At 44.5% G+C, this 121896-nt stretch overlaps 9 protein-coding genes and 2 long non-coding RNA genes across 19 annotated transcripts in view; 6 read left to right on the top strand and 5 right to left on the bottom strand.

The window, feature by feature from the left end:
• Window positions 1-5013, top strand: part of LOC105357242 (uncharacterized) — a 10135-nt gene extending 5122 nt beyond the window's left edge. The window contains exons 2-3 of the long non-coding RNA XR_911268.4: window positions 1212-1346; window positions 1417-5013. This is a non-coding gene — a long non-coding RNA (uncharacterized LOC105357242). The remainder of the gene's footprint in view (window positions 1-1211; window positions 1347-1416) is intronic.
• Window positions 5014-28688: 23675 nt separating this feature from the next.
• Window positions 28689-33997, bottom strand: stx7l (syntaxin 7-like). 3 transcript variants are annotated; one of them, XM_004083930.5, is made up of 10 exons: window positions 33861-33997; window positions 32011-32103; window positions 31839-31908; window positions 31229-31319; window positions 31004-31141; window positions 30360-30400; window positions 30184-30274; window positions 30042-30114; window positions 29593-29675; window positions 28689-29495 (listed from the first exon to the last, which is right to left on the bottom strand). In XM_004083930.5, the coding sequence occupies exons 2-10, from the start codon at window positions 32093-32095 to the stop codon at window positions 29400-29402; spliced, it is 768 nt and encodes a 255-aa protein (XP_004083978.1). In that variant the 5' UTR covers window positions 32096-32103; window positions 33861-33997; the 3' UTR covers window positions 28689-29399. The 3 variants fall into 3 exon arrangements, with proteins under 3 accessions (XP_004083978.1, XP_011490375.1, XP_004083979.1); XM_011492073.3 differs by having other exon boundaries at window positions 33163-33868; XM_004083931.5 differs by having other exon boundaries at window positions 33413-33867.
• Window positions 33998-37468: 3471 nt separating this feature from the next.
• Window positions 37469-39992, top strand: leg1.1 (liver-enriched gene 1, tandem duplicate 1). Its single transcript, XM_004083929.3, has 8 exons — window positions 37469-37878; window positions 38032-38118; window positions 38197-38270; window positions 38343-38447; window positions 38622-38737; window positions 39293-39434; window positions 39499-39595; window positions 39662-39992. Exons 1-8 carry the CDS (start codon window positions 37581-37583, stop codon window positions 39811-39813), a joined length of 1071 nt encoding a protein of 356 aa, XP_004083977.1. The 5' UTR covers window positions 37469-37580; the 3' UTR covers window positions 39814-39992.
• A 1769-nt stretch (window positions 39993-41761) lies between these two features.
• wdr21 (WD repeat domain 21) lies at window positions 41762-49168 on the top strand. Its single transcript, XM_020714572.2, has 15 exons — window positions 41762-41901; window positions 42030-42125; window positions 42211-42307; window positions 42399-42511; window positions 43137-43294; window positions 43385-43467; window positions 43747-43852; window positions 46517-46660; window positions 46744-46793; window positions 46881-46960; window positions 47365-47457; window positions 47901-47998; window positions 48076-48252; window positions 48332-48446; window positions 48520-49168. Exons 3-15 carry the CDS (start codon window positions 42219-42221, stop codon window positions 48768-48770), a joined length of 1557 nt encoding a protein of 518 aa, XP_020570231.1. The 5' UTR covers window positions 41762-41901; window positions 42030-42125; window positions 42211-42218; the 3' UTR covers window positions 48771-49168.
• Window positions 49169-49271: 103 nt separating this feature from the next.
• Window positions 49272-59124, bottom strand: zfyve1 (zinc finger, FYVE domain containing 1). Of its 5 annotated transcripts, none has more exons than XM_011492068.4 (14): window positions 58761-59098; window positions 58382-58428; window positions 57797-58274; window positions 57469-57712; window positions 57141-57395; window positions 56839-57053; window positions 56655-56761; window positions 54147-54255; window positions 53977-54074; window positions 53224-53341; window positions 51802-51972; window positions 51540-51720; window positions 51207-51320; window positions 49272-51132 (listed from the first exon to the last, which is right to left on the bottom strand). In XM_011492068.4, the coding sequence occupies exons 2-14, from the start codon at window positions 58399-58401 to the stop codon at window positions 50900-50902; spliced, it is 2343 nt and encodes a 780-aa protein (XP_011490370.1). In that variant the 5' UTR covers window positions 58402-58428; window positions 58761-59098; the 3' UTR covers window positions 49272-50899. The 5 variants fall into 5 exon arrangements, 4 of the variants coding, with proteins under 4 accessions (XP_011490370.1, XP_078799252.1, XP_004083975.1 ...); XM_078943126.1 differs by having other exon boundaries at window positions 58775-58916; XR_013654189.1 differs by lacking the exon at window positions 58382-58428 and having other exon boundaries at window positions 51428-51720; window positions 58775-59098.
• A 202-nt stretch (window positions 59125-59326) lies between these two features.
• On the top strand, window positions 59327-63560 carry pigh (phosphatidylinositol glycan anchor biosynthesis, class H). Its single transcript, XM_004083926.4, has 5 exons — window positions 59327-59764; window positions 61775-61984; window positions 62066-62149; window positions 62218-62332; window positions 63263-63560. Exons 1-4 carry the CDS (start codon window positions 59588-59590, stop codon window positions 62290-62292), a joined length of 546 nt encoding a protein of 181 aa, XP_004083974.1. The 5' UTR covers window positions 59327-59587; the 3' UTR covers window positions 62293-62332; window positions 63263-63560.
• Window positions 63561-71964: 8404 nt separating this feature from the next.
• Window positions 71965-74300, bottom strand: rhov (ras homolog family member V). Its single transcript, XM_004083925.5, has 3 exons — window positions 73864-74300; window positions 73288-73346; window positions 71965-73153 (listed from the first exon to the last, which is right to left on the bottom strand). The coding sequence occupies exons 1-3, from the start codon at window positions 74066-74068 to the stop codon at window positions 72707-72709; spliced, it is 711 nt and encodes a 236-aa protein (XP_004083973.1). The 5' UTR covers window positions 74069-74300; the 3' UTR covers window positions 71965-72706.
• A 1285-nt stretch (window positions 74301-75585) lies between these two features.
• Window positions 75586-83791, top strand: vps18 (VPS18 core subunit of CORVET and HOPS complexes). The gene is made up of 9 exons (XM_004083924.5): window positions 75586-76063; window positions 76137-76278; window positions 76875-76966; window positions 77488-77738; window positions 78393-78746; window positions 78826-80088; window positions 80161-80370; window positions 82946-83182; window positions 83304-83791. The coding sequence occupies exons 1-9, from the start codon at window positions 75961-75963 to the stop codon at window positions 83598-83600; spliced, it is 2949 nt and encodes a 982-aa protein (XP_004083972.1). The 5' UTR covers window positions 75586-75960; the 3' UTR covers window positions 83601-83791.
• Window positions 83792-84187: 396 nt separating this feature from the next.
• On the bottom strand, window positions 84188-85838 carry LOC144990139 (uncharacterized). Its single transcript, XR_013654096.1, has 2 exons — window positions 85699-85838; window positions 84188-84417 (listed from the first exon to the last, which is right to left on the bottom strand). It is a non-coding gene; the product is annotated as an uncharacterized LOC144990139 (long non-coding RNA).
• ino80 (INO80 complex ATPase subunit) lies at window positions 84913-115904 on the top strand. Of its 3 annotated transcripts, none has more exons than XM_011492065.4 (37): window positions 84913-85055; window positions 88152-88213; window positions 88362-88552; window positions 88746-88888; window positions 88972-89039; window positions 89115-89261; window positions 89339-89459; window positions 90772-90977; window positions 91062-91115; window positions 91196-91399; window positions 91493-91697; window positions 91772-91839; window positions 91913-92128; window positions 92408-92488; window positions 92692-92787; window positions 92900-92959; window positions 93044-93186; window positions 93535-93619; window positions 93699-93816; window positions 93884-93969; window positions 95276-95443; window positions 95602-95735; window positions 95967-96034; window positions 96129-96222; window positions 96327-96528; window positions 97657-97797; window positions 98128-98353; window positions 105466-105593; window positions 106550-106644; window positions 112535-112607; window positions 112739-112897; window positions 113020-113122; window positions 113199-113287; window positions 113555-113710; window positions 113953-114118; window positions 114720-114935; window positions 115012-115904. In XM_011492065.4, the coding sequence occupies exons 3-37, from the start codon at window positions 88401-88403 to the stop codon at window positions 115182-115184; spliced, it is 4644 nt and encodes a 1547-aa protein (XP_011490367.1). In that variant the 5' UTR covers window positions 84913-85055; window positions 88152-88213; window positions 88362-88400; the 3' UTR covers window positions 115185-115904. The 3 variants fall into 3 exon arrangements, 2 of the variants coding, with proteins under 2 accessions (XP_011490367.1, XP_023808836.1); XR_013654095.1 differs by having other exon boundaries at window positions 84917-85055; window positions 88746-88894; window positions 113996-114118; XM_023953068.2 differs by having other exon boundaries at window positions 84917-85055; window positions 88746-88894.
• A 64-nt stretch (window positions 115905-115968) lies between these two features.
• chac1 (ChaC, cation transport regulator homolog 1 (E. coli)) lies at window positions 115969-117305 on the bottom strand. Its single transcript, XM_023953069.2, has 3 exons — window positions 116686-117305; window positions 116569-116604; window positions 115969-116485 (listed from the first exon to the last, which is right to left on the bottom strand). The coding sequence occupies exons 1-3, from the start codon at window positions 116851-116853 to the stop codon at window positions 116090-116092; spliced, it is 600 nt and encodes a 199-aa protein (XP_023808837.1). The 5' UTR covers window positions 116854-117305; the 3' UTR covers window positions 115969-116089.
• Between the last annotated feature and the right edge of the window lie 4591 nt (window positions 117306-121896).

Below are 121896 nucleotides of genomic sequence, written 5' to 3' on the forward strand. Positions count from 1 at the left end.
TATGGGTCATGACCGAAAGAACGAGGTCCCGAATACAAGCGGCTGAAATGAGCTTCCTCCGTAGGGTGGCTGGGCGCTCCCTTAGAGATAGGGTGAGAAGCTCGGTCACCCGCGGAGAGCTCGGAGTAGAACCGCTTCTCCTCCACATCGAAAGGAGCCAGTTGAGGTGGCTCGGGCATCTAGTCCGGATGCCTCCTGGACGCCTCCCTGGAGAGGTGTTCCGGGCATGTCCCACTGGGCGGAGGCCCCGGGGAAGACCCAGGACACGCTGGAGAGACTACGTCTCTCGGCTGGCCAGGGAACGTCTCGGGGTCCCCCCAGAGGAGCTGGAGGAAGTGGCTGGGATGAGGGAAGTCTGGGCATCTCTGCTCAGTCTGCTGCCCCCGCGACCCGGTCCCGGATAAGCGGAGGAAGATGGATGGATGGATGGATGGCAATGTTCAATCCTGTTTCTTCTAATCATAATTGGTACATTCCATTGTTCCATGTTTTTGGCATGTAAAATCTTTACCATAATTTTAGCTAACGTACAGTGTTCAAATGTTCAAGTCAATCAAAAAGTTTGATTGATCCCTGAAGGCTGACTCACAGGTCGTTCAAGGAAGTGTTTCCTGCAGCGGAAGAAAGCCTTGACTGAAGACACGTGTTTTTTTGTTGATGTTTTTAATTGTCCTGTTCAACAACTGAGCCAGCAGATAAGAGCAGAAGCTGAAGGCCTCTTGTGTTGGACTCATTTTATTGTAACAATAGGGGCTTATTAATCTCCTGACACACAAGGATACAGTGCATTCCACATTATTATGCAAATGATATATTTTCATGATTTTTCTAAATATTCAATGCAAATGATGGCATAATTTCACGTCACTAACCATTAGAGTAAAGAATAAATGTCACTGAACAAACCTCCTAAAGACAGCAATATTTTCTTCAAAAATAAAAAAAAAACAAAGTCACTGTTCCACGTTTTTACGCACAACAGAGTTCAACAACATTTGATAGATTTTAAAGAACTGAAAATGGTTATTTGTTGAATTTGCTGCATTAGGAGGTCATATTTCCTGAAATCTAAATCTATTCCAATCAAAAACATCTTCATAGGTCAAGTTACATTTGAAATAGAACCCCACACTTTGTAGCAGCTTTACTATTCTTGCATCCATTGAGCTTGCGATTTTTTTTTGAAAGTTTCTGTTTGGGTTTGTTTGCAGGATGTCAGAATATTCTCCCACCCTCCAATGATGAAGATGCTCCAAAGGTTCTGAATAGGGTTGATGTCAGGGGAGGATGGGGGCCACACCATCAGTTTATCTCCTTTTCTGTCCATAGCAGCCAATGATGCAGAGGTATTCCTTAGAGCATGAGATGGTGAATTGTTATGCATGAAGACAAACGGTTCTTCTTTTTGTACCACAGAAGAAGGTGGTCAGTCAGAAACTCCACCTACTTTTCAGAGGACATGACTCTACCACCTCCATGCTGATGTCACAGCCTTGTTGGGACGTGGTGGCCAAAATCCACCAACCATCCATTGGATTATCTGGATCATCCAGGGTTTCATGGCACTCATCAGTGGACTGTTTGAAAATGAGTCTTCATGCATGTCTGGGTCCACTGCAGCCGTTTCTGTTTGGGACTGTTGTTTAGGGGTTAGAAGGTTTAGGTAGAACTGCAGTCCTCTGGAGGATCCTCCACCTTGATGTTGGTGGGACTCCAGAGACTCCAGCAGCTTCAAACATGTGCTTGCTGCTTTGTAATGCTATTTCAGCAGCTGCTCTCTCAATCTGATGGATCTGTCTGGTAGAAACCTTCCTCATTCTGTCTTTATCTGCACCAACCCGTGTGTCTCTGAATCAGCCACAAATCTCTTCATAGTACGATAATCACGCTGAAGTTTCAGTCAAATATCAAAGGTTTTTATACCTTGTTTAAGGCATTTAACTACTTCATGCTTTTCAGCAGCAGAGATCCTTTTTCTTTCCCATATTACTTGAAAATATTGGTCTGTTTACTAATGTGGAACATCCTTCTTTAGTAGTTTTTATTTTAATTGAACTCACCTGTCAAACTAATAATTAAAGATGTCTGAGATTAATGTCAGTGACCCAAAGACACCAGAGACACAATATCATCCATGAGTTTAATTGAAAAACTGAAAATGATTTAATCTTTTTGATATTTAAATCCAATTTGCATAATAATTTGAAACACAGTATATTTGTGTAAACCTCTTTTGCATTTGAGACTAAACTTTATTCATGTTAATTATGTTTGTATACATTTCTTGTTGCCTTGAACGGAATAAAGGAGTGAGTAGGATGTTAGGAATTGGTTACAAAATTAAAGGGGGGTAAGGAAGTTCAAAGATGAATAAAAAGTAGGAGGGGTAGAAACACAATTATTATAACTGTCAGGTGTAGCTATTATTCCAAAGGGCGGGGACTGTCCAAAGTCACTCAAACATCATGTTACCATGTACAATATAGCTGACAAGCATATTCTTATGCATACAAAAAAACACATGTAAAGCATAAATCATTTTCTCCACTCATTGGCTCGCTCCCTGGGACAGATAATAAGCGGCCCCACCTTTCTTGAGCACACTTTAAAGGGCTCACAGTTTGGATGCCTATAAGATGAGGTGATTTCACAATGACTTGATGAACTGGGGTTGACTTACTCAGCAAGTGACCAACTGGTCAAGTACCATCCAGTTAATGAAGGCAGCCAGAGAGTAGAGGGTTCAGGTGAGGATGCTGGTGCAGCACAACACAAAATTAACCCCAGCAGATCACTAGTTTGTAAGTACTGAGGATGAACCCCACAATATCAAAGTGGAAAGACAGCCAATTATCCCTTTACCACAGCAGAGGAAGATTCCCACTGTGGAAAACATGCTGCAGTGGTGGGGGTTGACTCCTTTGTTTGGCTAAGTCAGAGAGTTTTCTTTCTCCTCTGCTGAAAAGGCTGTTACACCACAGCACCACGCCTTTGGCAGCTCTCATTTTATTTCATGTAAACTTGTATCCTAAAGCAACTCCTTCTGAGCAAGACTAAAAGTAGACCAACAGGATATAGCGAGTTTCTGTATATTTCCCAGCATGATGCTTGAGGTTTTATTGATGACAGGGTTTAAACTCTACAAGAGTCTAAGTTGCTGTTTGTTTGCTCTGTTGTAGAAAGCACCAGGTGTTGCAATCCGTAACATTTACCACTTTAACTTCAGGAGCTCTTGAGGTTCTCAGACTTCCATTATTTTTTGTCTGCGAGACACATAATCAGTTGTGTAACTCAACATCTTGGGGTGTTTCGGCCATTTATCACTATACACCCTCCGCTGAGGTAGGCCCATCACAGGTTGATCAAGCCTGGGTGTGTGTCTCGCTGTTAGTTGGTCATTTTTGTCCATGTAATGTCACTTCTACTCAGCCATGGCCAATGGCTCGTCCTCTCAGCCGTGTTGGTCAGTTCTTTGATAGCCTGTCTGTGTGCCCGTCCTCTGGGTCCAACTTCTCTGAGGAGCTAAGCAGTTGTCCTGGTGACAAAGCTCCTGCATCCCACCTCCACTGGGCACACCCTGGTATTACAGCCTCTGTCCTCTGCCTCAGCTGCTAAGTTGGAACAGCGTAGTTTCTTTCGCTCGTAAGCTTCGTCAAAGGAGTCCTCCCAGGGAACTGTCAGCTCTATGATGTAGGCAAGTCACCACAAATTAGACCAGAGGACAAAGTCTGGATGCAAAGTGGTTGCTGCAATCTCCGAAGGGAAGATAAGCCTCTGGTTTAAGTCGACTCGCATTTGCCAGTCCCTGGCTGCATTCAGAGGGGTTAGTTCAGAGTGGGAGGGATTACCGGACTCCTTGGCTTCTCCCATTCCCGGACAAATGGTGGTGGCTGCTGATGGGTTGGGCATTGATAAACACCTTCTTGCACTCAAGTGTAATGGCAAGACATCTCAAGACCTGGTTGTGTCTCCATGTATATCTGCCTTGCGTGAGGCTGGTCCAGCCAATAAGATGTGCTTTAATGTTGCAGTTGCAGAAGGATCTTTCCCAAGCCAAAGCTGCAGGTTTGTGGGAGAGGGCAGCACAGCGTAGGTGACTTGAACATTGTTGCTCAGCCTATTTGATTCCATGCTCCAAAGTTTGCTCCATGTAAGTTTCCTCCTTTCAACTCCCTCCCACCTTACCCATCGGCCCTGTTTTGCTTGCGTGACGGCTTTGGAGCATCTGCCTACTTCTTTTAGTTGGTGCACCTCCTCTATCACCATGGTTCGACGTTCTGCAGCATTGCTACAGCAAGGGTCCACTTCTTCCCGGTTGCTAGGACTGGAACTGCACTTCTCATTACTGGTCCTCGGGAGTCGGAGAGTGACGTGTCAAGCCTCACCTTGGTGCATTTAAATTCCTCAACCAGGCTAGAGACTGGTTGTTACAAGACTCAATCATTGTAATGTGTCTAAAACAAGTGAGCATAACACCTCACCTCATGGCAAAAAGGCCTTGGTTTGAATCCCTGGAGTAAGCATGTTCTCCTTGTGTATGTAATTTTTCGCACTCCGTTTTTATGTTACGATTCTTAACTGTCTGTTAGTGGTGAGTGTGGATGTGAGAGTGTGTTTGTGTGGTTGTGTATCTTTTGTGTGGCCCTGCAATGAACTGTCCAGGGTGTACCTGTCTTGGCCCAACAATAGGGTATGCCTCTATGACCCTGAACGAACCAAGTGAGTTTAGAAAATGAATAAATTGATCTACTGGGTCATTGACCTGGGATGCAAACATGAGTTTTCATTAAAATACATTGTTTCCCTTGTGCCAGTCCTACACACAGCCAACAGAACCATCCAACCGCTAGTGGTGCAAGAAAAAATGGTGAGCAATATTGTAGCTATCCAGATGTACAGTTTAGATCCAGATTCCAGCTCAGACGATCATGGATTTATTTGTCTGAGAGTGGATGATCAGAATGGATTGGAGCAGAGATTATGACCTGCCTGTTGTAGTTTGTACGTCACAAATATAAGCTTTTTCAAACAGCATTTTTTCATCTGCTTTTCATTCCCAATGATTGGAACAAAAAATACTCAGAAACGCAGTTTAGATCTTAAATTATTTTTTATTTTTCCTCCATCATTAGAAAAATGCTACAAGAACATGTTAAAACAACAAAAACACAATTTTCATTGGAGTGGGTCTGTAATGTTTGTGACCTTTTATAATACATGATATTTTAAAAACATCGATTCTTCATAAAACTTACTTCTATTTGTTAGAGTCTCCCAGCGCGGTCAGCAGCCATGCCTGCTCACTGATCACTAAGCTGAGAAAAAGCCTGAAGTCATTACTGCGATCATCTGGAAGACCCAAAGAAGCTCCTGCAAAGCCATACAGGCAGCCCTCCCTCACTGAGCGGTAAAAGCCAAAATGGGGCCATAACACATAAGGGATGGACACCAGAAAGAAAGAGGAACACGGTTCATTCTCTGAAAAGTCTTTGAGAAGAAAAGGAGCTTTAAACAAACACATTTTTAGGGAATTGGAACTTTGGTCAAACAATAAATAAGACAGGAAAACAGCTGACAAATCCATACTGCTTGTCTGAGTAAGCAGTTCCCTGCTAAAGGCTGCCTCACCAAAAGAAAGAACAACCCCAAACTAAAACAACAAAGCCCAGCAAAATGAGACTGCTGAGGACAAGGGAAGAAAAAGAGCTAAGGACAAGCCATGCTCCCCACCCCACCAGCTGCCCTTCCTACTGCTCTGCCCCTTTAGTTGAGACATCCTTTAGCTAATGAACCCAACAGGTCCTGATCTGGGAATTTTGGTCCACGCCTGCCAGGTGAACAGAGAGGAATGCAGCAGCAAGGCTTAACTTCAAAAAGACAGTAAAGACCAGCTGAACAGAACTGCTGAATGAAATCAAACCTCTTGACCTTTCTGACCCTAGGTGTTCAACCTAGCATGTACCCTAAAGAGGTGAGGAGGCTTTTGGACAAATTAGGAACTAGAAGATGATCAGAAGGAAACTGCAAAAGGAAACAGACTTTCACACAAATGCTGTGACAGAAAGTTAGACTTTGAGAAACGCTCCTCAGTAAAGTGTCAATCCAGATACAAATGTGATCCTAATAAAATTGGGAATATAAACCCCTACTGGATGTTGGAAGCGTTATCGCAAAAATTGAGAGCACTTGGAATAACGTTTTGGCCAGGGTTCCCATCTGAGTTAATATTTTCCAGATATTTTTTCTCCTTTTAGCAAAGAGGCTAAAAGGACCCCTCCCTGTCTGCACCTCTGGAATGAAAGGCCCCTCCCTCCCCGTCAGTGGGTTGCAAGGTCAGGCTTTGGCTCACACTGAAGCCCACATCTGCCTTTTTACCTGACAATCTGCTGATGTTTGGAATCTGTTGGCTAGCAGACAGCGTTAATGACCTGTTGACCCTCAAGGCATTTCACATGACATGACAGCAGAACCATCAGTCTCCTGTAAAGCCTCTGGATCAGTGTGAGTTTAGCTAAGATGCACGTTGACATGAAAAACTGAAATACAAATAGAAAGGTCATGAATTGAACCAACAACCTTCAGACTGTCTGATCGCTGTTTCATTCCTGCAACGTTAGTCTGAAAGTATTCTGTTTTAGAGAACATACAAAGAGGGCAGTGTGGCTGTCCAGATAACCGAGGAAAACTCTCAGCTGGAACTTCACCGTCTGTGCGGTGTGCCAATCACCTGACTGCAAACAGACATTGGAAATGACGACTTTCCCATCATCCTCTGGATTTCCATGACTGCAAGGGTGAAATGTGAATTCCACAGAAAAGTGAGGAGGAAGTGATGACGCAGGAGGGGGCCATCACTCAGCCACCTGTCACCAGCAGCTTTCACAGGCGTCTCCCACTTCCAGACAGACAGAAAAGGTTAACTCCGTGAATTTAGCATGCAGCTGAAAACAATGTTAGGTGAAGTTTTCCAGTGAATAACCATTTTGTGTGAACGTGTATGTACATTGTGGCTGTAAAGCCCTTTGGGCCCCAATGAAGGTAGAAAAACACGGTACTGTATATCAAACTAAACAAATGGATCTTCGAAGTAGATATTCTCTGAACTTGCTGGTCGGCAAGCAGGAAGCTTTTTCTTACCCAAGAGCCTTTTTGGCGTTACCTTTGACCAGAGGTGCAAAGTAGTGCTGGTTTTTACCGGTATTTTCCTTTTTAGTAACTTTCAAAGAAATGTCTCTTTACTTGGGTAGATTTATGTTAAGGAACTAATACCCCTTCTCATCTTCATTAGGCTACTTAGATATGTTGGTTCAGTTAATAAATAAATTGCTGATGTATTCAGTGGGGAAAAGAGTCAGAGCCATATCTAATGTAACACAAACAGTAAACTTCCCCACTTGTAATGATCAGAAACACAGGGATGTTCATTTTCCCTCTTTTAATTCCAAGTCACATTCAGCCTCTGAACTTCCTGTTCCTGAATTAGACACAAACTAAGGAGTAAAAAACAAACATTGCAGCTCCAAAAACCACTTGCAGAAAAGACCAATTCTTAACCGACTCCTGTGTTAACAACTCAAATTTCACAACAAACAAACCAGTAAACGTTCATGCATTCATGTAGATATGTACATGTATCTATATGTACCTACAGGTACACGGGGCGGGGGAATGGGCCATTTTTCGTTTTAGAGCTAAATTTTGTACATATTTAGAGGCCTGTCTTTTGATAGAACTGTTTCTTTCCAAATCACATAGTCTGCTATTGTCTGAACGCTCATTTTCTGTAGAGATCTAAGTGTTGTGTCCATTGATAATAGGGAGCTTATCCCTGCCTTTCCTCAGCATTCTCAAAGCTTTCTCCCCATCCCCTGGTGGATCTGTTCTAATTAAGGAGAGGCTTTTGTGGTTAAAAACATATTCAGCTGCATCAAAGTTGGCTGTGAACTGCCCCAACACATGCTGAAGGTCATGGCCTGATAAAGCCAAATGGGCAACATCATCTGGAAAAGTGGAGATCAAATCAGACTGATGAAGCTATTTGGATGAGTGGTAAAACATTTAAAGAAAGATGGTTTTAAGTCCAGATACACTGACTCAACTTCAAGACAGCATCTGGATAAATGAAAACCATATTTTGGAGGGACTTCCAGATCCCACCTGCACTACAATATGTCCTCGACCGTACCCACAAACTACTGACAAAACTTCCCCCTACCCAGCCTTCTTTTTTTAACCCTGGTCCTGACCAGGGGCCTCATTTATAAAACTTTGCGTAGGATTTGCGTCAGAAGTGGCGTACGGATGAAACATAGGACGTGCGTGCGCACAAAAATATTCGGATTTATAAAACCGTGCGCACGCACATCCTACGCATCTTTCCCTTTATAAATCACAACCGATTCTAAATGCAGGGCAGCTTTTGGGGCTTCATGACACGCCCATAGTTGCCCATAAATAGTCCGCGAAACGCCCACAAATGAATATTCATTGATTCGGAAATCATGGCACTCACAGAGAGGAAATCAAAAAAAACGTGACTTCACTCAATGTGAAGTAGAAGTTATCGTTGGCGAGGTGGAAAAGAGGAGAAAAGTGTTGTTTGGAGGGCACAGTGTGGGCATTACTAATGCCGAAAAGGCACGTGAGTGGCAGACGGCGGCAGACGCCGTAAATGCTGTAGCCTCACAACCTCGGACCGTGAAAAGAAATGGTCGGACATCAATCAAAGTCGAGCCAAAAAACGTCTAGCGCTCCATCGCCATAGTGTCTCCTTGCCACGGGGGGGGGGGGGGGGGGGGGGGGGGGCAACGGAGCGCCAGATGTACCGGGTGACACGCGTGGTTCCTCCGAGTGCTCTTCTGTAACGCCGGGCCCAAAAGCCCGCAGAGGTCCAAGAGGAGATTAGGAAGTGGGAACCGGCTCATTAGCCACTCGTCCTCATTTTCCAGCAAGTCTTCTTGCTGTCTAAAGATGCGTTCACTCTCCGAATTCTTCCATTTGCCACATCTTCTAAGGGCGCAAGATCAGCCATTGTGCGTCATTACGCATTGTGATGGGGCATTTTATTTCCCCTCCATTTAATTACATCTGACAAGCTACAGATGTCGGTAATAATCTACGTGGAAATGGGAAATTGTTCAGCGCAAATGTAATTTCTTGTTGCTTTCTGAATGGTTGAGACATACGCCATACATTGTTTCATCAAAAATAAAAACAAACTTAAGGCATATGTATGAATACCATAATTCCATAGCTTATGAAGAAATGTTTTAATATGAAAACAACTTTCCCCAGTGGACAATTAATACGTCTGTCCGTCCGTCCGCACGCCCGCACCTATATCTGCTCCACCAGACGGACACACTGACGAGAATGTCGGTTTTGTACATTATTTCGTTCTGTTAACTATATTATTTATGAGGATGAATTGCACAACATGCCAATATTGCAGAACATATTTCACTTTTCTTTTTGCAAATAATTGTTCATTTGAATTTCTGTTGTAATTTTCGTTTGATTTTTTTATTTGTTTCACTGCTGATTGATCAAACGGGTGTTGGTGTAGCTGTTAATTGTCAGACTTGCTTTGTGAAGTTTTCATGTTATTTCTGAGAGGCAGGATTGTCATTTTCACTTTCACGTGTTTCTTCCATCTGCCGACGGTGTCGCCGTTTCTCATTTCACCCGTTTTTGTGCGTACGCCTGGGTCAGAGCTTGCGTGAAGGACCGCACATTTTCCCGTCAAGTTTGATTTTTATAAATCTCAACTACTGCGTAGAGAGTGGCGTACGCCTTCTTTTGTGCGTACGCAACGTTTATAAATGAGGCCCCTGAACCCTAAACTTAACCCTAACAGAAGCTGGAGAAAGTATGGTGCACTGGGGTTCTGTCCTCTACTCTACTCTACTCTACTCACTTCCCCAGGAGTGGGACAGAGTTTTTTTTAGGAGTTTTTTCTTAATGCGAAGGAGGGTCTAAGGACAGAGATGCCAGTTTAGTTTAGTCAGTTTAGTTTAGTTTGGCCAGTACATATTGAATTCTATGACTTCATGTTCTTTATGATTTCATGTTTATTATACAATTACCGGTATGAAGCCCATTGAGACGAGTATTGTTGTAATGTTGGGCTATATAAATAAAATTGAATTGAATTGAACCTTCACCAACAAATTGTAGTTGAAAGAACAAAATTTGCTCATTATCTCATAGTTTTGTTTTACTGGTTCTGTCCAGGGTGTTTCCCGCCATCACCCAACTGTAGCTAAGATTGACTCCAACCATTTTATTGAACCCAAAAGGGATTCAGCCGTTTCGGAAACTTGATAGATGGTTGTATAAACCCAAGACAATCACTCAGATTTGTTTTTCGTGTTGCTCAGTCTCCTTCTTTGTCTTACGATTCTCTCTCTAGTAGTTGTGATTCTCTGATAAATGGCAGTCTTACTCAAGCAGATGTGTGTTGGCATGCATTAATGGGTATTTCTGCAGCTCATTCCAGCAACAAATCCATGAGAATAAAAAGCATGGAACCTCAAAGAATCTGGGCCTCTGAGTCCTGCCATGGTCAGTTTTATCCACGCTAAAGATGAAACACTGAAGCAAACTGTTTCTCTGAGTGCTTTATCATCTAAAGAGTCTGTTCATATTAAATGTGGGGAATGGAGCTCTTTGTTATAAAGGGCTGTTTCTCTGCGGTCCCTTGTGAGGTTTCAGTTGCAGAACAAGACTGAGGGGGTGCAGGAGTTATGTAAGCACGAGCTGTTGTGTAACAGGGAGGGAATTTAGCTGTTGTCCTTGTGAGACAAGTCTTTACAGGACAGAATTGAAGGTGTTCAGGGCAGTTTGTGTGTAAAAGAACTGAAACTCTTTTCTCACTGTTGAAGGTTTCATTCTTCCCTATTTCTTTTATCTTCATTCATGTAATTATTCATGATGTTGTTTTCAGTCTGTCTGGTTTGAGCCTTAAGAATTTCCCCTCTGTATTTTCATCACCCACATGCCTTTTTTTCTCTTTACAAAGAAGTATGAAGACCTGAGACGACTTTTGACCACATCTCGTCAAATGTTCTGGAATGGGAATGTTTTGTCTGAAGAACTTAAATTGATTAGGTGAGCTTTATTAAGCATTTATGAGCTACACCCTACAGCTCTTCCTGTCTGCTTTCTGAGTGTGACTTTTGTGGTGAACTGTTTCTGTGTTACCTTTGCTTCTCACGGTAACCGCTCTCACATCCGTTATTCTCCCGACTGTCGGCCTGTGGTTTAATGGGCCTCGGAGGACGGGGGCCACTCTACTGACTCCCTGTTTGTGCAGGTGTAGAACATTCAAGGCACACCGCCCTTCAGAGTATTTTAGAGGTGCTTTTTACAGATGCTTATCCTGCAGTTTTTGCAGGGGCTGCACATATGTGGCAGTCAGAGGGGCAGCCCAGAAAAGGCATTTCCTTTTAGGCGTTACTGTTAAACGGAGCAGTTTAGGGTTTAAAGCCGAGTCAAACGCATCATAACAGCAAACATTCAAGCTGGACTAGAAAGACATCACAATGACAGATAACAGCTTGTTTAAAATTAAGAATACACAAGTAATTTAAAAATACCTCCTTAACTAGTTAGTTACGTTGTACTTTACAAAGTTAGTGCCTTGTTAGCCATGACTACATGCATTTGTTTGAATTTGAAACATCTGACACAAGTCAGGGCAGAGCGATGTGTCTCACTGTGAAACATCCACAGTTCTTTGACGTCCTGTCTGTCTGGTGGGGGAATAAAGCTCATTGGTCAGTGATGATGTTTCCAGATATTCCGATTGGTGAAATTCATCAGATCATTTTTTGCAATGCAATGAATACAGTCTGTGATTTCTTTATTTTATGTAACAATGTGCCTTGGCAATGAGTCCTACAATTGAAAAGCTGATCTTTTACCTTTTTAAATAGTGCCAGAGGAACCCACTTGAGCAACGGTGAACGTTACACTCATTAAATCTTTTCCAAAACTCTGCAACTGATTCTGTGATTGACTTTAGTTTGGTGTTTGTGGTTTGAATATTGAAGTGTGCAGAAATAGGATATTTTGGAATTTCACAGTTCCTTCATGAAGCAAAGAGGAGCCTCAGCAGTTTCTAGAAGTACCACACATTGACACAGTGGCCTGGCTCCTCCTCCTCACCCCCCCCCCCCCCCCTAGTTTTTTTTTTTTTTACTGGTCAAACTGCTGTGGAATAAAGATCTGTTTTCTTATTTTTCAACCTTTATAATTTTTTCAAAAGTCTTGACAGAAATAAAGTTAGCCTGTAGCCATCTCTTGTCTTGGTGGAATTGTGCTTTGGAAGGCCAAGTGCCTTATGGTGATTACTTGATATATTTGTAGATATTCAAATGGATAAGTCTTTGCATGCCAGATTTTATTATTACAAAAGGCCTTTTCAGTTCAAACCCAAAATACAATACTTACCATTTAGTTTTTGCCAAAATCCAGACTTTCAGATCTGTAGTATCCACTTTGCTCAGATTTCTACCCCCAACTCAAAATTGGAAAAAAAGCACAAACAGGGCCAAAGCTCGGCATTTGCTAACCTGTCATTGAATAGTCGGCAACACACAGCAGAAATCCCTCCCACCAGTCAAAAATGTGTCAGATTTGTAACCACAAAAAACAGGATTTGCAAAAGAGAGAGCAACTGCAACTTCAACAAGTTTGAGTGAATAAAAATTAAAACAAGTTAAGATGAAAACAAAGCATGGATGATGGAAAGAAACAAGAGAAGAATAGTTTATTACAGAAAGATTTATTATCTATAGTACTGTAGATTTTTCTCCTTAAACTCCTTACTTTTAAATGAAAAAGATTTATCACAAATAAAACTCCATATTCTTCTACCATCAGTCTTCACAAGTATCCCTGGCATCAACAGGACATCCAAGATTAGGATCAGGACTCCTGGCTGATCATCCCATCCTCATCTTCCCATATATAGGGTTCTTCTAGAAAAGTTTTTAGGGGTTTTTCCTGTTGGAATAATGTATATAAGTTATCTCATATTTGCTCTTTTATGCATCACCTAGCTACATATAGGTGATATAATCATGTTTGCAGAAGTGTCTGTGTCCAACTCTGTTTCACAGGAAGGTGGAGGTGAAACCCTTGGGAGAAAACCTTTATCTTTACGTCTTTCCAGCATCTTCCTGCAACTTGCGTGTTAGCTATGTCTAGAATGAATCGAAGGACGCTCTGTGTTAATTATCTGTGAGAAAAGGCTTTGCAGGTCCAGAGATGATGTGGGAGGGCTGAGAAAAGATAAACATGTCGTAATGCATGTTTTCTGATAGCGCTGCAGCTGCGTTCTGTTTCCCCTCCTTAGAGCTCAGCGCATATGTAAATTAGGGAAACCCCAAAACAACTTAATAAAAAAGGAAGAGCAGCAGAATATGCACCATGAGTGGAGAGAGATTGTTTACTGGGTAGATCTCTGTCTGCTCTCCTCGTAAAGGTACCTCTGTTGGACTTTCTTTCCTTTTTAAATTGTTAAATTGTTATGATGTTGCAAGTTGAATTCCAACATTTCCTTACCGCGAAAGGGGGGTCTAAGGGCAGGAATGCCCAGTTTAGTTAGTCTATTTAGTTAAAGTTTTAGTACTATCCTATTGAAATCTATGCATTTATGATCCTTTTTGATTGTATGTTTACTTTACAATTACCGGTACAAAGTCCATTGAGACGACTGTTGTTGTGAATTTGGGTTATATAAATAAAACTGAATTGAATTGAAAAGGGGAACCACCACCCCAGTTTAGTGGTACTGTCCCTGACTGCCAAATGATGCTGCAAGGATGTACCAGCCAAGACAATTCCACAGCATCCAGACCTCAGATACTCGGGGTAGACTTCATCCTCCCCATCTTGCTACCTAGGAGCTCTTTGACTACCTTGATGATTTTAGCCACCAGGATGATGGACAGACCCATCCCAGAGACCCCAGCATCTGCTTTCTCAACAGAAGGCGAGTCAGCAGGGCTGAGAAGATCCTCAAAGTATTCCTTCCGTCCCCCAACAATATTCACAGTCAAAGTTAACATCTCCCCAACCGGCACTGAAAATAGTGCATGTGGAAAACTGCTGGATGGCTTACCAGAATTTCTTTGAGACCAACCAGTAGTTCTTCTCCATCGGCTCATCAAACCTCTACCAAGACCAAGTTAATGCATCCACAACAGCCCGGAGACCACAGCTCACTTAGACAGCTGGTACCTGTCAGCTGCCTCAGGTGTCCCACATGTCAGTCAGGCTAGGTTGAAATCCTTCTTCAGCTTGACAGTATCATCCCTTGTGTCTGGTGTCCACTCCCGGGTTTTGGGAATTTCACCAAGGCCGAGACCAAAGTTTTTGCGGTCACAGCGACAAACAGCTGCACAGACAGTACAGATGGAGAACACGGTCCATTTGGACCTAATGTCCCCAGCCTTCCTCTGTAACGGTTTCAAGTTCTCCCAGATGTGGTGATTGAGAACCTTATGTTTGGGTCTGCCAAATCTTTCCATCATCTTACCCCACCAGCAAATCTAACTCAGTATCGGTTTACAGACCAGTGGACAGCTCTGCCCCTTCTTTTACCTGAGTGTCCAAGACACATGACCGAAGGTCATCTGAAAAGACTGCAAAGCCAATCATCAACCTGCTACTTAGGCTGTTGTGGGTGCCACGTGCACTGATGGACAGCCTTGCACTCAAGAATGGTGTTTCTTTTTGACAAACAATGATGAGCACACAAGTCCAACGACAAAACACTGCTCAGATTCAGATCGGGAAGGCTATTCCCTCCAATCACACCTTTTTGGTTGTTGTTGATGTCCCTCAGCAGGACTGTGGAGTTCCTTGTTGGCACGCTTTCCATTCCCTCCGAAACCAAGAAAGCTGGTACTCTGAAATGCTGATCACCTGAAGGGACACAACCCGTGCACTTGGCAGCAGAGCTGGGGACTCATAAGTAAGCCCACACCAACTCGCTGCCTCTCACTATGAGCAACTTCAGAATGATAAAATCCAACCCCTCTCAAGGGATTGAGTTTCAGAGCCCAGGCTGTGTGTGGAGGTTAGCCCCACTAGATCTTGCTGGACGGTATTTCTCAACCTCCTGCACAAGCTCAGGCTCCTGTGGAAGGCAGAGAGGTGACATTTCCAGAAGCCAAGTTCCATGACTGCAGCTTGGGTCTTCAACTGCTACTTCTCCTGCACGATGTGGGTCTATGGGGAGTAGACCAAGGGGAGGATGAGCCCACATCATTACTTAAAGCTGTCCCCAACAGGGGCCTGTGAGAAGGGCCCAATGTGTGCCAAGAATATCATTTGAGTTCCTGTTGTCTTTCTATCAGCTGCAACCAGTCTGGCCATTCTCCCCTGACCTCTGGCATCAACAAAGCATTTCCATCCACAGAACTGCTGTTCACTGGATATTGTCTCTTTTTTGGACCATTCTCTATAAATCCTGTAGTTGGTTGTGGGTGAAAAAATGGGTGGAAGAACACCAACGACCATATCACGTTCAAAGTCACCTCAATCCCCTTTCTTTCCAGTTCTGATGCTCGGTTTGAACTGCAGCAGTTCGTTTCGACCAACTACATGCCTAAATGGATTGACTTGCTGCCATGTGATTGGCTGATTGCAAAATCTGCGTTAATGAGCAATGGCCGGGGAGTGTAGTTTACAAATGAATGGAGAGAATGACTGGGGGTTACTTCAGGAGATATTGTTATAAAGTCCCACTCTGATCATCTTCTGATCTATTTTCAAAGCGTTCCCAGTGGTCTATTAATTATGATAATAGTGTTTTTGGCAAAAATCTAAAAGCCTGTGTTGTTTAGGACATAGTTTCTGCAGAGCAGCAGTAGTATATTAGAAAGTCACCTCTGAGTTGTGGGCGGGACTGTTAACGCAGAATGAACCCACCCCCCTTCCATCAGTTTACGCTTTGCCCCGCTAGTTTTCAGCTTCTCACAACCCCAAGCTAACATTAGCGGTGCAACAAAAATGGTGAGCAAAACCGTATCTATCCAGTTGTACAGTTTAGATCCAGATTCCAGCTCAGACAAGAAAAACAAAGACATTCTTGGATCTATTTGTTTGAAAGTGGATGATCAGAATGGAGCAGAGCAGGAAGACTGTGGCTCAACAACTGTGGCAGCTGCATCAAGCCACAAGCTTTTTCCAACTGCAGTTTTTTATCTGGTCCTGATTCACATTAAATTAAATAAAGAAATACTCAGCAATGCAGTTTTACTCTCAATTTTTTTTACAAATGTCTAAAAGTACATGTTAAAACACCAAAAACATTCTTTTCACGGATTGGGTCTTGAAGAGATTGCATTTATTTTGACATAAGAAGTGTACTGGACATACCCCAACTTAAAACACAGAAAACTCTGGAAGGGTTGGAGGGTGGAGGAATTCTTATGATAGACATTTGGGTGTTCGTAATACTCCACCTGTCTGGGTAAAGTCCTGTGCTGCATTGTATCAGATGGTTTTAAGCTCAAGACATAAAAGGGATGCTTGAGATCAGTTGGGTCAGGTTAGACCAGAGACTTAGCATTAGAACCCTTTATAAACAACCAAACCTCTGACACATGACATGTACCTCATGAGGCACAGACCAGAGGCATCTAATGTAGATGGTAATAGTGTAGCTGTGCAATACTTTTTCATGGAGCCCACAGCTGAACACTGAGATAAATGCCACACAAGTTAGGGTCATGATGTCTCTGTAGTCACAGTTAGAGGAGGCTTGGTGAGAATTGTTGAAGCAGTGCAAAACTTGCTCCAGGCTCTTCTTTCACAGCTCTATTTCAATGATATGAAAGGCTTGGTGTCATCTACCTACAGCTCAGCACAAACCTCAATTATTATGTGGGGCAGTTGTGGTGCAGAGGTAGAGTTGGCGCCAGTGTTTGGCAGCAGAGCCGCCATCAGTGTGTGAATGTGTGACTGTGACTGCGCTTTGGGCCTTCTAAGAAGGTAATTAAACGTCATAAAAGCAGAAGACATTTAACAATAATTTCTCTTTCATGATCTGCTGTCCTGGTTTTCCTTCCATGTCTACCCCTAAGAATTGAAAATGCACAAAAAGGAGTAAAAGTTAACATTAACATCCATGAAAAATGGCGCGAACCTTAACCAGTTCCCAAGAAACAGCGCACAGTGGCACATTTAGAGCGGCAAAAACACAACACAAACTATGGAAAACTGGCATTGAACAATTTCTGTTTTCATTAGTTCTATTTGCAACAAACTAACAACCAATTTATTGAATAACACAATGACATAGGACGGAACCGGGGGGAGAGCATGTCTTACTTCAGCCACAGTTGTCTAGGCGGGCATCCTCATCAGCGCCGTGGCGTGCAGACAGACTAATGTCCAGGCAGGAATGTTTACAAAACCAACTATTCACTCTGATTTGGGTGGAATTAAACCATCTGAAACCAAACTCCTGCTACAATTAAATCCCAATTCACGCATATACGTGCGTTTACATAGATTATTTATGGGAAGTGGTCGCTTGAGCTGAGGCTGATGTGAATGTAGCATCAGACTAACAGTTAAAGGCTGAGTGTGTCGTGCATATAAAGGGACATACACTGCAGGACTGAATTTGTTTACTGATTTCTTTGTGTCCCACCTCTCCCTCTTGGTGCCTGGATGATAAAATGGTGGCCAAAGCCTTCACTTCCTCTTTATGAGGGTTGGGCACAGGGAAGGGTTTGGATTTGTTTGTTTACCTTTTGGTTTGTAGTGATTTGAGTTGCTTCTTATTTTATGTGTATTTGTTTATTAAGTAATTTTAAATATAAAGTTTCTAAGAAACCTGTGTCTTTTGTTGTGTCTGTTCTTTTTGTCTGGTTAAACATGTCAATGATTGATACTGATTAGCATCAAAAATAAAGTTCTTCCTTTGACCTATACCCATCACTCACATCAATTTACATCCTTCTTAAAGCAAGCACACACACACTGTACGCTGTGATTCTACTTTGGCATGAAGTAGGTTGGGAAATGTAAAAGAAAACAAACAGGATTCCAGAGCGGTGTGGTGTGGCGTGAGGCCGCTGGACTGAAACACAAAGAGAGGCCTGTCTGCAGCGTGCAGAAGCATTCCAGCTCACAGAGCAGACTCTGCACCTTTGTTGACATAAGCTACTTTAGAATGTTTGTGCCATAGCTTTTGACCACTTGATTAAAAATATTGTTTGATGCTGAGTCCCAGTTCAGACTGGATTGAGCAGAACAGCATGCTCCTGGATGAAGAGAGGGCTCTGATGAAAAGGAACTCACCTGGCTGTTTACCTGCAGCACCAAGCCACAAGAGCAAAACTAAAGAACAACATCCAGCTAGCAGTTATTCTAAAGTATGGCACATTTGACTTTTGGCTGCTTTACTTACCTGCTGGAAGTGGTAAAGCTCTGGTCTTCATTGAATGCTCATTCCCATCAGTTTCACCTCTTCTCTGCAGAGAGATGCTGCTGCTCGGATATTCGTCAGCAGGTCCACGGTGAAACCATGTTGTGGTGTAGGTATGGGACAGAAAACCCTTGTATACAGTGATGGCCCGGCAAAACAACAGAGGGCAGTTTGGGGTGCCCATAAACATTTGTTTCATGTAGCTTAGGTAGTACTCTGGAAGGCAGATTTGATAGGACTTCCTATCTCAAATCAAATCATCAACAAATATAAGTCAACAGTACAAACATATATAATGATGTAGACATTTTGATTCATTTGCTTTATTAAATGAGGGCAGTGTGGCTGTTTTTAGTGCAGGTTTAAATGATGCAGTGCTTTGTAAATCTTAAATAAAACCTAAAGTAGATCTGGTTTGGTCAAATAAATCATTCTTTCAGAAACTTTTCATTTTGATGCAGTTTTTCTAGTGTCTGTCATCACACAAAGGGCCGTAATCTGCCATGTTCTGGACTCATGTTTAGACAAGCCCACAGATCAGATGAAAATCCACATTTGCCAAGAAAAATGCAGACCTGTGGATGTGACCCAGTCCTTCTCCTCTGCTGAGACCATGCAGACGCCCTAAAACTATTTCTTCAACAGCTTCACTGAAGGCCCGGTGGAGCTGCCCACTGGGGCAACAGTAGCAGACTGTGGCAGCACTGGGAAGCTGCCAGGCCTGATGTGTTACCTTGTGTGTGCGCTCAGGCGTGTGAAGTGAGCTGTCGGGAAAAGAGAGCAAATGTTCTTGCCAAATATGCCCCAGATAAATAAAAGTCAGAAGCAGGGGTCTATACTGGGATGTAAAAAGAAAAAGCTTGATGTGGTGAAACCATTTTTGGAATTTGAGAGTAGCAAAAAGACAGAAAGGTGGGATGGTCCTAATAAAGATCCTGTTAAACTGTCTTGGTCATTTTTTTTATTTAATCTCCCTCCCATAGCTACAGAAACCAGACCAGGGGCCTGTTTCAGAAAGGAGGTTAAGTGTAAACTCTGAGTGCGTTAACCCTGAAATCAGGGAAACCCTGGGTTTTCCGTTTCAGAATGGGAGGTTTGTTAAACCAGAGAAAGCAGAGTAAGTCAAACCCGTTTCTGAAAGAGAGGTAACTTATACTCGGAGTCAGTGTCCATGGTTACTTACGCTGTGAACCTAACCTGGTCGGGAGCAGGTTTTATTCTCCAAACTCAAAGTTTCTGCCGGTCCCCTCCCCTTTTTAAAGACGAAGCAGTATTTTTCGCTTTAACCTTTATTGCCCACATTTCCGTCACACAGAGACAAGTGACAAGAATGGCTTGTCCTTTTTTGGAGGACCCAATAGACGAGGAGGCTGCATTAATAGAGAATTACATTTACGTCGTACGAGGATTTTGAGACATAGACTCGATTTTTTGTCATTTCCCCATACGTTTTTGTTTGAGCGTTACCGTTTTTCGTTGCAGTCAATTACATATATACAATGAAAACAACATTAGGTATGTATTGCTATGTAGATGTTTCATATGTCAAATATTGTCAACAAAGCCTACATCCATGACATGCTCAAATTTGACCTGATTGAATTATGTTTTTATACTTCATTTTTAGCTGCTGCCATGTTCTTTTAATTCCTGCAGGATTGCATCTACATGAAAATGAAATCAGGGACATTGAATTAGATTAATGTAACAATTACTTTTTGGAAACACAATTTGCTAGCACTGCTTACTTTCTTAATCCCATATAAACCACTTGGTCAATACAAGGGTAGACAAAAGTTCACTTTTAAAAACACAATTGCATGTATTAATATTAAACTGACCAACGTTTGCAAGAGGGGAAGGTTAACAAAAAAGTCCTCTAAACATTACAGACGTTAAATGCATTTTCCCCCAGATTGGTTCTGTACACTATGCAGCATTTCATGCAATTACACCAGGAATAACACTTCAAAAGTACACCTAAATATCACCATTTTTTATTTCAGTCCTTACGCTATTTAAAAAGTTATTGCAGCCAATATTTTATAACAATTATTTAAATGCAAACTTAGGCATAAACTTGAGCAGCTATGTTTTCCCACGCTCACTGTCTCTGTTTTGCAGATGCAGCGGTGTTGCTTTTCTTCTGGAATATGTGCTCATATTCACTGTAACTCTGCAGCAGCTCGTCAAGTTCAGCTGGCGAAAAATACGCAGACCTCTTTTTTTCCACGGTTGCCATGGTGACTCGTAATATCTGCGCTCCATTGATAATGGCTTCTTATAGTCGCGGTGCGGACGCTTAACTTTGAATCAGTCCACTCAGAGTTGATTGACCTAACTCCGATCAGCTGCTCTGAAACAGAAAACTGGTCCCAGGTCACCACACAACATGATACATTAGACTCAGAGCAGCTTAACTCCTGGTTGAGGTCAAAATTACTTTAGGAGACAGAAGTCTTTGTTTTTTAAGTGAATAATAACATTTCATGGTAACATAATTATATTTTTAAAAATAAATTAATAAAAAGTTTAATTAGAAATCTTCTTGTTTTTAAATAAAAGCTGCAACCAAACCATCTCTATAAAGTCCCACTCCAATCATCTTTTGATCAATTTTTAAAGTCTTTCCTAATTATTTATTCCTATGATGTATTTTTTTTTTTTAAACTGTTTCGTTTTCATAGTTTGTGCAGCGTAGCAGGAGTTGGGGGCGGGATTGTTGACATGGAGTAAGCCTGTGTTCATTTCCCATCATCCCTTTGTTTACACGCTCCCCTGCTAGCTTACAGCCCCTCACAACCCCAAGCTAACGTTGCCCGTGTCACAAAACTGGCAAGCAAATTTGCAGCAATCCTGCCATCCAGTTTGTACAGAAGAACTACAAGATTTCATCTGCTCCTGATTCACCTTCATTTAAATAAAGAAGTACTCAGAAACACAGTTTTAATCTAAGTTTTCTCCATGTATGTTCTCTGTTATGAGAAAAACACCAAAAAAACAACAATTTTCATGGGAGTGGGTCTTTAACTCTGTGGTGGTCATGGTTCAGAGGTAGAGTGGTCAACCTCTGATCAGAGTCTTTAGGCTGTCATTAAAAATGGGTGAGAAATATTGACATCCACGTGTTGTTTGATTGTGCACGAGTGATTCCACAGACTGGGTATCTTTTTGACTCTGCCATGTTGTTGTGTTCATGTCTTCAGGAATAATCCAATGATTAATTCAGGCTGCAGGTACAATTTGTGCACAGGCTGGGGAGCGATTTTCATCCGTATTTCATGGAGGAGAGAATTTTATCCACACAAGAAATGACTGGAAAAACCCAACACAGCCGAATTCCTCTACATGTTGTCTAAGCCCCCCAGTTAGGATGGGAGGTAGAGGAGGAGGAGGAGAAATTCTGGCAGGAGATAGGTGAGGAGATCCAGGGGATCTCTAGAGGGGAGAGATGGGATTGGAGCAGACTTTGATGGACATGTGGGTGAAGGACACAGAGGAGATGAGGAAGTGGTGGAGAGGATAGGAGAACAATGGTGGTGGACTGTGATGAAAGAATGGCAATGAGTACATGGGTAGAGACATTACATGCTGCATAAAATATGAAAGAGATAATACAGTTGGACATTAGATCATTATACATGTTTTCTCAATGAAATACTGCTAAAGATGGTTTTGCTGACATCTAAACTTGCCACTCACTGAGCATGCAATCTTCAGGGATGTCTGGAGTTGTGAGGACAACATGAGTCGCTGCACCACAGAAACTTTGATTTAGGATTCAAATATTTTCTGTCCTGCGTTAGTATTAGAAGACTAATAAATACTGATGAGGCACAGCTGGTACTGAGTGGATGACATCTGACAGAAGGACAGAAAAAGTCATCAAACTAAGTTTTTGCTTCTTTGTTTGTTCTAATTTAAGACTGTCTGGGGGGTATTCCAGAAAGCAGGTTATGCTAGCTCTCACGGTAAGTTTGAGGCTAAGGAAGTTGATAACCTCAGCTTTCGGTTCCAGAAATGGAGGTATGTTTCAGGGTATGTCAAGTTGCCATAGCAACTCATGCTCTGAACATAAGCTGGTCTGGAGCAGGTTTAGTTGAAGCTTAGTTTGTTTTCAGAGAGGTGAAACAGCATGGCGTGTCCATTTGAAGATGATTTAGTGGATGAAGAAGCTCAGATAATACTTTTTCCACCATGAGAGGGTGATAAGACCACATATGGATGTTGGAAAAATAAACTTTATACTTTGATCTAACTTAATTATTTGCTTCAGTTAAGATAAATCATTTTTTTGTTAGGTCACCTTAAAAATAACACGTAGTTTTAAGACATTTAACTTACTTTCATTCAAATTAATTCAATTAAGTAGGTGTAACTTTGGTGCTGCTGTTAGATCGGCACCGCAAGGGATTCTGGGATACCGTTCCTTTTGCCTGTCTGGACGGATTTTGGTTTAAGTGTGGCTTTTTGACCAAATGCGTGTAGTTGTTTAGCTGTTTTACTGTGTTTTGCTGAGTTATTTTGTCCTACTTTGCATAAGTCTCCAGGAGTGAGATGAGTTTATATAGCACCCCTACTGATAAACAATATGATATGTTTGGAAATTTCCTAAATGAGTGCATGCTCTGAGTGCATACTACCTTGACCTTTTAATTGTTATAAAAATGAGCATATCTGCAGGCTCAAACTTAGACATATGAGAGTTCAAGAATTATAATTCATTAAAATGGAAAAAATAGTAATTGAATTGGAGTAATATGACATTTAGTTAGATAAATATGTAAATTTGAGTTGTATAAACAATTATTGTGTTTTATAGACGTAAGAAATTAGGTTGAATAAATTTAACTCAATTACTGGTTACCAATAGAAGTAATTCATTTAAGTTGGCAAAATAGGATAAGTTTTATATATTTATATATGCGTCACAAGGAAAATGGAAATAAGATCATAAACTCGTGCGTTTACTTTGTCTGTTCTTCTACTACAAGCAGAAACTCTTTCTCTTGATGTTGCAGCCGTATTACTTTTTTGATGGTTTTATAATCTTCATACGCCGTCATTAATCTCCGACTCTGTCTAACTGAAGTACAGCGCTCTCTTTTTTTCACCACGCGTTTCCATGGTGACTCTGGAAATCTGCGATCCATTGAGAATGTCTTTATGTACCTGCTGTGCACTTGCATTAACCCAGGGTTACCAAGTCGAGGGTTATTACGCCAACTCAAATCCGGTCTTTTGGAACCGACATACCCCGAGTAAGCAGGTTCAGGCGGATTTCAGGCAGAGTTCAGGGTTAAAGTCAGGGGAGTTTAAACATGCTTTCTGGAATACCCCCCTGGTGTTCTTCTCATAATGTTGGCTTTTATTTTATTTTTTCAGAAGGAAGCAACTGTTAGGGGGTAAAACATGTTGGAGGGAGGTGAAGGTTATCCAAGGGGTAAATCTGGCTGGAAGAAGAACAAGACAAGAACCGTTAACCAGAAAAAGGCCAAAGTAATCTTTTAACGGCTCACTGCCACAAGACATTAGCTGATGCACTAACAGGGAAGGGCTAAGAGAAAAGTCTTAAATGGAGCCAGCTGAGATGGATTGTGTCAGGACTATGGCAGATGGTGGAGACGTCGTACCAGAACGCGTCTGTAAATCTGTTGGAAACGCTGTTGTCAGTTTAGAGGAATTGATTGTGTTTTCTGGTTGTTGCATTTCAATTGAGGTGTTGCTGTGGCTTCATTTACTATCTTCTTGTCATCTATCTACTGTAATTGTAGTGAGCTACAATTTGAGTATAGAAAAACTGTAGAGAACATTTTCATGATTTATTATTAAAGGATCCAAAACAACAGTGATATTTATTTTTATTTCAGCCTGAAGTTAACCAGGAAGTTGACAGAAGACCCTGACTGGGACATTGCTTAAAGTGATTAAAAAACGTTTCTCTCACAATCTTTGTTTTTACCTCCCATGTTTAATTGACATCCGATCTCCTGTTCTAAATAAATGATGGTGTTCGAATAAATATTATTTTGGTTTTCATACATGCAACATAGACACATACATAGAGTAACTATTCATACGTAGTATAGTAAAAAATGAAAAGGAAGCGTGGTTTGATCTGGCAGTCATTGATCTGGATTTGTGAAGTGGGATCATAGTCTAACAGCCTGTAGTGATCCACCGCCCTCGTCAGGAGACCCCACCAGTACTGCAGCACATCTGTGGAGACGAACAGAAAAACAGCAGAGAAGGCCAGAGGGACGGCACTAACCGACATAACCAGGAGAGGGAGACAGGGCCCTGCCAAACCATGATAGGTTGAGACAAATTCATGATTTTCTAAAATTCCCATTTGTAATCCAGCTAAACTTGTTTGCGGCATTAATCCTTTAGGTCACCACCCCCTGTCCTGGGCTGTAGCACCACACTTGTCTTAGTGTCCTGTGAGCCCATGTTGTTGAACTTTCTGTCATCCAGAAATGTGACTATACAGAAAATACAAATAGGTTTGCAAATTGTTTAATCTTGTCCTGAACAGGTTCCTGCATGTTCTTAGCTGGAGTAACCCTTGTGCCATCCCAGGCACTTTAAAGGGGCGGCAGTGGCTCAGGTGGTTGAGCAGGTTATCCAATGATCAAAGGGTCGGCGGTTCGATCCCTGCTCCCTCCAGCCAACCGTCATTGTGTCCTTGGGCAAGACACTTCACCCTCCTTGGCTCCAGCGTGGCTCCACTGGTGTGTGGCTGTGCATGGATGTCCCAGTGATGGTCAGAGGGGCCGTAGGTATGAACTGGCAGCCACGCCTCTGTCAGTCTGCCCCAGGGCAGCTGTGGCTACAACAGTAGCTACCATCACCAAGAATGAATGAGGAGTGAATGAATAATGGACATTATGTAAGCGCTTTGAGTGACTTGAAAAGCACAAATAAATCCAATCCATTATTACCATTGGGAGTTGGGTCATCTAGACCCACTAGACAGTGCTCTGAACCTTTTTTCTTCAATGATTTGTGATCTTCACTGGTGTCCATGGATTACATGAAATCTTTCCACCTTTATCCACCTTTGTCATGGTAGGGAGAACACGTCAATGGAAGGGGGGGTCATCTAAGATAGCACAAGGGTTAAGTGGGAAAGCTCATTTTCTGTCTAATAGAGTTCATCATCCAATTCTGGCGGATTCTGATGAAGCTTGTTAAAATACTCAGAAAGTTTGAATCTTAGAGCACAACTGAAAGAAATGCTCATACCTCTTCTCAAGTGTTTATCTGAAATGATTTATATATTTATATATGAAAGTAATGTCTGATAAAAGTTTATAATCTGTGTAGTCAGGAGTTTTACATCTAGAATTACTGCTAAAAATAAAGATGACTACTTTGCAACGTGTAAAGTAGTCATCTCAATGAACGAGGGAACAATGTAATGATCTTTAAGAGAGCTGATCAATGGAGAAAGCTGAACTGTTTCTTTGTTACACAGGCGTCAATCCCACCCCCCCCAAAAAGTGACAAACCAGTCAGCTGACACCGGGACCACTCCTACTGCCACATTAAGACATTCTGATTTGACCTTGGGTCAGGGACTGTGGGTGTGGTGAGGCTTTCATGGTCCTTGTACCACACAGCTTGTCCTAAAAAGTGTGGCAGAAAAATTGTAACGAATGTAACTTTGAATCCAGTTCTCTAGACACAGAAAAGGTTTCAATAAGACCAAAGAGTCAAAGACGGATTTTTGGGGTTTTACTTAAAGGAAAGAGTGAACAGACATGGTTACATTCAATCTGAACACACTGAAGGTGCATTGGATAATCACAATCAGTAATCTGTTTGGACAACATACAAGAGTTCAGCTTCTCCTCACAGCTGCATGTCTGCGGCCTTGGGCTCCCAGGGAGGGGAGGTCAGAGGTCAAGTTTGTTTTGAAGCTGCTGCCAGTGAGTGTAGACAAGTGTCTGTGCATCTGGGTGTCATCTCATAAAAACAAAGACTATAATATCTAACAATTCCATCGACTAAAAGACAAAAAAAACGTATAAAAATACGAGTAAAAGAAAACACCAAAAACAATCAGCATGTCTACACTTCTTCTCTTTTTTTTTTTAACTTGTCCTGTCCAACAGCTGGGCAGACAGATGACAGCTGAATGCCTCTTGTGTTGGACATATTTTACTTACTCTACACTTCTTCTCCTCTTACCTACAGTCTTTGATGGTCTGGACTGTTGACTAAGGTTCCTCCACCTTCTCCACCTCTGCTCCCTGTAACATCACCGCTTCAGTTCCTCTCATTCACTCAGATTCTGTAGAAGAGGAACAGGGCCCTTCACGCTTCAGATGAGCACAAAGTTTTGACCTATCTAAGCGTAACAGGATGTTTCTCCTTCTGCTAGCCTGTTGTGTCAGAACATAGGCGAGATTTGCTAGATACGCGTTTTGGTTCCTGAACGCTGTGAGTGCCTGGACTAGAATGTGAAAGTAGAATGTGAGGGCAAAAGTACGGTGGCCCTTAAGTGTAAATTACACCAGCAAGGCACTCAACCCAAATACTATTTAAGATCAGAACAACATTTGAAAAAGCAAAACAAAAAACCAAACACAAATTTACATTTTAGAAATACAAACAAAATTCAAGAAATGAAAACACAATTAAGAGAAAGTGTCAATGCCCTGCAAAGCCAAGAAGTGGGCTTTGTTCCTTGGAGAACCTGGAGGAAGGAGAGCTTCAGACCAGGATGAGACCTCAGAATCAGTGCCACCCAACTCTGATGTTCATTGTTGGAAGGAGACGGGCACCCAAAGGCCAAATCCGTCTCATCAGGTGCTGCAGGTGGGGAGACTTTCTAAAGAAGCTGGCGTACCCCCTTTAGTGAGGAGCCTTCAGGCTTAGCAACCAGCTGATTGTACAGTCATTTGACATTTTTGTCCTTTACCTTTGACACAAATCCATCAGGGAACATCTGCAGTATTGATCAGCCTGAAATTTGTGTCCTGAAAAGTCCAAACAGCTTCATGCATCAAACTTTCAAGTGTTTTACATCATTATGTATGTTCACAGGACACACACAATTGTTTTTTAATTTACTTATCAATGATGAGGTATGTCAGGACACTCTTCATAAAGTTCTGTGTTTCCACACACTGGACTGGAATGATGGACTGATCTGTTTTTGCTGCATCACACGTGTGTTGTCTGCTGTGATGCACTTGGTTGTTTTTAAGTTAGAGGAAAATGAACCTACTTGACCTCAATCCAAATGGTATTTTCCATGATCGATATCATTGACTGATTTTATTTTAAAACCATTTTTAAAGGTTTGGGTCAAATCGATGAACAGTCAGACAGATTGATCTGGATCTACAAATCGATTAAGGTGATGAATAGTTACATCCCTATTTTATGTTTAATCTAAACAGAGAATCTCAGTTTTCTAAAGGAATGAAGGACCACAAAGTTAAGAACACAAGAGCACAAGTCACTAAAAATAAATCATTGAAGGCTCAGAAGAAGTGTGTTTTGTCCCCCTCCATAGCTGTGTGGGCCTCTAATGCCTTTCCTTAGTGGAACAGGATGAGTCCAAAGGCCCACTCAACCTCTGGCCGCCTCTTTGCACACTTTAAACAGTTCTCAATGTCCTAGCCTGATTGAAAAGGGGGAACTTTGGGCTCAGAGCGAAATCTTCTGTTTTCCGTTGTCACTGTCTGAAGACTGGGCCGAGGACTGGACTGACCTCTGGAACGGCTGTGTGGCTACCACTGCAACAGGACTAAAGGCTAAGCCCCTCCCACAGGCCACTTAACCTTACGCTGGAGTAGTTAGCATTCCTCTCACACTCCTCCCACCCGCTGGTTGTGATGGTGACGGTGTTGAGGACATCCTCAGGTGTTGCAGTTCCTCTAGAGCTCCCGCCTCTCTTTTCTGCTGTGCTTTCAGCCCTTGTGCTATCCTATGGGGTCCAGATGACCCCCCCCCCCCTTGCATTGATGTGTTCTCCCTACCATGACAAAGGTGGATAAAGGAGGAAAGATTTCATGTAATCCATGGAAATCAGTGAAGATCACAAATCATTGAAGAAAAAAGGTTCAGAGCACTGTCTAGTGGGTCTAGATGACCCAACTCCCAACGTTAAAGTGCCTAGGATAGCACAAGGGATACACAAATGTGCTTTGAATCACATATGTCTGATGATTTCAAAACAAAAAACAGCTAACATTTACGCAGGGAAGACAAAGAACCTATCTTTTGTGCCTTTGGTTTAATCTTTTTATTCCTCGGATATATACATGATACGTCAATTTTCTAAGAAAAACAATCTCTGATAAACGAAACCTGACTTTTCAACAGCTTCTTTGCTAAAGGTTGAAACCTTGTAACAGGTCTGATTGATAGGAAGGAAGGACAGCTTGTTCTCTCAGCAGTTTAAAACAAACACAGAGGCTCCAACATGAAACTGATCTTTTTTAGGTTTCTATACTTATGTGACAAAATATTTATTCAGAATATTTTCTTCTTAAATCTGCAGGCTCTGATCCTTCAATCAAAGTATAAATTCATTGTTATCATGTTTCAGAGTGTAATTCAAAGTTGCTCAAACGTGCTGGATTTACAGTGACACTGAACTATGACCCTCACTCCTGTTTATTTGCAGACTGGCTGCCGCTGAGTCAGCATTTCTGTGCTGATAACAGCAGGCGGCTGCAGCTGGAAGCTCCTTCAGATTCAGAGTTTCCCCGCTGCTTCACAGTTCAACTCTGCCATCCTGACAAAGCCTTTACACTTAAGACAAACCATGAGTCAGCATTATTTCTGCACGAGTTTGGCAGCACAGTGTGTCCGGTCCTGTCAGCACGGAGCATTATTTCTCAAAAACACAATTTAATCAAAGACTCAGGACAGGTCAGAGAAGAGAACTTCTGCTCAGTGCAGAACAATGAGTCAGCAGAAGAGGCTGTCACTGTTTGGTTGCTCCCCAGATGATGAGTCCTATCACAACAGCGGCGATGGCCAGAACCACCAGCAGGATGCAGATCTTCTTCCTGGAGCTCCGCTGTAGACAGAGGAAGAAAGCGTCATGAAAAACGCTGAACGTGAGGAGTCTCCTTTCCTTTTCTGTGCGGTCCGCTGCACAGAAGCTCCGCCTTTACCTGGTAGTCTGCGGCCCGGGCCAGCTGCTGCGTGGCATTCTGGACGTGCACGTCTGCACTCTCCACATTGGCTTCTATACTGTCTGTAAAACAAACAAAGCAGAGGTTCATTTTCTTCTGTAAAGCAAGACTTCAGCAGAAGTTGGACTGGACAACAAACCAGCTTTTCTGTTGTCTCAATCGATGTGTGTGTGATTCTTTAAAATGGGTAGACTTTATCATCTCCATGCTTTCCCACCAGCAGCTGATCTGACCTGTGTGGCCGCTGTGAGCTGTGCATTTATAACATTTGGAGGATCAGGAGAAAGTCTTTCTCCCTGACAACGAGGTGGAAACATGGCTGCAATTAACAAAACTGCAATGAGCAAAGCCCAGCGCGCTCCTCTGGACGGAGGGGGAGATGTGCCTCGATGCAGCTGCATGTGGAACTGAAGGTAGCTGGCGCTCACCTATCATGTCCCCCTGCTCGTGCACCATCATGCCAAGGTCCTTAAAGATGTCATTGATGTCTGTGATGTCCGCCTAGAGAGCACAGAGAGATGAGCAGGAGCTTTAGAATGACCCTCACCACAAACACAGGGGGCTGCTGACCTCCAGCTGCCTGATGGATGACTCTCGCTCCTGGATCAGCCTCAGGTCTTCTTCTGTGATGGCTTCAGCCTCCGTCTGGACCTGGGAGTAACTGCAGATACAAGCACACCACATGGCTTCAATAGTGCAGCCACGACAGAGGCGAGGAGAAGAACCTTCATAGACAGCCAGCTCACCTTGGAGGAAGATGTCCGAAGCCGTCATCAGGCTGACCTCCCTGCTCGAGACAATTTACAGGCAACTTAAAACATCTTCAGCTGTGGAGGACCTGAACCTCTAAGTCCAGCCGCGAAACTACTGAGAAGTTCCTGTTTCTGTGAGGACCGTATCCACAACAAGGACAATGCCTGTTCTTACTTTATGGAGATGTTTGAATGCCAGCAAGAACCACAACCATCAATGAATCAACATAAAGAGATCTGCCCCCCAACCAGCGGAAGGCTCATGCTGGGTCTGGAACAGGCTGGGACAGGTGCATCTGCTCACCTGACCATCTGAAACATTTCCTCACAGCGCTCACACTCACCCACTCCATCCTGAACACGCCTATAAACCCAGACACACTGTCACTGGAAGAAGCTTTTCTCATTTCCTCAGCTGGAGGGTTTCATCTGAATAACCTGTCTACGTCTGAACGTTCAGCCAAACTCTGAGCAGATGGTACATTATGGCCCAGAACAGCTGAAACCGGGAAACCATGGCAGTGTTGTTCAGAAAGAACCCGGATGGTCCTGGTTGTGGAACGTGTGAGTATGAGGTGAGCGTGCACGGAAAGCTCTCGCTCACAGCACTCCCAGAAATGACGAAGGCGAATACGAACCGACAGCCTGGAGCCAGCTCGGACTCGGGCCACGAACTCCCGCTCCTTGTCGGCGGCCTGCCGTTGGGTCTTCTGGAAACTGTTCAACGCAGCAGAGAAGTCATTGAGCAAACGCTCCTTCTGCAGCTTCCTCTGCCTCTGAAAACACAAACACAGCTGATCAATTCCCACAAACTCCTGACCGGGTTCGATGTGATCGGTGCGTGGGACGAAGGGGCCTCGTACCTGATCGGGACCGACGGGGAGGGCGGTGAAGGCCTTGATCAGCTGGTCGGTCTCCTTGGCCAGCTGGTTCCCCTGCTGCTGTTTCTGCTGACTGAGAACCAGAGGGAAGCATCTGTGAAACGTTTCACTCGAGGAAACAGAAATCTTACAAATCCATTACTCCTGACGTGGAAAATGCTCGGGTTTCAGGAGCTAGCTGAGTACAGAGTAAAAAAAAACTATTCTAAAGGTTGAAAACTACTTTTTGAACCTTAAACCCACTGAATGGAACTGTTTTAAAACAGGGACAAATGATCCCATTCAAGTAAAACACTGTTATAAGAATAGAACTTACTTTAGTAACAACCTGCATCTCCAATGTGTGTATATGAACATGTATGTGTTTAGAACATCTTTTTAAAGTTATCTTTCTGTTTTGATGAATGAATTAGATGCTAAAATAATAAAGACAGTCTGCTTCCTGCCATTCAGGAGTCTTTACAAATGAACTGACTGAAGGAACAAGGGAAACGTATGTGTGTGTGTGCATGGTGACCGTCCACAGACAGGCCGGCTGTCGGTTTGAACTCATTTGGCTGCATGTGTGATCAAGCAGGCGGTCAGAACTCACAGCGTCTGTCTGAGCTGGCTGCTGTCCTGCTCCGTCCCCAGCAGGGTCACGGCCCTCTGCAGCTCTGAGGCTGGAACACAGATCCATGAGTGAGGATGCTGGGGGTCCAGTGGGGTTCAGCATGTGCACAGGTCTGTGTGGGTGTGTGTGTGTGTGTGTGTGTGTGCATTACTCAGTAGTGTGATCCTCTGGATGTTGGAGCTGATGTTCTGAACCAAAGCGGCGGGCTCCCGTTGAATCCCAGCCTGGTAGGCCATGATGAGAGCTGAGTTCACACAGAAAGACACATTTATGTCTTGCTTTCATACAAACTGCATGTTTAACCTTTAAAGTCCCCCAACCATCATCTTATGATCTATTGTCAAAGTGTTCCCAGCGGTCTTTTCACTACGATTCTGCTGTTTTTAGACTAAATCAGAAAACGTTGTCGTTTTCTAGGACATAGTTTCTGCGGACTGGGAGTAATTCATTAGAAATTCCCCTCTAAGGTGTGGGCGGGACTGTTGGCGAAAAGCACAACACCCCCCCTTCCCGTCATCCATCTTTTTACAACTCTCCCCTGCTAGCTTACAGCCCCTCACAACCTCAAGCTAATATTAGTGATGCAACAAAAATGGTGATCAACATCAGATCTATCATCCGTCCAGTTCTGATCCAGATTCCAGGTCAGACCAGGAAGACAAAGACGTTCACGGATCTGTTTGTCTGACAGATCAGAATAGAGCAGAGCAGGGAGCTGGTGACCTGCTGATTGTAGTTTACGTAACAACTAAGAGGTTTTTCAAACAGCATTTTTTCTTCTGCTCCTGATTCACAACGATTTGAAGAAAGAAATACTCAGAAATGCAGTTTTAAGCTTGATTTTCTATATATATGTATGTCCTCCATCATTAGAAAATGCTACAAGAACATGTAAAAACACCACAAACACCATTTTCATTGGAGTAGGTTTTTAACTAGCAGGACGGGTGCTGGCAAAACCCAAACCCAAAACTGTTGTCAATCAGGAGCAGACAAAAAAAGACTGTGATGAAGACTAGTGATGTAGAAAATACTCTGGCCAGGCCAAAGTGTCCCTGCCCTGCTCCATTCTGATGCCCCCACCTGCAGACAAATAGATCCATGGACAGCTCCAATATTGAGCAGCATTCTTGTGGTGCCGCTAAAGCTATGGATGACGGGAAGTGAAGGTGGGCTTACTCTGTACCAACAGGATCAGGAGGGAAAACTACACCATCATCAGCGTTTGTCTGACATAAGCATCAACAGTCTGAGGTCAAACCAACGTTTTGATAACAAATGGAGATGATGGAAACTTCCTCACAGCTTTGAGTGATGGAGGCAGTGAAAACACAAAGAAGGAAAGTTGCTTTTCCTCTCAGAACAAATCCTGAAACTCTGAAACGCTGAAGGTCAGAACCAAAGAGCTGCTGCAGCAAACACCAGCCCAGCTGACCCCTGACCCCCATCCATGCTGGACCAACGTGGGCTCATGCCCAGTCTGCTCTGATCGGGGGCCAGTTGGGGGGGGGGGGGGGGGGGGGGGCGTTGACGCGGGTCAGGCAGTTGCTCACGCGCGTTTCCGGGACCAGCGGCGCTCCAGCGTCTGCTATGATGACGCGTTTTTAGGACCCCGTCAAGACCCCCTCCGCCGTGCGTTACGGGGCAGCCTGCCGCCTGCAGCGGTCGGTCGGTGGGGCTGCAGTCTTTCCAGCAGCCGCAAATGCGGAAATCAGAGGACTTTCTCGGAACACCACGGTCTGTGTCCTTCCGTGACGGCTGCTCTCTCCCGGAGTTTCTGTTTATAAAACCCCGAACTTTAAGCGTCAACGTGACGTTTAGCTCATGAAACTACCGGTCTCTACACAACTGCCCCCCCACCCGCCCCCAGCCCGGTTCGGGACATCTCGCCGTTTGTCCTCAGAAAGTGAAGCGCTCCGAAACCCGCGGTAGGATTTTGGATCGAGACCAAAACCTGCTCTAGAACGGTTCGGTTCGTTTCTGGGATCGTTTGGACTTTACCTGCGCTGAGACTTGGAGCTGCGCCGTTTCCTGACTCGCAGCCACTCCCCGGTCACATGACGCGCACGGCCCGGCCCCGCTGGAGCCAAGAGCCGCAGGAGCCGCAGGGGCCAGGGGACACTCCCACCAAAGACTGGAGACAAGGCTTCAGGGTTCTGCTGCGCCCCGGTCCTTTAGGATGGAAACGAGTCAACTCCACAAAAACAAGTCATAACATTAACAATAAAGGACTAAAACATAGTTTCAGCGCGCTGGAGCAAAATGATGTTTATTCAAAAAATATGACAGAGTCTGAAGGCCACATATTTGAGAAGGAGGGGGGAAAGGAGACAGAGGTGGAGGTCTTCCTCATGTTAAGGTTTTCCTCATGTTGAGGTCTTCTTCAGGTGGAGGTCTTCCTCATGTTGAGGTTTTCCTCAGGTGGAGGTCTTCCTCAGGTGGAGGTCTTCCTCATGTTGAGGTTTTCCTCAGGTGGAGGTCTTCCTCAGGTGGAGGTCTTCTTCAGGAGGAGGTATCCCTCAGGTGGAGGTCTTCCTCATGTTGAGGTCTTCTTCAGGAGGAGGTCTTCCTCAGGTGGAGGTCTTCTTCAGGTGGAGGCCTTCCTCAGGTGGAGGTCTTCTTCAGGTGGAGGTCTTCCTCAGGTGGAGGTCCCCTGCAGTTCTCTCCCCTTTGGACCCTTCGTCTCCACTCAGTAGAGGAGTGGAAATCTGGATCACAGACATAGGAGGAAGCAGGACATGAACCTGAAGCGTCGTGGAAGCAGCAGCAGGTCTGTAGGAGGCAGCAGGTGTTTATCCACATATAGAATATATATCTTTGCACTATCTTTTTCCAAACTGGCAGATCAATGACATATTTGTATTCGTCAACAGCAACATGCAACTGTGTTGTATTACAGACTCATTCTTGCTCTGTAGCTGGAATATGTGGAAGGGCGCTCATGAGCTCCCTGTCCTGGCTGGGCTCCAGCCTCGCCCTGCTATTGACAGACACATTTGGCTGCGTAAGTGACCCCTGACCCCTGCAACCTCCTGCTTTGGCTGCTCATCTTCTGCTGCTGAACCTTCAGGGGTGTGAGATGATCCCAACACAACACTTCTGCTCATAGAGTGTAAAGTCACTGCTCGTTTGAGCTGAGATGTCAATCAAAGTATTTCAATGAAAACCAGGTTATAGCTTACAGCTTTCTCTTGTTTTAGCACCACCAGCAAAGGGGAGGAGGAGAGGACCTGGGGGGGGGGGGGGTCCACCTCGGATGAAAGAATTTGTCAAATGTACAAATAACTTTCTGAATGCGGCTCTGTTCAGAGAACACAGAATAATTGTTTTTAACTATATCAAACAGACTTCTTCTGTTTTATTCCCGCCTCACATGTTCAGTCTTTATTTGATCATTTAACTTATAAACTGGTCATTTCTTGTTTTATATTCAATAAATAATTAATGTTCAAAAGCTTTGCAAAGACTTTTTGACCCAGAAGTAAAATATTGTAAGGAACAGTTTCATTCTATGGAAAGTCATTTTTATTTATTGCGTATTTTGATCAGTTTTGGCTTCATTTGTGAAACGTCACACAACTAAAACACAAGTCCAGCAAGAAAACAAGCGTTACATTTTTGACAGGCCAGTGCCATACGGGCTGGACTATTTGAAGACAAGATAATACTTGATTCATCACAGGACATTTGTCATTTATTTTATCAACTGCTGCACTAATATCATGCTTTAAAAGTTATGACAAAAACTATATAAAAAAAAGAGAGAATCAAGCTCTTAAAGGTTGTGTGGGTGGCTCTCAAAAAAGGGGTCAGTGGGTCAGTCCTTGGTTGACATGCCAGCTGCCACGGCCCTCTGTAGAAAAGTGGGCCGTGAAGGTGTCTCTCACTCAGAGGAGTTGCTGCCGTCAACAGTCTAAAAACAATCTTCATAATTGCAGATTCCAATTTGTTGAGTGTGTGTGGCCTTGTGACAGACTGGCAGCCCATCCAGGGTGAACCCCACCTTCATCCAGCCGGTTTGGGGATAGGCTCCAGCAACTCGGCCACCCTGAGAGGGATTCAGTGGCTTCAGAACATGGACGGATGGATGCGTGTTTGAAATCAACGTTAACTTATTCTGATATTCATTCTATACACTAGCAAAACAGTTTATAGATTATTAATTCATTATTACAGACATGTTGATCACAGACAGAAGTCACTGGACAGTAAATGTAGCTACATGATGATTAACAGAAATGGGTCGTGCTTCTTCTGCTGATTTTTACTGAATGTCATGTCCTCTGCCAAGTCTTTAGGTGCTTTTTTTGATGTCTTTATTACTAGCTGGGCTCGCTTTTTGTAATAACTTAGCCATAGATTACAGCACTAACTGCTGAGCGGTACAAGCGTTGACCCAGAATGTCAGTCTGTCCGTTTTGTTTTGCTTTACCTTCTTCTTGTGTTGCTGTGCTGGCTGGCTGTGGCTTCTCCTCCTCTCTCCTTTGTCCCTCCATGGAGGGAGTGACTGTAGTTTCTTTAGTTTGAGCTCTATTTCAGTGTTTTTGTCTCTGCACTCTGAAACAAAATGGAGGATGCTCCTGAGCTCCCTGTGCTGGCTGGGCTGCAGCCTCCCCCTGCTGATTCACAGCAGCTGTGGTAACACCTAGACACTCCTAGGACTAGTCTCTGGTGCCAGAGTGCATGGAGCCATGGTCCATGTTGGCATCCTTGCTACTGTTGTGGAGTTACCCTGTTCTTGGACCTGGTTTATTGTGCCCATACCGTATCTTATTGGGTTCCCTGTGGATGGCTGGTCCCTGACCTGCTGTTGGTTCTCAGGTCCTCTGCAGCAGCCCCCCCCCCCCCCCTTTCCTCTGCTGATTCTCTGCTAAAATCCCTCATCTCCACTGCTGAGACTGCCCTCTGTGTACTGTAGGAGCCTCCTCCTGTGCTCCTGTCTCACCTAGATGTTTTGTACCTCAGTCATCAAAACCTTTAAATCTTATAGAGCGTCTCTCATAGTTTGGGGTTTCAGACCACATCGGTGGTCACTAATGATGGAATGGTGGTGCAGAGGAGCCAACTTTGAAACTTTGACTGACTTTGAGGGAACCCAAGTGTGACAATCTAAAAATAGGTCAAGTGATTAAAGAGGACACTGACAATTGTCTTAAATACAGAAAAGGGAAAGAAACATCTGTGATTATTGAAGACTGAAACCAGGAGACGTCAGGAGAAAGAGGAGGCAACCAGGGAAACTGAACCCAAAACATGACCAAAAAACAAAAACCAAACCAAAAGAGGCTTCAATCTTCACAACTTCTTTTCTTTTACTACCACTCACAGCAGTGAAGAAAATTCTATCACTGGAGTTTAAGAAATAATGGCTGAAAAAAATCCTTTTCAGTGTTTTCTCATATACCATGGTGGTACATTTCACATATGTGTCTTTAACTAAGGGGGTAATTAGACATCTGCATACTTTGTTCCCAAATAGTCAGCTGCACTTTGCTCTGTGCTCCAGGAATCTGGGGCCATTTTTAGCTGTATTTACACAGATTCTCTTATCTCTGCGCTTCATAGAACCACATCACATGGGCTATGATGAGAATGTGTGTGTGTGAATGTGGGACAGAGTGTTTCCGTGTGGACAGAAGGAGTACATAAACCCTGAGTCCTGGACTTTTCTCAGTCTAGGGCTGACTCTCCTGACTCCATCTGCTCCATAGACCTCCCAGCATGTCTCTTCTAGTGGTGCATGGCCTCCTCCTGGGCTTTATGTTCTCTTTGAGTTCCTCTGCTGTCATCTTAGACAATGGCATGCCTATACTTTGGACACAAACCGCAAGTCAAGTCACCGAACTCCCTACGCTAAATGGGATTGTAACGCCAAATCCCTGGAATTACCTGCAGCGTATGAGTCTTTACCGGCTGCTGGTAGCTGCGACTGACCCCTTCACGGAGTACATGAGAACAAACCCTACAGATGGTCCAATGTGGGGGCTGCCGCTGCAGCTGGGTTGGATGCTGACTTCAGGTAAGACAAAACATTTTTAAACCATTAACTCTAACAGGAAGTTCTGTTGTAAGGAAATCCCTCCATGATGGAAATAAACTCTTGTCTCCTATTGTAGATCCCACTGGGATGTGTTGATCTTTTGAACTTGAAAACAGTCTATTGTTCCTCCAGGTCGCCTTGTTGATCCAACCGGAGCCTCGACCTGCGGCTTGCAGACAGGAGATCCCATGTGCATCTCAGCACAGAGCTGGTGGGGCTGTAAGTTCAGCAAAGTGGCAAAAAAACACCACACAAGCATTTGTAAACATGCATGACACCCTGGTCATTTGTTTGCAGGTATGAACTACTTCACCTCTGCACTTCCTTTCCTGTCTGCAGCCCATAATGGCCTATTAGGACAAGATGTTGAAGTATTTTTACGTTTTTTTTAAGCAATAAAACATACAGCCCACACACAGGACTCACGATTGTAACTCTGTCAGGTTCAGCTGCAGGCCCCTGACGGTGCCGATGGCTTTTGCACCACCTACACTGACTGTTTAGCTCAGTATCCTGATGCCATGGCAAAGTGGGATGCCTTCTTTCAGGTACAATAAATTAAATGCCCGCCTTAACAAAGGCCCTTATAGAGTTGTTCCTGCTGAAATGTCTGTGAATTTGTCATGGGCATCGACACATGAGACTTCAAAAGTAAAAATGTAGAGAATGAATGTTTTGCTGCATCTGTTTTTGTGCAGTGATATTTTTATTGATTCTTTAAGGCTATCAAGGTCACCGACTCTCCCCTTCCAGTCGCCGAACACACAGACAACATCCTTGGTGTGTACTGGCAAGCTCAAATGGCTTCCCTCTCTGCTTCTGCGGTTTGTAATCCCAGGTAATTACTGTCAATACAGCTGCTTTCCACAATCAAAGTGGCAGAAAAACACAAATCACCAGTATTAGTACTTCTCTGTGATATTTTATTCAGTTCATTTTCACTCATGCTGGCATTACAACACGTTTCATCAAAAAAAAAAAAAAAAAGTAAACAAACTGAAAGAAATGCTCCAGGTCTCCTTCCTTTGACACGTGACATTCATAAGAAGCACATGACAGCTAAAACAAAAAGACCATGAGTCAATTACAACTTTTGTAAAACTGCAAGAACGTTTTAAATTAATAAATATAACTGGAGATATCAGAGGAGCCGTCCCTATATGTGGAGAGAGCAGAGGACGTTGTTTCTCGTGGTGAGTCATGGCGTTACTTAAATGCTGCCTTAAACCACAAGTCTCCTCCTCCAGAGAGGAGCTGGGCCTCCTGCTTCACTTCTAAATGACACCAGTACTCTGTCATGTGTTACAGTTTGGAAGTAGCTCTCTTTTTTCCTGGAATGGTGTTCTGTAGAAAGAGGAAATCTCCATGCAGCTGGGCTCTCTTCTCCTTTCAGGCAGAGCCACTACTCCTCTGAGGAGGTGTCATTTGCCAACAGCTGGCTGAACTCAGCTGAGTACGTATCTGCGGTACACTTCCACTCCACCCTGGAGAAGACCGTGTTGTTCCTGAATCCTCTGCCAAGTCGAGTTTTGCGGGTACGTCACCATGACTTCCCTCATTTTTCTCTGAACTTCACTTACATCGTCTTGGTTTCCTCAGGAGGGAGATGCGGCTCCTAATATTGCAGATCTCAGTCAGGAGGAGAACCACACGCTGTCCACTTTCTCCTGGATGAAAAGCATCAACAGTATTCTTGGTAAGACACCCAGAAAAAAACGAACTTTGTTGGTTTTGAGTTAGTTTCTGTGATGTTTTCCTTCAGGTGGCTCCTTAGTGCGCATGTGGAAAGGCGCCATGTGCTCCGTGGCCACGAGAGAGAAAGGCAGGGCGCTGCTGGAGCAGCTAATACTCAATCCCAGCTTCGCCACCAGCACTCTACTGTCCATCATTCCAGAGATAGCTTCAAGCTGCTGAGACAGACGGGAAAACCGGGACTCTGCTGTTCTAGTTTCTACTCAGATCGAGAGACGTTTGACATCAGTATCTGTCAGAAGTGTTTGTATCTAGGTCCATGACTCTGAGTACCAGACTGCCTCAAAAGCACCTTTGTTCTCTTATGAATATGTAAAACATTAAAAAGCCATTCCACCGTTTTTCTTACTTGTTTCTTTGGGTTCTTAGAAAAGATCACAGGCCTGGTCCAACAGAAGAACCAGGAAATCAAACATAAATGTTCTGAAATGGAACAAAAGCTACTGTCAGACTAAAGGTTTGCTCTGCCTCCTTTATCTAAACCAGACGTCTGCAAGCTAACAACACTAAAAGAGCCATACAGGCTGGAACTAGGAGCACAAGGTCTTCTTTCAAACCTCTAGAAAATAATCAAGATTTCTTTGTATTTATGTTACTTTCTTTCATGATTTATATAACCGAATTTTAGCTTATTAGACATAAATAAAAAATGGAAAAACAAAGAGAAGTTTGCATTTTATTCTACCCATGACTTTGGTTTTTACTCTGGAGAAAGCAACACACTTTTAAAAATAGGACACTTTGAATTACAGCTGCTGCAGCAAATTTACTTGAATCAAAAATGTAATACAACATAAATTAATAAAGGCATTTTTTTCCTATTGTTTTATGTCTACTATAGTGGGCAGCCTTCCTTTTTCCTACTTACTAATGTTAACCTGAATGTAAAAATCATTTCATTGCTATAAGATCCATGAAAGTTCAGCAAGCAGCCCTCAGTTGTTTGTGTTTGTCATCCAGAAGACATTTGTAGCACAGTTACTACAACAGAAGTGCCCAAAACACCAACATTTTAGGGGGAACAGATAAAAACTTTATGCTATGTTATGTTTATGTTATGGACAGTATTTTTATGTCATTTTTGTGTCTCCGTATTTTACAATGAATGAAAATGTCAGGGCTGAACGATAACCCAGCTGTTCTAAACAGCATAACACTGTTGGTGGCTTCTGTCAGACGTCAGAGCTCCGTCTCCCCTCTGGTCACCGGCGGGAACACGTTATTCGTTATCAACCACCCTGATTTAGCTTTTTGGACTTTTGGCTGAACTCATAAACCTGCTGCATTTGGATCCAGCCGTCTTGTGACAGTTTCATCATTTCCAGGTCGATGGGTATTTTTTTTTTTTTTTACCTTTGAGGAAATGTGAGATCAACAAAGAACCAATTAGGATCAATTAGCTTAACAGTCAATGTAACCCCTTCATATCTGCCTTTATTCCCAATTATATAAAAAAGTTGTTCCTGTGTTTTTTATTTCATTTTTTTCATTATTGTCCAGTGGTGTAGAACCCAAAATACAGGAGAGCAGGCTGTATTACGGTGTTTCTATATTGATCTCTATATTTGTCGGATCTCTTTACATAAAATGAATTTATTGTAATATTCGCTCATTAAGGAGGACGTGAAGGTAGCTGGTGTTAGAGGAGAGGATGAAGAAGACAGGGTTACATGGAGGAAGATGATTGGCTGAAGTGAAAATACCAAAGGAAAAGAAGAAGATTTTACTATGAAACTTGACTGTGTCACTTTGCAGTTTGAGGGGCTCATTTTAGCTCATCAGTTGTCCCATTTACCTGAATCTGGCACATCTCAAAACTGCTTTAGTAAGAATATTTTATCCCATAAATTCAACACAAAACATTAAAAAAATCAAAATATCTTTAATATTGCGGGCGCAGTCAAATGTCGTACATTGTTGTTTTTTTCAGTTTCCGGAGCGAGTAACCAAACGGTGACTGAAGTCTAGCATAGTAACCTAAATAAAAGTTTTGTTTTGATTCTGCTGAGGAACAAAACGGAAGACTGACTGCAACCAATGAATGACTGATACGTCACACCGGAAGTGGCCAACAGAAAGGCGTGCGGGGAAGGCGTATGGTGTTGCCTTCACATGCGGTGGAGAAGTGTGAAAATATGAACACTTTAACGACTAACCAACATTCAAAGTAGCTGGTCTTTTATTCTGACGCCTTCGTTAAATGCATTAACACGAACTAAAGCCAGTCTCTATGAGACAGGGATCCTGGAGGTAAACAGGTTACTTTCTACATCGATGTCGTTTGAGTAAAGTTCCACTTTTCCGAGGAAAGTGAACACTTCAATATAGTGACCCTCGCAGTTAGACTTTTCCTCTCTCCTGCTTGTCCCTTCCTGTAGGACTTGGTCATTTAACGTCGATCTCCGAGTGTTTGCTGACTGGTTCAAACGCCGCTCTCGTTGAAGATCCAGCAGCGACTCGAGTCGTCCGTGAACGTAACCATGATTTCTAGTTTATTACCCGCCATACGAGGGAGTTGATGAAAGAGCGCGCGGCCAACAGCCCCAACCTGTTCTCCAGACCACAACATGAAGCGGTGGACCTGGCGAGGAAGTCACGGTCCACACCGGCGACATGGTTCCGGTCCACGGCATGGAGGACGGCGAGACGAGCGGAGGTGGGCGCTTGAACGCAACACGGCGAACACCACCAGGTGAAGGATGAGCTTATCCCAGGAATGAAGGTATGTGTGTGTCTGCTGCTCACAGGCGCTCAGATGACGACGCAGAACCACCCTACAGGAGAACCCACAGCCCGTCTGCCACGGCCACCGCACATGCGCAACCCTCCTCCTCCTCCACCCGCAGCAGCGCAGCTCCAGGTGCGCACCCCAGCCTCTGAACCCTCTGGGGCTTCTGAACCCTCTGGGGCTTCTGAACCCTCTGGGGCTTCTGAACCCTCTGGGGCTTCTGAAGCCTCTGGAGGTTCTGAAGCCTCTGGAGGTTCTGAAGCCTCTGGAGGTTCTGAACCCTCTGGAGTTTTTAAAGTCTCTGAAGCTTCTGTAACCTCAGCAGTCACTGTAGCTTCTGAAGCTTTTGAAGCCTCTGGAGCTTCTGAAGCCTCTGGAGTTTTTGAAGCCTTTGAAGCATGAACACTGTTGAAAGACTGATGGTTAGGAAGACTGTTTTCTAAAAACAATGTAAGAATAGAACATGTGACATTATTTAGACGAAGGAGTTCTGGAAGAACAAACAGAGTTTGAATCCTTCTGTGTGGATAAAGACCTGCTCCACAGATAAAAGCTGCTCCACTTTAGACTGGAGAGCCTGAGGTTTTGTGGCGTCACAGTCAGAGCAGCAGTCTGACGTCATGCTGTGACGTAGCTTCAGAGGAACTGTCCATTCATCCGAGAACAGCTGTAGAGTTTCAGTGTCTTTGCAGACCTTTGTACGTGAATCAGGCAATGAGGTCCTTGTTGAATTTTTATTTTTGTTTTGGTGGAGCAGAGTTACCAGGCTTCTACTTTGATCCAGAAAAAAACCGCTACTTCCGCCTGCTGCCAGGACACAACAACTGCAACCCTCTGACCAGAGAGCAGCTGCAGCGCAAAGAACGAGAAAAAGAACGACAAAAGATGCTGGAAGAGGATCAAAACCCCAGAAAAGTTAGTTACTTATTTTGTGACGTGTGTAGCTGGAAGATGTGAATGTGATGAGAGGAAACCTCTATGTAACAAGACGACCATTCTCTGCAGAAAGCACCAAGGCCAGGATTGAACTCTTCTCTGCTGCTGCAGAAAAGACATCTTGGGCTTTTGCCTGAAAACTCCTACTGCAGGTACGGACTCCTTGCTGGGTGCATGTGCACAGCTTGTTTTCATCTGCAGAGCTTTGAGGCTTTTGACAGCTCATCTTGATTGCAGGTTGTTAAAGCTCTTCAAGTCCCGAAGTATCTAGAGCTTTGCAGCCATCAGCCGAGTTTTAGCAGGGAAAGGGAAGGACGTTTGCAGAAATGCACTTAGATATTCCTCATCCGTGACACCAGCATCCTCTTTATGCAGTGACTGCGACAGAATCAGCCTGGATGATTGTCCTGGTTGTCTTCATTTGTCTGCAGGCTCGTCCACGAGGTCAAGGTCAGCGGAATGAAGCGCCACAAACTGGAGATTGAGAGCACAGACAACAGCAGCTGCCCGGACACTGACAACTTCCGACTGATCGTGGTGAGAACAGTCAGACACACACAGAAGGAATCTATGCAGCAGTTAGCATGACAGAAACAGGCTGTGGTGAGGAGTTTCCTTCATAGGTTGGCTGGGCTTCCAGATGGAGGGATGAGAAGGATCTCAAAGGAGACTCTTCCACGTCAGGATGAGGCAGGTACAGGGGTTAGACTTCTGGCATTGATGCCACCTCAATTACCTTTCAAACAAGTCGTTCCCTCCATTAGTCCAACTGAGAGGAGACACCACAGAAGATGCCAGGACGTGCTGGATGACATGCATCTCTATGTTGCCCTGGAAACACCTTCAAGTCCCACTCTGACCATCTTCTGATCTGTTGTAAAATCCTTCCCAGTCGGTTTTTTAATTATGTTTAGTTGTTTACACTCTCTCCTGCTAGCTTACAGCCCCTCACAACCCCAATAAAACATTAGCTAAACAGAAACGGTGATCAATATTAGAGCTATCCAGGCGTACAGTTTAGATCCAGATTCCAGAAAACTAAGACGTTCATGGTTCTGTTGGTCTGACAGCGGATGATCAGAATGGAGCAGAGCAGGGAGACTGGGACCTGCCATTGTGGATTTTACATCATGTCGACACGCTTTTTTTTTTTTGTGAGAGCCAGACGTATTAGTAGGTGACCAAATACTTATTTTCCACCATAAGTGGGAGAACTTGCACAATTGGTGGCTGACTAAATACTCTTTTGCCCCACTGTATGTTAATTCTGCCATAATGGTTTTATTGCACGTAAAATTAAATGTTTTTAACTTTTTCATTAGTGTGCTAATTGGGTCTGCACGATAAACCCCAAATATATCACTATCACGCTATCCAGCTGTGTAATACGTATCGCAAATGATGGAGAAAACTGCAACAAATGTTACCTTAAATGTATTAAAACAATCTTATGGCAACTTGAAGTCTTTAAAGAATCCAATAAATCTCTTGATGCATTTGACCAATTGGAAGGACACATTCATGTTGTTGACCAATCAGATGGAGCCTTTTATGTAGACGAGAGTCATGTAGAGTAGAATAAAAGTGAACTCTGTTTGAAATTAAACTGTTGCAACCAAATGGAAATCATGTTTTTGGTTGTTTTGCTGTTTGTTCATTTGTCACAAGTTCCATCGTCATGGCAACATTGATCACTAATATGGCAAATGGTGAGATTTTGTCATGTCGTATACATTATTTACATTTTTCTCGACTGCTCAGCAACTTCATTCATTTTTGTCACCCTCAGTGAATGGAGTGGTGATCAGCTGGAGTAATCATTTTAAATCTGGTTTCATTTTGTCAGAACAGACAGAAAGTCTGGGTAGAATCTGACCCTGATTGGTTTTTATTCGACAAAATGAACATGACCAAAAGGCAGCTGTGCAGTTCCAGACGTGTGCATGAGCGTGCACGCTTTTCCCCCCTCACGCATGCGCTCATGTTCCGTGCACAGACACCGTCTGTCCCTCGGGGTGCTAACTGTAAGGTAGCAGAGGAATCAAGGATTTGATCCCCCTCACATTTAGCATGTTTGTCCACTGAAGGAGAAATCGTCAGTCTGTCATGCTGATGGTAGAGTCATTGAAACCGTCAGAGATAATCAAGAACCTGACTTTATTGAATTTATATCAAATTATTTGGATTTCATTGATGGGATTTGACCCCTTTTGCCTGAAGGACCCTCATTCTCAGAACAGAGGTCGGAGGTTGAGCTGATTTCTGCACACATTGGGAGGAATTCTGCTCCACTCTTCTTTCCAAATGACTTCTAAATCATTCAGATTTGGTGGCTGTTGCTTAGCAACACTGAGCTTGAGCTCTCTCAATACGTTTCTATAGGATTGAGGTCCACAGACGGGCTGGGCCTCTCCATGACCTTGATATGATTCTTCTCCAGCCGTTCCTTGGTCGTCTTGGACGAACGTTTTGGGTCATGATCCTGTTCAAGACCCACTCCAATGAAAATGGTGTTTTTGTGAATCGGGGCGCAGACAAAAAAATGCTGTTTGAAAAAGCTCTTAGTTGTGACGTGAAAACTGAAATGGGCGGGGCTAAAGTCTCCCTGCTCTGCTCCATTCTGATCATCCACCTGCAGACAAATAGATCCATGAACGTCTCTGTTTTCCTGGTCTGTGCTGGAATCTGGATCAGAACTGGACTGGATAACTCCAATATTACTCTCTATTTTTGTTGTACTGCTAACGTTAGGTTGGGGTTGTGAGGGGCTGTAAGCCAGTGGGAGAGCGTGTAAACGAAGGGATGAAGGAATATTGGAGAAGGCTTACATTTGCGCCAACAGACCCGTCCACAACTCCGAGGTGAATTTCTGATGAACTCCTGCCGCTCTGCAGAAAAAAAGGGTCTTAAAAAACCTCAGTTGTTTTATTTAGCCTAAAAACGGCATCATTATAGTTAAAACTGCTTTAGTAAGAATATTTTATCCCATAAATTCAACACAAAACATTAAAAAAATCAAAATATCTTTAATATTAGGAGCGCAGTCAAATGTCGTACATTGTTGTTGTTTTTTTCAGTTTCCGGAGCGAGTAACCAAACGGTGACTGAAGTCTAGTCTAGTAACTGGAAACCTTTTTACAACAGAGAACAATGCAATTGGGGTAAAAGTTTAAGCAGCAAATGCCTCTTCCTGGTCTGCAGGGTGACTCGGCGTGTGAGCGGGTCTTCACGGTCAATGACGTCTCTCATGGCGGCTGCAAGTACGGCATCATGAACTTCAGCAGCAACAGCCGCGGCTCGCTGTCGGTGGAGATGTGTGATAACCTCTACTTCACCAACCGCAAGGTGGGGGCTTCTGACCCGAGCGCCGATGGGGAGCCTTCGTCACATGGTCTTCATCTGACCTCTGCTGTCTGAATGTGTTCCAGGTCAATTCCATCAGCTGGGCCTCCGTCAACTACCCCGACTCCCATGTCCTGTATCCTTCTCAGCGCAGATGCATGTCCGTTGTTCCTGAGGGATTTTGTCATCCCCGTCTGCCGTTTGTCCTTTACTCCTCTGTCAGGCTGTGTCTGGTGGGGGCCGCGGACACCCCCGGCTGCGTCAGCTTACTTCCTGCCTCCCTTTTTAGCAACTCTGACCCAGGTTTGTCACAGCTGTGAGTGTTTTCAATTCATATTTTAGAAAGACTAGATTTAAGGCTTATGCAGAATTTTAGATTCATTATTTAAGTTCCTCAGGAAAGTTTGGGACATTTGGCGGAAAAACAGGAAAAAAATCCATAAAGTTTGTGCAGCAGTGAAATAGAAGCGTGAGGATCAGCATTCACTTCCTGTTCTACACTGAACATGACCCGCTTCGCTCATGGGTAACCCTGCTTGGCCTTCTCTAAATGTGTCCACGCCCACATTCAGAGAAGGTCAAATTAAGTTTCCTGCCGAGTTTCCAGGAGAACTTTCTGCTGAAAGTTGATTGTGCAGAAGTTCCTCTGCGTATTCTGCCTGTAGTTTCCAGTCAGGGCGCTAGCTTGGACTCTTCTCTGTCTTCAGATCAGCCCGGGATGCTGTGCAGCTTTAAGATCTCTGCAGCCTGGTCCTGTGCTTGGTGCCTCAACCCGCAGTTTGACAAGACCTTCAGCACCGGTCAGTCCTGGAGGTCCTGATAAGCTGTTGAAGAAGTTGGTCAAGCAGACAGGAGGCCTTACTTACTGAAGGACTGCAACTTTTTAAATGATTTCCCTAAAGATAACAGGCTCTACTGGGAGCAGATGTCTGTTGACTTTCATGTAAAATAATCCTTTGTTTGTGAACGTTTATGTAACGTGGAAGCAACCTGGGGCGGTTCAGGCTTCCACGGCGTGCCTTCATTTCTGATGATGCACACTTTGTGGGCTGTTATCCCGTACATGAACTCAGAGACGTCTGGTCCTTTAGATCGTCTTGACTGAATCTTTTGAGAAGAATGGGATTTTGATTGACCCAACGGCTCTTCAAATTTTTATTTGTCCCGAGCGACTACATAAATGGCACGCTGCCGAGGTGGGCGGAGTAAATGAATGTGGGCGTGTCTACGCGGCTGTTTGCAGGACTGTCTCGCCGGGTCATCCTGAAGGATGCAGAGACGGGACGAACGCAGACGTACAACGTCAGCAGCGACGTCTTGGCTCAACAGTTCGCCCTTCAGGTGGGACGTTTTGTTCACGCTCGGGTTTCCTCCTCAGCCCTCAGATGAAGATCCAAGCCGCTGCTCTGTGTCTGCAGGCTCCCATTCTGTTCAACGGCTGCAGGTCAGGGGAGATTTTCAGCATCGACCTTCGGCAGCGCAGCCGCAGAGATCCGGGCTGGAAGGCCAGCCGCTTCCATCAGGAGTCGGCCATCACGTCCGTGCGAGTCCTGCAGGATGAGAACTACCTGCTGGCTGCAGACATGCTGGGACAGGTCAGCATGCTCATCCTAAAATGAATCGTGTCCTGAGGGGAAGCAGGCTCCCACTCACATGGCAGCTGTTCCTGTGCAGATCAAGCTGTGGGACGTGCGAGGGACAAAAGCTGTGCAGGAGTACAAAGGGCATTACAATGAGCACGCCTACCTCCCCATCCACATCTGTGAGCGAGAAGGACTTCTGCTGGCAGGTAGGCCAGGAGGTCCGGGTCTGGGGAAAGGTCCTCACGTTCACGTCTTTAACTGCCGTGTTGGCTCCTGCAGTGGGACAGGACTGCTACACCAGAGTGTGGAGTCTGAGGGACGGTCACCTGCTGAGGACCATCCCGTCACCACATCCGGCTGCAAACGACATGATCCCCAGCATCGTCTTTTCACCAAATCTAGGGGGGGCTAGAGGCCTTCCTGGGCTCCTCCTGGCCGTCAAACACGATCTGTACTACTATCCATACAACACTGACTACCCGACCGGAAGGCCAGCCGACGCGCGGCAGGAGGGCGGAGCCACAGTGTGACAGGTTTCTGCCAGAGGCAGCAGTGGGGTCATTTTTCTGATGCTGTGGGACAGCGGTCCCTTCACGGGGGGACAGCGGTCCCTTCGCGGGGGGACAGCGGTCCCTTCGCGGGGGGACAGCGGTCCCTTCACGGGGGGACAGCGGTCCCTTCGCGGGGGGACAGCGTTCCCTTCACTGCCACAGAAGATCAACTGTCTGACAGGAAAGACGGAAGTGAGGCTGTGTTTGAGTTGCAGCCTTGAATATGCCTGACTTCCCAAAGTTTCAACCTCAGGGAGCGTTACTGGGGAACGATTTCTGTAACTGGAAGTGCTCTTCACAAAGAACATTGGTACTTGATTTTAGAAAATTTGTGTAAATAATAATCTGTTGGATCAATAAATCTTTCAGAAACCACAGCTGGGATTTTGTTGTTTGAAGTGAAAAACCTTGAACCCCTTCTGATGAAAGTTTGAGAATTCTTCCCATGATGGACGTGTGGATAGAAAGTTAGGCTTCAACTGCATTTCTGAGTATTTCTTTATTCATATTGTCGTAAATCAAAAAAGACATTTGCAGTATAAAAAGCTTGTAGCTGTGATGTAGAAGCTACAACAGCAGACCACAGCTTCCTGCTCTGCTCCATTCTGATCATCCACTGACAGACACATAGATCCATCAACGTCTTTGTTCTCCTGGTCTGAGCTGGAATCTGGATCTAAACTGGACGGCTGGATGGATCTGATATTCATCACCATTTTTTGTTTTACCGATAATGTTAGCTTAAGGCTGTGAGGGGCTGTAAGCTAGCGGGAAGGCACGATGGGGAAAGGGGGGGGGGGCTGACTTACCCAGCACTTACAGCCCCGCCTGCAACTCAGAGGTATATTTCTGATGATCTCCTGCCGCTCTGCAGAAACTATGTCCTAGAAAACGACACAGGTTTTTGAATTTGGCTAAAAACAGCTTCATCATAATGAAAAGATCAGTGGGAAGACTCTGAATAGATCAACAGATGAGTGGGGCTTTAAGGTTTTTGGAGGTTAAAGCAGATGTTTCATATCTGCAGCTAGTAGATCAGTTCCTGACTGCCAGGCTGTGAGCCAGCATGATGGGGGGAGAGAGTCTGGCTGCAGTGATGCTGCAGCTTGACGCTCTGAGCTGACGGATACCTGCTGCTTTTTGAGGGGGAGCAGCTCCACCAGAACTCCACACACATCTCTGCTCATCAGTTGGCCACTCCTAGTGGAAAAACGAATTCTCCTTTTACATTTTGATGTTTGTTGTAGTGATTTACAGATAAACTTGATTGAATTGAAGCTTCCCATCATTCTCTACACAGGTCAATTTGGCAGGAGTCTTCCCACCAGACCTGACATAAAAACCAGACGAGGAAGTCTTGAAGTTTCACCTCTCGTCCAGTGAGCGGAGGAATGAGCAGCGGAAAGCTTCAATGACAGACTCAAGGCCACCAGAATAAATGACAGACTGGTCTTTAGTCATTCTTTCTGCAGAATTACCCTCCATTACTTCTGAGAGCTAAACACAGTTACAGCAGAGCCTTTCTTGAATGAGTGATTGTCTTCAACCCTTTAACACCAGAGATGGCACTGGCGATGCACACTTTTCGGCATCCCATAACCTTTGAACCGTTAACCTTCCTACTTCAGAATCTGCTGAAGATACGCTGAAGAGTAACGAGAAGTCAAAGAACATCAACACTAGAGCTAAAGCTCTGGTGGTAAAGGGTTAAAGCCAGTTTACACTTTGAACCTCCAGTAGGTCTCCAACCATCCAATGGACTGGGAGAGGGATCTGAGATCAGTTGGAGGGGTTGCTGCAGAACCCTAACTTTGTCTGTTTTCCAGCTCTCCCTGGACTGCTTGATGCTGAAAACCTCAATCTGGTGTGTTCTGTCAACTAGGCTGTGGAATCACTTGAGTCGGCCAATCAGCAGCAAGCTGGTCGGGGAGGACTGGAAAACGGGCACGGTTGAGGACCACCGTTGGCCAGCCCTGGGTTTCTGGTTGGTGGATGGCGGTTGTTGCATTTCTTTCTTGGAATCTGCCTGTTGTTCACAGAGGAAATCAGTTCTCCCTCCGGTCTCTGCCACACGTTCTCTAACTCAGCTCTGCACCGCCGACTGCCTGCTAAAGGTCGCCGGGTTTCTGGCTGCAGCTGTTGCAGACCCGGACTGGGTGGTCCCAGCCCCTGGATGGCACTAGCTGGCGCTGTTGGGAGCAGTCATCACACACGCCTTGGCCGCAGGCGCGGCAGTGATGGATGGTCAGGCGTGGGAGGAACTCTCTTTGGCACTCGCAGCAGCAGCGGATGTCCTGATCTGGGACCCAGTATGCAGGCCGAGCAGCATCCTTCACCAGGCCTGGACACACAAGACAGTCAGCTGGAATGTCCCGCCTTTCCCAGAGTCCTCATCACGGGGAACTCCATCCTCACCCAGAGGAATGTCAATGACTCCGATCACAGCGCCAAGCGTGTTCTGCACAGCTTCCCCGACCTTCCTGGCTATCAGAGAGCTCCTCTCCTCTTCAGAGACAGCATCCTGCACCTCTGCAACAAAAACAAAGGAAAGCTGATGTGGTCAGGGGGTCCGGTCCTTGAGGGGCTATGTCCTGCTGGCTTTTCAGATAAACCAGCCCCCTCCTACTGTGAACTACATGAATCAGGTGTGATCCAGCCAGGAGCAGCAGGAGGGGTGCAGATGGAACACAAGCAGGACCCCGCCTCCCCAAGACTGGGATTGAACGTTCTTGAGTGTTTCTTGTGTACCAGGTGGGATTTCTGGGTTGTGGAAGCAGGCGTCACAGACTCTAACCGGTGCCGGTCCCCAGCCCCTCTCTGGGACCGGTCTGGACTTGGAGGAGCATGCATCGCAGAATCCCTCCCCACAGGCTCGGCAGTGGTGCTTGGTGGTGTTAGGCTGAAACTCTTGGCTGCATTTATGACACTTCTGCCACAAAATGGAAAAAGAAAGAGCATTCAGTCGCTTTGCCCACAGGCTGCAGGGTTGTTGAACACTGCAGCTTCGTACCAGGATGAGGGAGTTTGGTTTCCAGTAGGGTGGAGCAATCTGGTCCGTGAGCCAGGAGGTGACAGCTTTGGCGGGTGTGACACTAAGTTCAGAGACGGACTGCGAGATGAATTTGACTCCATCCAACAACCTCTGAGCAGCATTGTTGTTGTCCTTCAAAAAACTGTCAGACTGCAAAAAAAAGAAGACTGAGTGAGAAACTATCACCAAAACACTCAGAAGCTGGTTGTGATTTTTCAGAAGGTTGGTCTGAACCAGTGGCGGTTCTACACTAACTAACTCCCTGGGCAAGTAACCCCCCCCAAAATTTGACGACTACCCTTTGTGTTTCCTATCTTTATTTGGCCATTTTACACAATAAATGCATGAATTTAATGAACTCGTATGACAGGGGGGTCAAACTCAGTCACACAGGAGCCTAAATTAAAAACACACTTTAGGTTCTGGGCAGAACAAGATAAACATTTACTGAACACACTAAAGCTAAACTTTTACACCTTTTAAAGCTTTAAAATGTAACTTTTCGAGCATAAATATAAATAAAAATAGGAATATTAATCCAGAATAAATCAAGTTAAACCTTAAATAATGTATTTTGTTTTTCTAATCATAAAATTATATTCTGTCAAAATTATACAATTATGAACACGCTGCAGAAAAAAACAAACATAGCCTGGAAATATTAATAATTAGAAATAACAAATCATGTCTTTCCGTTTTCTTTGCCCTTTTGTCATTTTTTTAGCGCTGGACTCCTGGCATCATTTTTATCAGTAAGTTCATTTCTGCTTGGTGTGTGAAACGTATCACAGGGATTTGAGTTTTCTAAAAAACTGTTATTGTGAATACCATTTTTAAGTCTTATAAAACCTTAAAAACTAAATCATAGAACTCATCACTGATTACTCCAAAAATTTTTGGTATTTCCCTAAGTTTGTGCAACACCAACAGTAAAAGTCCTCCAAAAAACCTCAATACATTCAAAAAAGCTGATGTCATGAAGTGCAGCTTTTTTCCTGCATTACCTGCTGTCTTTACGTCAAATACTGACACCAACTAAACCACAGAAAAGACACGTCATAAAAATATCTACAATAGTTGGTAAATAACATTATTAACGTGAGCTGCTGAGTGATCCAACAGCACGCCATGATCCAGGCGTTGCGTAATCGCGCTGCGCTCCCTGATTTTAGGCCGTTCCAAAGTCTGTGAAACAATAGATCTTAGAAAACCCGATAGTGGCGCAATTTTTCTTTTCTTTCAAGCACAGGGATGCCGCCCCCTCCCCATTGAAATTTGCGCCCCGGGCATTTGCCTGTATTGCCCAAAGCGTAAAAAAACCCCGTATTGCCTAAAAGCGCTACTGGTCTGAACACCACAGCTGTGTCTCTGTAGAACCCGGTTCTTCCCCTCCAAACTTACTCCGGGCCAAACGTGTTGGATCTCCGTGCGCACAACGGTCTCCACTGGGTCCTGGTTTCCATACCAGTACTGCCTGCTCCTGTAGATCACTCCACAGTTGGGGCACTCCAGGACGTATCTGCACAGAGAAAGAAACCACTCCTTTTTATTTTGAAATCTTACTCCGATCAGCTTTTGAACCATTTACAAAGCTAATTTACATTGTTTTTTTTCCAGAAGTCCATACATAGAAACGTGGAGGATGACGAGGAAGTAGTTGATTTGAATTTTCAATAGTCCCACTCTGATCATCTTTTGATATATTTACAGCCCCTCACAACACTAAGCTAACGTTAGCAGTGCTACAAAAAATAGTGAGCATACATCGTATCTATCCAGCGGTTCTGATCCAGATTCCAGCTCAGAGCAGGAAAACACAGACGTTCATGAATCTGTCTGTGTGACAGTGGATGATCAGAATGGAGCAGAGCAGGGAGACTTTGACCCCGTCCAGTATATTATTTTACATCACAAAAAGGGTCTTTTTCAAAAAGCACATATTGGTCTGTTCCTGATGCAGGTTGATGCATGTTCTCAATTTTCTTCATATATATATAACCTCCATCATGAGAAAAATGGTACAAGAACATGTTAAATGGACTAAAAAACCCATTTTGGGTCTTTAAACGGCATTTGGAGGAATGTGTGAGATCTGAGTGGAGGTTCAATGAATCCAGTCAATTTCTAGTCCAGTTTTGTGGCAGTTAGACTCACCCAGACCAAGCATAGACTGCCAAGCCAAACCAGGGAGAGTCCGACGAGGCTGTCGTTTTGGGAACCACAATCACCTCCTTGCCCCCCTCGTAGCAGGTCTGCTGGTTTCAGCACAGGAGCTCAGAACCTGAACATGCTTCCTCACAGACATGCATGGTCTAGTTACTTGCCTTGCAAGTGTAGATGCGGTTGTCCAACTGAGCAGAATAGCAGCAGCGATGCTTGGCTTCATGATCCAGTCCTTCGTTTAAGTGGTTCATGCTTTGTTTGCAGCCCGAGCTGGAATGATAGATGGAGGATTGAACTATCAGAATGACCGAAAGAACTTTGCATTTTCAGCTGAAAGAACGGCAAAGCCATTTCAACATCAGCATATGATGCTGGCTTCAAAGAGGGTTCATGATGTGGTGAAGGAGGGCATTGGGGGGGCTGATGGAGAGAGGATGCAGAGGAGAGCTTAGGTGGATGAATGGACACTGCCTTGTGAAAGTATTCAGCCTTCTTGAACTTCTCAACCTTTTGCCACATTTCAGGCTGCAAACATAAAAATATAAAACTGTAATTTTTGGTGAAGAATCAACAACAAGTGGAACACAATCATGAAGTGAAACCAAATTTATTGGATATTTTAAACTTGTTAAACAAATAAAAAAACTGTAAAATTGGGCGTGCAAAATGATTCAGTCCCTTTACTTTCAGTGCAGCAAACTCTCCAGATGTTCAGTGAGGATCTCTGAATGATCCAAGGTTGACCTAAATGACCAAAGATGATAAACAGAATCCACCTGGATGTCATCACGTCTCCGTATAAATGATCCTGCTCTGTGATCTGCTCTGTCTCAGAGGTCAGTTTAAAGTGCAGAGAGCATCATGAAGAACAAGGAACACCAGGCAGGTCTGAAATGTTGTTGTGGAGAAGTTTAAAGCAGGATTTGGATAGAAAAAACATCCCGAGGAGCACTGTGCAAGAGATTATATTGAAATGGAAGGAGAATCAGACCACTGCAAATCTACAAAGACCCGACCGTCTGTCTAAACTTTCAGCTCAAATTAGGAGAAGATGCACAGAGATGCAGCCAAGAGGCCCATGATGACTCTGGATGATCTGCAGAGATCTACAGCTGAGGTGGGGAGTCTGTCCACAGGACCACAATCAGTCTTTTACTGCACTAATCTGGCCTGTGTGGAAGAGCAGCAAGAAGAAAGGCATTTCTTAAAGATATCCATAAAAAGTGTTGTTTAAAGTTACCCACAAGCCCCCTGGGAGACGCACCAAACATGTGGAAGAAGGAGCTCTGGTCAGATGAAACCAAAATCCAACATTTTGGGCAAAACGTTCTGCTTGTTGTAAAAGCAACACAGCTTCTCTTCCTGAACACACCATCCCCACTGTCACACATGGTGGTGGCAGCATCATGGTTTGGGCCTGCTCTTCTTCAGCAGAGACAGGGAAGATGGATGGAGATAAATACAGGAGCATTCTGGAAGAAAACCTGATGGAGTCTGCAGAAGACCTGAGACTGGGACGGAGATTTGTCTTTCAACAAGAAAATGATCCAAATCATAAAGAAAACCTACAATGAATGGTTCACAAATGAACATATCTATTGTTAGAATGGCCAGAGTCCAGACCTGAATCCAATGGAGAATCTGTGGAAAGAACTGAAAACTGTTCACAAACATCCATCCAACCTCGCTGAGCTCCAGCTGTTTTCAAGGAGGAATGTTTAAAACTGATGGGAAGATCCCCAAGAGGCTAACGGCTGGAATCACAGAAAAAGGTGGAGCTACAGAGTCTTAACTAAACCCTTGTGCTATCCTAGATGACCCCCCCCCTTCCATTGACGTGTTCTCCCTACCGTGACAAAGGTGGATAAAGGTGGAAAGATTTCATTTAATCCATGGACACCAGTGAAGATCACAAATCATTGAAGAAAAAAGGTTCAGCGCACTGTCTAGTGGGTCTAGATGACCCCACTCCCAATGGTAAAGTGCCTAGGATAACACAAGGGTTAGGTCAGGGGTGGATCATTTTGCACGCACAATTTTTCAGTTTTTTATTTGTTAAAAAAGTTTGAAATATCCAATAAATTTGGTTTCACTTCATGTTTGTGTTCCACTTGTTGTTGATTCTTCACCAAAAATTACAGTTTTATATTTTTATGTTTGCAGCCTGAAATGTGGTAAAAGGTTGAGAAGGGCTGAATACTTTCAGAAGGCAGTGTATCTACCCCTTAAGAAAGCAGCCCAAAGACAACCAGGAAGATGATTTTTAATCTTAATGATTTCTTTCTTTCCATCTGCACTCCTTCTCCCATCAAAAGACTTAAAGGACAAACTTTTAAAAAAAATGTTTTGGTAGCTTGTTGTCCAGCATCCTGACATGAGGGAGCACCTGTGGCTGAATTAGCAGGTGAGCTTCCTCACAGAGGCTGGACAAACGCAGAAACCACCGGAAACCTCCAACAGGAAGAAGAGGACTAAAGCAGAGGAGGAGAGCATCCCCCGCCCAAACTGAGGGACGGCTGTGGGGGAGTTGATGTTTACCCAAACCACGTTTCTACATTGTCCATGGAATGAAGCTTTGAGGTGTAATGTTTGCCGTTTCACAAACATGTACGTTTTTAAGCCTTTTTGATGGAAGTTTGATAGTTTTTCTGGTTCGGCGCTGATCATACCCACAGCTGAGGCACACGCTGCAGCAGGTGAAGTACTCTTCTGGAAAGAAGGAGGTGGTGCTGCTGAGTTCATCAGGCATCTCTCCACTGAAGCGCTCGCTCAGGGCCTGAACCAACGGGGGAACAGTCTTAGGGCAGCAACCTGGTTTACACCAAACGCCGTCTGACTGACTGAGCGACGCACCTGCAGAGCGCGGTAGATGACGCCTGCGCTGCGAGGGGAGCGGGTGCTGTTGTTGTCCAGCTGGCGCTCCAGGCGGCGCAGCAGCCCGCTGAAGTCTGTGGGAGGGTTGTAGGTTCGGGTCCCGCAGTACTGCAGGGAGCTGAAAGCTTTGGGGAACAGGCCCAGCTTCTGGAAGCGCTCCTGCAGCAGACACTCCGCTGATTCCAACTGCCTGTCTGCATTTTGACAGACCAAGACAGAGAGACATGTAAGAACATTCAAGTCAGCAGACATGGAGATTGGCTGCAGGACGGGTGGAAAACCTGATCCCAGCAGCTTGGTGTGGACGGTTTCGTGGAAGACGATTACTGCAGGGCCCAGTGTGGACAACGGGACGTCCAGACCGCAGCGGCTCGAGGTCGCCTTCAGCTCCTTGGTGAAATGTTTCAAGTAGGCATCTGAGGCGTCGCCGAGGAACCGGAAGAGGTCGTCATGGAGACGGTCGGAGTGCGTTCGGTAAATAATCACATCCGAGATGGCCAAGACTTTGAGGAGGAGGCGTTGACCCTGATTAGCTCCTAATTAAAACAGAAGGGAGCTGAGAATGCTTGCTTGCTTAGTGACAAAGAGTTTCAGGTATTTGTTCCATACCAGCCCCCAGCAGCCCCTCCGTATCGATGACCACCACTCTGTGCAGAGGATCCAGAGCAGCCCACACCCCCACGGTGCAGGACTCCTGGGTGGGCAGGGTCTTGAACACTTCTCTTCCAAGAAAGAAGGTGTGGTTTAATGTGTGGGACTTGCCCTCTCCAGTGTTTCCAAAGATGGAAACCACTTTGAGGAGCTCATCTGGTGTGCAGCCTAGTCTGCTAACAAAATCCTCTTCATCTTTCACCTAAAAACCCATTGAGATGATTTTACTCATCAGGAATGTTCTGGAAGAAGGATTTGGGACAAAGTAGGTTTGTTTGGCACCCACCTGCACCTCCTCCTTCTCATTGACTAACAGGAAGCTGCTCGCCTCCTCCAGCTTGGATCTGAGGGCCTCCACCTCCATCTCCCCATCCACCACGCAGCTTTCCTTGGCCGGAGGATAAAGCGTCAGCGGGTGCTTCCTCTTGTTGACGCCAGCATGAGTGCGTTTCTGGCAGTCTAAACACAGATTGATCTTACAGCCCTGACAGCGCACCGCCGCCCGGACCCGGGTGGCGTCGGCCCTGCCCCCCTTACAGAGGTCACAGAAGGGAACGTGGCCGGCCTTGATCTGAACCCGGTCATGGTTTCTCATGCGCTTCTGCCGGTGGAGCTCCAGTTCACAGCGGATGCACTGCAGGCTGCCGCACTCATCACACTCATATGTGGCTTCGTCTGAGCCCCCACAGGCAAAGCTCTCTTGACAGACCAAGACCGTGGGCCTCCCTTGCTCCATTTCTGAACCTGGCTCGCTCATTGTGGACCTGAAATTTGAACAACAGTGACTTTTAAGAAAGATGTGTTAAAGACTCCAGAGCATGCAGGTCGCTCAGGTGTTTGTGCATGAGATGTCCTGTAGACGAATGTTTACATTAAAGAAGGTCCAACCATTCATAGATCCACCAACAACACAGACACCTGGAGGGGAAATGGAAAAAAGTATGAAAAATTAAAGGTTAATGGGGAATTTTTAAGGTTGATTCCATTAGATTCTGCCTCAGACAGATCAGTCTGGTTGGATTGTAGGAATAGAAATGCATTCAGTGATTAATTGTTACCAACCACACATTATAACACACTACACATTCTGAAAATTCAGAAAAAAAGCATTAAAAGAATACCAACAGCTGAGGCACAGTAAAAAGAATTGGGCCAGAATGAAAGCAGATACATACACAGCCCATTTGTAAGGAGCTTTAGTTTAGAACATTTGCTCTGATTTTCCAAATAAATACATAATCGGCTCTTACCTGAACAGACTCACCTGTCCCACGGAAGTGAGTCTAGCCCCGAAGGTTCAGCAGGAAGCGATAGCGGCGTCACGCTGTCAAACATGCATGTTTACAAAAAGAAACAACAGCCCCGCGAGAAAATCAGCTGGTTGCCTTGTTTTGTTGTCCATGTCAAGGGTCACAGCGGCGCAATGCATTTTGGGAAATGCATTTCCAGTGAGGGTCGAGCTCTTTGTTTAAAGTGAATCATGAAACAAACATGTAAAAGTTACTTTTGCTTATATTTATAAATCTAAAGCTTTTATCTCCACATTGAAGTTCCTCCATAAAGCCCTGTACCTAAAACTCTCACCCATAATGCTTTGCTACAGCCGTCATTACTGGGGGTAAGTTCGTTTTGTACACAGAGGGCTGCCGGAAAGTGGCTTACTGAGACTTGCGCTTATTTTAGGGTTCTGATGAATTGAAATATGATATCATAAAATAGGCTTTGATCATTAAATTAATGTCAAATAGACTTAAATTCATCTTTGCTGCGGCTGTTTTGATTCCTGTGCTTGTTTAAGCGCCCCGGTGTCAAAAACAAAAGCACCCGGAAGTTGCGTCACGTGAGAAGTTTTTTTCTTTTACATGAGAAGTAGTTATGCACAAATGTTTTTACTTTGCAAATTTTACTGTTGACGTTGTTTTTCAGATGAACAGGGTTGAGTGTGATCTTTTAGTCCCCGTATTCAGGTGGAATTAACGGCATTAGTCTGCTGTTGAGGTGCTAAGCAACAAGCTAACTTAAGCTAGCTAGCTAGCCCAAACGGACTCTCTGAGTTTTTTCCCTCACTCCTGATCTGATGGAAGAAGAAACATTCTCTGACATTAGAGGTCAGCCCATTACTCTGGGATGTCAGAGGCACTCCAGCTTCTGCACGGAGTTCACTGTCAGCTCCCCCAAGGTGTCCATCGGGAAGGTCCTGGCGTCCACCTGCTCGGTGTGGCTGCTGGCTTACCTGCTGTTCTTCTTCACACAGGTGAGACCTTCTGTCTGTCTGTCTGTCTGTCTGTCTGTCTGTCTGTCTGTCTGTCTGTCTGTCTGTCTGTCTGTCTGTCTGTCTGTCTGTCTGTCTGTCATGGTGGGAGGAAAAGAAAAATGACTTGATTGTTGTGGGAACATTGCCTTGTAGATTGTCAGAACCGCTTCTGGTTCTGGATCTGGTTTTGTGTCTGCTCTGGTTTAATAACGTTCACATGGGCTCTTCATCCCGGCTGGTTCTGTTTGCTTCTCTGACTTTACATAATTGTTCAGGCATAACTTTAGCCTCCAAAACTTACTTTCCCATGGGGAAATGTTAGATCAGGGTGTCTTGTCATCGCTACAAATGATTGATCAAAGTAGGAACGTTTAGGCTTTTATTAGGTTTAAGTTAAAATATAGAAAACCATTTAATGGTAGAATAAAAGCAATTCCTTTCCTTTCTTTGTCCCCAATGTCCTGCAGTCTGATGATGTTGATGATGATGGTAAAACCATCACTGATCCCCAATTGTCCAACATTCCCCATAAATAATGCAAAGTTACAAAACTACACAGAAGAGGAAGTGAAATGGAGTTAAGATCTAAATTCCTCAAATGTACTATTGCTCCAAAATGCAAGAAATTCATTTCAAAATTATGAGTGATGTTTACCCAAACGCGAAGAGCTGTTGGGTTTATGCTTTGGTTTTCAGCAAAACAGCTGAGCTTTCTGTGATATGAACACAGAATCAATAGATGGATTGTTTTATCAATGCATCAACTGTATGTCAATGGCTTTTGGCGGATTGTCGTTGTTGATGTTGCACTACATTTTCAGAAAGCCAAGTATATTTTGGAGTAATCTGCAGAGAGAAATGATTTAATTTAGTTCTTAATCTGACACACAGGCTGCTTTGAGACTTTACAAACCTTTTCATTTGATTCACTGTTCTGTTTTGGTGCATTTGCTCGGGTGACACAAATGCAAAACAGAAATAACCTCTAAATCACGAACCATATCTGGCTCTTTTGATGGTCACATCTGGCTCGCAGACAAATCTTTAATTATAAAAACAATGTTTTCATTAAACCAGTCCTTCTCAGGCGCGATGTGATGCCGGGGGGGGGGGGGGGGGGGCGCAGTAGTAGTAGCGGTGCTTGGACAAAAAAAAATCTGCGCCACTATTGGTTTCCTATTATGTGTTACATCACAGAGTTTGTAGCAGCCTCAAACTGTGAACCATCCGTCCCTGCAGCTGCACGCCCCCGTCTCTGAGAGGGGGGGGGTAGCAAGGTGACACGCACACTGAGTGTCAGAGCTTAGAACACGCTGTCCGTCACATACCACACACTGCAGCGTGTGAGCACTGCTGTACTGACAGTGTTCGCATTTCTCACATCTATAGAACATTAAGACTAAGGGTGTGACGATAACCGCATCACCACGGTGATCAAAAATCCCACACCGTCACAGCTCTACTCCACAGCGGGTTCATAATAATAATGAAGTGATAACGTAAAATAATAAGGAATCAATCACTGTTCTTCTGGGGGAAACCTGATTTTATTACTGTTCTCCTTCACTTGGTAACACCAAACATGAACGTGCATGTACTTATTGTACTTGAAACGTGTTGAAATTACGCAAAATACACACATTCACTTGTATTTTTAGTTTTAAACATATTGTATTGCTGAACAAGTTGTGTGGCGTTGGTTACGGCCTGGAGTAACTAGAATAAAGAACCTTAAAAGAGGTTAAGTCTCCATGCCTCAGTGTGGGAAAGGTACGCTACAATATTGTATACTATCATTAAATTACATTGAAAAATATGTGGTGTTCATGGCTCTCTCGGCCAAAAAGGTTCCCGACCCCTGCTCTAGAAGGAGAAAAACAAAACAAATGAATAAATATTTGTATCTATTCTAGTTCAGGCTGAAGTTTGAAAAAGCAAAGGTAGGAACTCTGAGACATAAACTCCTCCCACCACCGCCAACCATAAAAGCTCATGTTTCCTGTCCCGTAGAACACGGCGGTTCTGTCCAGTGCCATCCTCGTCACCTTGGTCGGCATGGTTCTTCACATCCACTTTGTGAAGGTCGACCACGAGTCCCTTCTAGTCATCGGGTCTTTGGGCATCCAGGTGTCTTCTAGCTACGCCTCAGGCCGCGAGATCACGTCCTTCATAGAGATGGGCCGGATTAAAGACATCGTCATCAACGAGGCTGTTTACATGGTGCTTCTGTGGACCAATGTCATTGTAATCATGGGTCACCTCTGGGACGCAGGTGTAAAAGCCGTGTGTCCTTCATTCCAGCATCAGATCATCTACCACCTGTGTGTGCTGCTGAGGGAGCCGGCAGAGCCAGACGCCGTGGCGGGTGTGGTGCCCTTGTTCCAGGTCAGTGCAGGCTCATGGTGTGAGGAACAGTGCCAGAGGTTGATCTTCACCAGGACTTTGTCTTTCAGAGCTCAAAGCCTAGACTCGGTTGTTTGGTAAAGGTTTACCGCAGCTGTCAGGAGATCCTGTCCAAGGTTCCATGAAGCTTGGAGGGGACGTCTGTCTGACCACACTTTGCTTCTGGTATGTTTGAATCCTTTTAAATTGGACAAGAGTACAGGAACTTGTTAATGGTTTCTGCCAAATATGTTTTGTCCTAATATTTCAAAAGTCATTCTAAAGCATCACAGGCCTCTTTCACTAATCAAATGCAGCTTTCAGAGTCAAGGCCCGTACACACCGGGACGAATATTCGCCAGGCGTTATTCGCCAGCGTTTTTCGCCACGTTTTTTGTGTTCACACCCAGGCGATTTTCGCTGACGATGAGTGGAGTGAACATGCAATTTCATTCACTGACATTAGATGGCGCTTAATGTAAAACAGAAATACTCCTGTACACAAGGTGGCGCTGCGCAACTTTACGCTTCTGAAAGTCGCTTTTAACTCAGAAGAAGAGAGCAAGTATTTACGCGCTTGTCAGAATCAAACAAAGAAAACATGAATATTTCAAGCACCAGTAGCTCCAACTGGTGCTTGGTTCGGGGATATTTTAGAATGTCCATCATTATTGCTTCGCGGCAGTGTAGACGCTACTTGGCGTCTATCTTCTTCGCTGGTATGTGTGCTCAGCAAGGCAGTTTTGTGTTTGAGCGCCCCCAAGTTGTGTTTTACTGTAACTTCAGAAGCTCCAGACACGTGTGCAAAAGCGCCATTCTCATTGGTCGAGTAGATTTCGACGCGACGCGTCAAACAAAAAACGAACCCGAGGTGTTTTGTTTTTTTTGACGCTTTGACGCGTGGCGTTTTTTTCGCGTCGGTGTGCACACTCTCATTGGTGCCCTTTGTTTAGTCACGAGGCGTTAAACGTCGGCGAAAATCGCCGGCGAAATTCGTCCCGGTGTGAACGCGCCTTCAGTCAGAAGAGAGCTGCAGAATCCCGGTTTTGTTTAGGTCCCATGTCGGGTTTTTCCCTATTTCCGTCTGTTTGATGTCAGTCTTCTCTGTTTCATCAGGTCCAGGGAGGCTTCTTAGAGCTCTTCATCCCTGCTCTGCCGAGCAGGTTGGATTCTGGTGCTGGTGTCAGTTTCCAGCGGGACGTGGCCTCCGCTCCCTGCCAGTGAACTCTCTGACCCCGTTGACCCTGAAGGTAGCACCTCTGCAGGACCACAGCCCATCGGCTGCACTGAACCAACCACTGAGGGATGGAAATGTTTCAGAATCCCAACATTTCTACCGAAGCGCTGCTTTCTTCTGTAGGAATCTCACTTTTAGAGTTGTAATTATTACAATAAAAAGAAGGGAAAAAAAACACTTGAGAAATGTCTGTGTGTAATGAATCGGTGAGAGTTTGACTTCATTGAAATAATGGAAATATTCCCCCTTAATGAGGAGATTTGATTTAATTAAAGTCATTTGAGCTCTGTCATGGTTTTCCAGTAGAGGTCAGCAGTGGAGCGATATCATGTCTGAGAGCAGAAGAGTTTGGTTTGGAGGTAAAGACGCTCAACCTAGATAGATAGCATCAGTTCAGAGAGAAAGTTCACCTCTTACCGCTTGTTTTTGTCCAAATGATGGAGCAAAAGGTTGTTTTAAAGAAGTGATACAAAACATTTAAGCTAGCTGACCGGAACTTCTTTTTTCACCGTGCGGTTATCAGGTTTTAATGCATAGCCAGCAGCCAATCAGAATCGAGTATTCAACCGGACAATGAGATACTTTTCTTTATTTATTTTTTTTAAACTTGTCCTGTCCAACAGCTGGGCAGACAGATGAGAGCTGAGGGCCTCTTGTGTTGGACATATTTTACTTTAACAAGAGGGGTTATTAATCTTCAGACAAACCAGAGGTATGTCTGAATAAACCCCTTTTGGAATTGAGGCCAAACTTTATTAATTTCAATCATGTCTGAAAATCTTTGGTGTTGGACCGGACGGAAAAGGCAAGAGGGGAAGAAGAGAGAGGGATTAGAAGGGGGGGGGGGGGGGGGGGGGAACCATGAAGCAGCATAAAGCAAAAAGCTACTGGATGTTTATCATTACAGTAAGGTTCAGATGTAGTACAAATCTCAAAGGGGCGGGGCCTGTCCACACACACACTCAAATGTTATAAACACACCTGTTAGCTGCAAAAATGTCCACATGTCAACATGTACACAAAACAGATAGTGTTCACAAATGCATGCTTATACCTACTAGCCAACTAGTGTGAAATATTTCATTCAATCATGCAAACTATTAGTGCAAAGGTGAGCTAACACCTGTGCTCAGGTGAGTGTTTATGTTCTTCCAAAATGGGTGGTGGAATGTGAAAAGAAGGAAGGAGAGTGCCCAGCCATCCCCACACCAAGACCCCCACCGCATGATGGGATACTTTTTAACACACTTTGCGGAAGCAACCTTCAGGCTTCCACGGCGTGCGTTAAAAAGTATCGCACACTTCGTCGGCCATTAACCCTTACATAAATAAAATGTACAAGTGAACATGTGTTTGTAGTCAGTTTTGTTCCGTGCCAAACCCTATGTGGGGTTTTATTTTCACAGGGTCAAACAATCTCCGACCCAGGATAATGATGAAGGGCTGCTGGGAGTGGCGTCTTGTCTCCCTGTGTGGGTTTGATGTGGGTTTTAGTGTTGGGGACGACTGCATGTGGTCTGCAGAAACAGCTGTCAGCAACAGGACATCCGTTTGGTTTTAGAGCATCCGTCCAACCTTGGTGGTGTCTTCATGCTGCAGTGCTCATAGGCACAAAGGCACTGGTGCATTTAATGCTGCTCAAACTGATCAGAAATAAATCTGAACTCTCAATAAACTCTGTGATCCCATCAAGGTGTCTTCCAGTGAGAAACAAAGCTTTAGTAGTCATCACATTCCATTTGATATATTTTTTTTGCACAAACCTTCATTTTCTGACTCAATCAAATATGAAACTCAAGCCTTTCCTCTGAGTCTGTTCTTGTTCCTTCCCAGCACAGACGTCTTCATCAAATCTAACACCTTCATGAAAGCCTCAGTCACACTTCCAAACTCTTCTTTTGCTGTAACATCAGTGCATAGAGCGGAGCTGCCCGCCCTCCACTGTACTGAGCCGCTTTGTTAAAATGCAAATCCAAAAGCACGCCGAGAGGCCGTGCTGCCGCCACACCCTGCACAAAGGAAGTGAGACAAACCTCCTGTTGGACTGGCTGCTGCCTGATGAGACAGAAGCCGGCTCTGCTGGTTCTGCGGGGCGGCTGACATCAGAGAGCCTGCAAATACATATCCTCTTCCTTCTGTTTGTCCTCACAGAACCAGAACAGATTGAGCTTTTATCTACGATCAGGCCGAAACCGGAATGAAAAACGGCCTCACGTTTGCTGATGGTTCACGGTTTGATGACGGCTTTGTGTTAGATGGGTTTTTTCTGGACGATCCTCCAAACCTCAGCACTGGTCAGACATCTGGATATGCAGTCCTCATTTCAGGCTTTATTGATTGAAAAAGAAGTCATTAGAAATGAACGTCTGAGTCAGTTTTACCAACAAGTCACGTTTGATTGTTCCTGTAAAAGAGGAAAATAATTCTTCCTAAATCAGGGAATGGCAGTTTAGTGTAAAAGGATTTTTCCTGTTGAGGTTTGTGATCAAGAACCCGTAAAGTATCGGACAGAAGAACAACACTTTGGTTGTGCAGCAGCAGCTTTTTGCCTGTAAAGGCCCAAACTTCATGTCCCGTCCAGATGGTCCCGCAGATGTGAGCTGCTTTCCTCTCTGACCCCTGCATCAAAGTATTTTTGAAGTATTTCAAGAAGCTGAGCGTATAGCCATAACTTATTATCCAAAATATCCAAAGGCCAAAGTATATTTTCCAAGTGTTACTAGAAGACAAGCGGGATTGGCTCCAGAGCCAATTATTTTTATGTTTTATAATTTATTAGAAGAGAAATAATGCAGCAGTGATGTCAGCATCATTTTCCTCAGTAGCTCACCTTTCATGCTGCCCCCACCCCTGAAAAAGAGTGACTCACATGGAGACATTTCTCTGCTGGAAGCAAGCGGTCATTCTGTGCTGGACGGGTCCAGACACGACCTGCTGCCGGCTCACGCTGACGCACAGCCGTCTGTCTGGCTCACATTGAGGTTTTTATTTTTCATGAACAGGCAGACTGATGGGCTGTGGGGACGTTGAGCTGCAGTCACGTTTGGTCGTCTGTCCAACCCTGAGACAGGAAGTGTGTGAACTGAATCCACTAAACTCTGTCCAGGCCCCCCAAGGCCACGCAGACGATCTTTGTGTGTCCACTTCCAGAAGTTGAACTGCGACACTACTGACTGTTGTGTTGATGCTTTCACTTGCTTCAGCGCCACTACGTGTGAACGTCACAACCCCCCCTCCTCCCATGTCTGCTAGACACTGTGAGAACACATCACTGCCTCGATTCCCAGATGAGGACACTCCCAGCAAACCGCCCTCCATCCATCGATCGCACTCCAACCCCGTCACGTGCTGCTGATGCTCAGTGTTTCTCCCAAGCATGATCACCTTAAAGCTTTTCACCGAACACGCAGACCTCACTGCTCTGCTCATCAACACACAATCAGAAACGTTTGTGTAGAAGCACACGGCCGTACATCTGAAAACCACGGACCGTCACGAGGACTGAAACACCTTTGGGTGTCTTCTAGAATTCAGTGCAGATGACATTTTTGAGGACATAGAGGACTTCTCCAAGACTGCACCAACCCATCCAGTGTCTCTGTAGAACCATTCAGCCAGATGACTGCCCTGTTCAATAATGAGAATGATGAATCTGAACTGAATAGATGCCGTTAAACCAGAAAGAACTGATTTTACAGTAGTTAACCAAGATAATGACAAACTCTGTTTTTGAGAGGATGAATAGAAAAGCACCACTCTCTACACATGAAGAGCCATCATCCAATCAGAATAACTTAAATTATTTCTCTAAAATAAATGCTTGGAAAGATTTTACTCTCCATGGCTCTCCGTAGTAATGCAATTTATTTTTAATTTTAAATCAATTTTTGACACAAGAGGCCTTCAGGTCCTATCTGTCTGTAATCAGTGGATTACAGAAATGAATGATGAAGACTTCACACCTAAACGCTCACCTCTGCAGTGAACATGTCAGCAATAAATTGGCTGATGTTTTAAGTGACACAGTTCAAAGTGTTGTACTATTTGCTGATAAAGTTAGATAAATAACAAAAATTGATTTAAAATTAAAAACAATTGCATTACTCAAATGAAAACAGAGAGTTCATCATTGGATCCATCTCAATTCAGCTCCAGTTTTCCAGCTAACATTGCAAGATCCCATGAAATAACAGTCTGAATACCCCCCCTGCAGTTGTTGGTGCCTCCAGGCACTGCCAGTTGGGACATGGCTTCGTCCTTGTTATGTTTGACATCAAAACTGACAGTTTCTGTTGTGACAGAAATAACCTGAGCTTTCTGTTTGTTTTATTTCACACAGGCTCAGTTGTAACAGATTGATTTTTTTATTGTCTCACAAGTTTTATGCGAATCTGAGAAGGAAGATGCTAGATTTGAAGTTTAAAACCGCCATACGTTGTTGCCTGTATTGCTAGTTTGTACAGCTTTTCTTATTATGCTATTTCAAAGAATTGCATAATCCATTACCAGCAATGATCACTAACCTAATAACCTTCCATTTCCAGATCAAACTAAACCTAAACAGGAGCTGAGCTGGTTAGTGGTTTTAACAGAAATGTGGGTGGGACAGAGGAACTGGTCATGGATTTTAGGAGACCTGCATCTCTATGCGTTGTCAGGAAGTGGAAACTGTCAAGTGCTAAAAGTACCTGCAGAACAACTTCTAAAAGTACCGGGTGACCAGAGAGATGCCAAGCACTAGACGGGCACGAGTACACTCTACTCTGAAAGAACCCAGGTCCTGTAACGTGCAGGAGCCATTTTGGTTTAAAAGGACATTTCACAGATGAACAAATGGATCCAGAGGACTAGACAGGTCACTGCAGAAACAAGGAGATGGTTCTGCCTGTGAGAGATTGAAGAACTCTGGACATGAATATCTTTTAACAGATGTCTTAAGATTTGTGTCTCTAACCTGCTCTCTCATTCTTGCAAATATCTATTTTGTCTAATCTCTATTAGTCTTCCGATCGTCTGCTGTCATTTCTATGAGTGACTTCTCTTCTCTGTTCCAAAATACTTGATCCACAGATTTTGAGTTTGTCTTCATTTTGTTGAGTCCCCTTTGCTGTTAACATAACTTTTTTGTCTATTAACAAATTGTTGGTGACTTTACGTTCATTTCCTTCATAGTCCCTAACTTGTGTCTTTTTTTCCATAATAGACATAATAGATTTCCCTGGAAATCCAGGGATTATTAAAACAGGTTCTAATATCCTAAAGAGAGAACTCAGTAACTGTAGCTTGAGAGGACAGGAAGTACACACATTGATACTCTGATTAACCTGACTATTGTCTTTCTAACCTATGACGTTTGGTGAGTTTTCCTTCCCTTATAATGTATTTTCATTTCATTTCATTTCATAAAGTTAATTCTAGGGTCTGAGTCTTTAACTGAACATAAACAACTACATGTGCACAAACACAATATGACAACTGCTTCTTGACCTGTGAAAGAGACACTGGAAGTAGGGCCAAGTGTTCCTCAAAGCACAACAGTTAAACTGCCACTTTGGAGGGTTAAGGAGCAGCAGGAGCGTGAGCCAATCAGCTTTGAGCTGAGCCAGGCAGACCTGTCAGGGCACCTGCTGATTCCCAGGCTTCGTCAACAGCAGAAGACTACAGCGAAACCAAGACTGATACTGGCCATGAGCCAGAGGAGGACCTGGCTGACTGCTTCTGTCTCCTTTGCTGGAGGGTGGAGATCCAAAGAGGAGGACCAGCCTTTGGTGGGAAGATGAGAGTGACTAACCATTTGAAGAGGGGAGAAAGAAAAATAATAGGAGGAAGAGCAGTTTATTGACCCTGGGAAGCAAAAACCTGTTTGCTGTTGCTCAATGAGAATATGACTGACTGCACAGTGTGTGTTTAGCACAGTGTGAGAAAGTTTAGTCACAAGGACTTGGTTGAAATTTGGGAAATTTTCTCTGTACGTTTTTTGGAGAGGCTAAAGCTGTGCTACCTGTTTCTGAAAATACTTTGAATGAAAAAACACTCACATCTGTTATCATGCAAACCACAACAACTGAGAATTTAAACTCGATCCAACAGAAAGCATGAAGTCCTACCAAAGACTTCAATGTCTTCCTGTTTGACGCTCAGCATTGAGGGGTTGGATTGGGGGGTTAAACTCCCAAATAGTTCCCAAGCACAGTTGTGTCTGCTTCTCACCGCTCTGCCAGGGGACAGGCCAAATGGGGAGAACAAATTTCACACATGAGACTTTAACCTGACTTTAAACTGAGAGGGGCTGCGCAGCGGTTAGCACTCTTGCCTCATAGCAAGAAGGCCCCGGTTCAAGTCATGGCTGGGGGACCTGTGGGGAGTTTGCATGTTCTCCCCGTGCATGTGTGGGTTTTCTCCAGGGTCTCCAGCTTCCTCCCACCATCCAAAAACCTGCTTCATATGTTAATTGGCAACTCTAAATTGTCCCTAGATGTGAGTGAATGGCCCTGAGACAGACTGGCAACCTGTCCAGGATGTCCCTTACCCTCGCCTGCAAGTGGCCGGGATAGGCTCCAGCAGCCCCGTGACCACAAAAGGGACAAAACGGGTTTAGAAGATGAATGAATGAATGAATGAATGAATGAATGAACAGAGAGGGAAAAAACCTGGTGTGATGTAAACAAATTATCTCTAAATGGGTAAAACTACAAATATAATATTCAGTACTTCAAGTCAGATAGATAAATGCAGAAGGGGGTACTAGAGTAGGGGATACAGGCGATACAGAGGGAAGACAGGACAGAAGCCATGGGAGAGACAGGCAGAGAGACGTGTACCTGACTCCAGGAAGTCATGTCTGGAGAGTTGGGGAAATACCCACAAAAGTAAACTACAACTTGTGTACATGCAATACTTCAAAAAGGAGCCATAAGAGTTTAAGCTTTGATACAGGGATCAAACTAACTCATCATTCATCCAGTCTAACTTGTTCAAATACTTTGATTTAGTGGATTACAAACTGACTCTTTGTGCATAAGGTTAAAAAGGAAATTGTTACCGGATGGAGTTTAAGTACAGCTGAACAAGAGAGAAGGAGGATCCAATCTAAGGGGTCACTCAGACCCAAAAACAGCTTTATCGTGGTTTTTGTACATCAATAAGAGTGGTGCAATGAAGGACCAAGTTAGGAGAGGAAAGAAATCAATGTGTGACTATGGCTGGAAGAGATTGCAGCTGTCATTAAAAACCAGAAACAATCCAAGTTTAAGTTTGGTTTGAGTGAAACACATTGGTCAAATGCGGGCTACTGTGCTGCATTTTGCTATTTCGGGTCGTTTTATCAGCCGTTTACAATCATTACTTTGACTCACAACAATATCGCACATTTGGTAATCAAGACAAACTTCTGTAAAGACTGAGCCAGAAGAAAAGTTAAGGAAACGTTTTCCAGACTCTTTCTTGGTGCGGTTTTAACAAACATGAGACTCGTTGTCATGTCATGATGTGTATGAGGAAGCTGAAGACCTACATTTGAGCTGTGAAGATGGTGGAGTCCCGTTTTGATGATGACAGCAACTGTCAACAGCATCACAAAACCATGTGACCAGTGTTCTGTCTTAATATATTCTACATATGTTGAACTCTACGAATGCGTGAGAGTCCACTGTTCTCTGAACCACCTCTGCAAACCGGCCAGGTACAGTTCACTTAATCCTGACTGAACGTGGAACACATGGACCCCAGAAGACAAACCATAGACTTTTGGATCAAATGTCCTGTGAGGGTCTGGACTGGTCCTCAGTGTGCTTGTCTTGGAATTTGGGGGAAAGTGCTCCCAGTATGGTTGGGGTTAAAATGATTTCCATTTTCCATCTGAAGAGGTTAAACTGCAGGGCGGGGTTGGAAGGGGACAGGATCACTACATCAACTTTCTACAGAAATGTTCATAATGCATGAACGTCCTCAGACACGTTTTCATTCACACAAGATTTTCTTATATACACAGCTGCCAAACGTACTGACTCCAAGTAACGCGACCAGGTTTAAGGTTGGTAAACCTGTGACTGGAGTCAGCGGACAGAACAGCAGTTCTGTTCTGTGATAGTCCGTGATAGCTCTTTAATCTGTCTGCAGTTCATGCTCAGCACTACATTTTTATGTTAGACCCTCTGATAGACCAGCAGCCTGTTCAGGATGAACCTCGCCTCTCTCCTCACACTAGCTGGGATAGGCTCCAGCAACCCCATGACCCCAAATGAGACCTAGCAGGTTCAGAAAATGGACTGAATTTTTTTCTACTGCCAGACAGGTCTTTTTAGAATGATTTTTATCTGACTCTGCCATTTCCTGTCTGGGAATCAGAAAAGACTGAGGTAAACTATGTGAAGGTGGTGTTGAAGATCCTCAGACAGAGGATTGTTTCCCAATGACAGGTTGTTCTGCTGAAGACCCAGGCCTGACAGGCTGTGGGTTCTTCCTCTGTATTTGCATTTTAATCGATCTTGTCAGATAAAGCAGTCCGATCACAATACGGTTTTAAGCTCTCTGACAGTGAAGTCATAACATCACACAACAGTTTCTGGAGGTAAAACACTGATTTGGAAACTCATGTCTTTTATTTCATAAAAAACCTGTTTGAACAAACAGAACCGTAATCACGACTTCTACAAGAAGCAACACATTCACCAAGTTTGCTGTGACTTTCCAACTTAAGAAGATGACAAAAAGTTCACGTCTCAAATTGAAGCAGAAAAGCCAGAAAGTTTGTTTTATCATGAATATAATTTTATGTTCGTGAAACCTTAGAGTTATGTTGTAATGTTGTGAGTCACAGCATCCGTCTTCAAAAGTATTAATAGTCCCAATGCGACAGGCAGGTGACTGCAAGAGAAATCCCCGAACCAAACCAGACCAGGAAGCTCAGACAAGCATGTAGAAGTGCAACCTTTCACAGCAACCTGCACTTCCAGCTGCTGCACCTTCATGGGGCACAGTCCTCACATATCTTTCTGCTCTTTAACCACCAGCAACTGCTGTGAGGGAAACCAGCGTGCAGCCGCCTCCTGCTCCACATCCAGCTTTTTAGGGTCCCAGTTGCTGTTTTAGGTGCAGGGACAAACTGCCGTGAACCTGGACTCCTGTCTGCCTCTCAACAAGACGGTGGCTGTTCATCCCAGTGACAGTGATGGCTTTGCCTCGGAGAAGAGTCGCACACATCCCATCCGAGCATCCCCTTCAAGCATCACAAGAAGAACCGAATGCTACAGATAAGGGGGTGACAGTAAACGTGACACACTTCAATAAATTAAAGATGAGTTTACAACCCAGGCAGAGAGAATTCAGACAAAGCAGAAGACCTTCTTCCAGCTGCATCTGGAAAAGGCTTTGGTTTTCCTGTCAGAGAGCCTCCTCTTCTTATTCTTGCGAGCTTTATTCTTAATTGCAGCAAAGATTGCCGCATCAAACGCCTCCTTCAAATTCTTTTGTGTGAGGGATGAGCACTCTATATAGTCTGTGGCCCGTATTTTATCAGCCATGCTCCGCGCCCGAGTGCTCGGGACTGGCTTCACGTGGCATTGGTCCAAGTTGATGAGGACGTTCACGTCAAGCATCATGTCCATCTGAGTCCCAACGAGAATGATGGGAGAGGATGGGTTGTGGGCTCGGATCTCCGGCACCCACTTCTTGGTGATGTTGTGAAATGAGGTAGGGTTGACCATGCTGAAGCACAGGAGGAAGACGTCTGTGTGGGCGTAGGAGAGAGCTCGGAATTCATCAAACTCTTCCTGAGGGAAAGACAGGAAAATTATCACACTTTTGCATTTTTTCATTCGTACAAACTCTCGTTCACCTGGTAAGAAAAATAAGCCTAAAACACAAGAGTAGAAAAGATTAAAAAGGAAAGGTCCGGTGGTCGTACCTGTCCAGCAGTGTCCAGAAGCTGAACTTTAACCGCAGAACCATCCACCTGGACCTGACCTGAAGACACAAAGGATCAAAATTGTGAAGTCAGATGTTGGAGATAAATGGTTCACTCCAGTGATACACCCAGGAGGTCATCACAGGTGTGTGCTTCCAGACGCTGCCTGCATGGCCATGTGTCCATGCTTTCACACTGGCTTCAGGGAGAACTGAAAGGTTCAAGAACCTCTCTGGAGTGACGGTCAAAGCAAACTCAAAATCCTGTCTGATAATGTTCAGATGGCTCTGACCAAACATGTTAAAGGAAAAACAATGAAGTATCTAGGCCTCTTTCCTCATGGGATCAATTAAAGATTTATTCTATGTTTTTGAGTTTAACCTTTGATATAGACTATTTTAATGTGTTTTCTTTGTATGTCGATTGTAATTCATCTTAACTGTTGAGCAAAACGTTTTCCGTTGAATTCATCAGGTAAAAACAAAAAGACAGTAAAGTAACCAGAGAGTTTTACTGTCAGCTTTACCTTCAAATGATTGTTGTTTTTTTTTTACTACAAATCTCCGTGAAACTGACCAGAGAAGACGTCGAAGCCGGTCTGCTGGTACTCCACCGGGTATCCGTTGGAGATGTAGCTGATGATCATGCTGGTCTTCCCCACGGCTCCGTCCCCGACCAGCATGCAGCTGATGAGTCCGGGGTCCAGCTCGTCCTCCCGGGTCAGCACACAGTCTGAAGGGACTCGGGACTCGTGGGAAAAGTAATCCATGTGGGGGGGCATGTCGGGCTCAGCTCTTACTCCCGCGTTCTGCCCGCCGCTGATGTCGCTCGAGGATCCAGGCGCGCGCCTCACTGCTGGAGTGAGCGCAGAGGCTGACGGTCACTCAGACAGGTGAGGATTTGCATAGACACTCCCCCTGACACCAGGAGGAGACACCTGGAGGAGCAGAGGGTTCTACCTCCCGGTGGCAGAAATGACAGCTTCACTCCCTTCACTTTTGACAGCTGCACAGACGTGTTCCTTTCAAAGTAAAATACCCCCTGTCAAAATAAGATCCTCCTGGTGAACTAAAAATGTGAGAAAGTCAAGCCACACATAGCATTTCCTGTTATCAGGACGCCCTTTTACTATCGATTATAAACATGACAACACTGATGCAAAATCCAACTTTGAAAAATGTATTAAAGAATGTAAAGAAACAACAAACCACTGTGAAAGTAATTTACCATCATGTTACTCAATAATCTGACAAGTTAAAACAGAAAACAAAAATGACAAATTAACTAAAACAAATTAACCAAAACGATAAACCTATATTTTTATTTAAATTGTTGGTGTATTTTTTTTTTCAAAGCCGAAGATCCACATTGAAAAGAGAAATGAGCTGCATGGGTCTCAGGAGACCCCTGCTCTACATTTACCTGAAGCCCATTTCTACAGGTTGATGACATCAACTTTGTGTGTGTTTCTTTGTTTTCTATCATTTTTATTATCATTTGTTTAAGCTATATGCTATCTAGGTTTTTTATTGTTCCTTGATGTTATTTCTTTTTAAAAGCTTCACATATCTCTAATTAAATGACTATGTGAATAAGACTGCGTGCATTACTGTTTCTAAGGCCACAGGACTCCATTAATGTGGGACAGATATGTCCAAACATGTTAAACGTCAGACAGAGACACCGAGTCAGATTCATGGATGTATTCAAGTACACGCTGAGTTTATTTTGGTATTTTGTTATGAAATATGACTATTTATAAACTAAAATGGTAGTGTTATAGTCGTTTATGCTTAGAACAAACAAATTAACCTGAAGACGACTCGACTTCAGTCAATGTGGTCGGAAAATGTCATTGTTTTCTTAAATTTCTCCACGTTCTACTTTTTTTTGAGGTTCTTAAAATAGCATTGGAGTAGAACTGCCTCCTTGCAGGGCTAACTTATTTTTTCAGAACACAGAACATTAACATGTACATCAATTGTTCAAAGTACACGCATACACACAAATAAACTTTTATTAAATTATAAAGCTGAGCAAAATTAAATGTTTTAATTGCTTTTTTGTTCGTATTGGGGAAATGGAATGTAAGTAAATTTAATTCGTGCTGATAAATCAACACAATTCAACAGAATTGGGAGCTTTATTGCTAAATCTAGTTTGTGAATATAACAGTTAGTAAAATCAGGAGATTTATTAAATAAAATTAAGACAAAAGTTTATTATCATAAGTAATGAAACTAAATAAGATGTTTTTCCATGTTAAAGTAAAATATCGGATTTGTTAGTTTGTCACTATTTTTTTGTGACCTGTTTTGATTTTGCGCTGAGTCACGTCTCACAGACTGAAGTGCGCCCCCGTGCGCATGTTCAATACAGATCACGTGACTCCACGGTCACCTGACTCGAAGGCCCACCCAACGCCGCGGGGCTGCAGGCTAAGTTCGATGAGCTTTTAGCCGGAATGAGCTGAAACATCAACGTTTTGGATGAGAAACACGGCCGTTCACCGTATTCGTTATTGTTTCCGCGCACGTGGACGCAGGCACGCACGGCGTCCACGAGCCATTGAGCAGAGCAGGTGAACAGAGCTAGCTAGCTGGCTAGCTGCTGTGTGACTTCCTCCATCGGTCTGTTAGACTGAGTGGCTGAACAGAGCTTCATCCCACCGTCATGGCTTCCATCCTGGATGAGTACGAAGACTCTCAAAACGTCGTGCAGAGCTCGCAGCAACTCGGCCGCCTGCCGAACATCAACATCGGGATCACGCACTCAGGTCGGTTCCGGGGGTTCGGTTCAAGTTGTGTCGTAGAGATACTACGTTTTACTGATCCAACTTCGTGTTGAAGGCTTTGTGAATGCAAGACTCGAGGAGGAGAAGCCGATCTTCAACAAACAGAGGATCGACTTCACTCCCCCGGAGAAGATCAACCACCTGGCCGTGTGCAACAACCAACTGTGCATGAGTCTGGGGAAGGACACCCTGCTCAGGTAAACGGACAGCTGATGACCAGACTGTGAGGCTTTTCAAAATCCCAGTTCGATCTACCAGCTCTGAAGGCGTTTGGGGGTGACGTCATTCTGTGTTTGATTAAGGGGAGGGGCCTCTCAATCCAACAGTTGGAGGTGTACCCCAGGTAGTGCATAACATGGGTTTGTATGGAAACACGTGCTTGATCGTGAATTATATAACTTTACTTCTTCCCACTCCTTTCAAGCAATTATTACGTTCTATTGTCACGAGTGGGAACTGGATGTAGAAGGGTGAACATGTCCATTAATGGTTAGCAGGAATGTCAAGAAGAGAGGATCAATTTATGAATTCATTTCTTCAATGAATTGGATATATCTTTATTTGTTATTGTTTCTTTGTTTTTATTGCTGGGGGAGAGTTGTCTGGTTGGCATGTAGAGACTCATTAGAGCAGCAGAACAGTCGCTGGTAAATTTGTTTCAGAACGGATGGTACATTTCTGAATCCTAACTGGTTAACATGCAGGTTCTGTTTATTGGTATGTTTTTGAAATATGCTGTTGGTCATGATTCTAATTGAAGCTGGTGATGGAAATGTTTTCCTTCTCCATGTAGAATTGACTTGGCCAAACCAGACCAGCCTAACCAGACAGAATTGGGAAGGAAAGATGACAGCAGAGTGCACAGGTTGTTCTTGGATCCAACAGGTACAGCAGCCCTGAAAAGTCTGGGTTTTTACATCCTTTAAAACTATAAGTGCTGTAGGTAATATCTGAAATGTCATTTCTGCTCTATTCTTTCTATTTTGTTGGAGTTTCTACCATTACAGATTTGTTTTTGATAGAGCCACACGGTGGCGCACTGGTTAGTGGTCTTGCCTCACAGCAAGAAAGCCCAGGTTCAAGTCCTGGCTGCAGGACCTGAACCAATGAAAAACAAACCTGTGTGGAGTTTGCATGTACATGCGTGGGTTTTCTCCGGCATCCTCCCACCATCCAAAGGTTCATTGGTTACTCTAAATTGTCCCTGTGAATGTGGCCCTGGGACAGACTGGGGACCTGTCCAGGATGTCCCTAGCCTTCACCCACGAGTGGCCGGGATAGGCTCCATGAGATGATTGAATGAAAAAAAAAATAAAGAGCCACAAGCCCCAGACCACCAACACTTCCACATACTGGATCGGTGTAGTGGATGACACTCAAAACAACTTGTTGTGTTCTTTCTTGAGGCTCCCACCTGCTGATCAGTCTGAGCAACAGCGAGTGCCTGTACCTCAACAGAAACACCCAGAAGGTGCGCAGTCTGTCCCGCTGGAGGGGCCACCTCATTGAAAGCGTAGGCTGGAACAAACTGCTGGGCAACGACACCAGCACTGGACCCATTTTAGTGGGCACCAATCAAGGTGTCATCTTTGAGGGGGAGATTTCTGCGAACGAGGGCAGCCTGTTCAACACCAATCCTGATCAGTACTTTAGACAGGTAGGAAATGTGTTGTTCACTTCAGAGCAGTGTTTCCCTCAGTGTGACGTGTGACAAATGTCAGACGATGTTCCTTAAAGTCTCATTCCCAACTATATTTCCTCAATTCTACTTATGATGAGGCCGTTTTTGGCCAAAATCTGAAAACCCTTTGTCGTATTCGAGGACATAGTTGCTGCAGAGCAGCAGGAGTACATTAGACGTTTTCCCCTGAGTTGGCGTGGAAGTAAGCCTTCGCTGATTTCCCATCATCCCATTGTTTACACCCTCTCCCCTTAGCCTAGCTTACAGCCCCTTACAACCCCAACCTGACATTAGTGGAGCAGAGCGGGGAGCTTGTGGCCCTCCTAGAGTGTCTTTGACATAACAAATAATAGATTTTTACAACTGCATTTTTGTTTGTTCCTCAGTTACATTTGCATAAAGAAATACTCAGAAATGCAATTTTAATCTTAATTTTCTTCATATATGTTGTTAATCGTTAGAAAAATGCTACAAGAACACGATAAAACACAAGAACACTGTATTCATTGGGGTGGCTCTTTAAGGACCAGGACTGTGAAACGCTGCTTCAGAGTGAAATGCTCTGACCTGAGCAGACTGGTATTCCTCTCAAGGAACTCGCTAGTTACATGTTTATGTGATCTGATGTAGGTCCACGCACTGGAAGAAGACGGCAGACCTGTGCCGGTCTGCTGCTTGGAGATAGAACGAGGTCTAGAGAATAAGTACTTCATCATAGCCACCACACGCAAACGTCTGTTCCAGTTTGTGGGAAGGGTGGCAGAAGGTTCTGAGCAGCACGGCTTCAGCTCCATCTTCAGTCAGAACCAGGACTTGCTGCCCAGTTTTCAGGAGTTCCCTGCCAACATGGGATACAGTGAAATCACCTTCTACACCTCCAAGCTTCGGACCTCCCCCAAAGCATTTGCATGGATGATGGGGAATGGCGTTCTGTATGGTCAGCTGGATTATGTCAGACCAGATTCCCTTCTGAGTGATGTAAAGGTAAGTACCTCTTTGGGGGCATCCGTTTGGCTTTCTTCTTGTCCCTGCCTCTCAAACTGCCCCTGTGTTTCCTCTGAAGGTTTGGGAGTACACTCCAGATGTTGACCTGAGCCTAAACAAACCCATCTCCATCGTCCTGACACAATTCCATTTCCTGCTTCTTTTTTATGACCGGGTTAAGGCCATCTGCATTCTGAATGGACAGGTGGTGCATGAAGACGTGTTCCCAGATAAATTTGGCCCTCTCAAACGGATGATCAAAGACCCGGTAGGAGGACTGGTGTGGATCTACACCGAGCGGGCAGTTTTCCGCTATCACATCCAGCGGGAGGCCAGAGATGTCTGGCAAATGTACATGAACATGAACAAGTTTGACTTGGCCAAGGAGTACTGCCGCGACCGGCCTGAGTGTTTGGACATGGTGCTGGCCAAGGAGGCCGAGCACTGCTTCCAGAACAAGAGATACTTGGAGAGTGCCAAGTGCTATGCAATGACACAGAACTACTTTGAAGAGATAGCATTGAAATTCATCGAAGCCAAACAGGAGGAGGCCTTGAAGGAGTTCTTACTAAAGAAACTGAGCAGTTTAAAACTGAGTGAGAGGACACAGATCACTCTGCTAGTCACCTGGCTGGCAGAACTCTACCTGAACCGCCTCGGGCAGCTGGAGAGTGATGGCAATAGTGGTGTCTTCCAGGAAACCCGTGAAGAATTTCGCCAGTTTTTGAACAACTCCAAGCACAAGGAGACTCTGTTTAACAACCGCAGTACCATCTACGACCTGCTGGCCAGCCACGGCAACGTGGATGATATGGTTTACTTCTCGGTGGTCATGCAAGACTACGAGAGAGTGATATCGCACCACTGCCAGCATGACAACTACAGCGCTGCCCTGGACGTGCTCGCCAAGCACTGTGATGAAAAGCTGTTCTACAAGTTCTCCCCAGTCCTCATGCAGCACATTCCAAAGAAAGTGGTGAACGCGTGGATCCAGATGGGCAAGAAGCTGGACCCAAAGAAGCTCATCCCGGCGCTGATGAACTACAGCCAGATGGGCAGCACACAGCAGATCGGTGAAACCATCCGCTACATGGAGTTCTGCGTGTACGAGCTGAATGTGACGGAAGAGGCCATCCATAACTATCTACTCTCACTCTATGCAAAGTACAAGCCGGACTCTCTTCTGTGGTACCTGGAACAGGCAGGGACGCACACTTCAGAGATTCACTATGACCTGAAGTACGCCCTCCGCCTGTGTGCAGAGCACGGCTTCCACCGGGCCTGTGTGCTCATTTACAGGATCATGGAGCTGCACGAGGAAGCCGTGGATCTCGCTCTACAAGTACGAGTAATGCATCGTTTGTTCCACTCGAGTCCATGCAGCAGAAGTCTTAACAGATGTAGTTGTACGCAGGTGGATGTCGACTTGGCCAAATCGTGCGCTGACCTTCCTGAGGATGATGAGGAGATGAGGAAGAAGCTGTGGTTGAAGATAGCCCGGCATGTGGTGCAGGAGGAGAAGGATGTGAAGAAAGCCATGAACTGTCTCTCCAGCTGCAACTTGCTGAAGATTGAAGACATCCTGCCTTTCTTTCCAGACTTTGTCACTATCGACCACTTCAAGGTAGGAAACCTAACTCCGTTCAGGTTTGACTGAAATAGAAAACTAAAACATTTTACAGATGGGACAGAAAATCAGACACAGTATTTAATTTCAGGTAATTAAAAAGGTTCGAAGGCAACCACGGGACACTTTGCTGCTTTGTCAGCAAAATGCAGAGGTTTGGGTCAGGAAGAGCATCCAAATTCAATTCAAAAACATTCATCATTATCAGAAAATCCAGGCTGTGTTCATCAAAACAGGCTCAGGTTTCACACGGAGTCGTTAGTCAACAGCTTTGAGGAGTTCCTCAATAGAAACACACCGGATCTCTCAGCATCTTCAGTGTCTTTCATAGGGAGGAAGAGAAAAACCTGGCGGTAGCTCCGCCCACACGCTGTTTATTTCTCCTTCGCGGTTTGTGTTGAGAACAAAGGATTGAAAGTCAGAGATTCCAGTGTTTGGTCCAAATTATCTTTATAAAAAACAGTTGTTTTTTATAATAATGTCTGGATTAAAGGACAAATTCTATTTCAGACTTTATTCACTTTTAAAATACTTAAATTTAAGTTTAAATAAAATCAAAGAACCAGCATTGAGGTGAATTGTCCAACAGACACATTAAACTCAAATGAAAGTATTTAAACTTCCAAAAAGAATTTTTTTTTTTTTGTTAAAGTGACATTTTTGATTTAAACAAAAGAAAACAGTTGTAACTTCAAACTTTTTGTGCCTCAATTATTACAAAAATGCCGGTGAGATAGTGGAGGGACTGTAGATCAATACAGAATATAGAGTCTCTTTTATTCTTACATTTTTGGTTGCTGGTGTGCCGCTGGATTTCTGTCAAGGGAAAAGTGTACCTTGACTCCAAAAAGGTTGAAAAAACAAAGAGAGGCGCAAGTTCAGGCTTTGGAGAGTAGCCAAACAGCTTAAGGGGGCGGTGATGAGGATGACTGGTGGTTTGGAAGATGAAGAGCACAAGGACAGAGCAGAGGACAAAGTGGTGGAAGTTTTAAAATGGTTTTGAGAGAGGAGGTGAAACAGACTTTAGGAGATCAGGAGGTTCTTCCAGATGACTGGAGAACTACAGCTAAAGTGATCAGAGAGACTGGGAGGAAGGTTCTTGGTGTTTCCTCTGGAATCAAGAAAGAAAATGAGGAGACTTGGTGGTGGAATGAAGAAGTTCAGGAGTTTGGTAAGGAGAAAACGTTTGCTAAGAAGAAGTGGAACTCTGAAAGAAGGCAGGTGTACAGGGAGATGGTAAAGGTTAAATAAAGGTCGAATGAGGACTTGAACAGGGTGGACAGAAAGGAAGGAGAGGAGGATCTGTACAGGTGAGACAGAGAAACAGATGGAAGGATGTTCATCAAGTTAGGATGATCAAGGACAGAGATGGAAATGTGTTGACAGGTTCTACAAGTGTGATGGAAAGATGGAAGGAGAACTTTGAAGACCCAATGAATGAAGAACTTGTCAGAGAGCAAAGAGGAGAAGAAGAGCAGGAAATACCAAAGATCAGGAAGAATAAGAGGAGGAAGAGTAGAAAGACAGTTGGTCCTGAGAACATTCCTGTGGAGGTCTGGAAGAGTCTAGAAGATGTTTGTAAGTTTCTGACTGTTTAAGAAGATCTTGGAGAGGAACGGAGGAGAAACTCTCTGGTTCCATTTTCAAGCAGAATAAGAAGACGATCAGAGAAACTATAGAGGAATAACAGCTGATGAGTCACCAATAAGTCATTGGAAAGAGTAAAAGAAGCCAGACTGAAGCCAGAAGAGGACATTTGTAGACGGACTGACAGATGGGGTTAGACAGTAATCTGTGTAGATCACGATGTTTGCAGATGACATAGTGATCTGTGATGAGAGCAGGAAGCAGGTGGAGGATCGTCTGGAGATGTGGAGGTTTGCTATGGAAAGGGGAGGAATGAAGGTCAGCTGCAGCTAGACAGCATCTCTATGTGAATGATGAGAGGTGGAGAAGGTGGAGGACTTTAAGTTCTTAGGGTCAGCAGTTCAGAACAACAGAGTGTGTGGAAAGGGGTGAACGGATACGTGCCTGTGATGTTGCATTTGGCCGTCTTTGCGGCTGTTCACAGGGGGGGAGGTTCCAATTACGAGTGTTTCCCGCATCACGTTTTTGTGCTCAGCATATGTTTTACAGCCTATTTTTCAATGTCATTTCCCATCAATTACAGAGTGGGAAGTGTGAAAGGCGTGGGGGGCTAGGTACGGGGAGGGGGGCCCTATTATTTATTTATTAATGCTTGCTTGTTTTTATATTTTGTTGTATTAATGTAAAGCACTTTGTGTTATATTTTTATATGAAAAGTGCTTTATAAATAAAGTTTGATTTGATTTGATTTAACAGGTTGGAGCGGGTGGGGGAAGGTTTGAGGTGTGATAAAGAATGAAAGGAAATGTGTAGAAGTTTGCGGTGAGAGCAGCCATGTCTCTGATGCAGACAGGATTAAGAAAGAAGAACTATTCCGTTCACATGTCCCAGCTGCAGGCTCGGGCACTGCTTACCCATGGAGCCAAGATAGTAGCACAAACAGTTTAAAAGCGTACTCTCCAAGGTGTTTCTTGTGGTTTCTCAGGAGGCCATCTGCAGCTCCCTGGAGGAGTACAACCACCACATCGAAGAGCTGAAGCAGGAGATGGAGGAGGCCACGGAGAGCGCCAAACGAATCAGAGGAGATATTCAGGAAATGAGGAACAAATATGGAGTGGTGGATTCCCAGGAAAAGTGTGCTGCCTGTGACTTCCCGCTCCTCAACAGATCCTTCTACCTGTTCCTGTGTGGACACATGTTCCATTATGACTGCCTGTTGCAGGTAAAGGGGCCTTTTAAGGGTAAATACTGAAGGAAGAGGAATAGCCATATTTTTTTAAACTTCACTGTAAAAACAATTCAAACTAACTTCTGTCTACCAACATGTTTTGTCTGCTTTCTAGGAGGTGACGCCTCACCTGTCTGCATACAAACACAGCTGTCTGGAGGAGCTGCAGAAGAAGCTTTCTGCAACGACACTGTCCAGCAGATCTCGCCACCGAACCGCGCCCAAAGAGGAAGGAGACACCGTCAGCCTGGGGAAGGGCGGTGCGGCCACGACCCGCGAGCAAATCATTTCAGACATCGACGACATTGTTGCCTCTGAGTGTGCATACTGTGGAGAGCTGATGATCCGAACCATCGACAAGCCTTTCATTGATTCCCACAGATTTGAGGAGGAAAAGTCCAGCTGGCTCTGAATACTAACATTTCTGTCCAAAGACACTTTTATGAGAACCTTAAGTGACCCAAGAACTGAAATGCACTACGTGAAGAAGGATTAGATACAGGATTTGTAGAGCAGCCTGCATACATCTGTGTTTAGTCCCATTAGGTTGAAAATGAACGTGTTTGTAAATGAGACAAATATAATCATTGTTATTGTCTAAAACAGTGTGGTTGAAGTGTCTTTGAGTAAATGACATGCATCCTACACACTGGAAAAATACATTTCTATCTCAGAACTCTGACTTCTTCCACATTTGGAATGTTGCTGTTAGCTAGACGGTGCTTTTTAAAATAAATTGCGATAAGTTACTCTAAGGATTATAAACTGTACTGTGTGGATTCCTGTGAGTGAAGGATTCACTTTAACACAGAGTGAGAGAAAGGCACTGAGTTAGTTTGACTGTGCCCCCCCTAAAAATACAAGCAGCCATTAAAATCTAACAGTTATTACAGGATTGGTTGAGTATGACTTGAATAAATGGTTTAAATATTTTATCAGATTCAATTAAAGAGATTTTTGCATGGCTGAAAGTAGCTCTATACATAAATGGAAGTTATCTTTTTATCCAAAATGTTAGTTATTCACAGTTTTGTTTTTAAAAGTGAGATCAAACGATTACAAACAGTTCAAATGTAGAAACTATGAAGGGGTCTTATAGTTTTGATGAAGATGATCCTACATCCAGGTGGAAGAACCTCGGAGATGATGAGGACTTCTGGACTTTAGTGTTTCTTGACAGGCTGATGAAGCTCCAGTCCAGATACCATGACTCGACTTCAAGACGACCTCTGCCAATATCAATTTCTTAGTTGGTTATGATTTGAAAAGAAACTCAACGTGAGACTTTGCCAAAATAAATTAGGTGTAATAAACGAAAATATGTTCCAACTTCCCTTCATATGCATTTTTACTGACTTGAACAAAATTTAATGTTTTCTTTTGTTGTTTAAACATCAAATATATTTTTGAGCTTTGGCTACAACGCCCGACCATATTAGGAGTTCCGGTTTGCTGACGTACGACGTAAATCGACAATCTTCGAGGAGTGCAGACGCTACCAATCGAACGCTGAATTTGTTTTATTTAGTTTTGTTGCACATATTAATGCAGTTTAATTACTCACAATACTCATGTGCCATTGAAAAACATATGGTTGTATGGTGTCTCGATGCTAAAGTGCTTTTGGAGATCTCGACGAGTTGGTTTCCTGATCCTCAGGATTGATTAAGACGCCTGGTCGTTGCTGTAACTTCGCCATGGCGTCGTGTCTCCACTCTCTCCGTGACAGAAAGTGGCCGCCTCTTCGCCGCTGCTGCCGGCTCAAAGCTCACAGACTCACTCGGCGCCTCAAACCGCCATTTTGGAGTGAGAGAACCGAGAGTCGGCTGCAGCGACGACAGAGAGCCGAAGGAGTCACGGGGCCGAGGTGAGACCTTCGTTGTAGTTGTAATGGCGAAGGGGCGGCGGGAACATGGCCGAGAGGAGAAATAATTTAAAGACTGGAAGCATTGCGTTCACCAGGCATCCAGCCCAACCGCTGCTACTGCGCGGGGTACGGGAGGCCCGGGCTGTAGGCCCCGCTGCCGCGACCCCGCTGCAGAGCCGCTAATAAATAGTTGTTAAAGCGATGAAGGTTAAAAGATTGCATTTAGCGGGAGGTGGTGGCCTTAAAGAGACAGAGCCTATTTGAATCCTTACATTAAGCAGCGAAGTGAGGCGCCGATCAGTCAGCGACCCCGCTAGCATACATACAGTCACGAGGACAGCGCTCCTGAAAAGTGATCGACCTGCGGGTCGTTGTGACTCGCAGAGACTATAAAGGTTAACGGCAACACGACTGTGGTGTTTGGGGTGGTTACGGTGGAGCAGAGGCCGCGCTAGCTGTGAAAGAAGCTCCGTGACCCCGAATCGACACGGCTAACTGTTAGCCGTTAGCCAACACTGCTAGCTAGGAGGCTAATGAAGGCTAGCCCCCACCCCCCATGTTAACTACAAAATCTCTTATTAAATACACTCAATGTGTAGGAATGCAATATTCTGCTGTTAAAACATTAAAGTAACAAGCTCACCCATGCCACTGGTGTTTTTCCACCATGGGGTCACAAACATGTCATGTTTTGTCTCATGGATTCAAGCTTCACTCATGAAAAAAGTCCTGTGATTGGCAAAGTTTGGGTCACATTTTCAGAGTGTGGAGGGCTAACGCACACCAACAACACAACTGCCATCTGTAAATGTTTACACAGAAAAATGGTCTGACCCTGCGATAGACTAGTGACCTGTCTGTGCCTGACAGGACAGGACAGGCTCCAGCATCAGGGAGTCAGCAGGTTCAGACAGTGGGTGGATGGGTGGCATTTTTCTACACCCACCATCCCTGTTCAGGGTCACCCGGTTGCTGGAGCCTATCTGAGCTGCTAATGGGTGAAGGTGGGTTACAGCAGTGTTTTTCAACCTTTTTTTGAGCCACGGCATACTTTAACCTTGACAAAAATCCCGCGGCACACCAGCATCCCCATAAAAAAAAGGAGAAACTCGTAGTCTGTATTGATCTACAGCCCCTCCGCAAACTCACATGCATGTTTGTGATAAATTTAGCAGAAAAGGTTGGAAGTTTGTCTAAAAGATGTATTAAAAGTTACGATAGAAAATTAAAAAAACGTTGATGTGTGTTTGTTGTGGTTTCAAGACGTTTAACAAGGTCGACTCATTGTGCGCTGAGACGCTGTCACTTCAACCCAATGCATCATGGGAGATGTAGTGCGAATAGCCGCCGAACGCAGACAGACTCTTTTCTCTTAGCTTCATGGTTTTGTTCACTTGTTCCACGGTCTGACACCGGATTCTGTGGAAAGCTACACCGCTAAAGACGAGCTTTAGCTGGTATTTTTTTGGAACTGAGCGACTTTATGAGCAGAATCAGAACAAGGAAGTGAAGACTTTACCCACTTCTGATTGGTCAGAGTGATGACGTGTGATTAAGACTCCAAGAATGATTGGTGGAGACAGTAAAAGGGGCGGGCCTTTTCAGTGGCTTAGTTGTGGCTAAATCGCGGTACCGTCATTCTTAGCAAAATGTCTTTAATTTAATCAAATAAACACAAAGAAAAAAGTATTTTACGATCGTTCATATTCTTAACTACTCAGTGTTTTATCAGGGCCTTTTTGGATGAACACAGAGCTGATATCCTGGAGATGCTAAATGTTTTTAGATCAGTTATGAGGGCAGTTTCCCACGGCACACCTGACCATCTCCGTGCCGCGGCACACTGGTTGAAAAACACTGGGTTACAGTTCTCCAGTCTGTCTCAGTAACAAATGTACTGCCTCCCTGCTTTGAGATTTTCTTCAGAACTTTTTGATTTGATTTGAAATGGTTTACTTCAAGCAATCAAATAAAAAGAATGCACAAGACAATACAATCATCAGTTATACATTCATTCATTGATGAATCAAACTTAGGATAATTAAACATAAAATTAAAAATTACTAGAAAGGGAGTGGAAGGAAGCGAACTTAAATAATCCCACCCCTGTTCTACCGTAAACATTTTATTACACGATTTATCATTATCCAGTTCATAACTTTTTTCAGGCAGAATTAAGAATCATTAGGTATCAATAAAGCACATGACAAATATGAATTACTTAAATTATTATGTAAAAAAATAACTTTTAGAAATCAACATAGCAGATTATATTCATTGGAAAAACCATGACTGATTAAAAATAACACAATATCAGAAAAAATAGACAACACTGTTTGAAAACTCTTCATAGCATATATTGATCACGTAGCTTGAATGTCATCAAGTATTTTTTTAAGGTCATCATAGTCGCCTGTAGCTTGGTTTTTCTTCGGGGCCATGGTCAGCTCTCTGTTTTCAGAGAAAATCGACTTTTAAGTCACTTGAAGATCGTTGTGAGGGCTGCAGAGAGTTATAACAGTTCCGTGTTATAACCCGGAACCGGAGTCTAATAAAAATAGAAAAAAACCAGACCAGGTTGTGTCATTTGTTATTGGAACTGTCAAGACATGAAGATCCTTTAAAGTGCTGCAGAAAGACACGGAGACGGTAAAGAAAATGTTTCAACAGCAGCTTAATGCCAGAATCAGTTACCTGCTGTCCATTTTTACAGCCTAAGTCATTGAGGATATGTGTAAAAAATGTCTATTTAACCCTAAAAATGTATGTAAAAGACAATACTTTGACATTAAAGGGTAAAATTAGCTTTAAATTCTGAAGCCTCAAATTCTCTGTGGAGAAGATGAGTGTCAAGAAATACAAATATTTCATTTCTTTGTTTTGCATTTGTTTGGTAATAATAAATAATTGCTTTTTGTTATTGTTTAGTGTACAAATAAAAAAAAAAAGTACGATGTATTTCGAACAGAGTGTGTGTTTAATAGTACGTCAGAATTTCACTAACATTCTGAGGAAATAAATCAAAATATTCCTTCAAGTGTTTGTATTTTAGTATTTGAACTTTATCTTGAGGTGGCCTAATGTGCTCCATTGTAGGCTCTTTCCCATCGGGCCAGTCCGTAACCGTGGAAACAGCCATGCCATCTGGTATTGACCAGGTGAGTAATCTAGCATGAAAACACGATCAGTGCTGCTAAAGGAAGGGGGTTCTGGGGGGGTTTGGTACCAGGACACAGATCCAGATTCAGAAACTTCATCCTTGGAATGAGTGCCATGGTTGCTCATCCAGCTCCGTCTCTTCCTCAGTGACCTTTCCTGCCTTTCGGGTGGAGGAGGTGGTGCTGCATGGCTTCCAGGCAGGGCAGCCAGCTGGATGCAGCAGCATCAGCAGCCTCTGGTCTGGCCAAACCTCTTTACCTGCAGCGCTTAGAGAGATCCCTGAAGTTGGATAGTTTTCTGAATCAAACCTCTGCTATCTTCAAGACAGACATCACCAGGTACAGAAGAGCTGAAGGTGGAGAGATGTATACATTCTTCTATAAGAATTCCTCCTCCTTGTTTGGATTGCAAACCAGTGAAATGTTTTATCGACTAATTTAGAAACTGTTCACATATTAGCGGGTTGTTTATTAGTACAGGAAGGCTCTTCACAGTCCTTCATTCTTCCAGCTCATTCTTGTGTTGTTTCAGTGATGAGAGTGATGACAGTGACGGGGGGCTGGGGACAGCGATGCCCCCCGATTCCACGTTTCAGTGTGCAGTGGTGTCGGGCAAGAGCGAGGCGTGTGAGGACAGACAGACGGACTGTAAGCTCCTCAATGGAGTACTGCCAGGTAAAGGTGATGCTCCCCCATCCCACTGCCGCTTGACTGGAGCCTGCTCCCTTCAGCATCATCTGACCTTCTTTATTCAACAGGCCAAAGGGCAGAAAGGACAAACCTTTACAACTTTTCCAAAATGAAGAAGAACAGGAAATGGCTGAAGGTACTCTCAGCGTTTTGAACCCTGAACAGAGAAACGGCCGCTCCCTCCTGTAACCACGGTGTCCTTGTGCTGCAGAGCATCCTGCTGACGGACGACACCACAGACTCGGACACAGACTCCGACGATGCCGGGTTCATCCTGTCCCGGGAGGAGCTGCACGACATGCTGAGGCTGCACCGGTTCATGAGGCAGCATCAGAGCAAGTTCTACTCTGAGCGAGAGGTACGAGCACCCCCCTGCCCCCCGTACATGCCCGTGATGATGTCATGTGCTTATGGGTCCGTTATCTCCCCCTGCAGCTTTACCAGTATCAGTACTACAGCACAGGGCTGCTGGCCACCCACGACCCTTTCTATGAACAGCAGCGTCTCCCTGTGGGCCCAAAGAAAAAGAAAATCAAAGATGAGAAGAAATTTAAGGGTAAGAAGCTAAAATCACCTCAACATGTTGGAATCATATTTTAATATCAATCCAACTTCATTCATAAACACTTAAGAGTCACAGAAGCTGGTTATTGGTGAATCAGTCAAACTAAAATCAACTATTGGATGAAGAGAATTTATAAGAGCAATAAAATAATCATAGAGTAAAATCTGTTGAACAGACAGCATAAAATGACTGTTAAAAGACGATGTTATCATAAAGTATAAAGTGATTGAGAAACCTGGACGGTTCACAGCACTTGGTAGGAAGAAAAGACTTCCAATTCAGACAGAGAAAAGACAGATTGTCCCAAAGCTGTGGAGTTGGCAAACCTCCGAGTTGATCTGTGTTCCTGGTCCAGATGTAGGAGTGCTGACGCTCAGATGGGTGAGCAAATCTTAAAGGGCAAACAGAGCAACAGCCCCAACACAGAGGAAATGTCCCTGTACGTCCTTCAAAGACTGCAGTGCCGTTCTACACCTCTGATAGAAGCCTTCATTGGTGAGGTCACCAGTGGGGATCTGAAGGAGGATGTGGAGCGTGCAGCAGGACGCTATTGACTAGATTCATTCTAAACAGACTGACCTGAGAGTTTAGTGAATCTATCATGCTGCTAAAAATCAAGCCCCTAACTATGTACAAACTACTTCAAATCAAAGCAGCTGCCCCCCCCATGGTTGTCATAAAGACAAAAGAAAACCGAACTAGAGACCAAAACGGTTTTCACATCAGAATAAATGAATGAATTTCTGTTTCTGCAACAAGTAGAAGTACAACACTTTTTTTAGATGTGGAGAGAAAGGCAAATATATAAGAAGAACAGAAGGGGGAAAATAAAGTGGTTTTACAGTTTTACAGTTCGCTGATGCGTCTAAAGCTAGGCAGAAGAGACATTAGAAGATGTGCCCCGTCTTCTAAAGCAGTTTCCAAATAATAGACTTTAAAAACGGTCGGGTCTGTTTTTGATGGACCGTTCATAAGGAAGAACGGCTGAGCTCAGGCTGCTCTAATCCTCCACATCCACCTGCCGCCTCAGATCCTGGTCCTTCATCCTCCTCATGGAAGTCGTTTTCAACAGAAACCTGTTGACAGAAGACGTCTGTTGGACAGCAGCCTGTGTTGCCTTCTTTCTTGTTTCTTTTTCTTTTGTTTGACAAATGTATTCCTAAATTGGTTTCATCTTCCTTATACAGTTTCCTTGGGTGCTTTGTTCAAATGTATAAACCTAATAATTATTACCTGTAAGAACAGGTAACAGGTTTTTTTAGAGAAGTTTCCTCAAGGTTTTTCTAATCTTTGCTTTTTTCAGCTAAACTAAAAAAAATGAAGAAAAAGAAGAAACGCGGAGAAGGAGAATTCTTGGATGAGGACAGTCCTTTCATCAATAAAATCTTTGCCAAGTTTTCCCATGATGCTCCGCTGCCCACGGTGAAGAAAAAGCATCTCACTACGGAACAGCTGAATGCACGACGACGCAAGCTGTGGCTCACTGTGGCGAAAAAGGAAATCCCCAAGGTTGGCCAAACGCTTTTCTGTCTTGACATTGGTGGTTTGAGTTGAGCTTTGTGCAGAGGATTCATTCTTTCTTGGTTCTTCAAGTCTGTCAAGCAGAAGACTTCCGCTAAGAACCTGGTTTTGACCAATGCCAAGAAGGTGAGAGGAGTTCCTGTGCATGTAGAAGACCGTTTCAGAGCTCTGTGCCATGAGTGGAGCTCTGGTTTTGTCTCTTTCAGCTGGCGCACCAGTGCATGCGAGAGGTCCGGCGTGCCGCCATTCAGGCTCAGAAGAACTGCAAGGAGACACTTCCACGAGCTCGACGCCTCACCAAGGAAATGATGCTGTACTGGAAGAAGTACGACAAAGTGGAGAAAGAGCACCGCAAAAGGGCGGAAAAGGAAGCTCTGGAACAACGTAAACTTGATGAAGAGATGAGAGAGGTGTGTGATGAAGATGCCATCGTATGCAGATGATGTTGTCATGAAGAATCTGACCTCCAGTCCTCTTCGTGGTTCTCTCTTCGTCTCTCACAGGCCAAGCGTCAGCAGCGTAAGCTGAATTTCCTCATCACTCAGACCGAGCTCTACGCTCACTTCATGAGCGGCAAAGCCAGCATGGGGGGGGCAGGGGGTGACACGGCGCAGGAGGAAATCCTGCGGAAGCTGGAAGAAAATGCAGCTCAGAGACAGATAGAGATTGGTGGAGGGGTGATGGTCAACGTGGTGCGGGAGGACTATGGTATGCAAGTCTGTTGGGACTAGAGGACTTGATCTACATGGTTCCAGGCACTGACTGTCTGTGTGTGGTTACAGATAGTGAATACTATAAATCCCAGGCCTTGAGGAATGCCAAAGAGGCCTTCCAGATTCATCAAGATAGAGTAAGCCGTTGCACCCAAACCAGTCGTCTTTCTGTGTGTGCGCTTCATCTAACGCCCCCGTTTTCATCTTCAGACACGAATGTTTGACGAAGAGGCTAAAGACAGCCGCAGCGCCTCCATTCATGCAGCGGGGGGCCTCTCTTTGGGCTCTGGGTTTGGGGAAAGCTACAGCCTTTCAAACCCATCCATCCAAGCCGGAGAGGACATCCCTCAACCCACCATCTTCAATGGAAAGCTCAAAGGTTATCAACTCAAGGGCATGAACTGGCTGGCCAACCTCTATGAGCAGGTACTGTCTGAAGGCTGAAAGTTTGCATGTTCACCTGAAAACACGAAGGTACATTTGTTCTGGAGAATCCGACACACATGAAGGAAAGTTGTTTTTGAACTAAGAGACTAAGTTAACCAACAAAATAATCTGGATCAAAGCCATGTGTCTCCAACAAACTATGATTCATGTCCACTTGGACAGTTGAAAAATCTTCCCAAGACTCCAAGCAACTGAGTTGTTTGAAGTGCATATGGAATCATTGCTTTATATTTTCTTCTTTTGTTTGCTTTTCTGCAGGGAATCAATGGGATCTTGGCTGATGAAATGGGCCTGGGAAAGACGGTCCAGAGCATCGCCCTGTTGGCCCACCTTGCAGAGGTGAGAATGAGGACTGGATCAGAACCACTCACACAAGCGTCCTGTGCTGAGGCCACAGCCCTTGCAGCAGCTGGCATTGCATGCGACAAATGTTTGACAAAAACAGCTGGTTTCAAACATTGTGGCAGAGCTGTGGTTGGCTGAAGGACGTCTTCCTCACACTGTGATTGCTTTCTGTCTTCTTTTTATGCTGCTCTGCACAGAGAGACAACATCTGGGGTCCATTCCTGATCATCTCTCCAGCATCCACACTCAACAACTGGCATCAGGAGTTCACCCGCTTTGTGCCCAAGTTCAAGGTGAGGATGTGTGATGGATGGGATTCATTCTGAGCTTATGGGAAATCTAACCCGCTCCTCCGTTTGAGGGTTCTGTTGGTCCAACACTTTTGATTTCTGAAATGTCCTTCAGGTCTTGCCGTACTGGGGGAATCCACATGATCGCAAAGTGATTCGAAAGTTTTGGAGTCAGGTGAATGAACAGGTTTTTTTAAAAAACAATACAGGAAGACTGTGTGGATCTTATAACTAATCTGATGGCACTTTCTCTGAGCAGAAAACCCTGTATACCCAGAATGCACCTTTCCATGTCGTCATCACAAGCTACCAGCTGGTGGTCCAAGATGTCAAGTACTTCCAGCGGGTCAAGTGGCAGTACATGGTGCTGGACGAGGCCCAGGCACTGAAGAGCAGCAGCAGGTAATGCAGTTTTAGACGGAGCCTCCTCTTCATCTGCAGCCCTGCACTGCCAGAAAGCCCTGAAAGCCGAGTGTTGCATTCATGCAAGTGGGGCAATTCAAACGGCTTTTCTGGACCTCTGAGGTAAAAACGACTTCTGACCGTGGACTGGTGTCCACAGACACACCAACGTAGAAATGATGATAGAAAATATGAAAGAAAGAGATCTGGAAGGCTCTGAGTCAGCGTGGAAATGGACTTTGAGGGTTTAAGAAAGCGTTTGCACAACAGACACTCCTGTGAAAACCTTTTTGCATTCCTCATATACGTTTGGATCTCACATCCGTGTCTGTTTCTGGCTTTTTGAAGCGTTCGCTGGAAAATCCTGCTGCAGTTTCAGTGTCGGAACCGGCTGCTGCTGACCGGAACGCCCATTCAGAACACCATGGCAGAGGTTAGCTGTGTGTGCGCACGCCGGCCTTCCTCGCTCTGTCGGTCAGAAATGTCAACAACTGTGTCTTATTGTCTCCCAGCTGTGGGCTCTGCTACACTTCATCATGCCCACGCTGTTCGACTCCCACGAGGAGTTTAGCGAGTGGTTCTCCAAGGACATCGAGAGCCACGCGGAAAACAAGTCTGCCATTGACGAGAGTGAGTGCAGCGGTTGACTTCAGGGGTCTCCGCGTTTGCTGGTGTAACATTGTTGATCTCTTCTCAGACCAGCTCTCCAGACTGCACATGATCCTGAAGCCCTTCATGCTGCGCAGAATCAAGAAGGACGTTGAAAACGAGCTTTCAGATAAGGTAGAACTCAGAGTTCCTGAAAGTCTCTGGACGTTGTTCAGCAGGACGGCATTGATTTCCCCTTTCAAACTCTGTTGTCGACATTCAACATGTCGTTCGTCATAAGTCTTCCTGTGTACCCACACTCATTGATGCACAAACAACACACATCTACACAACTCAACGTCATAGAACTCACACGGCTACATGACGCACGTTTACAAATCCACACACACTTGCACAACCACATTCAACTGCACAATCACGCACTTTCAAGCAACCATTCATGTTTGCACAGCAACACAGGTCTACACAACAGTCATCCCTACTCAACAATCACCCACATTTATGCAACTAGACACTTCTACACAAAGCACAAGTTCATGGAAACACATGTCTACACAACGTCCTGTGCATATATAATTACTCACATCTACACACAGTCACATGTACCAAACCACGTGTGCACAAGCACATACCTACATCTTTACAACTATTAATGTCTACACAACTCACAGGTCTACACAACTGCTTGCATTTTTACTGCACAAACCACATGTCAACAAGGAAAGCAAACACATCCAAACAGCACACACACATCATCTATGGGAACACGAACCTGCAAACACACACTTTTTTACAGATGTATGCATATAACTGCAGACATAACACAATCCCGCCAACTGACAAGTACACATGCAGTGGGGCAAGAAGTATTCAGTCAGCCTCCCACTAAAACAACGAGAAAGGCCTGTAGATTTCATCCACTTCAACTAGAAGAGACAGAACGGGACAAAGAATCCAAGAAATGACATTGTAGGATTTTTATGAAGTAATTGGTCAATTCCTCGGCTTGGATATAATGGAGATGGACATGGACAGGGGGCCACGAACCCTTCGAGTCAAATAACCAATGACAGTAATATCTCCTCTGCTAGCCGCTGGTTCCTCCCAGAAAGGACACGAGATCAGTCAGGACCATGCTCCTAATGTTGTGTGTGTTTTGTATGCGTGTACAGACCATGTCTGTACAACCCAGCAGACGGTTACGCCAATCGTCCTCCGTCCAAAGGCCCGGCATGACTCGTGATAGATCCATGCTGGTTGTAGACCACGCTGCTGGACCCTGGAAGGGTTCAAAGCTTTTGTCCAAAACATCTCTTTAGGAAGCTTCCTGATCCTTTGTCTCCCCATGACCCAGCGTACCCAGCGAGTGGTAGCATGGCAAAAGTGACATGTGGGGCGACTCTTGCTCCCAGTTGCTTTGGTTTTGTCGGTGGGTGTGACGTGGCTGAGAAAGAAGCTAGCCTCCTCTTCCTCTGTGCAGATTGAGATCCTGACTTACTGCCAGCTGACGTCCCGACAGAGGCTGCTCTACCAGGCGCTGAGGAACAAGATCTCCATTGAGGACCTGCTGCAGTCCTCCATGGGCACGGCCCAGCAGGCCCACAGCACCACCTCCTCCCTCATGAACCTCGTCATGCAGTTCAGGAAGGTAGGAGCTCATCAAGAAGCTACATCCATGTGGGATTGAAGCATCTGGACCTATTTGTTTCTGTTCCTTCTTTATCTTGATATACATTATTAGTTGTAGTTTTTTTTCTCCAATTTAAACTTTGTCATGTGTTATTGAAAATGAATGTTATTTTGCAGGTGTGCAACCACCCCGACTTGTTTGAGCGCCAGGAGACGCGCTCTCCTTTCCACATGTCCATGAGGCCCTTCGTCTTACCCAAGTTCCTGTATCGTCACGGCCTCCTGCAGTCTCAGAACCGGGCCAGGAACAAGTATGTTCTCCCACAAGCCCATGAAGTCCAGCTGCGTTCAGAGCAGGCTTACTTACGTTGTTGTTTTTAGTCACCAGTAAAGGTTGGACCCTATGGACCATGCGTGTTTTAGGGCTCAAAAAAGGCTGTAAACCTTCATCATTGGGCTCTAGTGGATTGAAATGGGATTAAATAATCAGGCCACGTCTATGTTGTTACTTTTGAAGTATAATCTGGCCGTTCTCTCCTCAGATTACTGCAGGTACTGCTGTCTCCTTTCTCTCCAAACCATATCCAGCAGTCTCTGTTTCACAGGACAGGTGAGCGTTTCTGACCCTCTTTTCATTTTGCCGTCTTTTTTATTTCTTCAGGGTTTTTTGGTTTTCTTAAATTCGGTTCTTTTAACCATTTCAGATGGTGACAGAGGAAGCTGCTTCTCCTTCTTGCGCTTTATCAATGTTTCGCCCGCTGAGATGTCCAACATGATGCTGCAAGGCACCTTAGTGAGGTAATGCTTTCAGTTCTACTAGAAAAGAAAGTTGACATGGTTGAAAACCCGCTTTGAAGGGAGAGGATTTGTCGTGTTAAATAAAGTTTTGGTCTTTTCTGCAGGTGGTTAGCCTTTTATCTGTCTTTGAAAGCTGCACACCGGCTCTATTATCAGCGCCTCTTTCAACATGATGCAAAGGATCAGGAGGATGAGCACGGGTCAAGGTTGCAGCCCGGGATTAAGTGTCTGTCTCATAAGGACCTAATTCTGTGGATTAACAGACCCCTAGCCTTTCCCAATGCTCAAAGCAGTCCCGCTCTCAAGGTAAGAAAGACGTGCACATGGAGGAGCTGCAATCTGTGGGCCAGAAAGGCTCCAGGAGCCATCTGCAGGAGGCATTAACGTGGGAGCAAATGTGAAACACCAGGAGGGGGCATATGCTACTCATGTCCCCCAGAGCCGCCATCATTCTTTGACCACACACCACGCCTCTGGGGATGCAGGGGGGAACCTGATCTGTTTGCAGCTGGGTGACCCAGTAATGACTCCCCTCCAGTGAAGCAGGCCATCTCTGCGCCTCTTTTGGGAGATAAAATTAGGATGCCCCCCCACCCCCCCCTCCTAAATGTTTTCAACAAGGCAGGAAGCCAGAAAGCAGCAGAACTAGGTGAAGAAGGATCACATCTGGCTTGGAGAACCAAAGTTCTTCCCTTGGGTGTTAACCCAGATCTGATGAGAGGACGACCACTGGGTTGGCTAATTCAGTTTTGTTTGATTGTAGGCTGTAGGGAGTTCCCAAACAAACCCGTCTTCAGGCCAAAAGCTCATAGAGGAGATTGGACCACAGTGCAGTGCCTCATGTCTGCTCTGCAGATAGCAGAAGAACTGAGCTTTACCTCTGAACATGGGCGGCACCAAGAATCCAATTCTATCTGATGGTTGGGGTGACTCTGGGACAAAGAAACCGTTCTAGAAAGGATGATGGGTAGAGACAGACAGAACCACAGACTCTGTTCTGGCAAACCTCTTTAGATGAAGTGTGTAGGAACATGATTAAATAGAATTCCATCTTTCATCATCAAGTTAACTAATGAGCCTTGCAGTCGTCTTTGTCTTTGCACTGAGCCCCCCCCCCCCCCCCCCCCCATCAATGCTGCTGGTGTAAAAAATGTCTATGAATTGACTTGTTGTTATTCTTCTAACAGTCTCCCTCTAGGTGGCGCTGTGCACCAATAAAGACACTCAGCATGCATGAATAGAAACCCCCCCAGCATCCTTTTTGTTTTTCTCTACTAAAATCTCCCATCAGCCAATCACCTTTTTACTCTGAAGTTGCCGTTTGTCCCTTTAGATCAGGGGGTGGGGGTGGAGGTGGGGGCTTGGCATTGTGACAGCTGTGAGGTTTCTGTGTGGAGGGATGTAACCTGTCGGGGTTTACCTGCATGTGTCCAGGGGTTGGTGTTCACGGCCTCCACACCCCCCATACTGGGACACCGAGACGTGAAGATCCACAGCAGGAGCTCCCCCACCCCCACCCTCAGGCCCCTCCAGCCCATACTGACACCCAAGTTTCTGCTGGCTGCTGCCCCCAAGGTGAGAGCCTGAGGCGGTCAGCGGGGCAGAAAGGCTGTCCTGTGTTAGCGTGGAAGGAGAGGTGCACCGATGCTGTTTGTTTGAACAGTCCAATGTGGTCGGGTGGGGGGGGCACCTTTGTCTTCTATCACACAGTAAAAGAGCAGGAAGCTTCAGTTTTCAGAAGCTTTCAGTTGAAAATGTTTTTGAGAGATGCATTAGACCTTTCTGCAGCGTCGAAGGACTAAGATGCTAAAAAGCTGATTATTATGATCAGTTACTACGCTTGTGTTGGAATACTTTGATGGAATGTCAGCTGAAGAGCTTTTGGATTTGTTGGTTCCTCTGCAGGTGATGGCCGTTCCCTCGGAGCAATACTGTACCGACCGCAGTGCTGAGTATGAGTGGCAGATGACCCGCAGTGGGGGGGGGTCCATCTTCAAACAGTGTTTCCTCCATGGCTCCCCTGAACTCGCCATGGAGTGGCGCGACAGAGCCAACGTCTTCCACTCAGAAAGCCCCGGGGGTGTGATGGGCCTGCGGCCCCACCATGGATGGTCCTTCATACGCATTCCTGGTAAGAGCCGCCACCGTCCTCCCCGGACTGTTAAGCTGCCATTGGTCAATTTGAAAAGTAATGGATCATTAGACAAATGAAAACAAACCTGTTCTTTTCTTACGCGCGTTAATTAGCTGTAGTTAGTTTCGCTTTGGTCCAACCCCACTTCAAGTGATGCTGAAGGGTATAGAGCCAGATAAACAGGCTCATCCTGGCCTCTGTGCCTTCAGCAATACCCCCCCCCCCCCCCACACACACACACACACACACAAAGGGGAAGAGCTGATTGAAGACAGCATTCTGCAGGGTTCATTCATTGACATGCACCACTTTAGCCCACCGGATCACAGATTCACGATGAAGACATTTTTGGCTTTCTAGAATAGAACTGTGTCAGAAACCTGATCTGTAAGAATTTCTGCTTCAGTTCTTTCGGAATATGAACTGGGGGCTGGCAATAGAAAATGCACAATCACCCAGGTTTCCATGGCGCCCAGGACACATCAAGCAAATACTGGTTACCTAAAAACAACAACAGAGTTGAGCATCAGCCACCTGCCTAGGTTGTCCTGGTGCCACTGGCACTGATGGAGACCCTTGTGTTGGCAATTACAGCTTTCCAGGTTCCACTGTTGTTTCCCATGTAAGCATTACAGTCCCCCAGGAGGACACTGGCGTGCTGTCCATTAGCCCTCTGTGAGAACCAAAGATACCCAGGTACACCCCACCTTAGGCTGGGGTGTAGGCCAAAACTACATTCAAAGGCCTACACACAACCCTCTCGTCCACTGACAAGAACTCCAACACTTGGCAGATAAGCTCAGGGCTCATGAGTGAAGTTAAAGTCTTATTAGCTGTCACACACCTAGGTGTTTGAAATTTGTTCTCGGCATTCGACCCATCCCCTGGAGAGCAGTGGGCTGCAGTCACAGCCTCGCTCAGGAGCCATTTTGTGACTTATTCCCCCAATCCAACCTACTAATACTGAGGGTCACGCAGGGAGGCATTGAGTCTCTGGTATGACTCAGCCTGGATTTGAACTCACGACTTTCCATACACTCTACCACAAGGCCAGAGTAAGGCCACACCAGCCTGCCGCCTCTCATCATGAGTAATCACAGAATGGAATAGTCCAACCCATTTTGAAGGATGGAGTTTCAGATTCCAGGCCTCCAGGAGGTGAGCCCAGGGATTGGCCCTGTTGGCTGCAGTACTGCTAATCCAAAATGCTCAGCTATGTCCTACTTGGCTGGACTCTCCTGATCCAGGTATTCAGTCATGAGTAGGGCAAGGATATGTGGAAATCATGCAGATTTACCGGCCCTGGAGGCCTGGAAGTGCCTGCCTCTGATCTAGCCCATACCTCTTAATCAGGAGCACAAGCTCAGGCCCCTTTCCTCTCACAGAGGTGGTGTTCTATGTTCCAAAAACATATCCAGGGATTGGGCTTCAAAGGCACTCTGTGGGTGGTGGACCCACAGAGGAGTGATCCCATGTCTTCCTTTCAAACTGGGCCCGACTGGGGCTTATGAGAAGAGCTCCAGCCACCAGGTTTACCTGCAAACCCAAACCCTAGGGTTGGCTCCAGATTGGGCCCCCATTACGTTAATCTGGGGGATGTAATCACATCTAGTTGTAGGCTTCTCATAGGGGCTGTGCTGATGGACAGACTGACAGATGAGGTTAGACAGGAATCTCTGTAGATCATGATGTTTGCAGATGACATAGTGATCTGTAGTGAGAGCAGGAAGCAGGTGGAGGATCATCTAGAGAGGTGGAGGTTTGCTATGAAAGAGAGAGGAATGAAGGTCAGCTGCAGTAAGACGGAGAATCTGTGTGTGAATGAGAGGAACTGAAGAGGAACAGTGATGTTACAGGAAGCAGAGGTGGAGGACTAAGTTCTTAGTCAACAGTCCAAAACAACAGACAGTAGGAAAAAAAGGAAGAGGTTTCTGAAGGCAGGTTGGGACAGATGGATAAAGGTGTTGAGTTTGTTGTGTGGCACGTGTGTCAACACAAATTCAGCTCCTTTACTTAACCTAAGTGAGGTGTCCTCGGATCATGTAAGGTCTGCAAATGGAGAGTAATATTTTTACTGAACATAAAAGGTTTAAAGCTGACTGATATGGGGTCAAATTAGGATCAGCTTTAAATGAATAAAAAAACAAGATTGTAAATTTGGAAAACAAAATAGAAAATTTGAAAACAGTTTCAAACTCAAAAGTACACACTAAACCTGAGAGAAATATTAAACATTTGAAAAAGAACTAATTATAATCAGAAAAATGTAAACCTAAGACTGCTACCAAATAACAACAATATTTATTTGTATTCTCAACAACTTTGTTTGTTTCTCCCTCTTTGGTTTCAGCTCTGCTTTCAGTTTTAATTCAGTTATTGTTTTTTTCAAAATTCTATATTTCTTTCAGGTTTACAATATTATCTCTTCAAATTTACAATTCAATTTTTCACATTTTCAATAATTTCCTCAGGTTAACAATGTGTCCTTTCAAGTTGAAATCTGTTTTCACATTTTGACTTTTGTTTTAAATTCATATTTTTTTTTTTCATTCCCCTTAAGTTGATCCAAATCTGAGCCCAGGGCCGGCCCTGGTCTTCTGGGGGCCCTAAGTGAAATTTAATTTGTGGGCCCTCTAACTGATCAGCAGCACCAAAAAAACACAACTGTTGTTGTAATATAAATGAGATCTGTCTATTACTACATTTTGTGAATGTATTAATGTTGCTGCCGAAGAATTGAATACAGTATATTGCCTGCATGTTGGATGCGCAAATAAGGGGTTCCAAACCAATTTTAAAAGTGAAAAGAAAACAATATGAATAACAAATGTATATAGATATATATATCTTTAATGTAACATTGGGGACTCAACAAATGACATTCCCAAAAGTCCAACTTATTAAAAACAGCAATTTAATAGCAAATCAAATATCAATAAAACAATCCAAAATAAAGAACACAACAGCTCAATGAGGGGGATTCTGGAAATCAGTATGAAAAGGACCTTTTTGCACCAAATCCATTCTTACTGGATCAAAGAGTGTGGTTGGCCGTTCAGCTGGACCAATTGGATTTGAAGCAGGTGGTATTTTGGATCCAGTAGGCTCCTCTTCCATACACGCCTCTCTTGGAGCCCCTGGAACATGAGATACAGAACTTCAATAGAAGCGAACAGTGAAAAGTCAAACAGTCAAATCAAATCTACATAACCGTTGCAGTGACGCTGGAAGCAGAATGTTGGAAAGAAGTGCCTTAACTTTTGTGTGTGTGTGCAAATGTATGACTTTCTTTCAAGTTATAATGAAACAATAAGTTTGATATAGGTTCCATATTGGGGGGATTTGAACTTACCAGCAGCAGCATCAACGTTTTCCCTTTCAACAGAAGATGTGGTGACAGCAGTTTCTTCTGCAGCTAAAAAAACAAGAATCACTGATATAGCTAATAAAATAAATATAGCAGAATACTAGTAATATAATGGCTCATTTAAAATCTGTGTGCAGGTTTTTCACAATTTCATGATCTTTTTATATATTTATGAGAGATTTATTGTTTGATTGTATATTTGCACATGGTCTTATTTGTTTATTTAATTATGAACAGTTTGGGACTCCATACTCTTCAGCTGCTGTTTATGGAAAAAAAGGGGGTTATGCAGACATTGTTTTTAAAATGACATGCTATTAAAATGACCTGAGATGACATCTTCAGTGATGTCAGGAACATCTTGGGATGTGGACGCTGCACCTCCTCCAATACTTTTTGAGAGCAGAAGAAACTGTCGGCTGAGAAGGAACTGTGCAAAACATCATCATTATGTACAAAAAAACCTGCAAAATACAAATAAGAAATAAAAGTACCCATTTATAAATCATAAATGTGAACACTAATTTGAGTATAAATGGAAATATAAGCATTTATACACTTCTTTATCAATAATTTTGTATGTTCATAATTTTAAAATTAGTACATTTATTTTGTTTGTCATTTATAAATGAGAACATTTATTTCCTATTTGTATTTGGCAGTTTTGATTCTCCATATTTCATGCCAATGCAAGATTTTAAGACACATTCAATGTTGAAAAAGTCGGAATACCTGACCTGCTATAACAAACAGCAGTTTCTATACTGACATAAACCGGAAAATGCAGAACGCACTAAATATGTTAGCAAAACAATTAACCAATACGATAGTGTGATTTAAATCATTTATCAGCTACCATACCATTATCATTATTTACTTTTCTTTGCTCTCCGTTTTAGAAGGTCATGTCTGACCTCATCTTAGAAACTTGGGTATCAGAATCATTTTCGAGTTTTCCATAGGAAATTATCCCTTGTTCTATCCTAGGCACTTTAACGTTGGGAGTTGGGTCATCTAGACCCACTAGACAGTGCTCTGAACCTTTTTTCTTCAATGATTTGTGATCTTCACTGGTGTCCATGGATTACATGAAATCTTTCCACCTTTATCCACCTTTGTCATGGGAGGGAGAACACCTCGGGGTCGTTTATGTGCAATCTTCACCTCGGATTGATTAGTATTTACGTAAATTGCGCAGCTGCACATAAATACTAGATAATGTAAAAAATACGGCCCCAACATCCTCCAAACTTACCTTCTGATTGATGTTGAAGTTCTTCATCTTTTTTCAGCTCCTGATGGATAAAGTCTCTTTGGCATAAAGTTCTCTTGTTGTCACTTTGATCAGCGTGACAAAATGTTCGTTTTTTTCTTTTTCACAACTTTATTGAAACAAATGCAATGATGTTGACCAACCGTTGCTAAGGGTGGCATAACATCATTATTTGGGTTGCCAGATTGGTTCAGGCGTGTTGACGGGGGGATCATCAGATTTGGGTCTTTTTTTATTTTATTTTTTTTAGCCACTTCGGGGCCCTGGTGGTGACGGGGGCCCAACGCGGCTGCGTAAATTCGCGTATAGGGAGGGCCGGCCATGTCTGAGCCCATAGACTGAAGGTGTGACTTTAGCCTCGTTCTTCTTCCTTCATATCAGTGAACACCGGCCTTATGGTTTGTGTCTCACCGTACATCTAAGCTGTCTCCATGGGCAGACGGAGGGATCCGGCAGACCCTCATGGGTCCGGTTTCCAGCAGGAGAAGCAGTGACGTGGGGTCAATCTCTGCATTTGTTTCTCTGCCAGGTTGAGAGCTGTTTTACCTGACGTGTCCGTGTCTGATCACGCCGTTCTGAGGAGTTGAATGGTCTTTTTCTGTCTCTTCTAAAGGCTAGCATCTGGTTCCTGACCGTCCTGCTGTTGCTGTGAGGAAATTAGGTTTAGATCAGATTTTCAGCATGTGCCAGGGTCAGGCTAATATTTCCATCAGCAGTGTCGCCCATTGACTTATTGATTGTGCAGTGCGATGTATCATTATACAGTGAGAGGCTGCTGCCTGGTTCGATTGCAGATCCAACCAACGCCCCCCCATCTGTCTCTCTTTCTCACATAACTGTCCATCCATCTACTTTGCCCCGTGCTGCTGCTCTTTGTGTCGTCTCCTCTGGGCGCATCTGGCCCTTCTTCGTGGCTCGTGGCGCCTCCTTTTTGGCAGCACAAGCAGCACAGAGGACTGGAGTGGAGCATTAATGACATTAGCACGGCTCTTGGTTTGGAAGCATCAGGGACCAGGCACGGGGGCTGGACGCGGCTTAATTAGCTGGCAGCACGCCTCTAATTGGGTCAGGACCATGTCAGGCCCTTGGTTCTGGCTCTACAGGGATTGAATTACGATGTCAGGGGACAGTCTGCGTGAAGGAAGGAGGAGAGGAAGGGGGGAGGAGGGGAAATATGGCAATAATGAGGTGGGGGGGGGGGGGGGGGGGGGTGACAGGGAAGCAGCCTAATCTGCCAGAAGGCAGTGAGGACTGGGAGGAAATGGTGGTTGAAATGTGTATCCATAGCAACAATAGAGGGGTGCTACACTGTCTGTGACTTTGTGTGGTGGAGATGAGGCCTGAAGGGAACATGATGTTCCTTTTTGCTGCTAAGCCAAAGCGGCAGAATCCTGCCAGTCATCACGCCATCTGCCCGCCTCTCTGCGGTCAGATGTGTGCGAGCTGCAGCCTTGTTGTGCTGGAACTGGCTGACCCCAGGTCAAACACTGCAGTGGGCCCGTCATTGGGTTGATAGCCTCCAGGCTTTGTCCTCCTCCTGGCTGTGACGGATTCAGATCCAGAGTTGCAACGCCCCAATACGGCGGTTGTTCTGGAATCTGAGTCCACATAACCTGACGGGATGTCAGCAGTGACACCAACACAACCAACTCCTTGGAAGGTTTTTCCTCTTTTGTGTGAAAAGGTTGGTAAATGTCCCGTTTCCTGCAGCCTTTCTGTCCCCTTCTCCTTTGATCGAAGCGTCTACAGAGAAAGAGTTCAGCATTAGTAATACATATACAGCACTTTGCTAGCTTTAAGGCCCAAAGCTTCACAGTCTCACTCATGCACACACGCTACAGGACAAAAGCCCTCTGGACTGTCTGGTTTCTTTTCTCTAGACTGTTTGTTTCAATCTTGAATTGAAAAGTGTAACATGATGACTTTAGTTAATGCCTTTGGTTCTTTTGTCTGACTAAAGTATTCAGTCAGCTACCAATTAGCCAAGTATTACTACTGAAAAAGATGAGCAAGGCCTGATACTTTTATCAGAGAAACACCTCAACTATGAAGGGAAAGAATCAAGAAATGTGGGAATTTTTAATGAGGTTTTTGGTAGATTTCTGGGTCAAATAAGTATTTGGTCACCTACAAACAAGCAAGATGTCTGGTTCTCACAGGCCTGTAACTTCTTACTGGTTACCTGTATTGATGGCTCATGTTTGAACTGGTTATCTATAGAAAGACACCTGTCCACAACCCCAGTCACACTCCAAACTCCTATGGCCACAGAGCTGTGTGTGAAAACCTTATGAAGAGTTTCACAAACCATTTGGCCTTTGTCATAACAAAGTATTGACATTATTGAGAAAATACTTCTTTTCCACCATAATCTGCAACAAAATACTTTTTGCTCCCGTATAGGTTTAGGAAACTCCAGATTCAGCTCTGGAGTGAAAGGAAAGTGATGCCTGCGTCTTCTCTTTTCAGATAAGGAAAGCCTCATCACTGAGAGTGGCAAGCTTCATACCTTGGACCTGTTGTTGAGTCGACTGAAGACCCAGGGTCACAGAGTCCTCATCTATTCCCAAATGACTCGCATGATAGACCTGCTGGAGGTACAGAAGCATTCCTATTCACCTCCTATGTTTGTTAGTGTCCATCAGCTTCGTCCTCTTACTTTTAGGGAGCTGCAGATTCTTTAGCTCCACTTTAATGTTTTAAATGGCTTTTATAAGGACATTGAAATATATCTGCCATTAAAAACCGGTGATCAGGATGATCACAACACACAACGAATAACTCCAAAAGTACAAACGGAAAAGTATTTTATTCGATGAAAAAATGCTGTTGTAGCTGTGCCGTAGGTGCTACAGTCTTCCTGCTCTGCTCCATTCTGATCATCCAATCAGACAAACAGATCCATGAACGTCTCTGTTTTCTGGGATCTGGATCTAAACTGGATGGATGGATAGATCTAAAATCACCTTTTTTGTTGCATCCCTAATGTTAGGTTGGGGTTGTGAGGAGCTGTCATCTAGCAGGAGAGAGTGTAAACAGAGAGCTCTCAGTTATTGGTGACGGGAAGGGGGGGCGGGGTTGCTCCATGCCACAGCTCACCACTGGGAATGTTTTGAAAATGGATGAAAGGGCGATGGGAGCGGGACTTTAAGCCCTGACAACATAACCGACCATCTGGGAGGAAAGTTCCACCTTTAGAAGAGATTTCAAACATGTTGAGAGGTTTGATCAGAGCCGCTCCAAGAGGATCGTACGTTTGTCCAACCAAAGCGTCCGTTCATCAGAGTGTCAGAAAGATCCTGGTAAATGCTGTTCTGTCAGCTGATGTTCTAGGATTTGGGGAGCAGATTTCAACAAAACACAAAGGTTTCATCAGGGTGGGGGGATTTCTCCAAAGGAAATTTAAAGTGAATGTTGTAACAAGTACTAAGACATTTCTACGTGTAAGGCTATGGTTTAATAAAAGGAGGGATTCCATGTGAAAATAGGAATAGTCCAGTCTTTCATTATTATCCATGGTTATATTTTATCTGCCCCCCCCTCCCCCCTACAGGAATACATGGTTTATCGTAACCACACCTACATTCGCCTGGATGGATCCTCCAAGATTTCGGAACGCAGAGACATGGTGGCTGACTTCCAGAGCCGGTGTGTAGTGTCTGTTTGTCTGTTTGTGTTTGCTCCTGCACATGTGGGGTGAGGTTGGGGGTCCCATTCTGTTGTGTAGGGTGGGCTTAGACACCCCATGTGGTGGGGTAGGTTAAGCTGTCAGGCGCCAGAGCAGCTGCAGATCTGGTTGCAGTCTCCATCAAGCAGGATAGAAGAAAAGACCAGACAGCTCTGATGAGCTTTGTGTTGGGTTCCAGGGGTTGACATAGCCCAGAAATTTGCACTGGTCCACAGGGCCAGTAGTTTTTGAAAGTTACTGGCCCGACACCGCGCACAGCGAGACCCGCCGCTCCGCAGGTGCTTGCAACTTTAGGGGGGTCCGGGGGCATGCCCCCCCGGAAAATTTTAATATGGTGCAATTTGGTGCATTCTGGTGACATCTAGCACTTATTTATACACTTTTCAATGACTAAAAATAGAGCATATCAAACTTAAATCTGCTCTAGTCTGTTTCAGATGTTTTGAAGAGAGCGCTGCAGTGTAGTAGGAAACACTAGTTAAGAAGTTTTCATGGTGCTTCTAATCACTGCTATTTCACATTTGTTCCTAATCAATAGTTAAGAAGTTTTATTGACTTTTTTGCCCTGACTGCCTTAAGGTTCTGCTTTTTGTTACTGTTGCAAAGTTACATTTACTTTTTAGTTACTTTAGTTACCTAATTAAATTAAATAATTGAAAAATTAAATACAATTAAATTACTGAGACCATTCAGCTAACTAGAAATACTTACTGCTTACAGTGTTGTAAAGAAAAACAAAATTAAGTAGTTTGACCTTATACTCCAGGGGTCGGGAACCTATGGCTCGCGAGCCATATATGGCTCTTTTGATGGTCACATGTGGCTCGCAGACAAATCTTTAATTATAGTTTTTTTTTTTTTCATTAGACCAGTCCTTCTCGGGCGCGATGCGATGCCAGACGCGCGCAGTAGTAGCAGTGCTTAGAGAGAGAAATCTGCGCCAGCGCTATCAGTTACTATTATCTATTATTTCACAGAGTTTGTACCAGCTGGAAACCTGTGAATTGACGTGCCTAAAACTGCGCGCTCCCGTCTCTGAGAAAGAGCGCGCAGATGCGGGGACGGGATGTTAGAGGGAGAAAGCAGAGGGTGGGGGTGGGGTGTTCTGGGGACAGGCAGCAGGTGAATCGCGCAGGGATTGTAAAAACGTAAAACCCGCTTCCCGTCACTCACTGCAGCGTGTGAGTGTGTGTTTGGCTCCCCGTCTGCATGTGAGCAGTCTTTGTCACATCTACAGAACATTCAGACCTACGATGACGTTTAAAGTCTCAACGCCTGCATGAAGCAGAAACTCACCACGTATCAACCAGACTAGACCATCAGCAAAACTACCACGAGAAATACTCATCATTTATTAGCAACAGCATAACGATGTTATTAAAAAAGAATCCACAGACTTATTGTACTTTAAAAATGTTGAAATTAAATCAAATGCACACATTCATTTGTATATTTAGTTTTAAACAAATTGTCGCGGACTGAGTTGGGTGGCTGTTGGGTCGCGTTAAAAGTTCTGGAGTTCATTGAACGCGTCAAGCAGAGATCTGATTGGCCCTCAGTTCTGTCGCTCAGCCTGTTGTTAGGTAGTTTGGACCAATGGGGTTCAGCTATGGGCCGAATAAGGGAAATGGGAGGGCTGCAGCGGGAGCAGGGGAATATAAAGTTGGGAGAAGCGCTCTCGTGTCGGCGGGAGAGATTCAGGAGTTGCTGAATTAATTGAAGGGCGTTTGTTGCGGTCTGCAGTAATCGGAATAAAGAACTTTAAATGAGGTTAAGTCTCAGTGCCTCAGTGTGGGGAAGGGACACTACATTATTGTATGGCTCTTTCGAAATTACATTTCAAAATATGTGGCATTTATGGCTCTCTTGGCCAAAAAGGTTCCCGACCCCTGTTATACTCCATTTGAGTCTGAGATTCAGGTATTTTGAGTTGCCTTTGATTCTTTGACATTCAGCTTAAAGCTTAGTGGATACAGTTTCATCTTCAATGCATTCATTAAATATCTTGCTGTCCATACTACTAATTAATAACTACTAACATATTCCTATCTATTCCTGTCATGTCTTCCACATCTCTGACATGCTTCAGTCTCTCTTCAGTGACGGTGTTGGATTTATGATCATCGCGGTGAAAAACCACCAGGGGGCGCGCGCTGATATGTGTGTCAGTTTAAATATATCTGCCTAAAATGTAATAATAACCCACTGGCTTGTTCCTTCGTTGTTGCTGTTTAACATTGTTTAGTATTGAATTGTTACATTCAATAAAGTTTGAAAAAAAAATTGAGTGAGCACGTGCCGCGTGGTGCTCGGCAGTGACAGCCGCGCGCGCAGGCGGGAGAGGAGGAGAAGAGTGATAAAAGGTTTCCCATAGAAACCCTTGAAGTCTGAACACAGGACTAGCAGAAAAAGTGAATTATAAAGACGAGGTAAATCTACACGTTTTCGCAAAATATACTTTATTGTAAAAGGTGAAAAATGTATTAATTGTTAGATATTTTAGTGGCCCGAGCGGACAAGTAAAAAATAAAGTCTTGTGGTCCGTACTGCTCGAAAAACAGGACCGGGCCAGCGGACAAATGGCTATGTCGAGCCCTGGGTTCTCTGGGGTTTAAAGAGTTGGAGTTGGATTTGATTAAAGAGTCATGCACTCATGCGCCCATCTGACACTGAAAGACAGAACACAGAAAATTGCCATAACTAAAAAACAATAATCCACCCAATCAGAGTCTAACAGAATACAGAGTCCATTCTATTGTCCATGCCTTTGCCTAAGTAGTAGCCAAACAGAAAATGTCATTTTCAAAATGCTGATGTAAAATGTTATCTTCAGATAACCAAAACAAATCAGGACATTTCTTTTCTATGACCTCAAACAAACAAAGTTTGTGTTTTTCATACAAAGGACAATAGATCAGAAAATGAAATTCATCCTCCACCTCCAAAGTCTTTCCTCTCTGGAAGGCCTTTACTATGGAAGCGATTATGTAGCATAAATAAAAAGCAAATTCAAAACCAGAAATGCTTTTTCATTTTCAAAATGAAAAAGCATTTTTTGACTCAAAAATATAATGAAAAAGCAATCCACCAAAATGCTTTTTCATTTCCTTCCTCAACACAGCTTATTCTGTCACTTAATTAAAATTAAAATTAAAATGGTATTTGACATTTCATTTTCAAGACGTTCTCTGGTAAATGTGTAGCATAATTCATTTAGAAATGTCTAATTTGACCATTAAAATGGATTAACAGAAATGCTTTTTAATTTTCAAAATGAAGCTGCATTTTTTTACTCAAAATTAAAAAAAAAAGCAATATTTCAAAATGCTTTATCATTTTATACTTCAACACAGCTTTTTCTGTCACTTAATTAAAATGATAAATAAAATGGTATTTGACATTTCATTTTCAAAAAGGTCCCTGGTAAATGTGTACCAAAATTCATTTAGAAATGTGTCATTTGACAATTAAAATGGATTAACAGAAATGCTTTTTAATTTTCAAAATGAAGCTGCATTTTTTGACTCAAAATTAAAAAGAAAAAGCAATATTTCAAAATGCTTTTCATTTTATACTTAAAACCGCTCATTCTGTGTCATAATTCAAATGAAAATGCAAAGAGGGGATTGCATTTGCATTTTAACATCCACCCCGCGCAAGTTGTCACAATATTCAATTCGAAAAAGCATTAGCAGAGGGGAGGCGGGGCGATGACGTCACTGCTTTCTCCGTGTGTCCGGCCGCTGACACACACACACACGCACCAAGAGCAGACTGTGTTAGCGGCAGAGACGAGGGTTTTGTGATGGTTGTGAACTTCTGATGAGTTTCCACAGCTTCTCAGGACTACATAGCTGCATGTCCGCCTTCTGCGGTCCTCCTCCTGACCCACCGCGGACAAGCTTTTTCTGCGGACCGCCAGCTGCCTTCGCACTGCGGAGCGCGAAGCTCCGATGATCGCTGAAGGCGGAAATGCTGCTGCGATCTGAGAAACCATCAAATGAATTTGTGTTTCCAGTGGTGTCCAGAACAAAATAAAGACTGATTCCCACATATTTACACATTTATTTGCAGCTTCGCGGTGAATTTGCTGTTTGATTTATTAAGATCCAGGAGATCCAGGTTTGAGCAGTCCAGGTCCAGCGGTTTGTGAACAGGACCCGGTTTTAGGTGATCTTAATGTGAAAAATGCAGCAGAATGTTCCTTTAGTGCCCTCGCGAATCAGAAGCTGTGAATCGTAAGCCAAACTTCAGCGTCGTCTGACCGCACGGATTTAAAAACATATAATCGAGCAGAGCAGGCCGTAAAATATTAGCATAACTATAATAAAAGCACATTATGAGGATAGTCTCCTGCAGCTTCGCGCTGAGTGAGTGTTTTTGGTCCAACCAGCAACGTTTAGCATGGAGAAATCTGCTGTCTGTTGATGGAGCTCCAGCTGTCATCAAACAGTAAATTCACCGCGAAGCTGCAGATCAAGGTGTAAATATCTGTGAATTACATCAGTCTTTATTTTGTTCTGGACACCACTGGAAACACAAATTCATATGATGGTTTCTCAGATCGCAGCAGCATTTCCGCCTTCAGCGATCATCGGGAGCTTCGCGCTCCGCTGTGCGAAGGCAGCTGGCGGTCCGCAGAAAAAGCTTGTCCGCGGTGCGTCAGGAGGAGGACCCCAGAAGGCGGACATGCAGCTATGTAGTCCTGAGAAGCTGTGGAAACTCATCAGAAGTTCACAACCATCACGAAACCCTTGTCTCTGCCGCTAACACAGTCTGCTCTTGGTGCGTGTTTGTGTGTCAGTCAGCAGCCGGACACACGGAGAAAGCAGTGACGTCATCGCCCCGCCTCCCCTCTGCTAATGCTTTTTCGAATTGAATATTGTGACAACTTGCGCGGGGTGGATGTTAAAATGCAAATGCAATCCCCTCTTTGCATTTTCATTTGAATTATGACACAGAATAAGCGGTTTTAAGTATAAAATGAAAAAGCATTTTGAAGTATTGCTTTTTCTTTTTAATTTTGAGTCAAAAAATGCAGCTACATTTAGAAAATTAAAAAGCATTTCTGTTAATCCATTTTAATTGTCAAATGACACATTTCTAAATGAATTTTGGTACACATTTACCAGGGACCTTTTTGAAAATGAAATGTCAAATACCATTTTATTTATCATTTTAATTAAGTGACAGAAAAAGCTGTATAGAGGAAGGAAATGAAAAAGCATTTTGAAATATTGCTTTTTCTTTTTAATTTTGAGTCAAAAAATGCAGCTTCATTTTGAAAATTAAAAAGCATTTCTGGTTTTGACTTTGCTTTTTATTTATGCTACATAATCGCTTCCATACTTTACAGCGCCCTACCTCCACCTGTAGGGGGAGCACTCCTGCTCTGAGTGGAGCACATACGGGTCTTTTCCTCGTTTTAAGTTGTGCAGAACATATGGCTCAGTAGAGAAATTGTTCTTAATTTGCAAATAAGTTTGTAATTTTTGTTTTTTGAAGCAGTTTCATTTTCCAGTCTTTTTCATAAATATAAATAAAATTTTCTTTAACATGAACTCTCTTACATTTTAAGCTATTAAAAATAGTGATTGTAAGTTCACGGAGGACAAAGTATTAATGAACATGTCTTTACAACAGGGATAAATATGAGCTTTGTCCCAATCACAAATGTTCCGTGGAAGTCTCTCTTCAGGTAAAGTCACCAGGCGGTGACTTTACTGCGGTGTCCACCAGGAGAAGAGGAGTTAGTTTGTGCTGATGGTATCTTATCTTATGCCTCCATGCGTGGAGGACTTCAGCGTTTCCATAGTCGTGTTAAAGGCTGTTTCCCTCTGTGCTCCACAGAACCGACATCTTTGTGTTCCTGCTCAGCACCAGAGCTGGAGGACTTGGCATCAACCTCACTGCTGCTGACACCGTGAGTGACGGAGGAAAAAAGATCAGTGACCATCAGAGTCCTCTAGCAGCAACGTTTCTTTCAGACAGTAGAAATCTGACTCTAAAATCGCACCGTAAGCAAGCAGAACCAGCGCCTCTCTTTGTTTGCAGGTTATCTTCTACGACAGCGACTGGAACCCAACGGTAGACCAGCAGGCCATGGACCGGGCCCACAGGCTGGGTCAGACCAAGCAGGTCACTGTGTACCGCCTCATCTGCCAGGGTACCATCGAAGAGAGGATCCTGCAGCGGGCCAAGGAGAAGAGCGAGGTGAGAAACACAAGCCAACAATCTTTTTTCTCAGCCAAAGACGTGACTGCATTGTTCAAATGAACCGTGTTTTAGCTCAATGAAGGCCAGATGAGAACCTTCTTCTGTTCCTTTGTGACCAGATCCAGAGGGTGGTGATCTCTGGGGGCAGCTTCAAACCAGACACCCTCAAACCCAAGGAGGTGGTCAGTCTGCTGCTGGACGATGATGAACTGGAGAAGAAGCGTGAGTTCAGGACCTCCTCCACCAAGACCTTCTAAGAAGGACTAGAGTTTCTCGAGCACTTTGTCTCCTCCTGCAGTACGTCAAAGACAAGAGGAGAAGAGGCAGCTAGAGGAGAGCAGCAAGGTGAAGGAGCGCAAAAGAAAGAGGGAGAAGTACGCTGAGAAGGTAAGTCAGACCCATCCTGGCTGGCAGGAAGAGAGGAAGCAACGTGTGACTACTAGACTCTGATAAGGAGTGATGAGAGAGACATTTGGACCACTTTGTCCTGACAGACAGAGGATGAGAGTTTCTGAAACACCCTTTAAAGTTTCCATCAAGCCTGCTAAACGTTCCTCAGGCATCAACTCATTTATCAGCAGAACATCCTCAAATTCTGGCTCAGGTTCCGCCTGAGGCCCCCTGACTCCAACACCCCCCCTCTGTGACCCGCAGAAAAAGAACGAGGAGTCGGACAACAAGAGGAAAAAGGAGGTGAACCTCGTCATCTCCCACACGCCTTCGGCCGACAACTCCAACCTGTCAGCGGACGGCGATGACTCGTTCTTCAGCGTGGAGATGGATTCAGCTATGCCCAGCCCGTTCAGTGAGGTGAGGCCTTCAGCAAACGCTTTGCATTTCTCTGAATCTCTGTCGTTGTTTTTCACATTGTTTTCCCTTCTTCAATCCTCCCTCTGAACTGTAGGGAATCCTTTCCCACCTTGTTTTCTTTGGCTGTCCTTTTTTCCTATGAACCTGTTCGATCATCCTTTCTGTGTTACTGATGGTGTGGTACTCCACTGTGTGTGTGTGTGTGTGTGTGTGCGTGCGCGCTCGCTCCTCTCTGTGCACAGATCTCTCTGAGCAGTGAGCTTCAGCCTGGTTCGTTGCCTCCAGATGCAGATGAAAGCAGCAGCGACATGCTGGTCATCGTGGACGACGCGGCGTCCTCCGCGCCGCAGTCCCGGGCCACCAACTCCCCCGCCTCTGTGACGGGCTCGGTGTCTGACAGCATGAACGGTGAGAATCCTGAACAGACACTCCCCCCGCCGTGGAGGAGGTCTTGGAAGTTCTGGAAAACCCCTCTCATTCACTTCAGGAGTATTTTATTCCAAAAAGTAAAGGATCAATAATATTTTAACATCATGCATAAGCTCCATTGTTTTCTGTTGGTAGTTGGTTTAAAATATTTCCAACCTTTATTTCTGTTAAATTCTGTTGCCGTGTACCTGCATGTTTCATAACTGATCAGGAGATAGTTAGTTTCTTGTTTTGTAGTTAGACATTTATGACAAAAGAATTGTTTTATGTGGCAATGACTCTGTACTTTTCTGAAGACTGAAACGTTTAGATGTCACTTCTTGTACCAGACGGGAATTCCCTGTTTGCTCTTCCTCTACTGGACTCTGATCTATGAGTAATTTAGGAGTGGCAGTGCAGAAGCAGGCCTGTGATCCGTCTGTTGGGGTTTTTGAGACTCTGCAAACCACATTTATCACTGCTCCAGTGTTTGTGTCCTTCTTTGAAGTCACGTCACATGACTGGAAGTTGGTCTTAGTTTCTGTCAGCTCCCTTCATGCATGTTCTCGTCTTGGTTTCTGGTCTCCTTGTGGATCTTCAGGTGCGGCAGCTTTGGATACCATCAGTCCTGGCAGAGGCAGGTCTGGGCGGAGCCGTGGACGGCCTAAAGGATCTGGAGGGGGGGTCAAGTCTGGAGGGAAGGGACGCGGACGCAAGTCAACGGTGGGAAGTGCAGCAGCCATGGCCGGGGCAATAGCGGGGGCAGCAGCGGCATCGGCTGCAGCTTATGCTGCGTACGGCTACAGCGTTTCCAAGGGTGAGTGAACGCGTCGCCAACGAGTCGCCCCAGTCCCTGCCGCTCTCCAACTCCTCTCTGCTTCTCGTCCCTCCAGCGGGCCACTCTGTGTCCAGTCCCATGCAGCCCGCCTCGGCCCGGTCCAGTGCCGGTCCCGCCTTCCACACCAGCAGCAGCTGCTGTCCTCAGGCTAAAGGGGGTCCCAGCCATCCAACCGCCCACAAACTGGTCCACAAAGGCAAAGGACCCGGCAGCATGGGGACTTGGTGATGTCATCACGGCGGTCTGCGAGCTTACCACCAGTATTTCCACGTGATTGTCAGAAAGCACGCCTGTGCAGCGAGGGAAGCGTCTGCCGCAGAGCAGGCAGGCTTGAACCCGAGCTGGACAGGTATGAGGTCATCACAGCTGCTCTGGGCGCCGTCTTCCACGTTCTGGTATTGTCATAGAAATGTTCTGTAGATATTCTGAGGGCCTCTTAGATGATTCTGTATTTGGAGGTGAACATCCAACAAAGAAATAGCTTTTTTACTAAAGCTCCTATTTTTCTAACTGAAGATTTTGGTACAAAAACAAACAAGGCAGTTAATGTTTTAAAAGAAGAAATAGTTCATAAATATATTCCGCTTCCATGGAAAATGAAGGTTGGGCATATTTTTGTCAGAATTATTTTCTAGGTGGAGTTGTTGCCATCACAGTAGAGCTGCTATTGTTTTCCCCATTCAGATCATTTTTGTCCACTAATAATTTATTTGAGTTGAGACTGAAGTTAAAGTAGAGAAAACGTGTAAATGTGGTTTCTGTTCCCGCTGGTTTTTGATGTTTTAGTCAGAGCAGAGGTTCACAGAGTCGGGGTTAACGGCGTGACTTGCATGTGAAGGTCTTTGCTGTAAAGCCAAAACGTTTGTTTATAGACAGTTTTCTCACTTTGGATGTCCGTTTTTCATGTATTCATATGTGGGACGATTCAAATAAAATCTCTGGATCTGAGTGGTTTGGAGTCCCTCCCCCCCTTTGAAGCAGGAAAAGGACCCGAGTGAGGACAGCAGACGGCTCTCTTTTGGGAAGTGGTTTTATTGTTTCAGACATGTGATGCAGTGAGGAACTGGGCGGATTCAGAAACGGCTGCAGGGATGATGGACACATGCAAACGTGGACCCACAGAACCGTGGACGCTAGTGCACAGGCTGGACCGCGCATGAGCAGGCCAGGAACAGGGTGAGAGCCGCAGTCTCCACGGAGAACAGGTGCTGGTCCTCCACCTGCGGGCAGCTGCTCCGCATGAACTCCGCCAGGCGCAGCAGGTACTCCAGGTTGTGGCCGCTCTTCCCGCTGGAGGAGGCGATCTGGGCCCCGATGTCCTCCGGACTGGCCGGTCCGAGGTACAGCGGGTTGTCGGAGGTGGCGATGTACACCAGAGCCTGGACGGGGGCGGGGCCTTCATCCCCGGGGAAAAAATCCACCATCTTGGTGACGTAGCCGCCGCACACGGTCTCGCGGACGTTCAGGTATGCGAGGGCCTCCTCCACCTGCGGGCCCGACACCTCGAACGCCACGCCCCAGGTGACTGCCTGTGGGGGGGGGGGGACACACACGATGAGAACGAGGCGCGTGACGTTACCTATGACGTCACAACAACAACAGGATGGCTTACATCGTCGTCTTCGATCAGCGTCACCACTCTTCCGGGCTGTAACAAACACAGACAGACAGTCAGTCAGGTGACAGTCCCCCCTCCTCCCGCAGGTGTGCCCAGGTGTGCAGGCCTCACCGCCGCCTGGCTGCCCCGGTGGAAGTCGTCTCCGTGCCAGAAGCGCCTCTTGTAGCCGCGGATGAAGCCCACGCGGCTCTTCCTGTATTTGAAGTCAGGCTTCCACACCAGCGACCCGTAACCGAAGATCCAGAGGCTGGCCTTCCCGAGCACGTCCTGCGGCTTCATGATCCCCGTGACTGGCGGTGGTTGGACTCGATGATGAGACTGCGGCTCTTCGTTACGAGGCCGCGGCGGCTAACGGCTGCCTCCTCCGGTACAGGAGCAACGGTACCGGCTGGCTCGCAGGGATACCGCGGACGGTACCGGAGCCCAACTGCCTGGCAGTGGCACGGATGGAATCTCGCGCGTGGGTTCGCCTTGCACTATGCATCGCCATCGCATTAGAGGCCACGCATTCTGCCTTAAAAATCCATGGCGGGCGCTGCGGCCGCGATGACGTCAAGGAGCGGAAAAAACCGGGTACCACCGAGGCCAGCTCCCGCGCCGGCCGAGAGATGACCAAAAACCCGCAACCGAGAGGTCGAAGCCCAAAGATGGGTCTAACGCTTCACGCTCCCCCCAGTAACACGCCGCTCCCCCCGTCTTCAGTCGAGTACGCTACGTGACGACCAGAACCAGCTTTATACCAAGCGCGGGGCGGGGCCATGTCCGACCCCCTGACCAATCACAGCGGGTCTGGTTCAGATTTTATCCAAATGCAGTTTCGTGCGCTAAACAGGGCGGGGCCAGACACCCCAGCTGTCGCGCGACTGGCCAACACAGTCTCCGCCTTAAATCTGGTTGGTCTGGTCACTGTCCGTCCAAAAGCCTCTGAATGGTGATTGGCTGTTCGAGCTGCCAGTCCCCGAACGAAAGCTGGCTGATGCAACTCACAGGAGGGTTTCAGGCTCCAACCATTTCAGCAACGACCCGAGGACTTGCGTCAGCCGCCATTGTTGGCTGAGCCCAGTGGCGGTTCTACACTAACTTACTCCCTGGGCGAGTAACCCCACCAGCGCCCCCCCCCCCAGCGCCCCCCCGCGCACACATACAAAATTTGACAACATCCTGTTGTGTTCCCTATCTTCTATTTAGCCATTTTACTCAAAAAATGCATGAATTTTCTAGACTCGTATTACAGGGGGGTCAAACTCAGTCACACAGGGGCTTAAGTTAAAAACACGCTTAAGGTTTTGAGCCGAAGAAGATAAAGATTTACTGAACTACACACTAAAGCTAAACTTTTAAACCTTTTACACTGAACTTTTTGAACATCAATATGAATAAAAACAGGAACATTAATCCAGAATAACTCAAGTTAAACCTTAAATAACTTGTAATATTTTGTTCTCCATTTAAATATATTCTGTCAACATTATACAAATATGAACATGCTGCAGAACAAAAAACAAAGAAAGCCTGGAAATATTAATAAGAAATTACATATCAAATAATTCCATTTTTTTGCTCTTTCATCATTTTTTAGAGCATTTTTTTTTAGAGCTGGACTCCTGCTTCATTTTTAGCAATAATTTCTTAATGTGTGACGTCCTGTGTGTGTCTTTGTGAAACATATCAGAGGGATTAGATCTAAAAAATAAAACTTATTGTGATTAATCTGTTTAGGTCTAATAAAACATTAAAGACTAAATCATAGAACTCATCAGTGGGATTACTCCAAAAATATTTGGCATTTCCCTAAATTTGTGCAACACCAACAGTAGAAATCCTCCAAAAAACCTCAATCCATATAAAATGGTCTGCGCTCCCCCCCCTCCCCCCCCTTCCCCTTCCCTCTCACACGCGGCTCCGTCTCTATGACGGGAGGCGCAGCTGCGGCCCAGAGTTGATTTTCAGATAGAAAAAGACTCCCAATCACCTGTTAGTGTGATTCAGCCAGCCACCGGCGAGTTGCGCTCCCCTCTCGAGTTTTTTTTACTAATGTTCCAAAGACTACCGCAAAGAGGTGTGGCCGCAAGCGTCTTGCAGCAGAGGGCGGTGGTCACGTGCGCATCGGGTCTGCTGTGTCGGAGCAAAGAATTGTGGGAAATAATCCCCATTGCCTGCTTTTGGCGAAATTGGGTTGAGCACGGATGTTTGTTCTGCCTAAATCCTTTTCATGTGCCTGTTTTACGTTGTTTCACTCTAAATTATTCTTTTTTTTTTTTTTTTTTTTTTTTATTTTTTTTTTTTGCACCATAAGTGTGAAGAGGAAACAGGAGGAAGACATTATTAAGAGTCTGATGTGTCATAATAAAAGTATTAAGTGTCGGCTGCTGAAGTAATTTCAAATTAAAACTTCAAGCTACCTCTTTGAATATTGTATGTAGCACATTACTCATCGGACACGGCCAATGCCGCCCCCTATGAAATGCCGCCCTGGGCGACCGCCCACATCGCCCATATCAAAACCGCCATTGCTGGCTGAGCCTTTCACACTCGAGTCAGGACAGGCTGGAGGAAAGAGGGTCTGAAGAAAGTCTACTGTGTGCTTTTATAAAGCCAGACGGTTCCAACAGAAAGGACATTATGTTTAGATCAGACCTCCTGGACAGAGAGACAGACATCATCTTTACATGTAGAACTATGTTATAACCACTGACCAAAGTCTCCCAAACACACTGATATATGCAGGACACTTCAGTACGATATACAATAGGGGTGTTGGAAAAAATCGTTTTGCTGATATATGGCGATATTTCATTTGCCGATATTTGTATCGATTCAAAATGCTCTCAGGAAGATATTTATTTATGGGCATCCTTCAGCGTCTGACTCTTGTTTTCCACTTAAACCTCTGACCGCTAGTAAGCAGAAGAGAACACAGAGTCTGTTTGAGCAGCTCTACATGCAAAAAACAACATAGATCTCAGCGAGAAGCAGCTTGGGAACTGTCCTTTTGGTTGTTATGAGACATGAAGTACTTAGTTTTTACTTGGGATGGGTACTGAACTGAAACTGTGCCCTGTTGCAGTCAGTAACGTATAAAAACACAGATTGCGGTGCTTTGTAGCTCAGATAAGAACAAGTGAAGCACTGCAGCTTCACAGCAGCTAATGCACGGAGCATCAACCAAAATGCTGTTTGCAAAGCGGGCCAAAATTCTGCAGAACCTCCCAGCAATAGATTCTAGTTCAGAGACCTGATGGATCAGAGTGATGAGTACAACGCTCTGAAAAAAGGCCAACGTCGTGACGATGAAATCCGTGATTACTTCCACGTGTGAGAGAGTGGAGCTGCAGCTGCAGACTCATCTAAATAAAGCATCTTTGCCACATTAAGTGTCCTTCATCCTGTGATGCTGCTTCCTCATCACACTTCATTGTTTCTGGAAAGAATTAGTATTTTTTTTTCTTTTATTTTGGAAGCACAGGCCCCTGAACCCTGTAACCCTTGTGCTATCCTAGGCACTTTGCCATTGGGAGTTGGGTCATCTAGACCCACTAGACAGTGCTCTGAACCTTTTTTCTTCAATGATTTGTGATCTTCACTGGTGTCCATGGATTACATGAAATCTTTCCACCTTTATCCACCTTTGTCATGGTAGGGAGAACACGTCAATGCAAGGGGGGGGGGGGGGTAATCTAAGATAGCACAAGGGTTAAAAGTACTGGAAAAGCTAAATTAAGCAATGTGGAAAATAAACAGAACTTTATTTCCTCAATCATACTTTTAGAAGCTTATTAGTTAAGGCACATTCATTCCATTTTTTTTTTCTTATACTGAAAAATATTTTGTTGTGGAAATCTGACAATGTTGACTGTTCCCTTTATACAGTGGTGGACAAAATTGTTGGTACCCCCCAGTTAAAGAAAGAAAGTCCACAATGCTCACTGAAATGACTTGAAACGTTCAAAAGTAACAATAAATTAAAATTGGTTGAAAATTAAATATTCAAAATCAGCCATTACTTTTGAGTTGTTGATTAACAGAATTATTTAAAAAAACAAACTAATGAAATAGGGCTGGACAAAAATGATGGTACCCATAACTTAATATTTTGTTGCACAACCTTTTGAGGCAATCACTGCAATGAAATGGTTTCTGTATTTGTCAATGAGCCTTCTGCACCTGTCCACAGGTATTCTGGCCCCCTCCTCATGAGCAAACTGCTCCAGTTGTCTCAGGTTTGACAGGTGTCTTCTCCAAATGGCATGTTTCAGCTCCTTCCACTGATGTTCAATGGGATTCAGATCTGGGCTCATAGGCCACTTCAGAATAGTCCAACGCTTTTCTCTGAGCCATTCTTGGGGTTTCTGGCTGTGTGTTTTGGATGGTTGTCCTGTTGGAAGACCCATGACCTGCGACTGAGACCAAGCTTTCTGACACTATGCAGCACATTTCTACCCAGAATGCCTTGATAATCTGGAGATTTCATTTTACCTTCACAACTTCCAGACACCCTGTGCCAGATGCAGCAAAGCAGCCCCAAAACAGAACTGAGCCTCCTCCATGTTTCACAGTAGGGACAGTGTTCTTTTCGTTGGATGCTTCATTTTTGAGTCTACCAACATAGAGCTGATGTGCCTTACCAAAAAGCTCCAGTTTGGTCTCATCTGTCCAAAGGACATTTTCCCAGAAGCTTTGTGGCTTGTCAACATGCATTTTTGCTAATTCCAGTCTGGCTTTTTGATGATTTCCTTTCAACAGTGGTGTCCTCCTTGGTCGTCTCCCATGAAGTCCACTCTGGCTCAAACAACCACGAATGGTGCCATCTGACACTGATGTACCTTGATCTAGGAGTTCACCTTTAATGTCTTTGGAGGTTATTCTGGGCTCTTTGGATGCAGTTCCAACTATCCCTCTCCTCCATTTGTCATCAATGTTCCTCTTCGTCCAGGGAGGTTGGCTACTGTCCCGTGGGTCTTCAACTTCTGAATAATATGTGCCACTGTCGTCATGGGAACGTCAAGCTGCTTAGAGATGGTTTTATAGCCTTTACCTCCATGATGTTTGTCTATAATTTTGTTTCTAATGTCCTGGGACAATTCTCTCCTTGGCTTTCTGTTGTCCATGTTCAGTGTGGTTCACACCCTTTCACTATTTGTCTCCCTTTAAATAGTCAGACTGACTGATTATGGGTTTGAAAACAGCTGTGATGTCAATAAAAGGACATACCTGAGTTCATCATGACCCCCTGGACAATTAGTTCTCAGTCTTCTATGGAGGTACCATCATTATTGTCCAGCCCTATTTCATTAGTTTGTTTTTTTAAATAATCCTGTTAAA

Source organism: Oryzias latipes, chromosome 24 (genome assembly GCF_053564925.1).
Source record: "Oryzias latipes strain Hd-rR chromosome 24, Olatipes_Hd-rR_3.1".
Lineage (NCBI taxonomy): Eukaryota > Metazoa > Chordata > Actinopteri > Beloniformes > Adrianichthyidae > Oryzias > Oryzias latipes.

Coding starts and splice junctions, on each gene's coding strand:
- stx7l (XM_011492073.3), bottom strand. CDS start 33,307: ATGGGGGTCAGGGGTCAGCTGGGCTGGTGTTTGCTGCAGCAGCTCTTT. Junction 31,320..31,838: donor AGCCAGCTCAGACAGACGCT/GTGAGTTCTGAC, acceptor TCTGGTTCTCAG/TCAGCAGAAACAGCAGCAGG. Junction 31,142..31,228: donor TCCCCGTCGGTCCCGATCAG/GTACGAGGCCCC, acceptor TTGTGTTTTCAG/AGGCAGAGGAAGCTGCAGAA.
- leg1.1 (XM_004083929.3), top strand. CDS start 37,581: ATGTCTCTTCTAGTGGTGCATGGCCTCCTCCTGGGCTTTATGTTCTCT. Junction 38,448..38,621: donor AGTGGGATGCCTTCTTTCAG/GTACAATAAATT, acceptor TGATTCTTTAAG/GCTATCAAGGTCACCGACTC. Junction 39,596..39,661: donor AAGCATCAACAGTATTCTTG/GTAAGACACCCA, acceptor GTTTTCCTTCAG/GTGGCTCCTTAGTGCGCATG.
- wdr21 (XM_020714572.2), top strand. CDS start 42,219: ATGAAGCGGTGGACCTGGCGAGGAAGTCACGGTCCACACCGGCGACAT. Junction 43,468..43,746: donor CCTGAAAACTCCTACTGCAG/GTACGGACTCCT, acceptor ATTTGTCTGCAG/GCTCGTCCACGAGGTCAAGG. Junction 46,661..46,743: donor TCTACTTCACCAACCGCAAG/GTGGGGGCTTCT, acceptor AATGTGTTCCAG/GTCAATTCCATCAGCTGGGC.
- zfyve1 (XM_011492067.4), bottom strand. CDS start 58,845: ATGTTTGACAGCGTGACGCCGCTATCGCTTCCTGCTGAACCTTCGGGG. Junction 56,762..56,838: donor TCATCTACCGCGCTCTGCAG/GTGCGTCGCTCA, acceptor CCGTTGGTTCAG/GCCCTGAGCGAGCGCTTCAG. Junction 51,133..51,206: donor AGTCATTGACATTCCTCTGG/GTGAGGATGGAG, acceptor TTGTGTGTCCAG/GCCTGGTGAAGGATGCTGCT.
- pigh (XM_004083926.4), top strand. CDS start 59,588: ATGGAAGAAGAAACATTCTCTGACATTAGAGGTCAGCCCATTACTCTG. Junction 59,765..61,774: donor TGCTGTTCTTCTTCACACAG/GTGAGACCTTCT, acceptor CCTGTCCCGTAG/AACACGGCGGTTCTGTCCAG. Junction 62,150..62,217: donor GTGTGGTGCCCTTGTTCCAG/GTCAGTGCAGGC, acceptor TTTGTCTTTCAG/AGCTCAAAGCCTAGACTCGG.
- rhov (XM_004083925.5), bottom strand. CDS start 74,068: ATGCCCCCCCACATGGATTACTTTTCCCACGAGTCCCGAGTCCCTTCA. Junction 73,347..73,863: donor CGGCTTCGACGTCTTCTCTG/GTCAGTTTCACG, acceptor TTGTGTCTTCAG/GTCAGGTCCAGGTGGATGGT. Junction 73,154..73,287: donor TTCTGGACACTGCTGGACAG/GTACGACCACCG, acceptor TCTTTCCCTCAG/GAAGAGTTTGATGAATTCCG.
- vps18 (XM_004083924.5), top strand. CDS start 75,961: ATGGCTTCCATCCTGGATGAGTACGAAGACTCTCAAAACGTCGTGCAG. Junction 78,747..78,825: donor CCCTTCTGAGTGATGTAAAG/GTAAGTACCTCT, acceptor TTTCCTCTGAAG/GTTTGGGAGTACACTCCAGA. Junction 83,183..83,303: donor ATTATGACTGCCTGTTGCAG/GTAAAGGGGCCT, acceptor TCTGCTTTCTAG/GAGGTGACGCCTCACCTGTC.
- ino80 (XM_023953068.2), top strand. CDS start 88,401: ATGGCTTCCAGGCAGGGCAGCCAGCTGGATGCAGCAGCATCAGCAGCC. Junction 88,895..88,971: donor TGGAGTACTGCCAGGTAAAG/GTGATGCTCCCC, acceptor TTTATTCAACAG/GCCAAAGGGCAGAAAGGACA. Junction 95,444..95,601: donor TCGTCATGCAGTTCAGGAAG/GTAGGAGCTCAT, acceptor GTTATTTTGCAG/GTGTGCAACCACCCCGACTT.
- chac1 (XM_023953069.2), bottom strand. CDS start 116,853: ATGAAGCCGCAGGACGTGCTCGGGAAGGCCAGCCTCTGGATCTTCGGT. Junction 116,605..116,685: donor ACCGGGGCAGCCAGGCGGCG/GTGAGGCCTGCA, acceptor TGTTTGTTACAG/CCCGGAAGAGTGGTGACGCT. Junction 116,486..116,568: donor CGCTGATCGAAGACGACGAT/GTAAGCCATCCT, acceptor CCCCCCCCACAG/GCAGTCACCTGGGGCGTGGC.